Here is a 134,780-nt window from a genome sequence, read left to right as displayed (position 1 = left end):
TCGCTGCATCCCCTCCCTTCCCTGCGGGGCGACTGCCTGAGCCTGCCCGTGGGAACGCTGGGAAGGTCATGGAGGCCGAAGCTTATTCCCTAAAAACAAGACCCAGGGCTGTAGGAAGGCTTGTGCCCAGGAGCCCACAGGCCCTGCTGGATTTCACCCTCCTCCACCTCGGGAGGGGTGAGGTGGAGTCATAACTCAGGTCGTCAGTGCAGGAGCTTGGGCTGCGATGCCTTCTTTGATACGGCCATTGATGAACCTGTGTGGCTTAAGGGCTCCAGGGAGTATCATCCCCACAGGCCTTGCTGACTGTAGGGAGGGGACCTACGCCCAGATGGACGCTAATCCCTAAACCCCTGTGCCTCCTCTACTGGAAGAGAAGGGCAAAGAAACCATAAAACTTACGGGACCTTTCCACTCCTAAGACCCCTATTGGCAAGGACTGATAGAGGGCAAGGCCAGTGGGAGAAAACTCCATCTTTCTGGACCCCACGTGGGTGACCCCCCATCTTTAAGGGATGAAAACTCTTATAGGACAATGGAGAAAGGGGGTGCTCCTCCCCGTCCCCCAGCTGGCCTGGGAGCTGTTTGCTTTCCTGTAATAAAGACTTTCTTGCTGCCTGTGTGTTCTCGAAGTTCATTCTTTGGCTCCAAGGACAAGAACCCGGATTCCGGTATCATCTTTCTGGCATCACGGGGATGGGCTTAGTTCATACCACACACCCCTTGAGGAGGAATTAGGACTCTCTTTTATCTCTGAATTTTTGTTTGGCTTCGTTTTGTTTTGCCTTTTGTCTATTTAGTGGCACGTGGAAGTTCCCAGGCTAGGGGTCAAGTTGGAGCTGCAGCTGCCGTCCTACACCATAGCCACAGCGATGCTGGATCCGAACCGCGTCTGCAACCCATTCCACAGCTCACGCCAACGCTGGATCTTTAACCCACTGAGCGAGGCCAGGGGTCGAACCCGCATCCTCATGGATACTAGTTGGGTTCGTTAACCACTGAGCCCCGATGGGAACTCCTGAGCTATTATTTTTTGACTGCGTTTCCTTGGTTGCTAAATTCCCTCACGTCCCTTTCAGATCTGCGATTACTCTTTAAGAGCAAAGCACTGCAGCCAAGCTTGGATCACAGAATGGCTTGGGCCAAATATGGCTTCTCTTGTGTCATGAATGCCACACCTGCTTCTCTTTCTCTGGAGACCCCCGCCCCTATCGACTTACACCGATGTCCTTAGAAGAAGAAACCCCGCGAGCTCACGCTCTCTGGGCACGCAAGGCCAAGCCCTGTGAAGACGCAGGGAGCAGGGAGCCGTCGATGAGCCAGGAAGAGCGTGGGAAGCAGGAACTGAGTCAGCGCTGCCTTGACCCCCAACCTCCAGCCTCCAGAAAATAAACGTCTATCATGTCGCAGCCGAGCTGACCAACGGTCACTAAAAACATTCATTTACCTTTTCTTCAAAGCCCTGGCCCTATTTTTCCAACCCCACTGCGTGGTCCTGGCTGTGCCACATTCCACAGGGCCACTCCCTGCCCTGCTTTGGAGCAGTTTTGTTTTATTTGGCTGAGAGGCAGTAGCCGAGTGTTTTAAAATGTGGGTCATATCATCATGATTCACATACGGGGGGTCAACCAGTCCGAAGACACTTGTCACCAGAGGCAGGTCGTCACGACAGTTGCTAAGAGGTGGGGGCAGGCTGGAAGCAGACAGGGTTGGGGGGGTCCCTGGAGGAAGAGGAACAGGCATCACTTTCCTGACATAAAATAAGCCATTTTGGGTCTAAGCCGTGTTGTGACCTAAGCCTGGCCACAAGGCCAGCCTTGAACACATCTCAGTAATTAACCATCTTAACAAAAGGAGGCAGGAACAAACGAGAGACGTAAGCAAGAGACGTAACAATAGCAGAGGTAACAGATCCGTTGGAAAGACTCCCGGTTGTTTCCACGGAAAGATCAGCCTGCAGGTCCACCACCAGCTCAGCTGAACCTGAAGGGGGATGACACTGGCCGCGCCTGGCTTTCGGACTTCATTTTTCCCCTTTTTCGCTCGCCCCTCCGCATATGGAGTCCCCGGGTCAGGGGTCAGATCAGAGCCACAGCCACAGTCGTGACCTAAGCTGCAGCAACACCGGATCCTTTAACCCACTGCGCCGGGCTGGGGACAGAACCTGCATCCTGGCACGTGGATGAGATGGAGACGAGCAGATCCCGTTGCGCCCCAGCAGGAACGCTGACCCTTCTGACGTGACGCTGACCCTTCAGCTTGGACGCGGTCGACTGCCTCCCCCCCCCCGCCATGAATACGCGTGCGCCCTTAGTTTGAAGCTCCCCCCTTTCTGCTGATGGGGAGACCCTGCTTTGGGAAGGATTCCGAGCTTCTCCTTACCTGCTGCAGTAACACCTCCTTCCTGCTCCTGAGCTTCGGCTTGGTTGTGGCTTTAGGTTCAAACCCACCAAGAGGCTAACCCAGCTCTTCGGGGTGACAATGCCACGCCAGGCAGGGGCCTGTGGGGAAGAAGGGGGTTCGGTCAGGAAGCACGGGGGCAGGGGCGGGGGAAGCTTTGGGGGGGATCCTTTCTTGCTGTTTCCACGAGAAAGGGGAGGGCAAGGCAGCTAAGCAGGCTGCATATTGACGAGTCGGAATGACTTTGGCAGGCTCTGGGCAGAGGGGCTGTTCTCTAGCTGTGCCACCCCTGGCCCGGGGCAGTCAGGGCTGAGGGGCCGTGCCTCCCAGAGTGTAAGCCCCACGGAGGTCTGGTTTGGAGCCCAGGCTCTGGATTGGTGAATTCGTAGGGGAGAGGCACCTGTGCCAACACTGAGAATGGGCCCCCATCCTCCGGAGGCCAGAGCGCTGAGCATGCGGGGAATGCTGTTAATGCAGGACCGTGAGCTCTGGACTCCGAGCCGCACCGCCCAGGCTGGAGTCAGCTCCTCCGCTGTCGCCACCTCCCCTCCCGTGGCAGGTTGGAGCAACACCGGGACTCAGTTATCCCACTGCCTCAAGCAGACAAGGAACCCCAGGGTCTGTGTCAGGTGGCTTTAAGGAAATGCAGCCGATTGACCCCTAAGGAGCTGAGGAGGGGCCGGCGTAGGGAGTGTTCCACACTCCCCCAGGGTGTCCCTGGCCCTGCTGGAACAGAAGCTGGTGGAAAATGCCTTCTCTCGTGCCCAATGGACTCCAGGTGCCATTTTCATAGAATGAAGACTCGGGTTTGAAATCCTTCCATGTTTAAGAAGTTGTTTCATCCTTTCCAGGATGTTTCCGAGTGTCAGAATGTCTTGCTTAAGAAGCAACAGCTGAGGAGTTCCCATCGTGGCTCAGTGGTTAACAAATCCGACTAGGAACCATGAGGTTGCAGGTTTGATCCCTGGCCTCGCTCCGTGGGTTAAGGATCCGGCACTGCCGTGAGCTGTGGTGTAGGTTGCAGACGCGGCTCAGATTCCGAGTTGCTGTGGCTGTGGTGTAGGCCGGTGGCTACAGCTCCAATTGGACCCCTAGCCTGGGAACCTCCATATGCCGCGGGAGGGGCCCTAGAAAAGGCAAAAAGACAAAAATAAATAAATAAATAAAAATAAAAAGAAGCAGCAGCTGAACCTGGAGTCTGGATTACAGATTTTTTTTTTTTAATTAGGATAGGTTTTTGTTTGTGTGTTTTGCTTAATCTTGGGAATAGCCAACGTTTTTTGAAACTTTGAAACACTCTGAGGAGTTTCCTGGTAGCCTAGGTTAAGGATCTGACTTTGTCACTGCTACGGTGTGGCTTTGATCCCTGAACTGGGAATCTCCCCATGCCGCAGGTGAGGCAAAAACAAAAAACAAAACCCACTTTGGGTCCATGTCTTCAAAACACTAGAAAAGCCCCTGGATTCTGGGCTGTCTGGGTGTAGTTTGACTTTTTTTTTTTTTTTTAAATTTTTTATTTTATTTAGTTGTTGTTGTTGTTGCTATTTCTTGGGCCGCTCCCGGGGCATATGGAGGTTCCCAGGCTAGGGGTCCAATCGGAGCTGTAGCCACCGGCCTACGCCAGAGCCGCAGCAACGTGGGATCCGAGCCGCGTCTGCAACCTACACCACAGCTCACGGCAACGCTGGATCGTTAACCCACTGAGCAAGGGCAGGGACCGAACCTGCAACCTCATGGTTCCTAGTCGGATTCATCAACCACTGCGCCACGACGGGAACTCCTAGTTTGACTTTTTAATCCTCGAACACACTTGTCTGGTTTGAAGCTCACCTTCCATCCTCGGGTCACTGAGCTGGCCACTGAGCTGGCCTCTGGGACAGCCTCTCAGGCTCCATCTGCAACAGCTCCAGGCCGCTGGCACAGTGTTCTCCCAAGTTCACGGACATTTCAGTGTGTCACCGCTCGGGGTGCCCCACCCCCATGGAAATAAACACAGCCCCACCCCCCTTCCTAACCAGCCTTCAGTGGAAGTGTCTCCCGTCTCTCCAAAGTGATAGTCTACCTCAGGAAAGATTCAGAAGTTCATGGTGTGGCTCAGTGGAAACAAATCCAACTGGTATCCATGAGGTCGCAGGTTCGATCCCTGGCCTCGCTCCGTGGGTTAAGGATCCGGCATTGCCCTGAGCTGGGGTGTAGGTTGCAGATGCAGCTCGGATCCCGCGTTGCTGTGGCTGTGGTGTAGGCTGGCAGCCACAGCTCTGATTCAACCCCTAGCCTGGGAACCTCCATATGCCACAGGTGCAGACCCCCAAAAAAGCAGGGAAAAAAAAAATAGAGAGAAAACACAAGATGCAAACTCTGGGTCAAGAGCCAGGAATTTTAGACCCTCAAGGGGCCTCCTGGGGTGAATTATTCACCAAGAAAGACAAGAGAGAGATAACAAGGGGCTTTTCTCTCCTACTGCGAATTCTTCCAAGGTGCCTCTGAGCTTTCCTCCCAGGTGACGGGAAGCAAAGTTTGCTGTCCCAAAAGGTTTGGGAATAGCTTTGCAGCAAAGGCTTCTGTTTGTTTGTTTTTCTTTTTAGGGCCCCACCTGAGGCATATGGAGGTTCCCAGGCTAGGGGTCAAACAGGAGCTGTAGCTGCTGGCCTACACCATAGCCACAGCAGCATGGGATCCAAGCCATATCTGCAAACTACACCACAGCTCATGGCAACTCTGGATCCTTAACCCACTGAGTGAGGCCAGGGAGCAAACCTGCATCCTCATGGATACTCGTTGGGTTTGTTAACTGACGAGCCACCATGGGAACTCCTTTCTTTTAAACTGTTTTTGGCCAGTGGCACAAGGAAGTTCCCAGGGCCGACACGAGCTGCTGCAGTGACAGCGCTGCATCCTCAACCTGCTGTGACACAAGGGAACTCCTCTTGTGGTCTTCCATGACTGCATTATTTTCATCACGAGGAGTTACAAGAATTTCCCTACTCCTCTACTGTTTGATAGTCAGTTTGTCCAACTTTTGAGTGCTATAAATATTTCATTGGATTTGTAAATAAACCTTGGTGTCATTTCCGGTTACTTTCTTAGCAGCGATTCCTCGAAGTGAATGACAGGTGCAAGGGAAGTTTATCCTTAGTTTCCCAGTGAGTAGTGCCAAGTGCCACTCTGGGAATGTGTGTATGGGATCCTCCAGTCAGCAGCCGATGAGAGATTTAGCACAGACTTGTCAGGACGAGGTATCTGTATTTTTAAAGAATCCTTGAAAATTGGAAGATGAAAAGCACACAAGACATTTTTAGACAAGGATTTGTGTAACTTCTCCCTAGAGTTTTACGGACGCTTTACATGTGAATGGAAGGGACTGCTCTAATCATAGAAGCTGGAATTTTAGTGTAACCAAGAATTCCAAGAATGGGAGTTCCCGTCATGGTGCAGTGGAAATGAATCCCGACTAGGAACCTTGAGGTTGCGGTTCGATCCCTGGCCTGGCTCAGTGAGTTAAGGATCTGGCGTTGCCGTGAGCTGTGGTGTAGGTCACAGATGCAGCTCGGGTCCTACGTGGCTATGGCTGTGGTGTAGCCCGGCGGCTACAGCTCCGACTGGACCCCTAGCCTGGGAACCTCCATATGCTGCCAGTGCAGCCCTAAAAGACAGAAAAAAAAAAAAAAAAAAGAATTCCAAGAACGGAGATGTGGCTGAAATAAGGAGGCGTTTCTTTGGCGTTTGTTAGGACTGTAGCCCGGGAGACACAGATTCAAGAAGCCCTTGCATTGTGTTCTGCCAGACTGCAGGATGGGGGAGGCTTATAAAGGTCAAAGAAGGCGAGGTTACAAAAACTGTTTGCCAAGAAGTTCCTCTGTGGCTCAGCCGGTTGAGTTGTCACAGCTATGGTTTGGGTCGCTGCTGTGGCTCAGGTTCAATCCCTGACCCGAGAACTGCTGCTGCCACAGGCGTGGTGAGAAGATGGAGCAGCAGCAGCAGGTGCTTGCTCAACACGGAGAACTGGGCTTGGAGAGGATTAGTGTGGAGACGCTGAGGGACTTTGAAACTACAGGTTTGCAGCTGGCAGCTGCGAGTAGATAGATCCTGTTTTGGAAATGGTTTGCGGTGTCCTTGAGTTGATGCAGTTCAGAAAATTCGAGTGGCGGAGGAATGCATCTGAGACCACAGCCTCGATGGCTTCACAGCTCCTTTCCGGGTGCGTGAAGCATGTGCGCTCCGTTTAGATTTTTAAATGAGCTTAAACACATCATCGAGAGGCATATGATTGGATTTCTCGTTGAGCAGCAAAAAACGAATCCGACTGGTATCCATGAGGATGCGAGTTTGACTCCTGGCCTCGATCAGTGGGTTGAGGATCTGGCATTGCCCTGAGCTGTGGTGTACGTCGCAGACAAGGCTTGGATCCAGTATTGCTGTGGCTGTGGTGCAGGCCGGCAGCTGTAGCTCTGATTCGACCCCTAGCCTGGGAACCTCCATATGCTGCGAGTGTGGCCCTAAAAAGACAAAGAAAAAGGAAAAAAAATGGTTAAAATGGTAAATCTGTGTATTGTATATTTTACTGCCATAAAAAAAAAAAGTTGAGTAAATTCTCAGCTCTAGGAGCTGACACATCAGATTTATGCAGAACAAACGCAGCGACAAGCCAAGGTGGTAAACACAGGGTTCTTTTAGAAGGAAACACAAGGCTGGAGGTGTGGCCAGAGGTTCTGGATCATTCCAGATGCTGCGGAGGCTTCAGCAGAAGCTGAGGGGGCTGGGCCTGTGGGCTGCCTGTGGACAGGGGCCTGGACACGGCGCCCCAACCCGAGGTCCCCAGTGGCTGGCGTGGCCTGGCGCTCGGACCCGAGCAAAGTGCTGCCTGCTCCTCTTGGGCCACCCTCCCAAGGGGTCTCCTCGGCTGTGAGTCATCCCAGGAAGTGGGGGGAACCACTGTGCTGACCTCTCCCCTCCTCTGTCTCCCCCACCTCTTCCCGGGGAGCTCCCCACTTTCTCAGACCCTCCAGGCCCACCCCCAGCCCCGCTTTCTGCCTCCCTCCTCTGACACGTGTGACTCTCCTGCTGTCCCCTCTGCCGGGGGCTGACACAGGGCCCTGGACAAGAGATAGCCTCCGGGTGGGGCGTCCTCACTGGCAGGTGGGGTCCTTGATGCGAGACGGAACCACCTGGCAGTGGCCCCCCATGTCTGAGCCCAGGGCTCTTGGCTCTGCCCAGGGGGACCCCCGAGCTCAAGCAAGGTTGCACCCCAAGCCTCCCTGTCTCCCCCAAACCCTGAGGCAGATGACTGGTCTCCCCTAAACCCTGAGGTCAGTCACAAAGGTCCCGGACCACGGGTTCCATTCCTCTGAATCGGCCAGAAAAGGCAGAGCCGGAATCCTCAGTACCCGAAAGCAGATGAGGGGCTGCTCATGGCTGGGAGTGGGGAGAGTGTGGCACTGAGAGCTAAATACCCACACGACTGTGGAGTTGTGCCGAAAATGATCTAAAATTCCGTTATTGCATAGATGCGCAATTCTGTGAATATACTAAAAATCATCGGAATGTACACTTCAGGGAGCTCCTGTCGTGGCGCAGTGGTTAACGAGTCCGACTAGGAACCATGAGGTTGCGGGTTCAGTCCCTGCCCTGGCTCAGTGGGTTAACGATCCGGCGTGGCCGTGAGCTGTGGTGTAGGTTGCAGACGCGGCTCGGATCCCGCGTTGCTGTGGCTCTGGCGTGGGCTGGTGGCTACAGCTCCGATTAGACCCCTAGCCTGGGAACCTCCATATGCCACAGGAGCGGCCCAAAGAAATAGCAAAAAGGCAAAAAGGCAAAAAAAAAAAAAGAATGTACACTTCAAATGGGTTAACTTTGTGTCATGTGAATTATAGTTCAGTAAAGCTATTTCAAAATATTTAAGGCCTTCAAAGCAAAACAAAAAGAAAAAATTGAGATATCTTAGAGAAAAATCCACACTTAAGAGGAGAGATGCACTGGGGAGGTGATCCTTTTAAAACTGTGTCTTTCCCTCCCTTCCCTTCTTCCCTCCCTCCCTCCCCCCTTCCCTCCCTCCCTCCTTCTCTAAGTGGAAACAAACCCGATTAGCATCCATGAGGATGTGGGTTCGATCCTCAGCCTCGCTCAGTGGGTTAAGGATCTGGCGTTGCCCTGAGCTGCAGTGTAGGTAGGTCAGACGCGGCTTGGAGCTCGCGTGGCGGTGGCGGTGGCTGCGGCGTAGACCGGCAGCTGCAGCTCTGATTCGACCCCTAGCCTGGGAACCTCCACATGCCGCGGGTGCAGCCCTTCTCGGGTTCTCTGCACACAGCCCCTCCCTCTGCACCTGCTCACACACGCATTTACTCGCGGTCCCCAAAGAACCGGGACCTAAACCCATCGCGTGCTTCAAGAAAGCTTGCTTCCCTTGGAAAAACAGAACAAGTGAATGGCGCCACTGCCAGGAACCGTGAGACCAGTGCCCTTTCCCCCGGGGCAGGGTGGCCACAGGGGCAGCCCTGGCTGATGGGTCCCCTCCCCGGGGCAGGTCGGGCCCCAAGCGGACGCCAGCGGCCCTGAGGATGCAAAGCCGCCCTTACCTGCCGTCATGTTCCTGCTCAACCCGAAGGTCACCTCCCTCCCTCCTTCCCTCTCTCCCTCCTTCCTTCCCTCCCTCCTTCCTTCCCTCCCTCCTTCCCTCCCTCCCTCCCTCCTTCCTTCCCTCCCTCCTTCCTTCCCTCCCTCCTTCCTTCCCTCTCTCCCTCCTTCCTTCCCTCCTTCCCTCCCTCCTTCCCTCCTTCCCTCCCTCCTTCCCTCCTTCCCTCCCTCCTTCCCTCCTTCCTTGCTTCCCTGTTTCTCTCTTCCTCTCCTTCCCTGAGCCTGCCTGACAGAAGGGGAGGGCAACCCCTCCAACTTGCTGTCTGAGGAGAGGAGAGAAAGAAAGACACAGAGATGCTTCTGCGTGGACACCTAGGGGATTTCTCATACCATTTCTTGGGGGGCAGGTCTACCGGCAAAAAAAAAAAAAAGAAAAAGAAAAAAAGCCTTCCGTTGCGTTTGTTAGATTCTTTACTTCCCTTCCCCTGAATGTGGAATCTTGGTGCTGTTTTCTTTGAACACAGCGAATGCTTTCCCCCACCCCCTTGCTCATGTGCTTTCTGAGGGCATGCCAGATATAACCCTTATTTTGTTTTGTTTTGTTGTCTTTTTGCCTTTTCTAGGGCCGCTCCCGCAGCACATGGAGGTTCCCAGGCTAGGGGTCGAATCGGGCCGGCCTACACCACCGCCACAGCAACTCGGGATCCGAGCCGCGTCTGCAACCCACACCACAGTTCACAGCAACGCCAGATCCTTAACCCACTGAGCAAGGCAAGGGATCGAACTGGAAACCTAATGGTTCCCAGTCAGATTCGTTAACCGCTGTGCCATGATGGGAACTCTGTAACCCTTATTTTTGTGCCTCTTCTTGGTAAGGGGTTTTTTCCCTCTGACCTCATTCATTTGTCTGTCTCTGACTTCCTGGGGTTGAAATGATACGCCTGGATGTAGAGTTTTTGGTGTTTCCTCTGTTTGGTGATCTCTTAGCTGCCTGAATCTGTGGCTTGGTGTCTGTTGCTGATTTGGGGAAATGATCAGCCATGGTTACTTCCGACATTTCTTCTGCTCCTTCTTCTCTCGTGTCTCCTCTGGTATCTCCAATACGCACACTAAACTTTTTGTCTTGTCCCACAGTTCTTGGCTCCTCTGTTCACATTTTTTTCATTCCTTTTTCTCTCTGCATTTGAGATACTGACGTATCTTCAAAGTCACTGGGTCCTTCTCTGGTCATTGTCAGTCTTCTGATGCCCGCCGCCCAGTTTGGAGCTTGAGTAACGGAGTATTCTGCCATTCATTGCCGGGGCCAGCTCAGCAGGATGGGGCTGAAGAACGGGTGCTGTGGAACTTAAGGAAAAATAGTTAACATAAAACAAGACACAGAGACATTATCTTAAGTAAAGGTGGGAGCCACGGAACTCAAGGTCTCAGGGACCAAGAGCGCCGCCTCAAGAAACCACACTGCTTTTATTGTGCTCTTCAGATGAGATCAAGTGAGGAGTGGCTATGGGTGGATGATACAGGGTTTGTTTACTATTATATAAGTTCTTTTACTATTTAGAAAGCCACTTAGGTGGTAAAGGGTTAAGCTCTTACTCTGACCTCTAGGCGCATAACAGTTCCTAAGCTTAAGTCACTTATGCCTTTAGGTCTTTGTTCTTAAGCTTAAGTCATTTACCAGCACTGTGACTGTTTTTCAAAGCAGGAAGATGGGATAAAGTAAGTCAAGAAGATGGGATAAAGTAAAGAAGGACAAGATGGAGTTTTCAAGGAAACATGTCTTGCAACAATTCATCTGTCAGCATCACTGTACTGTGTCCTACCACAAAAGGAAATCTTTAAATCTTAGAAAACACTGATGAGAGACCCGTGTCCAAAATATCCAAAGAATTTGTGAAACTCAAAAATAAGGAAACAAACACTCCAATTAAAAATGAGCAGGAGTTCCCATTGTGGCTCAGCAGGTTAAGAATCCAACATAGTGTCTGTGAGACATGGGTTCAATCCCTGGCCTCACTCAGTGGGTTAAGGATCTAGCTTTGCTACAACCGGTGGTGTAGGTCACAGAAGTGGCTTGGATCCCGCATTGCTGTGGCTGTGGCATAGTTCTGCACGGGAAGCTCCACGTCTGCAGAGGGCACAGGACCGAGGGCACAGGACTGAGGGCGCCCTGTCATGAACTCTGGACCTCAGTTAATAACCCTGCTGTGTAGAGTTCCCATCATGGTGCAGCAGAAATGAATCTGACGAGGAACCATGAGGTTGTGGGTTCGATCCCTGGCCTTGCTCCGTGGGTTAAGGTGTTGCTGTGGCTGTGCTGTAGGTGAGCAGCAATAGCTTCGATTGGACCCCTAGCCTGGGAACCTCCATATGCCGTGGGTGCGGCCCTAAAAAGACACAAAGACAAAAAAACCCAAACCCAAAAAACAAACAGAATATGCCTGCTATGATGCTGTGTCACTGTGGTGACAGCTGTTTTCCATGATTGCCGAGGGTGATGCACCCGGCGGCGGTGGGTATCCGCAGTTCTCTGCACCATTTTTCCATAAACTTAGAACTAGTCTGAAAAAATAAGATCTAGGAATTAAAACCACACAAGTTTATAAATAAGAATTGCATGTCTTTCTGTGACCCACGGGTAACATTTTGATGTAAATCTAGATTTTTTTTTTTTTTTTTGACTGCAGAGTGCAATGGCTTGAGGTGGGATCTCCGCTCCCAGACCAGAGGCTGAATCCAGGCGGCAGTGCTGACAGGGCCAAATCCTAACCATCAGACCCCCAGGGAACTCCTGTGAGATGTCAATCTAGCATTTTAATGTTCTTTTCTTTTTAAAGAGTAAGAGTCAGGACTTCCTTGGTGGCCTAGCAGTTAAGAATCTGGCATTGTCACTGTAGCGGCCTGGGTTGCTGCTGTGGCACGGGTTCCATCCCAGACCCTGGAGCTTCCACATGTGGCCAAAAAAGAGTAAAACAGTCAGATCTCTAATGCCTTTTTTTTTTTTTTTCCTTTGGCTGTGCCTGTGGCATGAAATAGTTCCCAGGCCAGGGATCAAACCGGAGCCACAGCAGTGACAACACCGGGTTCTTAACCTGCTGCACCACAAGGGAGCTCCAGATGCACCACTTTCGTTACCATGTGATGGTGGGTATCTTTCCATAGCAGTAATTATTTTTAGGAGTTCCCATTGTGGCTTAGCTAGTTAAGATCCCAACACAGTGTCTGTGAGGATGCGGGTTCCACCCCTGGCCTTGCTCAGTGGGTTAAGGATCTGGCGCTGCTGTGGCTGTGGTGTATGTAGGCCAGCAGCTGCAGCTCCGATTCAACCCCCAGCCTGGGAACCTCCATATGCCACACCTGAGGCCTAAAGAGACAAAAAAAGAAAAAAGGGAAAGGCCGTGGGTGTGGCCAGGGCGGGGCTCAGGGTCCCCAGGAGAAGGGGGACCCCCCAGCTCCTCTCTCTTCCCTGCTTGTCTTGGGGGAGCAGAGGGAAGCTGAGCGAGTCTCTCACATCCAAAGACCGATTCTGAGCCATGTGGCCTGGAAACAGACAGGCACCTTCTCTGGGGCTGGACCAGAGCCACGGGGATGGCCTGCAAGGAGTTCCCAGGCCCAACTCGGCGCCTGCACCCTGAAGGCTCTGGGGGGCAAACACCCCTGACGGCCTCTGCGGATCTCCTGCTGCCCAGTCCGAGCGGGGGGAGTTTTGGATTAAAACGGGCGCATAGTTCTGAGAATCCAGATGCCAACTGCCAAACCACGTGGTGTAGATGCGTGCCCAGGACATGCCTTCCAGCTGTGCATGAGGACAACGGCCAAGGGGCAACATCTGGAGTGCAGAAGCCGGGGCGGACTCGACTGGGGCTGGACACAGGCAGGATGAGGGAACCCGGGGCGGATGGACCGGAAACGTCCAACCCAGAGCACAAAGGAAACAGAACTTTTGAGAACCACACGTGGGAGGTAGCAAGGCTTGTGCGTGCAGCGGGCTTCTGTAATTGTTGGCAATGGCGCTTTGTGTCAGCTCAAGCGCGGTCCTCATTCCTGAATTTACACGTCGATATCAGTTGATCTAATTATAAATGTTTTTCCCCTTGATACTATAGTTGAGGCATAATATTGATTTTTTAAAAGTATGTGAGGGGTTCCCATCGTGGCTCAGGGGTTCCTGTTGTGGGTCCTGACTGGTATCCATGAGGATGCAGGTTCGATCCCTGGCCTCATTCAGTAGGTTAAGGATCCAGCATTGCCGTGAGCTGTGGTGGAGGTCAAAGATGAGGCTCGGATCCTGCATTGCTGTGGCTGTGGTGTAGGCCGGTGGCTACAGCTCCAATTCCACCCCTAACTTGGGAACCTCCTCGGGTGCAGCCCTAAAAAGCAAAAAAAAAAAAAAAAAAAACGCCGTGACTGTGAATGTGGCAGGTTCATTTCAGGCCAGAGGATCCAATTTTTGTTATCCTGGGGCCTTGGGTCTGAAAGGAAGACATATTTTATTCTGGATTAGCATCTTCTACATGAGACACGTAGGCTTCTGATAGGATCCTAAGAAGCTCACCTTCTCAATTTGACTCCATCCCCAAAGCAGTCCTACGTGTCTCCACGCATTTCAACAAATCCTGGTTCAGAGCGACTGCAGACTGATGGTCAGCCACAGCCCGGGTTCAAAACCAGCCTCACCACTTAAACACTGATCCAGCCTTTCTCTGCCTCATTTGTTTTGCTTTGTTTTTTTTAAAGGCTTTATTTATTTATTTATTTATTTAGTCTTTTTGCTATTTCTTGGGCTGCTCCCACAGCATGTGGAGGTTCCCAGGCTAGGGGTCGAATCGGAGCTGTAGCCTCCAGAGCCACAGCAACGTGGAATCCGAGCCGCGTCTGCAACCTACACCGCAGCTCACGGCAACACTGGATCCTTAACCCACTGAGCAAGGGCAGGGACCGAACCCGCAACCTCATGGTTCCTAGTCGGATTCGTTAACTACTGCACCACGACGGGAACGCCTCTGCCTCATTTTGAAACCATGGACAAGCCCCTGCGTCCTTGTGTTCAAAGTCAAAGGCTTTTCCTTCCACCTCCCAGGCCTCCCCTTAGTCTCAAAAGGCTGCCTCAAGAGTTCATGACTTAGGAAGCCTTGACCCAGCTAACAACGAGTTAAAAGAGTCGCCATTCTGTCCCGCCCTGTCCCGCTCCACTGACCCCCTGTAACCGGCTTTTCACAAATGATTTCTCCCTCGCATGATTGCTTTTTTTTTTTAACGAATGGTTACTTTCTGGTTAGTCATATTGTACCTGGCGCCCCCTTCCTTTCGTGAGAGAGAAGGCCAGGGTGTGATCACCCCAAGGACCACCAGAAACGGCCACTGGGGCCCCCGACTCCAGCCTTGACGACTTTGAAATGACCGATGGAGGGAGACGAACGCAGGCCCCCTCATCCTTGCCCACAGCCCTGTTCTTTCAAGCTACACCCCTACGACCCCGTGCTGTCCCTCTCAAGGCAGGACCGTTCTGCCGGCCCGAGCCTGCTGTGGCCTCTGCCGGCTCTTTCTGCTTCGCCCGAATCTCTGTCTTCGAGACGTCGTCGTCGGTGCCAGTGGGTGCACAGAAGTTGGGGTTCGGCTATGGTTCCCCGGCCCATCTACAGTTTTGAGGGCTGTGTAACCAACGAGGGCCTGGCAGGTGCCTTCCACAACCGAGACTTCTTCTCGCTCAGCTCTGGAGGCTGGGAGTCCAAGGTCAAGCTGTGCTCAGGGCTGCTGGTCCCTTCTGAGGCCGCGAGGGACTCCGTCCCCAGGCTCTTCCGTGCTGGCCGTCTCCAGGGTTCTTTGTTTTCTGGAAGCATCGCTCGGTCTCTGCCTTCATTTTTACGTGACATTCTCCATGTGTGCATTGTCTGCATCCAAACTGCCCCCCGTCTTTTTTTGGCTTTTTAGGGCCTCCCCCGCGGCATGTGGGGGCTCCCAGGCTAGGGGTTGAATCAGAGCTGCAGCCACCGGCCCACACCACAGCCACAGCAACGCCAGGTCTGAGCCGCATCTGCGACCTCCACCACAGCTCATGGCAATGCCGGATCGTTAACCCACTGAGCAAGGCCAGGGAGCGAACCTGCGTCCTCATGGATCCCAGTCGGGCTCGGTATAACTGAGCCACGACGGGAGCTCCTAAACGTCCCTGTTTTATAAGGACATGGTCCCAGTGGATTCGGGTCCAGCCTAACGCCCCCCTCTTACCTTCATCACCTGCAAAGATCCCATCTGTGTGCCGGGGGACACCTGTGGCGTCATTTGGGGACGCAGTTCAGCGTGTCACGTGGGGCAATAACATGAGGAATGAGAGGGGGGGTCCGTGTGCTGGACGCACCCCCAGGTTAATTTCCTGCGCTCGGGGGGCTCTCAGACGTCACCTCAGATGCACCTCTTCAAACAGTCTACAGATCCGGGGGGTGGAGTGGGGGTGGGGGAGTCTGCGCTCAGCGGGGAGGGGCCCACCGAGCTCGAGGCACACCGCCACGTGGTCTGCATCCCGCCACGGGGTCTGGGATGCAGGACTGGCTGGGGAACAGGTGGGTGTGTTCGGGGACGAATGATGAGCTGTGCGCTGCGACCGGGGTGGCTGAGGCTGCGGTTGGGGGAGGCCTGTGGCTCTGAAGGCCAAGAGGGGATCTGTCCAGCACTTCAGAAGAACATGTGGCAGAGCACACCTGAGTCCATCTGTCCTCGTTTCCAGTCCGCAGCCTTCTTCTTGGCAGATTTCAGCCCTCATGCACCCATCATCTAAGATAAAGTCTCGGGCTCAACTGTGTTAAAACCAGCAGCATGGCAGGACTTGCTCCTGTGGAAGGAGGAGCAGTCTCCTCTCACGGACAGGAACCCAGGTATTGGGGGACGTAGGAGCGTGGACACTGCTGCGTTTTCAGCGTCGTCATGGTCAGCGTGGGCCTCGGGCCAGGATGCTGGCACAGTGGTGGCCGTGCGTGGCGCTCCAGGGAAGGCGCCTAGAAAATGGGCCTTGAGAATTCCCACTGGGGCTCAGCTGGTTAAGAACCTGACTAGTAGTCATAAGGACATGGGTTTGATCCCTGGCTTCGCTCGGTGGGTTAAGGATCCAGCATTGCCGTGGCCGTGGTGTAGGCCGGCAGCTGCAGCTCCAATTTGACCCCTAGCCTGGAAACCTCCATATGCTGCGGGTGCGGCCCCCCAAAGACAAAAAAGATAAAAAATTAAAAAAAGACCAATGCACTAACGCTGGGAAGAGCTGCAGCCGTTCTCAGATCTGTTCAGAGGGCCGGAGTGCTGAGAATGGAAGCCCTGCCGAGGCGTCTGACATGCAAGCCTGGACTGAGTCAAGATGCAGGCTGAGCTTCGGGCTCCGTGTGGTCTGGTCCCCGAGAGGGAAAGGTGCCATCATGACTCCAGGTAGCAGGTGCGGCTGAGTCACTGTCTCACTGGCAGGGCTGGGGGGCCCTCGGTGCACCCCAGGCAGCCAGGCCCCTCCTCGGGGGCAGTGCGGAGTCCTCCTTGGGGTGGCTGTTCCCAGAGAAAGGTCATAGGGTGCCCAGGCATGGGAACTCACTGGCCCTGAAGCCCCGCCCGTCATTTCCCATCAAGCCTGATCATGAGCAATTAATTAGTCTATCGGAGAAGGAAACGGAAACTTGCATCTGAGCCCAGTTGGAGGAGCACAGCTGGGAAGAGCGTCTCAGAAAGCTCGCTGGACTCTTTCCCCAGCTGGAAACCAAGGCACAGTTGTCTGTCTTTGGAAGGCAAAGGCTGGCATCAAATGACGCATTATCGAGAGTTGACATAATCCAGATCTAAGCAGCGGGGGACTGTTATCTTTCAGGAGCTGTCCAGTTGGAGCCGGGAGAACACTGCTCTTTGTGGTGGAACAGGTATTTCTGTCGCTGGGAGGCCTGGTCTGGTCTGGTCTGGTCTGGTGGACACACGGTGCTGGGGGCAGGGGAAGGGGGGGAGAAGGTCAAAGGGCAGAGGACACTTTTTATGCTCAAATTTTTCTTATCTTGCTGTCACACATGAATTTTATCTCACAAGCCCCCTGGAAAGTAGCCTCAGGCCTGCTTCTCCTCCAGGCTGGGAGCCGAGGTGCCGACTGAAAAGCCCGTCCGTTTCCAGGTAAAGCGAGGGGCAGCCTGCTCTGGCTCTCCTGATGGAAGGGACAGGTGGCCTCCCCTTTGCCAGCCTCTGCGGGGCCCCCGCCTCACTCGGGGCTCCCGTCTTCAGCCAGTGAGCCTGGGGGACCCCATGAGCTGCCTGCGGCTGCTACATGTGGCCAGGGGCAGGGGGTGGGATGGAGGCAGGGGTGGGGGTCACGCAGGCCGGGAGCTGGGCCTTCTCCCACTTTCCCGAATCCCCCAGCAGGGTCACCATGGAAGGTTCAGACCAGTGAGCAGAGCTGCTTCCAGCAGGCTCTGGAAAGATATGGAAAATTTTATTTGAGCCAGATTTGAGGATTATAACCTGCAGAAAACTCCCAGGACTGTGCTGCCTCTTAGAATTTGGGGCACAGTTACACAACTTTTTTGAGACATGGGACCAAAAAGCTGTCACTCTTCTGCCTTCACATTGTGTTTTAATTTTTTTTTTTTTTTGTCTTTTATCTTTTAGGGCTGCATCCATGGCATATGGAGGTCCCCGGGTTAGGGGCTGAATCGGAGCTGTAGCTGCCAGCCTACACCACAGCCACAGCAATGCAGGATCTGAGCAATGTCTTTGGCCTACACCATAGCTCATGGAGGACACAGGATCTTTAACCTACTAAGCAAGGCCAGGGATCGAACTTGCAACCTCATGGATGCTAGCTGGATTTGTTTCTGCTGAGCCATGGCAGGAACTCCCATTGCTTTTTTTTTTTTTGCCTTTTCTAGGGCCGCTCCCGCGGCATATGGAGGTTCCCAGGCTAGGGGTCGAATCGGAGCTGAAGACACCAGCCTACACCACAGCCACAGCCATGTGGGATCCGAGCTGCGTCTGCAACCTACACCACAGCTCACCGCAACTCCGGATCCTTAACTCACGGAGCAAGGCCAGGGATCGAACCTGCAACCTCATGGTTCCTAGTTGGATTTGTTAACCACTGAGCCACGACGGGAACTCTTCCCGTTGTGTTTTTAAACAAAGCTTCGGCTTGGCCTCTGTTTCATTTATAGAGAAGTGACACTTGGGCAGGTGTTGGTGGAATAATACATTTTATTTCAGGTCCCGTTGACCCCTTGTGCCCCGAGGTCACCTGCCATGCGGTGTGCTGCCCCACGTGCTAAGCCTGGACTTGATGGAGGTCCTGGGTGGACCCATGGCTGAGACAGAAGGCAGACAGTAACGGGCGTGTGGGGAGGCAGGACCCTTAGGCAAAGATGCTGTCTGCTTGTCCCTGTGGTGTCTGGCTCACACCTGGCCAGGTGAGCAATGGCCTTGGGCTGTTTCCCCAGAGACCCAGGACTGGGCCAGACCCCGTGCTGGGTTCCTGGGCTGCCCCAGGGCCCAGGTCTCAGAAGACGCCAGCCTGCCTTCTCGGGGGGCTGGGGAGCAGTCCTGACCCTGGGCCAGGGGGAACCCATCTCTTCCCGGAGTGGAAAATAAAGCCCCTCTGTGTACCAGCTTCCTGAGAAAGCTGAACACTCAGGCTGAAGGTTGCGGCAACCAGATCATCGATCTAAGGCTCAGCCTGGCCAGCAAGGCCGCCCACCCTGAGGGGCCGAGACAAAGGGGAAGGCACGACCCCTGCTAGACCGGCCCCAGGGCGATCGCGGTCCAGCTGGCGGATGGATGCTGGGTCCAGGCTGGACACGCCTCCCAAGCGCAGTGTCAGGAGAGAAAGGGAGGAGAGGCTCTAGAACAGGAACCCGATGACACAGGGAGTGAACGAGTGCGACCCTGGCGACTTCCTAGTTCGAAGAAGCGTGTTTGGGGACAACGGCGGCGGGGAGGCTGACCGTGGACCTGCGTGAGGGTGTGTAGACCTCCTTTGGTTTGGCGGGACCAGGGTGACGCGGGTACAGCCCGATGTCACTCAGGCAGAGCAGGCTGCGGTGTTCGGGGTCTGGGGGTGTCTGTGGGGCTCTGTGTTCTGCCCTCGTGTAGCTCAGAGACATAAAGGCTGAAAGGGGGCAGAGGCGGGGCCTCTGCAGCCCCGACCCGAGCACGTGGGGCAGCTGGGCTGGCTCGGTCCAGCGGCGGCTGAGGAAGCTCCTGCGCCAGGCGCCCTGGGCAGACACGGCTCTCTGTGCCAGCGCCCCTGTGTCCAGAGCCCTGTGCAGGGTCTGGGGTCCACATGGTGGCCATGCAGATGGCTGAGCTGGGATCAGAGCCTGCTCTGGGGGCGACTCCAGCCTTGTGTCCTTGCCCACCGGTGAGGACTGGACACGGTGACATCTGCGAGCACGGAGCCTGGCAGAAGGGAGGGCTCCAGGGGCAGGGGCTCCTCTGTAGGGGGTCAGAGGGTGGGACCTCAGAGCCCCTACACTGCCCCTCTGCTGCCTCCTGCCTCCCTTGTGGCTGGGGTGGAGCTGTGGGCATGTGGGTGTGGCCTTTGCTTGGCGGGCCCCAGCCTGCGCTGTCCGGTGGGTCTCGTTGGATAGATGCTTCTCAGTCTGTCCTAAGCTTTGATCCATTTCCAGGGACTCTGAAGGGTTGTCTTTGCCTATCAGGTCCCTCCTGGGAGTGGCTTTCCTGAGCTACGCACCTGGCTACTCTCCAGGGCCTCTCTCCTGCTGCTCTTTGAATTCCTTGCAAGTGCACCTGCCCCAGGGCCTTTGTATACTCTGTTCCTCTGCTTGCGGTGCTTTTTCTTTTCTTTTTGGTTTTTAGGGCTGCGCTCGAGGCAAATGGAGGTTCCCAGGCTAGGGGCTGAATAGGAGCTACAGCTGCCGGCCTGTCCCACAGCCATAGCAACACAGGACCTGAACCGTGTCTGCATCCTACATGCAGCTCACGGCAACACTGGATCCTTAACCCACTGAGCGAGGCCAGGGATCAAACCTGTGTCCTAATGGACGCTAGTTGGGTTCGTTAACCACTGAGCAACGACAGGAACTCCTTTTTTTTTCCTGCGACGCTTTCTTTTCAATTTCTGTCTCTGTTCAAACGTGACCTTCAGAGTTCCCGTTGTGACACAGTAGAAATGAATCTGAATAATATCCAAGAGGATGCAGGTTCGGTCCCTGGCCTCGCTCAGTGGGTTAAGGATCTGGTGTTGCTGTGAGCTCTGGTGTAGGTCGCAGAAGCGTCTTGGGTCTGGTGTGGCTGTGGTGTAGGCCGGCGGCTGCAGCTTCTATTTGACCCTATTCTGGGAAGATCCATGTGCCACGGGCGCAGCCCTGAAAAAAAAGAAAAAGCATGTTAAAAATTAAAACATGGTTTCAGAGTTCCCGTCGTGGCACTGCGGAAACAAATCTGACTAGGAACCATGAGGTTGCGGGTTTGATCTCTGGCCTCGCTCAGTGGGTTAAGGATCTGGCATTGCCATGCGCTGTGGTGTAGGTTGAAGACGCAGCTCGGATCCTGTGTTGCTGTGGCTGTGGTGCAGGCCGGCGGCTGTAGCTCCAATTAGACCCCTAGCCTGGGAACCTCCATATGCTGAGGGTGTGGCCCTAAAAAATAAAAAAATAAAAAAATAAAACATAGTTTCAATTTAATTCTCTTTCCAACACTTAACAAAAGTAGCACCTGCTTCCAGGGTGTCTTCCTAGTTCTCTGTGCTCTAAGTTCAGTCGAAAGGACGACACATCCGTCAAGCCTGATCCTAATCTTTCCAAACTGGCCGGAGTGTGGTCAGGGTCACGGCCCTTCCCCGCAGCACAGGAGAGGGACTCCGCCAGCGGTGGCTGAACGAACGCAAGGCCAGTCAAGGATACGCTATCCCTGTAGGAGGGAAAAATGACCGGGCTCCTGGCACATGCATGGCTGTCGTCTGCCACAGGGGCGATGGGACGCCAGGGGCTGGAAGGACAGACCAGACCCTTGACTGGTGGAAGCACAGGCACCGGCTGACGGCCCCAAGCGCAGAGCTCCAGGCTTGGAAGTGGTGAGAAAGCCCCAGAAACCCCTCTGGAAGGCGTGTTTCGTATATGATTTTAGGTTGTGGTGGGAGTGGCACGACCCTGCCCCCACCCCAACATTTGGGAACAACTCGGCTCGCTGGGGCCGCCAGGACCTTGAAGGGTGGGCCAGGCCGAGGCCCCGGCCCCGTGTGCAGTGCAGGGACGGGAAACCAGATCGGGGCGGAGGCAGACCGCAGAGTCTGCGGGTCCCCGAGGACACAGGTCCCTTGGGACTCCGCATGCACCTTGGGATGCCCCCTCCCCAACCAGGTGCTCCTGGAGACCCCTGGCTGACATCTCGGCTCCATCTGTAACGGCCACATGACAAGTGCCACGTGGTCCTGCCGCTGGGGGGGTGGGGGATCCCGCAGGGTCAGTGGAGGCGCCTGCCTGGCCCTTCAGGCGGTTTTCCACAGGTCAGGTGACCCTCTGGGATCTAAAACCCAACGTGGGGGTTGTTCCAGGAACACACTCAGGTCAAGGCCAAGAGCCTGGCAGCTGCGCTCTGCTCGCCTGATGGCCAGGCCATGAGGGCCCCGGCGGCCGAGGGCCACCCACCTCTGCCCTCGGGGGGAGAAACAACGGCGGCAGGCCCTTCCCTGGGGGGAGCTGCGTGTCCCCACTCAGGCTCTCTCGCCGAGGCTGGGCAGCTGCGCTGGCTCCGGGCAGCAGACGCACAACAGGACAGGGGCCCAAGGAGTTTCCAAAGCCTGCCCTGCACCGGACCCCTTCCAGCCTTGCCCGGCGCCGTCACAGGAGCTCCCAGAGCGGCGTTTTCATGAACACGGAGTCGAGTCTGAGGGCGAAGACCAGTTTTTATTGGACTTGGCTTTGAGGAGCCGTGACAAACCCGGAGACGCAAATACAAACGGAGTGTAAACAAACAGTCCTGGCCAGCAGCGAGGAAAGTTCAGAGAAAACACACACACGCGTCAAAAGATGACTCAATTTCATATTCTTTCCAACACTAACAGCTGCTTCCTGATGGTGTGCTTGTCTTTGTGCTCTGAGCTCAGCAAAAGTTAGAAAGAATAACACGCTGGCAAAGGGTGACACCAAATTGTACAAAATCGGGGCGCCTGTGGGGTCCGGGAGATGACGGTTTTACAAAACGCTGCAGGATCGCCAGCATTAATTTAAATGACTTTCTTTTTTGGACGCGCAGGCCCCCCTGGCGACTTTACCTAGGAAAACATCGGGCGCCCAACAGAAAACTGGCGGGGGTTTTAAATACGCTTTTGTTATGGGACATGCTCTTGTGTGCGGAGTGAGTCTTCCAAAAAATTGTATTTTTTCTTCTGTTGTCAAGATTTAGGCAGTAAAAACAAGCCACAGGAACCCCCCTGAGCTCACCACAAGACAGAGGAGGTCAGGACGACTTTAGACAAGGACACGTGGAACCCAGGACGCCCGGTCCCTCCGGCCCCCAGGGCACAGGCAGGACGTCCCCCTCGGGCACACCTACAGGACGGCCCACCGAGCAGAGGGAGCCCCCGCCCCCGAGGGGAGAACATACGGCCACTTTGCTGCCCCCCGTCTTGCTGAGGCCTTAGCACACGGCCCACTTGGCATGGGACCCGACGTTAAAGCCCAAATAAAAACTGTTAGGAAGACGGTCTGACCAAGGATAATGAGACTTAACAGCAGCAAGACGTTGACAAGCTCTGAGTACTCAAATCCCGCCTTCCACACCAGCAGGCGGGTCTGGCTGGACGAGGCAGACGCAGCCCCCACGGCAAAGGTGGACGGCTCTCTCGTCCGTGGGGCTTCTCGTGACAGTGGCTGTTTTACACACGACGCTAACGACTTGCTTCTTCACGGCCTCGTCATGAGCAAACTACGGGAGAGCAGGCAGAGGACGAAGTCCACACCTCCTCCTCCTCACCGGGCCCCCGGGCCCCACCGAGGGCCCCTCCTGAGCACACGCTCCAGGGAACCAAGCGAAAGCAGCCCTGCCACCCCTGGCAGGGCTCCCTCTCAGCCCAGTTGAGGCGGGGGCGCTGCACTGGGGCGGGGGGGGGCACCGATGGGGTTTTGCTGAGAAAGTTGTGCTTCTGCCTGGGGGAGTGGCGTGGGGAGGCCTGAGATGCCCTGAGCCCAGAGCTGAAATGACGTCCTCCCCAAATCCCGCAGCCCCCTTAGGGCTGCCAGGCCAGTGTGCACACTCCAGAGAGAGCCGGGCTCCTGGGGCTTCCCTGAGGTTTGGGAACCTGCATCTCGTCCACTGTTCAGGCTCTGGGGACAGACGCAGCTTCCCTGGGCCAGGTCCGTCACCCGGCCCCGCTGCCCCACGCTGCAGTTCTGTTTCCCCAAAGCAAATCTGAGCGCCTTCAGTCCCTGACTGTTCTAAGTAACTAAAATCAGAACTTTATATAAAACCCTGCAAGTGCAAGCTTCAATATTTGAAAAAAGGTATCTATGAACAAATAAATACGCATGGACAAGTTTCTGAAAGGCTGCTTCTGTCTGCCTTCCCGCAGGAACCCAGGTTTTCAGACACGGCTGTCGCGCCTCTGAAGACATGAGTTTGGCTCCAAGATGGGAAAGCTGCTTTGGGGCCACCAGCTCACACGTCTGCCATCAAGAGCAGCCGGAGCCCAAGGACCGGGAAGCAGGAGGGGAGGCACTGGGTGCCTGGGGGGTGGGGCAGGGGCCAGGCCTGGGCAAGAGCGAGGAGGGTGGCGGCTCTCGCCCGGAGGACACCCTAGGCCGGCCCAAGGTAGGCAGCAAAGCCAGGGCGCGGGAAGGTGAGTGGGGGGCCCGCGGCAGAGGCTCCTGCGCAGGAAGAGCAGGCGCTGCTGCTGTGTCCCAGGTCAACAAACCCCACGAGCAGGGGACGGGGCCCTACAGGCCCTCACAAGGGAGAAGCACTCTCGGCCCCGCAGCCCCCGGCAGCCGCGGCCCCAGCAGGGTCATGGAGGTCGCCCACGGCAAGGAGTCCTGGAGACTCAAGTACAAACGACGTTTGCAGCAAAAGCTTCAGCTGGGAGGCCCGGAGTGCGGCCGCGAGGCCGCGAGGAGCAGGCCACGGCTCCTGCCCAGGCCCTCCCGTGCACGATTTATGGGAATTTATAAAACAGTACAAAGCCCCATCTTTGAAACGTTATAATTTATGGGTTTTGCTGTACAAAAGCGGTCTTTAAAAGGACTCTGCTACGACCCTAGAAGAAGTCCATCGCCGTGGGCCTTCTCTTTGGTGTGGCCGTCAGCGGCTGCCTGGTCCCCAGGGGCGCGCCGGCCGGCGAGCTGGTGGGCGTCTTCAGCACCCCGTGCAGCGGCCTCTGCGCGGGGTTGAAGGCCACGCGGGAGGGGCCCGTGGGACTGACCAAGAGGCTCTTGTCGGTCTTCCTGAACTCTGCCCGGAGGAAGGCGAAAGCCCCGCTCAACAGCTGGCACTTCCGTCCTGCACCCGCCCGCCCCCGGTGCCGTCACAGGGCCTGCAGAGGGACCCGAGCTCGGGAGGCGGCGGCGACGCCAGGGCGGCTGCCTCTCTGAGGGAAGGTGAGGGGCGCCAGGCGGGCCAGCGCCGGGGGCGGTCTGGACCTGGGATGAACCCTAGGTTCGAGCAGCTGGAGGAGGAGCCTTCCCGCCTGGAGGGTGTGCTCCCCCCATTCCCCCAGCTCCAAAGACAGAGCTTCTCAGGGAGCTCCTGGCGTGGCGCAGCGGAAACGAACCCGATTAGCATCCATGAGGATGTGGGTTCGATCCTCGGCCTCGCTCAGTGGGTTAAGGATCTGGCGTTGCCCTGAGCTGCAGTGTAGGTAGGTCAGACGCGGCTTGGAGCTCGCGTGGCGGTGGCGGTGGCTGCGGCGTAGACCGGCAGCTGCTGCTCTGATTCGACCCCTAGCCTGGGAACCTCCACATGCCGCGGGTGCAGCTCTTCTCCGGTTCTCTGCACACAGCCCCTCCCTCTGCACCTGCTCACACACGCATTTACTCGCGGTCCCCAAAGAACCGGGACCTAAACCCATCGCGTGCTTCAAGAAAGCTTGCTTCCCTTGGAAAAACAGAACAAGTGAATGGCGCCACTGCCAGGAACCGTGAGACCAGTGCCCTTTCCCCCGGGGCAGGGTGGCCACAGGGGCAGCCCTGGCTGATGGGTCCCCTCCCCGGGGCAGGTCGGGCCCCGAGCGGACGCCAGCGGCCCTGAGGACGCAAAGCCGCACTTACCTGCCGTCATGTTTCTGCTCAACCCGAAGGTCACCTTCTTGGTGCCGGACGGTGTTCTATTTGGCTGCAGGAGAAAAGTGACAACGAGAGGCATCAAGTGGCGGCTGGGGTGCTGTCTCCGCCTGGCGTGACACCCCGAGAACCCACAGGTGCCACCAGGACCCAGCTCTGCAGAAGCTGTCACTGGAAAGCAGAGGAAAATAATGATGCCTGAAACTCCCGGGCACAAGAGGAAGCTCGCCGCGGAAAGAGAGCAAGGCGCCGCGTCCTTGGAGCCACAGGGGCCCCGTAAGCGGGGCTGGCGGGCGCCCCCCGTGTGGTGGGCCCTGACCTCACGGGCCATGGACATGCAGTTCCCAACTTTTCATGCACAAGGCCTCCCAACTGATTTGGAGATTCTAACAGTTCATCCGATTGAAGAAACCGTTTCCCATGTGACAGGTTCCTAGACCGCAGACGCCTCGCGATCATGAAGCACCTCAAATTCCTTAAGATCCCAGGTTTCTGTGCAAATCCCTTCATTCTACCCTATGCCATTTCTGCTTCAACGTCATAACATTTTCTGAGAGGAGCTGGACTTGTATTAAGTCTTAGAACTATTTAATAAATATCCCTAAAATATTGTGAAATAAATATTAACACAGGCAGTGGCCGCTCTGCTGGTTTAAGCAGGCGTGTCCCCAGCAGTGCCAGCGTGGGCACGTCTGCTACTGCGGCTCCCCCAGGACCCGTCTCATCGAGGCTGACTAGACGCAGCCCAGGGCACGGCCCGTACCCACCCATCTCCCAGTGACACTTGGCAGAACTGCCCCCTGGGAAGTGACCGTCCCTCCCACTCCCCTGTGTCCTGGGAAGAGCCAGAGATGCAGGCTCTCCCGGGTGCCCCCGGCCGCCGGTCATTCCCGAGGATCTGAGGAAACAGCGCCCAGTCCTGCTGATGCAGGAAGGTGTCCTCAATGCACCTGAGGTTCCCTGGCCGACCCCTTGCTCTGCCCCAGCCACCCAGAAACAACCCCCGGCGCTCCCTGGGCTGAGGCTGTGAGCCTGGAGCCACTCCGGTTCCCTGCACTGGGGCCTGGGTGAGCGGGCAGAGACCTGCAGGGTTGGGCAGAGGACCTGTGAGGGTAGGGGTGGGGGACAGAGGACCTTGGGGGGCCGTTGGGGGTGGAGGACACAGTACCTACGGGGGTGGGGGTGGGGGTGGGGGACAGAGGACCTGCGGGGGGGTGCCCGGCGGGGCAGTGGTGCTGCTCTTGGCCTTCCTGAAGAACAGGGGCTTCGGGGAGAAGGCGGCTTCGAACTTCACAAAGTCCTTCTCCGTCCTCAGCTCCTTCCTCAGAGGGCGGAGGATCCCGGCGCCGCCCTGCGCAGGAGGAGGGGCGAGACGGGGTCACAGCCATGCACACGGGACGCGAGCAGACACGACGGGGGGCCTGCTTACCAGCTCACCCCCAACCCGCTTCCTGTACCAGGTCTGCAAACACCTCGCCTCCCGAGCAGGCTTCACACTCAACGCCCACCCGCTTCCTGGCACCGGGGCCAAGGGTGTCTGCCCGTCAAAGACCCCGTCCTCCTCCGAGGCCCGGCTCTGATCACCGCCGCCTTCTGCACAGAGGATGAGTGTGGCGCTGCCAGACCCGGTCGGTCCCTTACAGGCAGAGCCAGCTGCCCACGGCCAGGGTCCCCCATCCCAGGGCCTCGGGTCTGGGAAGCCCAAGGCAGGGGCGTCGCCAGGTGGTGGTGGCAGTGTGGTTCCCGGGGCCCCCACGGCAGGACCCAGGCCCCTCCAATCCTCTCCAGGACGGGCTGCCAGGGCCCCGAGAAGCAAGCCTTGAAGGAGGACACTGCTCTGATGCTACGTGAAAAAAGGGCACCAACGCCCAGTGAGTGAAGGGCAGAGGCCTGCATCAGGGGAGGTGACACGGGTAACGCAGAAGCCAGGGAGGGTCTGAGACAAGCAAGACTTTCTACCCGTCGGGGTCCCGCACTGCAGGGCCTGGAACCAGCATTTAACCAAGTCCACATAAGGCCGCGCACACAAAGGCCTCGGTCTCACAACTGCTGCACAGCGGAGATGCGCCTACGGCACTGAGCAGGGTCAGGCTCTGGAAGGGAGCAGGCGGCACACGCTTCCGCCTGCGCAGGCCCCAAGGTCTGTCACAACCAGGCAGCCGCCTGCCGCGAGCAGCAGCCGGGACAGCACGGGCACCGCCAGAGTGGCCGGGCATCGGCCGGACTGCCCGCCACAGTCTCAGGCACAAACGCATTGAGACATGTCCCGAGAGAGGGCGTGAAACACAGACCAGGACCTGGAGGCTCGCTCACAGCCGCCCTTATCTAGAGACCCCCGTGGAAATAGTCTCTTCCTTAACACGTGATGCGATTCTGGGCTTCCTCTTCTGAAGGGGCCCAGGCTTGGCTATGAGTTGAAGAAGAAACGCAAGACAGCCCGATGGAGACACACCCGTCCACACCACGGGGAGGCGGTGTCTGTTTTGGCTGTGGCGGTGACTGTCCCAGCTTCAAGTTAGCCCTTCCGTAGCCTCTGAGGAGGGACCTGCGGGCCAAGGAGGCAGGACCCTGAGGCTCCCGCCCCTGAACTCAGCCCCCGCCTGGCCCGGCCTCCTTACCAGAGCCTGGACGAGCTTGAGCCCTCTGTGCGCCGCCAAGGGGGACATCTGGCTCACTTTCTTCCTCTTTTTCAGAACGGCAGCTTTCCGAGCGCATGGGGGGCGGAGGTCAAGGCCGCCGGGCTCCCCCTTCTTTCTCCCCAGTTCCCCAATCTGGGGCACGGCGGCAGGGCAGCCCCCTCCATCTGCTGGCCTGGCGGGAGGGCCCTCCTGCGGGGGCCAGGCCCGCGTGGGCGGGCCACTGCCATTGACCAGAAGGGCCCCGAGTTTCCGCTGCTTCTTCAGGACTGGGGCGCCGCCGGCCAGGGCCACTCCCTGAGTGGGACCGCTGCCGGGGCCACCTGGAGCCACATCCTCTGGAGGGGACGCTGCTGCCTCTGGGCTCTGCACCTGGGCCCTCAGGCTCCTCTTCCTCAGGCGCTTCCTCCTGCTGAGCGAGGGCGCCGCCCCTGCCCCCAGCTCAGCCGCACTCGTCTGCTGGGCCTTTCCTGGACCAGCCTCTGGCTCGCGGCTCCCATTCTGCTCCGGGCACACAGCTTCGCTGCCAGGCCCTAGATGTGCAGGCCGGAGGTGGTTCCTCTTCTTCCTCTTCCTCTTCCTCTTGCGCAGCCCGCCTTCGGCCTCCTCCTCCTCGGCAGGGAAGGACTTGGTTCCTAGAAGCAAGCAAACCAATGCACAAGCGCCCCCCTGGGGGCTGGGGGCCCGGGCAACGCCAGGGGCCTGTGCCCCATGCCTTTCTCCTCTGGTCCCCCGCCCTCCCCGCTGCGCGGGCAGCAGGAAACCTCCCCCAGGCCCAGCCCCTGGAACCAAGGCTCCGAAGGGCTGTGTCTGCACGGCATCCCCACGCCCACCCGCCTCCCGAGGGGCCGGTGCCAGCAGCACTTCTCGTTGTGGGAAAACTGTAGCCCGGGCAGAGGCCTCTTCCAGCCCAGGCCCCCGGGCCGGGCTTCCAAGCAGCAGGGACCCCAGCCGCTGCGCGCCGGCGCCTCACCTTGCTCCCGTCCCACCTCCGCTTCCCCCCGGAGCTTCGCGGCCTTTCTCTTGCGCCTCCCCCGACTGAGGGCTCGGTCGTCTGGGGCAGCAGGAGCGTCCTCCACAAAACCGAGGCGAGGGATCCTGCCTGCTGGACGGCAGAGCCGCGGCCGCTCAGTGTGCAGGGCCCTCCCCACCCTCCACCCGACTGAGGGCCGTGCGCTGTCACGGTCCCATGTGGCCTGTGCTCCGCAGGCTTGCGGACAAGGGATCACCCGGCAAATGCAGGGACTCGGGGGTCGTTCCCTCTTTGTAAAGGACCAAACTGGACCCGTCCTGGACCCACAGAACCCTCCTGCTGACCGAGCCCTGCTGGGTATGCCCCCCCCCCGCCCCCGCCATGGCACTGACAGCTGCATCCAGCCTGGCCTTGGTCCCAGACGGGGAGCGGGGCTGGAAAAGGTCCAACACCGAGCTCCCGCCAGGAGTCCGCGCAGCAGCGCCGCAGGCCTTTCCAAGGTAAGAGCTCCGACTTCTCAGGCCTTCGGTCGATGGCTTTCAACCCTGTTTTTCAGTATTTGGCATAAATGCCCTCAGTGGGGTCCACGTTCACCAGGAGTTCCTGCTGCGGTGCAGCGGGTTAAGAACCCGACTAGTACGACGAGGACACGGGTTCGATCCCTGGCCTCACTCAGTGCGTTATGGATCTGGCGTGGCTGTGGCTGTGGTGGAAGCCTAGCCTGGGAACTTCCATAAGGCCACATGTGTAGCCCTAAGAAGACAAACACAAAAACCCCCCAAATCACCAGTTAGTCTCCTGATTTTCCTCACCTTCCGAGAGGTCCCGGAATCTGAAAAGGAAACAACAAAGGTTCCTAAGGAAACCTAGACGCTTTGCTCTCCACACGCACCTGCGCTAAACCTGCAAAACCGAACGAGGCCTGGAGCGAGCTAACTGCTCTGCTCCTCTTCCAGAGGAGGCGAGGCGAAGGCCGAGAGGACGAAATCGGCCGGCACCATCGGCGCCTCAACGACGCGCTCGTCCTCGGGCTTTTATCTGGGCACAGCCTCCTCTACTTCTTTCTTTTTTTGCCACGTCCATGGCATGGAGATGTTCCCTGGCCACACCACACCACACCACAGCAGTGACCCCGCCAGATCCTCAGCTGCTGTACCCCACCGGAGCTCCAAGGCCGTCCTTCTCAGGCTGGAGAAGCTGAGCTCTCTCCTGGCGTTCCGTTCCCCTCTCTGCTCACAAGCGCAGACCGGCCTAGCGGGGCTCTGCCCTGCGGACGGTGGCGCATCAGAAGGAAGTGGGGGCGGGGTGTGGGCAGAGGAGCAGAGCGCTCAGAGCAGACAGGCCTGAGTCCAACTCCTCTCAAGGCAATGGGTCTCCTCCCCTCACCCGCCCGGTAAACGGGGCAATTAACAGAGGCCCCGTGGCAGCGCTCTTCTTAACGTGAAATCATGTCCCCCAAGGGCTCGGGAGCAGGCCGCTCCGGGCCTGGCCAAACTCGGCCTCACTTTACCCTCGGTCACAAGCAGCCTGGGGCTCTCTGGTGAATGCCACAGGGTCATTATGGCCGAGACACTGGGGGGTGACAGCTAACCTGCCATCTCAACCGTGGGCGGAAGGAAGACAGCCAGACAGTGAGGTCAGGCTGCAATCTCGTCTACAGACGTTGTGTGCCATGCAGACTCCCTTCTACCTTACGGAAGAGCCTAGAGTCAGTTGAACTGCATTTGCACAACAGACCTTGAGGGGTGAGGGGGCAGCCGTTTTCAGGGAACCTCTCCATTTGTGTGAACTGCAAGGCTCTGACTAAAAACACTGAAGGAGCAAGAAAAAGCGGGAAGCAAGGTGACAGCTCCTCTCCCACCTTCTGGGAGAAACAGAGGGCTGGACGGGAGCACAGCGGGGAGCAGCTCAACCTTCCCGCTCACTTACTTCCTGATCAGCCTGGAGAGGCGCTTCCTGTTGAAGGGAGGGACGTCCTTGCTGGTGGCGACTTCCCGGAGCCGCTCGGCCACCGCCCGGTAGTCGAACTACGCGAGAAGAAGAGCTACGCGTCAGATTGCAGCTCGGCGCGGCCTGGCTCCGGGCTCGGCCGGAGCGCGGACACCCAGAGCTCGGGCTTCCGGGCGGGACGTCTGCCCAGGCCTGCCAAGCAGACACCGAAGCATCATCTTCAAAAACTTCCTCCGATGGAGTTCCCGTCGTGGCACAGGACTACGGTCCTGGGGGGAGCAAGTCGGATCCCTGGCCTCGCTCAGTGGATTAAGGGTCGGGTGTTGCTGTGGCTGTGGTGTAGGCTGGTGGCTACAGCTCTGATTTGACCCCTCACCTGGGAACCTCCATGTCCCACGAGTGCAGCCCTAAAAAGCAAAACAAAAACAAAACCAAAAAAACCCCCCACAAAAAAAAAACCTGTGGGAAAACACACCAGAGAGAATTTGTCTGGATGTGCCTTTGTGGAAAGTGAACTGAGACGTTCAATTTGTACTTGGTAAGGTAGTAGAAAGCCTGGAAGAACACCGTGAGCTGCCTTCGTTGTACAGAGCAGAACACATCTTAGTAATTCAAGCCCAAACAAAGATGATGTCTTCCAAAATTTCCTCATGTTGAAGCTTCTTTGTCTCCAAGAGGCTCATTATAAAGAAAAGCGACATCAGTGACTGAGGGATGAGAAAGCCCCTTACTCGCTAGGCCCAGGGTTTAATCAGCTCTGACCCCAGTTCCCGATTAGCCAGGTGGCCCCATGGCAAATGTACGTTCTGCAGAAGCAACAACCGCTGCCAACCTGGAGAAGCGGCCCGGCGTCCTCCGAGCTCCCGGCGTCGTCCCGTCCGCCGTCCCCGACGCCCTCCTTTCTGGACTGAGGTCCGCCCGGCGCTACCGAAACACAGCCACAGACAGAACCCTTCAAACAGACAGCGACGGCTGCTTCCCGAGGAGCTGTCAGGCACTGAGGTCTCTTAGTGAAAAACGACACGGCTTTACAGCGGAGACCCTGACAGCACAGTTATTAGCTCCCGGACACCCCCCGCTTTGCCCTTTAATGGCCCCACAGGCCAAGCCCCATGCTGAGCGCCGTGGACACGGGCAGGATGCTCAGGCTGGGGCTCAGGCCGCTGGGGGCACAGCGGACTCAGAGCCCGGGACGTGCGGGCTGTGCTGAAATCCCTACAGGAGCACAGGACCCTCCCAGGGCCGCCCCGGGAAAGCACGGCCAGCTAATCCCGATCTATTTTTAATTGTTTTACTTTCTGGCTGCATGCACAGCATGTACAAGTTCCTGGGCCCGGGACAGAACCCACACCACAGCAGTGACAATGCTGAGTCCTTAAGCATTAGGCCACCAGGGAGCTCCACAAAAACCTACGACTTTTAACATTTAAAAAAATAATTCAAAGGACATGAAAGATCACGGAGAAGCAGACACAAACTACTAGTAAAATCTCACAACTTTTCAAAGGAGTCCTGTTCCTGGAATCTGTCAGCTCCTCAGTGGGGGGGCCTCAGGACAGAGCCTGGAGGACAGAGCGGCTCCCCCCACATCTGATAAAGGAACTGGCAGGGAATCTTCGAGGCGCCGTGAGGCGGGGGCACATCTCTCATTCAGACAGACACTCGGCGAGGAGAGGTCTGGGGACAGCTCACGATTCGCTCAAGGCCATTCAGTCACCCTGTCACCCACACCCAATCCGAATTGAGACGACTAGATCTGGTCTTGGGAAGCCCCGACTCTACTGACTACCGAAAAAATAGAAATCACCCGTGATGGAGCCACAGACGGCTCTCACCTCCTTCCGTGTGTGTGTGTGTGTGTGTGTGTGTGTGCACGTGCGCGCGCGCAGACGTGTCTCCACACGTGAATGTTTGAAGCTCCAGTGCTGTGCGTGGAGTTCTGTGTCCTGCTATGGAGAGACTTGACTTAAACCTCCTCCGGCCACGGCTTTGCTCTCCAAGGGCGACGCAACATTTCAAGACGCTTTTACTGGGGTGCGATAGGATCGGCGGCATCTTGGCTACGGGAACTCCGTATGCCACATGGGGGCCCTGTGCCTTCTCCGAACGCTGTGGCACTGAGATGCCATAAGCCAGAGGGTTCTGATGAGGCTGCCCTTTAAACACAAGCCCCACACGATTCCCGCAGATAGAAAGCAGCGTTAAACATGAGCTCTGCCCACGGTGGGTCCTCCCCGCCCCCCGCCCCGAGAAAAAGAACCCCGAAGGAACCTGGAGCTAGAAGAGCCACAGAGACGTGTATGCATTCCTAACATGAGTGCGAATGGGGTCTCCCACCAGGGACCCTACTACCGACGTTAAGATTTTTGTCTTCTTAAGGCTGCACCTGCAGCACATGGAAGCTCCCAGGCTAGGGGTCGAATCGGAGCTACAGGCGCTGGCCTATGCCACAGCCACACTGGATCCAAGCCACATCTGTGATCTATGCTGCAGCTTGCAACAACGCTGGGTCCCTAACCCACTGAGCAAGGCCAGGGATTGAACCTACATCCTCATGAATGCTAGGTGGGTTCTTAACCTGCTGAGCCACAGTGGGACTCCAGCATTTTTACTATTCATTATTTTATTTTATTTTTTGTTTCTGCCTTTTCTAGAGCTGCTTCCGCGGCACATGGAGGTTCCCAGGCTAGGGGTCACATTGGAGCTGTAGCCGCCGGCCTACACCACAGCCACAGCAACGCGGGATCCGAGCCGTGTCTGCGACCTACACCACAGCTCACGGCAATGCTGGATCCTTAACCCACTGAGCAAGGCCAGAGATCGAACCCGCAACCTTGTGATTCCCAGTTGGATTCGTTAACCACTAAGCCACGATGGGAACTCCCTTATTATTCATTATTGACGGCACTCGTGGCTCATGGAAGTTCCTGGCCCAGGACTCGAACCTGTGCCACAGCAGTGACAAAGCTAGATCCTTAACTGCTAGGCCACCAGGGAACTCTTCCCATTACGATTCTTAAAAACATCAAAAGAAAGCTAAAACAACAAAAACACACCATGGCAATGAAAATGATAAAACCCCCAAGGGAAGCCCTGATCCCGGGAGCTGCAGAGCTGCGCTGGGGTGGGGTGCAAAGCGGGGCCAGCTCTGTCAGTGCGATGCCCACCAACACATTCCAAGTGCCCGGTGGGGGAACCTGCCCTCGGCAGGACCACCCAGGCCCAGTGTCTCACCTGGCGGCTTTTTACCGGCGGCTCTCCTCCAGGCCACGTCACTCTCCGAGGTCTCCTCCTCAGAGAGGTCGCTGTCACCCTCTCCGGCTTTCTGTACCCCGAGCGTCCCTTCAGGCACGAGAGGAGACTGATCTACAATGACTTCAAAGACGCCCCTGGCTATGGTCTGCACCAGAGCACGGCTGAGGGCGGAAGCAAGCAGAGAGCAGGTGAGTGACCGGCGGCCTGGGCTTCGTCACCTACAGAGAGGGGCGGGGTGGGATGGGGGGTGGCCGCACTCCAGGCTCAGCCCGGTGGCACCTGCACATCTGACCTCATTCTGTGTTGAGCACGGCAGCCGCGAGGCCAGCGAAGCGCGGCCTGACGCTGTGTGAAGGGCTCCGGGGGTGGGAGGGAGAGACCCTGGACCCGCGGGGCAACCACCGGGGGACTCAGGGCCGCACATCTTGCTGTGGGGAGTTCAGGACGGTCTAGGTGTCCTGCACCCTGTGTCACCCCCAACCCCACGGGCTCACCCACAGTGAGGACCCACCGCTGCGCTCAAAACCAACGCGGGAGCCACTTACTCCTTGGCCCTGGCCGCGACCTTGCAGAATGGATCAATAAACTTGAGGTTCTGATCTGCCAAGAGCTGTGATTTAAGTAGGAAAAAAAGTGAGGGGAAAGCCCCTCGGGCACCTTGGTGCCAAGACCAGAGAAAACCGCCCGCCAGCCCCGCACTGCTCAGTCCTCGCACGCCCTCCTCCACGGCCTCCCCCGACCCCAAGGGGAGGGAACCAGGAACCTCTGACGCGCTCAGGCTTGCTTTTAACTAAAACACCCGTCCACTGCAGAACACCCGCGGAAGAAGGTCAACGCCTCACCTCCCAAAAATGCACACTCCCGGAGCTTCCACTGTAGTGCAGCGGAAACTAACCCGATTAGCATCCATGAGGATGCGGGTTTGATCCTGGCCTCGCTCAGCGGGTTAAGGATCCCGCGTTGCCGTGGCTGTGCTGCAGGCTGGCAGCTGTAGCTCGGATTTGACCCCTAGCCCGGGAACCTCCATATGCCACGGGTGCGGCCCCCCAAAAGCAAAAGACAAAAACATGAAACAAGTACACTCCCCTGGCGGCCTCGGTGCACACATGCGCCATGCCGTTCACGCAGCTCAACCACTTTCTTTCCCTTTTTTTGGGGGGGGTCTTTTTGTCTTTTTAGACACCACAGCTACAGCCACGTGGGATCCGAGCCGTGTCTTCAACTTACACCACAGCTCACAGCAACGCTGGAGCCTTAACCCACTGAGCGGGGCCAGGGATAGAACCCGAAACCTCATGGTTCCTAGTCGGGTTTGTTTCTGCTGCAACACGATGGGAACCCCTCTCCCTACAGCTTTTTAAAAACTCAGCACGGGAGTTCCCGTCGTGGCGCAGTGGTGAACGAATCCCACTAGGAACCATGAGGTTGTGGGTTCGGTCCCTGCCCTTGCTCTGTGGGTCAAGGATCCAGCGTTGCCGTGAGCTGCGGTGTAAATTGCAGACGCGGCTCAGATCCCGCGTTGCTGTGGCTGTGGCGTAGGCCGGTGGCTAAAGCTCCGATTCGACCCCTAGCCTGGGAACCTCCGTATGCCGCAGGAGCGGCCCAAGAAATAGCTAAAAAGACAAAAAACAAAACAAAACCAAAAAAAGCCAAAAAAACCCCTCAGCACCACGGGTGTTTTCCTCACGTCATGGGATTCTTCTCTGGACCGTGTAGGTCATTTCAATTCTGCCTGAGGACTGCCGTGTGGCCGGGACACCGCCGTCTTTGCTCACACGGCTGGCACGTGCTAAGGACCCCCGCCTGCCCTGGCAGGGCCGCACTTCCCCAGCCGGGCGTGCTGAGGCCCCGGCCCTCGGCCGAAGGGGGTGGCCGCTTCTTACCTCCTTCCCTCCCACCCTGGACAGCTCCTCCAGGTAGATATCGACGAAGTGCAACTTCACGCCGTTCGGAGCCTGGCTCTCCGGGTGCAGGACCTCCTTCATCAGGACGTCTAGAAAAAGCTGGATTTGGCTGAGAGGACAACACACAGTCCTGTTAACCCCACACGGCAACGTTCTCTTCTGTCCAGAGCAAACGGGCGTTCAGCCTCGCGCCCCACCGTCCAGCACCAGGCCAGGCTGGAGAGGCTTCACGAGGAGGAAGCGGGCGCTGGAGCCAGTGTAAAGGCAACGGTCACGGGTGCCCAGCCCTGGGCCTTAGGATGCCTGGCTCTCAGCACTTAGAGCGGCAGGCATCCGCCAGGCCATCTCAATGAGTCCACCCATCGGAAGGCTTGCCAAGCACAGCAGTGCCTCAGACGCGTCAAGGCCCCCGAATTGCAAGCTGAATGGTTTACCAACCTTTCTTCCCAGCCGCTTCGCTTCAGAACCTCAAAGGACTGCCTCAGGACCAGACGGGTCAGCTAGGGACAGACAGCTCCAGTTACGAGAGGGCAAGTGAGAAATGCCGCTTAGCTTAGCCACACGCAGAGCCCGGGGACACCGGGAGAGCAGGGACTCCCGGCGTGAAAGGGTCTCCGCGGCCATCGTGCTTCACTTCTAGTTAACTGGGGTGTCAGTTAACTAAAGGCCCCCACGCATCCCCGGCAGCAGCAGCAGCGGAAAAGGGGACACGGACGCCCCGCGGCCCGTGTTCAGGTGCCACCTGCTGCTCCCGTGACATGCACCACGTGGAGCCTGGAGCCTGCGCCGCGTGGGAACCGTGTGGCCCGTCTCCCGCAGGACCATCCTCCCGGCCCACTCCGTGCCGGGGCCGCTCACCACGCAGAGCTTGTCCAGGCGCCGCCGGTCGATGCCCGCCCACTCCCGGGTCACCGTCTGCCAGAAGGTCTGCAAGAACAGGTGCTCTGCGGAGGACAAGGGCTCTGAGGGCGCGGGGCTCCGGGCGCCGTGTTCCCGCGGTGCGAGAAGGCCTCCGAGAGAAACCAGGGCTGCGCACACACGCGACTCGACAGCTCTTGGGCCGCCAGAGAACCGGGTCAACACGGACGCCCAGGACCCTCTCCTTCGTGTCGGCCGAGCACGCGCCGGCAGCAGGAAGGCTGGCTCGCTAGCACGCTCTCGGGAGCCGCTTTCTTCCCCACGGCAAAGCCCTGCTGCCGGCAAAAGCCAAGCATTTCCCGAAGCACAGCTCCGGGCCCCTCCCGCCCGCCTACGCCTGACAGTCAAGGCAAAGCCACTGAGCCTGATGAAGGCGTGGTGAGCCACGCAGAAACCTGGCTTTTGTTTCATGGTTAGTGTCAGCTGGGAGAGCTCTAGCAAATCACTCTCTTTTTCTCAGTTGTGAAATTAGCACTTTCTCATCTAAAAAATAATCTTTGTTTGCCTTTTTGCTTTGCTTGTTTTTGCACAATCCTTTCTTGAAATGTGAGAAGCTACGGCATAGCCCATGTGCATTCTGCTCCTCAGAGCCAGCTGGGACCCTGTTACAGTCCAGAGGACCCTTGGGGGTTGAGAAGAGGCCACTGGGCAGTTTTGCTGAGGAGGGCTCAGCCAAAGAAATTCTGCTTTCTCTTCCTTTGCTAGTAATCAGGGCCTGGATGTCTCAGAAATAACTCCTGTCTCTCTGCATTTATTTATTTTTATTTAGGGCTGCACCTGCAGCATATGGAAGTTCCCGGGCTAGGGGCTGAATCAGAGCTGCAGCTGCCGGCCTGCCCCACAGCCACAGCAACACGGGTTCCGAGCCACATCTGCAAACTACACTACAGCTCATGGCAACACCGGATCCTTAACCCACTGAGCGAGGCCAGGGATCAAACCTGCATCCTCACAGATACTATGTCAGGTCCTGAACCTGCTGAGCCACAGCAGGAGCTCCTCCCGGTGTTTTTCCTGGTTGGTAAAAAGGGGAATACTGGACAGGTCATCCCCAAGGAGGACAACCTGGGACCCAGGTCACTGCCAACACCAGCGTGTTCACACAGCCTCTAAGAGCATTCCGTCAGCTCCGAACTTGGAACTCCAGAGGACTTTCTGCAGTCTTGGAGCTGTCAAATGTAGTTCCCGCCAGCCAGTGTCCTCGTTCGCCTCCTACAGAGCCCAGAGCTGAGCGCAGGGCAGTCTGCACGCAGGACGGTCCGTCGCCTGCACCTGTACACCTGCAGCCCAGGCTCACGGGAAACCAGCCCACGGGCAACACCCGAAAAGGTGAAGGAAGGAGAGGGAGCAGCCCTGACTAGACATCTCAGGCAAGATACCCAGGCTGATGAACAAGGGAGTTTGAAAGTCGTGACAGCGTCGGGACTTACGGGCCTCGGGGGTGTTAACAACATGGATGAGCTGGGAGATGGCGCTCGCGAGCTCCTCCTGCAAAGGCGGGGGTGGGAGAGACATCGGGTCAGGAGGCGGAACCGCTGGGAGGCGCCGGCAGCGCGGCCGGCGCCTCCTTCCGTCCCTGCTGGGGAGGGGACCTGTCCCGCCCGCCTTCCGTGTCACCTCCGTGGAGAAGAGTGAATCTGAACATCTGCGCAATATCAAACGTCAGACTCCCAATTTCAATGGACCGCTGCCTCTGAGAACTGTTTAGGCTGCACGTTTCAACAGGCATCTCTAGTTATGAGCTCAAGTGCCCTACAGAAGCAGCACAGCAGCTGCCAACGATTCCTAACTTCAACTGCGCTTCCCCCGAACCCCCACGTAACGGAAACCCGATGCCAACGAGGGGGGATCGCCGGCAGGCAGGCACCTGGACGGCCACGCCACCGGTTCCGTGCGTGCGACCAGAACATCCTCTGCTGGGCTTGCTCGGGGCCGGCTGCAGAGCCGGGGTGGGGGGGGGGGCAGAGGCTCCGGGCCTCCCAGCACCACATGACGGGCCTGTCCTGCTGAGGTGCGCAGGCCTGTCTGCAGGGAGAGTGCGGGGTCCGGGCCTGTGACAAAACCTGCCCTGGGCAGTGCAACCAGGGACTCTGCCTGGGAGTCCCCTAAGAACACAACAATCCGGGGACCTGCCTGGACTCGAGGCCTCCTTACTCTTTTTTTTTTTGGCTTTGTAGGCCCGAACCTGCCCTAGGGAGGTTCCCACGCTAGGGGTCGGATAGGAGCTGCACCTGTGACCTACACCACAGCCCATGGCAACGCCGGATCCTTAACCTGCTGAGCAAGGCCAGGGACGGAACCCGCGTCCTCATGGATCCTAGTCCGGTTCATGACTGTTGAGCCGCAACGCACCTCCTTCCTCACCCGTTCACCCGTTCGAAGAGAACCCCCCGACTTGGAAATGAGGGTCCCGTTCCTTTGTTTTCTTCCTCCACTGAAGCTGTCGGTTGTCACTCTGAACCTCACGTAAAAATATTGTGCTCGGCTCGCCTACTCAAACCATGCTCAGTGGAGCAGAAGCGACCCATCAAACCAGCCACTAGGGGCTCAGGGCAAGTGGCACAGTTGAACACGAAACCCAGACAAGTCAAGCCCACCCACGCTGTTGTGCAGTCCGGGAGCTCCCAGCAGGCACCTCGGCGCTCACCCTCCACTGCCACGGGGCGCTCTGCCTCCACACACGGCAGAGCCAAGCTCTTCCCAGAGCCCGGGCACTTTCCTCGGGAGTGTCGCCAGTGGGGCTCAGTGAGCTTGGGGCACCCGCGCCCCGGGACCACGTCTCCACCGACTCGAAGGCTGAGGCCATCGGGTCTGGGCTGCTGCTCACCGCATAGGCCCTGGTCAGCCAGGTGGCTGCCCGGTCCTGGGCACCCAGTTAACTGTGGCAGGGGTGAGCCTGCAGCCTGGGCAGCTCGCCGGATCTCAGGCTACAGTCATGCTATTTCGGACCATGAACAGAAACTTTCAAATTAGTCACGTCAAACCTACTGTGGAACCTATGAAACTGTGGCACAGAAGCAGTGAGTCTGATTATGTGCACTCTTCACTCTTTGCAAAGACAATTATCCTCGACACTTGCTCCCTTCCCGCAGGGACGAGAGGAGAGAAAGGCACTCCTTGGGGGGGTGGTTTTCGGTTTGTTTCTGTGCATTCGGCACAGAGTCAGCACGAAATGGGCAGTCTCTATCGGCCTGTGTGCGACAAAGCTCCTGTAACGTGACAGAGGGCGGTGCGTGTTACCTGCAGAAGGGGTTCATCCTGCACCCACATGCAATAGAAGAGCCCTTTCCATATTTTGAGAAGTTCTTCTTGACTGAAACCTCCTAGAGGGCAAAACAGCACAAAAACCTGATTTTAGAGCCCACGCATTTCCTTGCAGGGAGAAAATGAATGAATGAGGTGGTCATTGACAAGCCCCCGGTGGCCCTCTGTGCAGAGGCAGCACACACCCGCCACCCCAACATTTTCACTGGTCTCAAGACTGCAAATCCTACGAAAGATGAAGGATTTGCTCAAGACCCATACAACTGGCCCAGGGACAATGGCAAAGCTTCCGGGTATTTCTGCAAAGATGACCTTTCAAAGGATCCTGGGGTGAGGTCAGACCTGGCTGTACCTCGGTCTCCTCTGCTGGTCACCGTTTCCATTTAAGGGGCCAAGCGCAGTCTTTGGCGGCACTGCCTGCGTCAGCCCTGCTCTCTCTCGTTACCCAAGGCCTCTGCCCTCCCCAAGCCACCTACGACCCAGTCACAGGCTGTGGAGACGTCTGTCTCCCGGGTTGACCCCAGGTGTCAGGGAACGGCTGTGGAGGAACATAAGGACTCACGAAACCAGGCAAGTGAAACTCTCGGAGTTTCCACGCCTACAGGGAGCAAAGAAAATCCTCAAGTCGGAAGCACGTCACAGACGGCTGTTATGAACACATCACCTGAAAGGTCCTGGGAAAGGGAGTCCCCATCGGGGCTCAGCGGAAACGAATCTGACTAGGATCCACGAGGATGCAGGTTTGATCTCTGGCCTTGCTCAGTGGATTAAACATCCGGTGTTGCCACGAGTTGTGGTGCAGGTTGCAGATGTGGCTCGGATCCCGCCGTTGCAGCTCCAATTCGACCCCTAGCCTGGAAATCTCCACATGCCGTGGGTGCAGCCCTACAAAGCAAAAAAAGGTACTAGGAAGAATCTTCTGGAACAGCAAAGGATAAGCCAGGTGAATCCAAACAAGTATACATTCGGAACCAACATGATTTCAACATCTCAAAAGAGAAGCAAATGTAAAAGGGCCACACACGGGCCTTTGATAGCCAGAGGCTTACGCAGTGTGTGCCAAGCACACCTCACAGCTCTACGGGGACAATTTCCAACCTGCCGACCGCCTTTCTCACACCAACAGCCTCGGTGCGATTCTCAGGAAGCCTCTCCCTGTCCTGAGACTACAGCAAACACGATCCTTTGACTCCACCGACGGGCTCCTGGCCCTCCTGCTACAGAGAAGCCACACCCAGGGTCGCACCGCTGACACCCGCGGTGTGAGTGAACCGCCCTGGCTCTGGTCACGTGGCAGGACCTCTGTCACAGTCGCCTGTGTCTCCAGCCGATCTGTACGCCTCATGGACCAGTGGGTCTGGGCAGGGCCTTCAACGGCTGCTAAACATTAGAAGACAGAACCCCGAGGAATCAGACACCGCCACCCGGACCCTGTGACCCAGCCTAATGGGCACAGGCGACTTCCATTAGGTGTCCTGGACACACAGCAGAAGCACGCGCACCGCCTGCGATGCAGTCTCACAAAACCCGGCTCACGCGTCGGGTCTCACTGGTGGCATCGGCCCACAGGAGATACAGGGGACAGAGGAGCCGTCAGACGAGACCATGGGACGTGGTCCACACACCCCGCGCCTGGGGAGCTCTGCGGGGCAAACGACCCAGTTCCTCCAACGAACATACTTCAAGGAAAGAGCCCTGGTGAAGAACTGTTAGAGTTTTAGAGACACGCTGACCCAATGCAACGGGTAGGTCTCATCTGGACTCTGATGTGTCATAAAAAGCCAACATGAGGACAGGGCAACTCAACAAACTGGATGTTTCACGTTACGGGAAAATTTTAAAAAGGTGTGCAACGCCGCGGCGGTTATGTTAAGAAGGGTCCCTATCGCTCAAGGACGCGCCCTGAGACACCAGGAGATGAAACGAGGTGCCGGGGTTCACGTCCCACAGAGCTGGGGGAGGAGGCCGACACGGCCACCTGGCCAGGGAGTGAATAAATGCTGCCACCAGGCCCTGGGCACACTTTCTACACATCTGAAATATCCCCTGATGGAAAGAAGAACTGTGTGAGATTACCAACATGTCAGCACGGCCTGTCCCTCCCACCCACCCACCTCTTCCTTTTAAAACTTGCTTAGGAAGCTCTTCATCATGAAACTGGAAGAGCATGAACACTGATGAACTTAAGAGCAAAGATGGCTTAAGTGACACCAGTTCCTGCCATGAGGCCAGCTCCAGGGCCTTCCTGGTTTCTGCCAAGCAGCTGCCCTGTCCCCCTCTAGGACAGGCCTCCGGGGTGGGGCCTGGGTGGGAGGCAGTGGGCTGGGCTGGGCTCACCTGAGTGGAGAGAGTGGCCAGCTGGCTTGTGCCAAAGCACCAGAGTCCCCTGGCCACAGGGCTGGTGCGAGAACAGATGGTCACCTGCCACAGGCCAGGATCCTCTTGCCCCCCTTAGGCGAGACCAGACCCGCCCCCCCACCCCCAGGAGACCTGAAGAGATGACCCAGGTGGATGCCCGTGAGAACGGAACCGCTGGGGAAGCAGAGCGGGGTCATGGTGCCTCCGTAGGGCTCCCGCATGACGCTGTGCTTCCATTTTTCCCTGAAAACCAGCACGGCTTGGATGCTCTGTCAAGTTCCAACCCGTAAGAACACGTTTTTATTGTAAAAAATAAAAAATCACACACTATGTGAAAGTGTACGATGGAAAGTGCCTCCCACGGCCACGCCCTCGCGGAGGCCCACGCTCCCTGCCCGGTGGGCATCGTCCCGTGTGCTGCCACGAGAGCGGGCGCAGAAGTGCACGCGAGGACAGGGCCAACGTGGACCTGGCCACCGTGCATACCTGTCTGAAGCCTGGGTTGGGGACAGCATGTCAGTCACAAAGGTCCACTGGAAAGTGCCGTGTCCAAGGCCCCTTAGGGCAACCGTACAGGCAACAGGCTGCACACACTCCCGAGACAGCTGCTGTCTGCAGGCCCCATGAAGAAAAGAGCAGTCAGCTCGAATGGCCGCAAATCAATTGCTTGTTTATTTTTTTAAAATTTTTATTCTTTGTCTTTTCTTTTAGGGGCAAAGCAACACCAGATCTGAGCTGTGTCTGCGACCTACACCACAACTCAAGGCAATGCTGGATCCTTAACCCACTGAGCGCGAGGCCACAGATCGACCCCAAGTCCTCATGGATGCTACTCAGATTTGTTTCCGCTGAGCCATGACACGAACTCCAATTTGTTTCTAAAAATCAAAGCTATCTATATTGCTAAAAGACAATAAGACTGCCATTTCGCACTGCCTTTACTGTGCCTAAAACAAAATACAAAAACGTAAGCCTGTTAATGAGACTCAAAGATCAGGCCAAGTTACCTCCACACCTGTTTCTATTCTGATGGAGCACAGCTGTGGCACGGATCTTGTTTATTTCGTCCCATCATCACCGTCTACGACCTTCACTGTGAAAACCTTATTTAGTTTTGGTTGTGCCCGCGGCACTTGGAGGTTCACTGGCCAGGGCCTGAACCCAACCGCAGCTGTAGCGAGAGCCACAGCAGTGACAATGCTGGATCCTTAACCCGCTGAGCTGCGAGGGAGCTCCTACGACATGCACTTTGCGTTTACCTTCCTCGAGGCCCACTCGGCTCCCCACACTGCGGATGTGGTGTTGAACAGGAAGCAGCTCGAGGTGTGATGGGTGCTCGCCAGGCAGGACCCTGGGCACCGCTGCATGCCCTGGCCTCCTGCCCCTGCAGCACCTCAGCACTTCAGAGACAGAGCCTGTTCCCCACAGAGCTTTGAGCACCGGGTCCTGTCCGGCTGCCTCAGCCCTGTGCTTCTGCATCTGGTCCCTGTTCTTGTGCCCTGGCAGCCCTGGGACCTCGGGATGTGCTCCCGCTTCCACCTAAGGAAGCAGACGGAGGCTTACGGCATTTTGGGGGAAGGACAACACACCAGCAGATAAGCTAAGTGCCACAATGGGGACATATCAGACACTTCAGACTCGTAGAGAAGTGGGGGGAGAGGACAGGGAAGGCATTTCAGAAAAGCGATACTGGACTGACTGCTGCGAGTGGATCAAGTGGGTGGGGGAGCTTTTCAGAGTGAACAGAGGCGAAAGCGGGAGAGTGTGGAGGAATGGTGTACGGTGCCCCAGGACCCAGTGTGAAGCAGCCACACAGGGGCTGAGGTGGGGGACAGAGGAGGACATGTCACCACCAGCAAGGCCAGAATTTCAGGAAGGTGGTGATACAGTTGTTTTAGGAAGATGGGCCAGGCTGTTTCAGGGAGCATGGGTTTAAGGGGGGCACAAATGCAGGTGTTAGATCAGTTAGGAGGTAAGCATGTCAAAGCCTCGATGAGATGGAGGGGCCTTCAGTAAGGGCAGAGAAATTTAGGAGATGCGACCAAAGGACCAAAGGACACTAGATGCGGGGCTGGGGGACAAAAGGAGGAAGAGGCGCCCAGGACCATATACCCTGCGTCCAACTGGAGTCTGAGTGGAGGATGGGAACTAGTGCCCAAAATAAAAGAGCAGCAGAAGAAGATGAGCCTCTGAGGGGCATTCTGAAGCCGGAGGACATCCAGGTGAAGGTGCCAGGTGGGAAGGGCATATCTGAGCTGCAAGCAGCAAAGGTCTGGGTTAGAAAGTTCGGTTTAGGAACGCACAGCATTTATGGAATAAGAGGAAATCAAGTCTGTCAGGAAGACAGGAAGTCAGGAAGTCTGGCTTCGTTCCTCTTCCTAGGACTTCCCAAGAGAGTTTATCTTCTTTTTCCCAAGTAGCCTTCAAAAGAAGGCTAACTGAGCGATCAGCACAGGGGGAGACATCCATTCTTTAAGAGACTCAATGTATTAACACTAGCAGTAAATCGGACTTTTCCTCAGTGCAATAAAAAACTTCATCGCACTGTAATCCATGCCTTCAAAGGTTTACAGGTGATATACCGGTCCGGGTAAATACGATTCCTCAATGGCACCCCGCTGCAGTTAAAACCCAAACTGAAGAGCCTACTTTCCCAACTCGCGCCCTAACACCCTCCCTCTCTCTCACTTACCGCTCTTCCAGCTCCTCATTCCTGCCCCGGCTCAGATCTGGAGAACATCACCCCGAGAGGCCTCCCTGCAACAGTCTTTGGAGAGGAGCTTCCCCGTTCCTCGGTTTTCATTTCCTTTACTCCACTTACACAGTTCCGTTTCAGTTATCTATTCTCCCCCCCCCCCCCCAGATTTCCCGGGATAAATTCCTCGGGGGTAGGGATTCGAACTTCTCCGTCCTGGTCAACTGAAGGCGTGACTCAAGGAAGAGCGCACCAGAATCAAACAGGTGAGTGCACTGATCCCACGTGCAAACTCTGGGAAGGCAGACTGGGACGGTTCTCGGCTTTCCGGTTCACCGGGACCCTCAGCGGACCACCTAACCCCCTCCGCCGCCGCCGCTCAACCGTAGAACCGGTGGAGACCCCGCAGGAAGTGGACACAGAGAGAAGCACACGGCTGTGCCGCCCGCTCTCCCCGCTCCGCCCGCGGCTCCCCGGGCCCGCCCCCCACTCCCGCCAGACCCCCCCCCCCCCCACCGCGGCTCCCTTCCCTCACCCCCGCTCCCCCACCCCGGCCGCCATGTGCGCGGCGGACCGCCGGGAGCCCACCTGTCTCCCTCTGTGTCTTCACGCTGATGTACTGGCGCAGCTTCTTCACCGCCCGGTCTCGGATGCCCTTCTCGTGGGACGCCAGCCGTTGAGCGAACTGGATCTCGGCCGGCTGCATGGCGGGGGCCATCGCGCCCGTTGGAGCATCCCCGGCCGCAGCCCGCCGCCGCCGAGCGCCCGCCGCCGTGCCGCGACTGCGCAGAAGGCGGCGGCGCGCGGGCTGATGACGTCACAAGGGCGCCGCTCGCCGCTCGCAGAGCGTTCCGCGAGCTGCGGGCCGGGCCCCGGCGGAGCGACGCTCCTCTGGTGCGCGTCGCGCCTCTCCGCCGCTGCCGCCTCTCGGTCGCCAAGGCTCGGGCCGTTGAGGGCGAGGTTAGCCAGCGCTGGGTGTAGGCCGGGAAGAGACGGAGGGCCAGTTTTGCGTGGTCTAGAATCTTGCCCACTTCACAAAATCTCCATCCAACTGACTCGCAGCTGTTCCCGGGAGATACAGGGCACCGAGTTTTTACGTTGGCCTCCTCGGGCCGCGGTGGGAACGGGGTTCTGGCGGGAGGTTGCGGGCAGCCCCCTGGAGGGGCGCCCGGAGCCGGGGCGAGGACTGGGTGCGTGTGCTGGTGCGTGCACCCGCGGGCCTGGAGAGCGCGTACTCCGGGGACTCGGACAGTGTCGGCTTGTGTCCGGCTTTGGACAGAAGTCCTAGTTGTGCGATAATCGGTACCTTTTTTTTTCTTTGGTGTTTTTGTATTTTTCTAGGGTCGCAGCCACGGCATATGGAGGTTCGCCGGCTAGGGGTTTAATGGGAGCTATGGCCGCCGGCCTACACCACAGTCATGGCAACTCGGGGTCGAGCTGCGTCTTGGACCCACACCACAGCTCACGGCAACGCCAGATCCTTAACCCACTGGGCGAGGCCAGGGATCGAACCTGCAACCTCATGGTTCCTAGTCGGATTCGTTAACCACCGAGCCACGACGGGGACTCCTGTAACTGGTACCTTTGAACCCAGAGCCTGCACCATATGTTACGAACTCAGTGGGCATATGGGGGCTAGTGAATGGACCAAACGATGTCTCCCAGTCCATGGGGGTCGTCTCAGTTACTTAACCTGCTGGCCGGACTGAGGCTCCCTTATCTGGGGCAGACACCCCCGCCGCCGCTGGAGCCTGTTGTCAGAAGGCTTCGACCTTTGCGAATGGAGTTTGGAGCTGAGCGCGCGCGAGGGGCCGCCGGCGGCTGCTTCGCGTGAAGGCATGGCCCCTTAGTCTAAATAACACTCCTCGCCAAACATCAAGGGCCCGATTCGAGTGATTTCACTGGACACTGACACGTGGGTCTCCCTGTTCTTCTTTGCAGTTAACAAGTTACGACTCCGGCCAAAGCCCGACGAGCCCACGCGGGATCTCGCCTCCACACCCCCGGCGCGTGGGGACCGCGATGCAGCGAGAGCTCTACGAGGTCTGAGCCTCGCGGCTCCCTGTACCTGACCCCGGCGTGGACGCGTTCCCGCGCCTGCCGGCGTGAGGGGTCTGCGCGCGCGCCCCCGCGCAGGCGCACGGAGCCGAGGCCGCGCCGCCATGGGCGAGGCTGGCGGCGCTGAGGAGCCGCGCCGGGTCAGTGCCGAGGCTCGGGCGGCCGCCCGCGAGTTCGCGCTCTTGCCCTCGGCTCCCCGGCGCTCAGCGCGGCCGGGTCTGCCTGGGCCTTGCCCAGGGGCTCGGGGAGGCCCCGGGCGTCGTCTGCGGGCAGCGTGGCCAGGGCCGGCGGTGGGGGGCGGCGGGTCGGGGCGGATTGGCGGCCCCAGCGGGAGCTCACCTCCGGCTGCGCGCCCTGGAGCTGCGTTCCGGGAGAGCCCCAGCCTCCCGGGGCCCGGGGCCCGTCTCCTGGCGGGTTGCGAGTGCGGAGCCGGGTGGTCAGCCCAGCGCTTGGCGCCCGGCGGGAAGGGCCTTTCCTCCTGAGAAGCTTGGTGCTGGCGCGTTAGGACAGCGTTGCCGGCGTTTTCCTTGGCCTTCGGGAACAGGGCCTCGCTCGCCCTGAAAAAGGTGGCTCGGAGGTCCCGTCGTGGCGCAGCGGAAACCGAGCCGACTCCTCACCGTGAGGTTGCGGTCGGTCCCTGGCCGCGCTCGGTGGGCTAAGGAGCCGGCGTTGTAGGCCGCAGACGCGGCTCGGATCCTGCGTGGCTGCGGTGTAGACCGGCAGCTGCAGCTCTGACTGGACCCCTAGCCTGGGAACCTCCCTGTGCCGCGGGTGTGGCCCTAAAAAGACACACCAAAAAATTGGCTGGCGATTCGAGGCCGGGGCTTCAACTCCGGAGGCGGAATTGCGGAGCCGAGGGCTCCTCCGGGGAAGCCGCGCTTTCGAAACAGCCAGGAGCCCGAGGCTTTCCGGAAGGACGCGGCCGACCGGGCTGCTGCCCGGCTGGCGTGGGCCGTCGGAGGAGCAGCGCGCTGGTGCCAACATGCGCTTGCTCTTTCAGCACGTGGGGACGAAAGAAGAGTTTGTCAGGGTGAGAAAGAAGGACCTGGAGCGCCTGACCACCGAGGTGATGCAGATACGGGACTTCCTGCCCAGGATACTCAACGGGGACGTGCTGGAGAGCTTCCAGAAGCTGAAGATGCTGGAAAAAAGTGAGTCTTCCTCCACCTCGAGCCGACAGTGCCGGCCGGCGGTCTGTCTCGCAGGTTCGCCTCCTGCGGATGGCGGGCCACGGTGAATAAGCCAGGAGCTGCCCTTAGAGCTTCTGTGATCACGTTTGGGGAGACGGAGGCACAGACAGAGAGAGAAGCCGGCTCGCGTGTGTGCGCTTGTGCTGAGGAAGGCTCGCCAGCTCTCAGGGCATCTGGCAGCAGCTCTTCTTTCTCCCCCTTCCTTGTTGGGCAGAGGGATTTTCTACCTTTATGACTGAAGAGCTCTAAAAATTAACTCCTTTCTGATGCGATTGAGGATCTTGCTGTGTGGCAGCCTTGCAAGGGGGCAGCCGTGTCTGGGTTGAGGGGTGGGTCCGTTTCCAGCGCTGATTTAAATTTCAAGGACTTGTCCATTCGTCCTGAGGTTTGCACTCAGACGGACACCAGTTGTCAGTCTAGGGCCCTCTGAGTTCTTGAAGGCACCTGGAGGTGGATTTCGCCCCTTGCCCTGTCGGGGCTGAGCTCCAACCGAGTCAGCCCTCAGCGGTCAAGGCTAACTCGGCGCAGGGCGGTGTCTGCCCTCACGGCCTAGCCGCTGGGGGAGGGGTGTCTCGGGCCCAGGTCGCATCTTTAGCGCTTGTCCAGACAAGAAGGCGTCTGGACGCCCCGGTGCGCATCGCGTCCGGTCGGGTGGGGAGTCACGTCCCGTCAGAGAGGAGGATGCTCAGGGCCACCGCCGTCCCCGCCTGCTTAGTGATTCTCTTTGGCGTCCTCAGGTGCACGCGCCGCTGCCCGGGGCTGTGCTCTGGGAGACGGGCTCCTGCGGATTCTGTGCCTCTTGCTTCCTCTCTGGCTGCCAGTGGGGCTGCCCGATGGAAGGCATCAGTGGGTGGAGAGGGTCGGGTGTTTCCTCCCGTTCCCTCTGCAGCTGCGAACATCCCCCCCAGTCCCAGCTCTCACCGGGCTCCAGGAACGCTGTTCCCCTCGTTTGTCAGCTCCAGGGCAGCTGCTAGAACGTGGGTGCCTTCCCTGCGCTCGTTGGGTCTCGTTGGGTGTCTCAGCCCTGCGCTCTCCCCCGTGGGCAGTCTCTTCCGTAGAGTCAACGCCCGGGGTGCTTCGTTCCCCTTGGGACCCTGCCGAATGTGCTCTCGTCCCTGGTTCCCGTGGCTCCGGGTCTCCGGCATCTTCATTTTCTCAGTTCTGCTCTCAGGCTCATTCAGCCGTCTCCCGAGAGCAGGTAGTTATCCTGTGTATGTTTTTTTTTTTTTTTTTTGGTCACACCCACGGCATGTCCAAGTTTCTGGGCCAGGAATGGAGCCCGAGTCACAGCAGCAACCCAAGCCACTGTGGTGCCCGTGCTGGGTCCTTAACCTGCTGTGCCACAAGGGCACTCCTGCAGTTATCTCTAGGAAGGGAAAGTGCCGACCAGCAGTGGAGTGTGGGATCCCGCTGGGTAGTCATGTTTTTTAATGCAAGGTGATAAAAACGTTTTGGAAAATACATCAGTGTGTCATGAGTTGGTTAGCACAAGTCAGTTTTTGGAGATTAGTCTTCTGCCAGAATCAAACTGAAACAGGGCCCACGAGGAGTTCCCATCGTGGCGCAGCGGAAACAAATCCGACTAGGAACCGTGAGGTTGTGGGTTTGATCTCTAGCCTGTGCAGTGGGTTAAGGATCCTGCGTTGCTGTGGCTGTGGTGTAGGCCGGCGGCAACAGCTCCGATTAGACCCCTAGCCTGGGAACTTCCATGTGTCTCGGGTGCGGCCCTGAAAGGATGAAAGACAAAAAATAAAAATAAAAAAATAAAATTAAGAAAGAAGAAGAAACAGGGCCCGCGAGCTAATCCATGGTGACTTGACCCAGGTTAGGCTTCGGCTGGCTTGCCTCCCATTCCTTGGCCTCCCCAGCCGTGTCTTCGCCTCGCTTCCCCTTGGTCTCTCAGGACGTTTCTTCTCAGGCTGCTTTGCTGATTCACTCTTTGCGGCAGCCTTTCCGCTGGTGGAGGGGCTGGAGCCTGGGGCCCCGGCCCCTTTCTCACTCACGGCGTCTCCGAGTGGTCCGTGCACGTACACAGCTTCTCTCACCATCTCTGTGCCGCTGGCTCCTGGTTTTATCTCTAGCCTGATCTCTTCTCCAGGCTCAGGGCCCTGCGTCTAACTCCTCCTTGACATTTTTTTTCTTGTCTGCTTCACAGTCATTCCAAATTCTAAATGTTTTTCTTAGCCTGATCAGCCTTCACCCATCAGGAATGACCTGGGTCTGATGAGGTCGGGTCACTGGCTCGTTGCAGTGGGAAGACCACACACCGGAGTGACTGGGCAGCTTGCCAGCAAGGGACAGGACAGATTTGCTCCGGATCTGGGGCAGGGCAGAGTTTAGATGAAGTGCAGATGAAGCTGTGGTTTTTTGTTTTTGCTTTTTTTTCTTTTTAGGGCTGCCCGTGGGGCATATGGAACTTCCCAGGCTGGGGGTCGAATAGAAGCCGTAGCTGCCAGCCTGCACCATAGCCCCGGCAACACTGGATCTGGAATCCGAGCTACATGTGACCTGTGCCACAGCCCACGGCAGTGCCGAAGACCTAACCCACTGAGCGAGACCAGGGATCAAACCCACATCCTCCTGGATGCTAGTCAGGTTCTTAACCTCTGAGCCACAACGGGAACTCCTCAGAGTGTGTTTTGAGGGCCTCTAAGCCCAAAGTGTGAATGGGGTCAGCATTGGGTCTCACTGCCGTGGACTCGGGTTCTGTTGCTGTGAAAACCACAACATTCGGATACACGGTGGAAGGCCGTGACTAGAAATCCTTCACTGGAAGCTGTTCCCCTGGCTGGATGTCGCCGCGACGTCGGTCCTGCAGGCGAGAGCGGGTATCTCCTTCTCCTCGCTGCTGTGATTCCGAGCACAGTTTCTCGTAGTCTAGGACTTTGCAGACGAGGCCTTTCCTGTACAAGCAGTCAGCAGCCGCTGGAGGAAGGGGCATGACGACACTTTACTCCTGCAGTGTGCTCTTGACAGAAACATCGCTTCCTGTTCACGTGACAGCCAGCTCTTGTGTGTCTCTTGTCCCAGCCCAGCAAATCACAGGCCAGACCTTCACTTTCTCACAGCAGGCCCATTTTCTGCCTCACATCTGACTCCTGCTAGCCCTCCCCACTCCACCCCACCGGACACCGGGCTTGCCAGCCTCCCCGGGGCCCCACCAGCCAGCCCGAGACCGAGGGTCCTCCTTGTTGCCTGCCTCGCCTCTCACCGTTTGCTCCCCTTCCACCCCCAGTACGTCTTCCAGTAAGTCCTGTACCTTTCCTCCCGTGGATGCATCCGGAACTCATCAGCCCGTCTCCATCGCCTGATTACATCATTCCCTGCTTGGGTCAGTTTCAGTGCCTTCTCCTTGCTCTTCAGATAGAGACCAACAAACAAGGAAAGCCCCCGTTCAAATCTACTTTCATCCAGAACCTTCAAGCTGTACTAAGGCCTGAAAGGCTTTGTATTATTGGACTGGGGCTCGGGCCCAGACTCCCTCCCTATTTGGCTGCCCAGACTAGTTCTGTGTTCCTGGCAGAGGCTGTCATAGCACCTGTGCTTTTTCCTTCAGCTGGAGTGGTTTTAGTCCCGTCTTGGAGGATGTGTTGGTGGGAGGGCAGAGACTGCTGCTAGATTGTCCATGCCTGGCTGAGTATTTTGTTCTGAGGCACCACCCACACTCCTGTTCACAAATTTGTTTTAAACTGAGAGAATTTTTTTGTTTTTTTTTTGCTATACCTGCAGTACGTGGAACGTCCTGGGCCAGGGATCGAATCTGAGCCACAGCAGTGACAACGCTGAACCCTTGGCTACCAGGGAACTCCAAGAATCCTGTGTTTTTTGTTTTTTTTCTTTGGCTTTTTAGGGCCGCATCTGGGGCTTATGGAGGTTCCCAGGCTAGGGGTCTAATTGGAGCTACAGCTTCTGGCCTACACCACAGCCACAGCAATGCCAGATCCAAGCCACATCTTCGACCTACACGACAGCTCACCGCAGCACCGGATCCTTAACCCACTGAGCGAGGCCAGGGATTAAACCCGCAACCTCATGGTCACTAGTCAGATTCAAGATGGGAACTCCCAAGAGTCCTGTTTTTTTTAAAGGAGATGTTTATGTAGTGTGTACGGTTGTCGGATGTGTAAAGTAAGCGAAAGTTAACGTTCTCCATAGTTTAGAAGCACAGAGATAAGGAGTGGCAAATGGTAACGTTTTTTAAACAGCTCACCTTGCAACATCAGGGTGGTTTTTCTTTCTTTATCTTTTTAGGGCCACACCTGCGGCATATGGAGGTTCCCAGGCTAGGGGTCCAATCAGAGCTGCAGCCGCCAGCCCACACCACAGCCACAGCAACGCCGGATCTGAGGTGCGTCTGTGACCTGCGCCACAGCTCACGGCAGTGCCGGATCCTTGACCCACCGAGTGAGGCCACGGATCAAACCTGTGTCCTCATGGATACGAGTCAGATCCGTTCAGCACTGAGCCATGATGGGGACTCCAGGATGGTTTTCAATTTAACTGATTTTGAAGCTTGAAATCAGAGGGGTCAGATGTTTTTGTTTCGTGATTAAATCACAAAGTTAATCACAAATTTATTTAAATTATTAAATTTCTTGCCTTAGTTTAAGGCAGGTGTTCATTTTGGAGAGAGGTGACGAAAAAGCCACTCGTTTTAAATACTCATTGTCTTATAGAAATCACTTTCCAAATGCATTATGTTGCATTTGAGATGTTGGAAACAACTTGACGCCTTAGTGGCAGTCTGTCAGGTATTTCCTTAGAGTCTCCGAGGAGTTGGAATTACTTTATTTCTGCAACATTAGCTTTAACCTTTTAACATTTGTTCAAATATATGTGTATTAAAAAGATACGTATTCAAATTTTTTTGGCTATGCTTGTGGCATTTGGAAGCTCTCAGGCCAGGGTTTGCACCCATGCCACAAGGGAGAATCCTCAACCGCTAGGCCACCAGGGAACTCCTTTTTTAAAGACATTTAAGTGTTAATACTGTGAACCAGCCTTGTCTTGTTCATTGAGTATCAGCAGAGAATACAAAGTAGTGTACCCATGATGGAATGGAGACATACTTGACTAATTTTTAGCAGTGAGAGAAAGTTATTTTGTGCATTTTTTTTTTTTTTTCCTGGCCACCCCATGGCATTTGGAGTTCCCAGGGTAGGGATCAGGTGCCACAGATGTGGCAACACTGGATCCTTAACTCACTGTGCTGGGCTGTGGATGGACCCTGCATCCCAGGGCTGCAGACCCACGGCTGATCCCGGCGTGCCACCGTGGGAACACGTGTGTAACTGCTGTCTACAGCAGCACCTCGCCTCCGTGAGCACGGGCCAGTAGAACGTTCTGGGATGGTGGAGGTGTTGTATAATCCATGCTGTCCGCTAGCCATGTGTCACCCACTGGCCCAGCACCATTTACAGAAAAGGGGATTGTCTCTCCTGGGCCACAGTGTCTTTCTGTTACAGTGGTCATTTAGGTGGGGTCTTGTTCTTTACTGGTGTCATTATTTATTTTAAAATTATTTTTTGAGGTGTTCCCGTCGTGGCGAAGTGGTTAACGAATCCGACTAGGAACCGTGAGGTTGCGGGTTCGATCCCTGGCCTTGTTTAGTGGGTTAAGGATCTGGTGTTGCCCTGAGCTGTGGTGTAGGTCGCAGACGCGGCTCGGATCCCACGTTGCTGTGGCTCTGGCGTAGGCCGGTGGCTACGGCTCCGATTAGACCCCTAGCCTGGGAACCTCCATATGCCGCGGGAGCGGCCCTAGAAAAGGCAAAAAGACCCCCCAAAAATTATTTTTGATATTAGTATTTATTAATTTCTGTATTGGTTTTCTTCTTGGTTGGTTTTATTCTAGCTCCCGATGAAACTTTTGTTGCCTGTTTTCTGGAACGTGCTGATCACAGTTCTTTTAAAGTCTGAGTCTGGGTCCCTAGATCCGTTGATGTGGTTGCGCTGTCTCTTCTTCCTCGTGGAGGTCCTGGTAATTTTCCGTTGATGAGTGGATGGTAACGTGACACCTGAAGAAGCCCTGGGTGGTGGTGTTTTGCCCTGGTTTCTCTCCGTCTGTTAGAGTCAGGGTTGATCGCCCTAGTCCAGCCAGGGACTGAGCCGGTTCATGGCTGGTTTCGGCCCTCGTTCGAGCTGGCCTGTTTCCAGTTCATTCTCCCTCGTGGGGTTTCAGTCCTTCGGGGGGGGGGGGGCTGGGGACCAAGCAGAGCTTGGTTGTTTCCCAGAGCCCCTCTGTCGCGGCCGGCCCTGACCTTCAGTTCCCGCCCCTCCAGCACGGTGGGACCGAGGGTGGCTCTGCTTGGCCTCCCGGCCTTGCGCCACTCGCCGCCTGTCTGCCTGCACGGCCTCTCTGAGCTTCCACCTTGCCGCGGGCCTGCCGGGAGAGGTGCCGCGGCATCGGCTTCGTTTTCGGTGCGTCTGTCTTCTCCAGGACCATGGGCTGCCCTGGTCCCGGTGGCCTCCTGGTGCTCGATCCCCAGCATGGTGAGATGCCTGCCTTGCCGCCTCTGCCTGTGCGGCTGTGGAATGTGCACATGCCTTGGGTGAGGCGGCGGGGAGTCGGGCTCGCTGGCTGCAGTGCAGCCCTCTCTGTGGCGCGGTAACGCCCGAGAGCCTGGAGACACCTTCTTCGTGGCTTGTCTCAGTTCTGCTCTTCTCGTTCTTCTTGGGGGAAGGCTGATGGCTGCATCGCCTGCTGGCTGCAAACGGGAGTTCTTCATGGCCACTGTTAGGGTTTTTAAGTGCTTGAAGATACCGCGTGATAGCACACAGTGAAGACAGGCTGTGGAGGTGCTCCAGGCTAGAGGAGGCTTAAAGATAAGTGCGATGCCTGATCCTAGACTGGATGCTGTACCCGAAGGAAGGTGCCATAAGGGCTGCCGTGCTTTTAGGTCATTTGACGGAATTCTCACGTCGCCGGCGGATGAGATAAAGGTAGTGATATATCTGAAGCTGACATATTAACACATTAGATGCTGGGTATCTCGGACATCTCTACTCTCGGAAAACATTCACTGGAGTATTTAGAAGAGAAGCCCCACAGTCTATGTAACGTAGCCCAAACTGGCTAAAAACACACATCGTGTGTGCACATGTGTGTGGTACGGGTGACGAGCAGATGTGGTGAAATGTTAACAGCAGGTCGGGCTGGGTAAAGGTATGTGGGTGTTCTTTGTGTTATTTCTACTTATGCAACATTTTCTAAATGAGTGAAATTGTTTTCAAATAAAACATTTACAAAACTTACTGTTGGGACCTCCCTGGTGGTCTAGTGGTCAGGATTCGGCCCCTTCACTCCTGTGGACCGGGTTTGATCCCTCATCTGGGAACTGAGACCCCTCGCCAGTCCACTGCACGCCACAGCCAGAACCAAACAGCTGACCCCCCCCAGCCAATGAAACACTGTAAAGTGGAAATATGAGTTAAAGCTTTTCAGAACCATAAGCATCCCTGAGGCACTTGGGTTCTTAGCTGTGGGGTTGAAAAGCCCTGTACTACAGGATTTCTAAAGTGGGGTGTTTCAAAGCTAATTTCTCAAGAGTTCAATGTCTTTTTTATTTTTTTGTTTTTTTTTTTTGGTCTTTTGTCTTTTTAAGGCCGCACCTGTGGCATATGGAGGTTTCCAGGCTAGGGGTTCAATTGGAGCTGTTGCCACTGGCCTACACCACAGGCACAGCAATGCCAGATCCAAGCCATGTCTGCGGCCTACACCACAGCTCACAACAACGGTGGAACCCACTGAGTGAGGCCAGGGATCGAACCCACAACCTCATGGTTCCTAGTTGGATTCGTTTCCGCTGCTCCACAACGGGAACTCCAAGAGTTTCATATCATTGAGAAGGGAGGGGACCTCTGTTTCTGCTCAAAGAGGCATCATTCTGGCCCATAGAAACATGAACCGAGGGGCAGTTCCCTTGTGGCGCATACAGTGAGTTGGGGACCTGGTGGTGTCACTGTAGCGGCTTGGGGTGCTGCTGTGGTGTGGGGCTTGCACATGCCATGGGTAAGAAAAAAGAAACGTGAACTAGAGGGAGACTCATTAAAGATGGCTTCATCATTGAAGTTCCCATGCAGCGCAGTGGGAATGAATCTGAGTAGCATCCGTGAGGACACAGGTTCGATCCCTGGCCTTGTTCCATGGGTTAAGGATCCAGTGTTACCATGAGCTGTGGAGTAGGTTGCAGACACGGCTTGGATCCAGTGTTGCTGTGGCTGCGGTGTAGGCTGGAAGCTACAGCTCTGATTTGACCCCTAGCCTGGGAACTTCATATGCTGAGGGTGCGGCCCTAAAAAGACAAAAAAGAAAAAAAAGAAGATGGGTTAATCATTAAAGAGTGAGTGCCAAGAGGTTATTTAATTCAACTGAAGGTTTATTGTGGCTCAAATGAGACAATATCCAAGTGCATCGAGTCCCCGTCCTGGGTCCTGGCGGGCAGGGAACAGGAAAGGTAAACAATACGTCTTGATGAGACTGGAATTCCCGCCCCAGTGCAGTGGGATGGGTGCGTCTCTCCAGCGCACAGGCTCCCTCCTCAGCCTAGCCGCTCCGTGTCTGGGAACTCCGTATGCTGCCAGGTGGCCAAAAAAAAAAAAAAGATGACAGACAAAGGTGGGCAGGGCTTGGGGAACCAGCGGAGGGAAGTGAAGGCCCATGACCTGTGGAAGGGTGGGTGCTGGGCAGGACCATGGCCTCAGCTGGAGGGCGGGGGTCCCTGCTGCTGGACCGGGCAGGGGCGATGCCGTGGGGAAGTGGGTGTCCCAGCCTGGCGCCTGTCCTGTCTCCTGTGGGCATGTCACTGCTCAGATCCAGCAGGAAGCCCTGAGCAAAGGTGCTCGGCTGCGATGGACGCTGCCGTCAGCCTTTGGGGCAGAGCAGCGGGCAGAGTGGGTCTGAGGTGACGGTCCTGAGTGCGGGGGCTGGGAAGGGAGAGAGCAGACTGACGGGGGCCCCGGGGCAAGGCGGGGCGGGGGGGGGGTGAGACCTGTGGGACTTGCAGGGGTCACTCCCGCCCCCCCAGTTAGTAGCATCGTGTTTTATGCGCTCCGTGAAAACCGAGCTTCCCTGACTCTCTGGTTTGGAAAATACTTCATTGGAGTTCAGTTGAGGTCAGCAAGCCAGGTGGTGGTTTTCTGCGGCAGAATTCAGTTGGTACATCAGGTGTTGGCTGGATGCGCAGCCCTCGTCGAGCTCTGCTGGGTGGAGTGGGGCTGTGGGAGGGGTGGGATGGGTCCTTTCCCGGGCAGTCCCAGGCAGGCTGAGGAGCTCCAGTGTGGGCATGTGACAAGGCAGCTTCCTGTTGGTCACACGCTTTCCTCTCCTGAGAGTGCTCCCGTGGCCTTTTTGTTCGAGGAAGAAGCAGACTTTTGGCAGTGCAGGAAGACGTACTCTTTCCATATTCTGGTTCCAGCTCTCCGCCACGCCACCCGTCTGGGTTTGTTTTAAAAATTTGACAGCTAATTAAAGTGTCGTTTGGCTGGAAGTGCATTTAAACCCCGAGGTTTTTTGTTTTTTTAAATGAATCTGGAATGTTCTCATCTTTTCACTTTTTCAATTTATGTTTTCGGACAGGCCGATGAAGTTAGAATGGGGTCTTTCGGGCCGCCCCAGTCCAGGATGACTGGGGTCCTTTATGCAAGGAGGCTTTTGGGTGCAGAGCAGGTGCTCAGGGGGGAAGGCTGTGCGGAGAGGCGGGGCCGGGGCCAGAGGCAGCGTCAGGTCCAGGTCACCCACCCGCCAGAAGGTGCACGAGGCGGGAGGACTCTTCCCCCACAGGTTTCAGAGGGAACACAGCCCTGCCGACACCTTGATATCGAACTGTAGCCTCCAGGTGGGTGAGAGAGGACACTTCTGTTCTAAGCCACCCGGTTCGTGGTTCCTTGTCAGGGCCAATCTAGGAAACTAGTACCCCCTCCGGATCTTAGCTCAGAGTAAAGACGGACTCCATCAGGAGCTCATTCCAAATTCTTTTAAAAACTTGTTGGTAATAAGAAGTTAAAAGTGGATGCCTGTTAAAAAAGTGCTTGTTTTGGGTTTGAGACTCTTTATGAGCTTTTTTGTTTTTTAAAAATTTATAAAATTAATTTTTTATTTTAATTTTTAATTTTTTTTTTGTCTTTTTGCCTTTTCTAGGGCCGCTTTTTATGGCATATGGAGGTTCCCAGGCTAGGGGTCCAAGCGGAGCTGTAGCCACCGGCCTACGCCTCAGCCACAGCAACGTGGGATCCGAGCTGCCTCTGCAACCTACACCACAGCTCACGGCAACGCCAGATCCTTAACCCACGGAGCAAGGCCAGGGATCGAACCTGCAACCTCATGGTTCCTAGTCGGATTTGTTAACCACTGCGCCACGATGGGAACTCCTATTTTAATTTTTTATATTTTACTTGAGTATAGTTGACTTACAGTGTGTTATTGAGCTATTTTGATGAAAACATTTTCATGTTGACATGAAATATCTGATAATTTATTGTGTTATAGTAATAATGTATTATAAACGTGCCAGATAATAAAGCTTAGGAGAAATTCTTTTTTTTTCTTTTTTTTTTAGGGCTGCACCCATGACATATGGAAGTTCCCAGGCCAGTGGTTGAGTTGGAGCTACAGCGGCCGGCCTACACCACAGCCACAGCAACACAGGATCCAAGCCATGTCTGTGAGCTACACCCTCGCTCACGGCAATGCTGGATCCTTAACCCACTGAGTGAGGCCAGGGATTGAACCTGCGTCCTCATGGATCCTAGTTGGGTTCGTTACTGCTGAGCCACGCTGGGAACTCCAAATGTAGGAGAAATTGATCCCCTGTTTATAGTTGAAATTTCTTGGGCTGGGTTAGCTCCACTTTTCACTTATGGCTCCTCATGTCCTGCCTGTGTATGGTTCTCTGTACCCTTCCTGTGAGGAAACTGACGGTCATTCTCATGTTTTTAAAACTATCAAAAAAGGATCGTAGCGCGTTGCCCTTGTGTTTGGTGTGTTGGGGGCCTGGTATTGTGGCTCACAGTCACCGCTGGCCCCGGAACTTCCATCTGTCTTGGGCGTGGGTTTCGGAAGGTGTCTGGGTGTTGGAATGGCCTGTGGTTTAGATTGCTCCCACGACCCATGTGCTGTCTGGGCCACCCTTTTATTCAGTTAACAGTGAACAGATTGCTCCTTCGTTTCGAATGCTGAGCTTCACAGTTGAAATGCAGTCTGGGCTGGGTGGCAGCCCCTTTTCTGTTGTGATACTGAGGCTGGGTCAGATAACATCTTGACCATTGGTAATGGGTCATTCACTGTCTGTGTTATTTCTGCTCCCGATGTTTAAAAAAAATTGCAGAAGCAGTGTATTGTCATTGTAGAGGAATGAGACATCATCAGAATAGACGTGTTTTTTCCTCCAAGGATTAGCAGAAGGAATATGTCAAGAAGAGACATTTATTTGCCTGACAAAATTGATACAGTGCTTACCAGGTGCCCTGTACTGTGGTGGGCAGTTGGGATGCATTGGAGCACCTGTTTGAGCGGGTTTGCTGGGGGCCTCATGGGGAAGACCCGGGAGGGAGTTTGGTCTGGAGGCGGTGGCCATGCTCCCGTCTGGCCACAAGGCGGGGGCCTCGCGCAGCACAAAGGCGCCCGCCTCTGCCTTCTCCGGGACAGGCCACCTGACTGGACAGGCCACCTGACGCTGCCTTAAAATTCCCCGGGCGCAGGGGAAGGTTTAAACCTGTCCCTTTGTTATGTTCATGTGAGGTCCTAGGCGGCTCTTTGGCAGGAGAGGTTATGAGATTACGTAACGAAAAAGTCTTTGGTGGTCGTAACTAATTCCTACATATTTTTACACGTAAGGCTTGTAGAAATGTAATTTCCTGTCTTTTGTGTGTGTGTGTGTGTTTTTGCTATTTCTTTGGGCCGCTCCCGCGGCATAAGGAGGTTCCCAGGCTAGGGGTCGAATCGGAGCTGTAGCCACCGGCCTACGCCAGAGCCACAGCAACGCGGATCCGAGCTGCGTCTGCAACCTACACCACAGCTCACGGCAACGCTGGATCGTTAACCCACTGAGCAAGGGCAGGGATTGAACCCGCAACCTCATGGTTCCTAGTCGGATTCGTTAACCACTGCGCCACGATGGGAACTCCTGTAATTTCCTGTCTTTACCATGTGTGAGTAGTATCCAGTTTAAGAAGAAGAAGAGATTAAAAGTTAACCAAAGAAAAAATTTTATACCACCGAAGATTTTGTCTTAGTTTTTTTTTTTTCATTTTGTTTCTTTTTGCCTGTGACCATATGCGGTTCATATTTCATTCGTAATTAGATATGTTTTTGTTGTCACCATAGGCAGATCAGTAGTTTTCAAAGCGTAGTAGTTGATGGGTAGAGTTGATTTCTTGGGTGGCTGGGAGGAGTGGGACAATATAAAGAATCCCAGTGCCAGTCAGGTTGTGGCATAGGACAACCAAAGGGCAGAAGAGAACACTGGTGTGAGGGGGACGGCCCTGTGCTTCTCCTCCCCAGTGGCAGAGAAACTACAGCCTGCGTGAGTTACTGGGCCAGGGATTGGACCTGCACCGGTGCAGTAACCAGGGCCCAAGCAGCCAAAATGCGAGAGCTTTGGGTGTCTGAACTGTTCTTGGCATTAGTCCCTTGTCCCCCCAGGCTCTTGTTTGGCCTTTCCCAGAGCCCTCGGTCACAGAGCCACCTTGTCTCTGCTCTGGGGTCTGCTGGAGGGTGTCTGAGCCTCTTTTCTAGGGTGGAGCCATGCTGCGTTTTCCAGGCATCTCAGGGCAGGCGGCCTTCTGCCGTCCTCCGTTTTTCAGCTCTTGGCATTCCTCGGGCTGGGTTCTCTGGTTTGCCGTTGCTGGTTGTGTGTTGATTTTGTTTTGTTAGTGATGAGAGACTGCGGTTGCCCGGAAGCAGTTCTCCACGTCGGTTCCCAGGCTGGCTGGCCCAGCCTCCCCCGGGAACCCGTGCAGGTTCCCAGGCCCGCTCCAGGAGTCCTGAGGCGGAAACTGCGGGCGGGGCCGGCGGGCTGTGCTTGACCCAGCCTTCCGGGGGTTCTCTTGGGCCGTTTGAGGGTCACCATCCCCAGGCATCGCTGCTTTAATGAAGTTAAACCAGTAGCTCTGAGCACACGCCCCCTCGGGTCGTGGTACATGCGAGCACCGAAACGGACGGTATCCTAGTCCTTGAAATCAAGGTACCTCAAACTAAATTATCTGTTTCTTTGCTTTTTGGACGTCAGTATTTCTGTAGCATGATGTCTTTTATTTAAAGTTGATAATACTTTTGATTTCAGACTGATTAACGTGGATGTCTCGGGGACTTTTGTTGGCCGTTTGAACCTTCATCTGGACGAATGCGTGGAGAGGACGCAGCCCAGGGCTCCCGCCTTCCCTGGGGCCTCTTCTTGCTGCCAGCAAGGGCGCTTTCATTGCTCCATTGACTACTCCCCAGCTGTTCCCATTGAGTCCGTCTGCCAGTTGGTGAGACAGGCTTTGTGAATCAGCCCCGGCTGGCACCGTCTCCTCGCTGAGCTGTTCTGCCGTTTGTGGAGCAGATACGCAAGTCTGTGGCATGAGACAGTCGGGCTGCTCAGCTCTGCCTTCTGCTCTTTAAATAACACACTTTCTTAAAACCTTGCGTACAAGTCTGGCAGTAAGATGAGGTCTTAGAAACACGAAAAGAAAACAGCAAAAAGCTATTGGCTAAAACCTGACAAAAACTTAAAAAGCAGGACTTTTAGAATATTGGTTACTCGAGGGCTGATTAGGTGAATAATCCTGCCCAAGAAATTAGGTTTTCCTAAGAGAAGATTAAGCAAAATGGTGCTTAGGAGAGATGAGTGATTTGAAATAGTATTTCTGTGTCTCTTATAGACCTGGAAAGGAAAGAGCAAGAATTGGAGCAACTGCGAATGGATTGTGAGCACTTCAAAGCCCGCCTGGAGTCTGTGCAAGCGGACAGCGTGCGAGAGAAGAAGGTGCGATGCCCACAGGCAGCGACGCGCAGGCCAGGGCCAGGCCCGGGTCGGTAGGGTGGTGCTGGCCACGGCCTGGCCCTTAAGCCTCAGGACATTGAGTTTTTAACTGTGTTTATTCTGAATGGGTTGGAAAATAGCTGATCATTTGGATTTTACAACCAGGTAATGCGGAGATTGTTTACTTGGTGTCTTTTTTCTCCTTAATGGCTGGACCCATGGTATATGGAAGTTCCTGGACCAGGGACTGAATCCAGGCTGCATCTGCAACCTATGCTGGATCCTTTAACCTGCAACACCGGGCCGGAGATCCAACCTGTGCCTCCTCAGAGACCTAGGCTGCTGTAGTTGTGTTTTTTGTTTTTTTTTTTGTCTTTTTGCTATTTCTTGGGCCACTCCCGTGGCATATGGAGGTTCCCAGGCTAGGGGTCTAATTGGAGCTCCAACTGCTGGCCTACACCACAGCCACAGCAGCACCAGATCCGAGCCGCATCTGTGACCTACACCACACCTCACGGCAATGCTGGATCCTTAACCCACTGAGCAAGGCCAGGGATCGAACCTGCAACCTCATGGTTCCTAGTCGGATTCGTTTCCTCTGTGCCACAGTGGGAACTCCTTGGTGTGTTTTAATAATGGCTTACTGTTATTTTTTATGTTTGAAAAACCGTTTTTCACAGTATTATTATTATTTTTTAGGACTGCACCTGTGGCATATGGAGGTTCCCAGGCTAGGGGTCTAATTGGAGCTACAGCTACCAGCCTATGCCACAGCCACGGCAATGCAGGATCCTCAACCTACTGAGCGAGGCCAGGGATAGAACCCACAACCTCATAGTTCCTCGTCGGATTCATTTCCGCTGTGTCATGACACTGTGAACACCGTATGATAAGAATCTTGAAAAAAATCATGTATATGATGATTTACGATGAAGATAGATACATGAAATAGAAACATTTGTAATTAACTTAGAGCATTTACTGATATTTTAGAAATAACCAATTTTATTTCATTCTGATATTTGGTTCTTAAAAGTTACACATTTATTTGTATGGAATACATTATTTCCTCTTCTCTTCTATAAAGCTGGAACTATTCTGCCACTTCTGCTGAGATTTGGAGCTTGAGTGTGTTTTTATTTTGGAATAGTAAAATAGGAATAGTACCAGTGACGGCAGCTGGGAGGTGCTGTTTCCTGTGTGCTGACAGGTGGGCAGCAGCTGTCCATGCAGGTGGGTCAGCAGGTGGTGTTAACCTGCAGGCCGTCCGGTGCTGGTCCAAGGTCCCACCCTCTGCCCGCGAGCCCAGCTCTGTTTTGTGCTGCCTTCTCTCTCGAAGGAGCTCTGAATGTTTGTGGCTGTAGTGGAGGTTTTCCAGAACTGGTGGACTTTGTATAGACTTTAATATCGAGCAGGTAGGACAGATGAGAGGATGAGTTTTAGTCTCAAAATTGAGGTAGGCTGGAGTTTCTTTTGTGCACAGCAGAAACGAATCCGACTGGTAATGTAAAAAAGCCAATAAATAAATCAACAAAAAAGGAGTAATTCAGTCTGTAACCTTCTGATACTGGCTTCTTCATTAGATGCAGCCAGGTAGTTGCGTGCATTACTAGTGGGTTGCTTTTTATTGCTGCGGAGTGGTGCACGGTATGGACATACTGCGGTGTAATAACCATGCTCCCATTGAAGCACATTCGGTTGTTGCGTTTTTTTCTTGCTGTCTTGAATAAAGGCATTATGAACCTCTGCGTATAGGTTTTTGTGTGAATGTGTGTTTTCATTTCACTGGGGTAAATGCCCAAGCGTGCAGTTATTGGGTTGTGTGGTAAGTGATTGGTTTTGTAAGAAATTACCATATTGTTTCCCGAGTGGCTGTACCATGTTACATTCTCACCAGCAGAGAATGAGTGAGTCACTTCCTCCCCCTCCTGATTAGCATTTGGTGTTATCGCTGTTTTATTTCAGCTGTTCTGATAGATGTGTCTCGGTTTTAATTTGTTTTCCCTGTTGGCTAATGATGTTGAAACCTGTTCGTATGCTTATTTGCTGTCTATGTATTTTCTCCTGTGAAATAATCTGTTTGTGTCTTTTGCCTATTTTCTCTCTTTTTTTTTTTTTTTTTTTTTTAGGGCTGTACTCACGGTGTATGGAAGTTCCCAGGCTAGGGCTCAAATTGGAGCTGCAGCTTCTGGCCTACGCTACAACCATAGCAATTCGGCATCCAAGCTGCTTCTGCAACCTACGCCACAGCTCGTGGCAACACTGGGTCCTTAACCCCTGAGTGAGGCCAGGGATGGAACCTGCGTCCTCATGGTTACTAATTGGGTTCTTAACTCACTGAGCCGCAATGGGAACTTGAGTTTGCTTTTTTAAATGTTGATCTTCTATCTTGTGATTTGGCTGAACTCACTTAGGGGTTCTAGGAGCTTTTTGTAAATTCCTTGAGGTTTTTTATCATGCACAGTCGTGTCATCTGCAAACATAGAGAGGTCTACAGAACTGTGTTATGTAAGAGCGGTGGGAGCGGACATTCTTGCCTTTTTCTTGATCTTGGGGGTAATCATTCAGTCTCAAGCAATTCAGTATGATTTTTTTTAAAGAAACAGACTTTGTTTTTAAAAGAAGCTTTAGGTTTATAGCAAAATTGAGTGAAAAGTACAAAAATTTCCCACATACTCTCTTATTTGTGGATGCTCTTTTTAAAAAAATCAATTTCCAGGAGTTCCCGTCGTGGCGCAGTGGTGAACGAATCCGACTAGGAACCATGAGGTTGCGGGTTCGGTCCCTGCCCTTGCTCAGTGGGTTAAGGATCCGGCGTTGCCGTGAGCTGTGGTGTAGGTTGCAGACGCGGCTCGGATCCCGCGTTGCTGTGGCTCTGGTATAGGCCGGTGGCTACAGCTCCGATTGGACCCCTAGCCTGGGAACCTCCATATGCCGTGGGAGTGGCCCAAGAAAATGGCAAAAAGACAAAAAAAAAAAAATCAATTTCCAGAGTTCCCATCGTGGTGCGCAGTGGTTAACGAATCCGACTAGGAACCATGACATTGTGGGTTCAATCCCTGCCCTTGCTCAGTGGGTTGGGGATCCGGCGTTGCCCTGAGCTGTGGTGTAGGTCACAGACGCGGCTCAGATCCCGCGCTGCTGTGGCTGCGGCGTAGGCTGGTGGCTGCAGCTCCGATTAGACCCCAGACTGGGAAGCTCTATATGCCTTGGGAGCAGATCAAGAAAAGGCAAAGAGACAAAAAAAAAAAAAATTCAATTTCCCTTTTATTCCTAGCTTGCTGAGAATTTTTATCATGAGTGAGCTGGATTTTTGTTCCATTTTTAGAACATTTCCATCTATTTTATTTTAATTAGTCCTTGTCCTTTTGCCCTACCCCAAGCAACTGCTCATCTGCTTTCTTTTTTTTTTTTTTTTTGTCTTTTTGCTATTTCTTTGGGCCGCTCCCGCGACATATAGAGGTTCCCAGGCTAGGGGTCTAATTGGAGCTGTAGCCGCCGGCCTACGCCAGAGCCACAGCAACGCGGGATCCGAGCCGCGTCTGCAACCTACACCACAGCTCACTGCAACGCCGGATCCTTAACCCACTGAGCAAGGGCAGGGATCGAACCCGCAACCTCATGGTTCCTAGTCGGATTCGTTAACCACTGCGCCACGAGAGGAACTCCTCATCTGCTTTCTATCTGGATAATTTGCCTTTTTTGGATATTTTGTAGAATTGGAATCATACACTAGTAGCCTTTTGTGTCTGGTGTAATGTTTTGGAAGTTCATTCATGTAAGCCTACATCAATTATTTGTTCCTTTTTCATTGCTGTATAATATTCCATTGGACGGCCATATGGACGTGTATGTGTATATATACACCACATTTTCTTTATCCACTCACAAGGTGATGGGAATTTAGCTTACTTCTAGTTTTTGACTTATGAACAATGCTACTATAAACGTTTACGTGCAGGTCTTTGCATGTACTTATTTTAAGATTTTTTTCTTGGGGAGATACATAGGAATGAAACTGCTGGGTTGTGTGGTGAGCATCTGGTTACCTTTCTGAGAAACTGGCAAACGTTTACCAGACGTGCATTCTACATTCCACCCAGCAGTGTTTGAAGGTCCTACTTGTTTCCATATTCTTTTTTTAAAAGTGATTTTTATTTTTTCCGTCATAGCTGGTCTTTTTTCCACATTCTCGTGAGCATTTGTTAGTGTTGGTCTTTTAGGCTATAACCACTTTAGTGGGCGTAGTGGAATCTCGTGAATTTGCATTTTCCTCACAACTGATTTTGTTGAACATCTTTTCTTGTGCTTATTATCCATTTATATGTTTTCTTTGGTTAAATGTTTATTTAAATCTTATGGAATTCCCAGGAGGCACAGTGGGTTAAGGATCCGGTATTGTTACTGCTGTAGCTTGGGTCACCGCTGTGATGTGGGTTAAGTCCCTGGCCCCAGAACTTCTGCCTGCCGCAAGGTTCAGCCGAAAAGATAAAAAAAAAAAAAAAATCTTTTACCTATTTTTCTCTGGATAGTTTGTCTTTTTGAGTTGTAAGCATTCTTTATATATTCTTCACACACATCCCCCCCTTTTTTTTTTGTCTTTTTATGGCCGCACCCATGGCATACGGAGGTTCCCAGGCTAGGGGTTGAATTAGAGCTGTAACTGTTGCTCCCCAGCCACAGCAACGTAAAATCTGAGCTGCATCTGTGACCTACACCACAGCTCGTGGCAATGCTGGATCCGTAACCCACTGATTAAGGCCAGGGATCGAACCTGCGTCCTCACGAACGCTAGTCACATTCATTTCTGCTGAGCCGTGAGGGGAACTCCTACACATCCCTTTTTAGATATAGAAATATTATCTTTTAGTACATGGCTTGTCTTTCCACGTCCTTACCGAATCTTTTGAAAATAAAAATTTAAAATTTTGGTAAAGTTAAATTCATAATTTTTAATGGATTATGATTTTGTTTTGATATTTAATAAATATTTGCTTAACCAAGGTCACAGAGCTTTTCTTCTCACAGTTTTTTTTTTTTCGCCTTTTTAGGTCCGTACCCACGGCATTTGGAGGTTCCCAGGCTAGGGATCTAATCAGAGCTGTAGCCTCCAGTCTACACCACAGCCACAGCAATGTGGGATCTGAGACACATCTGTGACCTACACCATAGCTTATGGCAATTCGGATCCTTAACCCACTGAGTGAGGTCAGGGATCGAACCCACAACCTCATGGTTCCTAGTCGGATTCGTTAACCACTGAGCCACGATGGAAACGCCTCTTGTCACAATTTTATATTTAGGTCTATGATTCATTTTGAGTTTTTTTCTACATATGGATGCCCAGTTGTTTATTGTTGAAAAGATTATTTTTTTCCATTGAATTGCCTTGGCAGCTTTTTTTTTTTCTTTTTTGGCTGCCTTGTGGCACATGGAATTCCCTGGCCAGGGATCAGATCTGAGCCACAGTTGTGACCTACCCTGCAGCTGTGGCAACGCTGGATTCTTAACCCAAAAACTTCATCCCGGTGCTCAAGAGATGCTGCCAATCTCACTGCGCCACAGGGGGAACTCCTCGCCTTTTTTTTTTTCTTAGGGCCGCACCCGCAGCATATGGAAGTACCCAGGCTGGGTGTTAAATCAGAGATAAAGCCACTGGTCTGCACCACAGCCATAGCAACGCCAGATCTGAGCTGTGTCTGCGACCTGTACTACAGCTCTCAGCAACACCGTATCCTTAACCCACTGAGCAAGGAAGGCTAGGGATCCAACCCGCATCCTCACGGAGACGAGCAGGGTTCATTTCTGCTGAGCCACCGTGGGAGCTCCACTTGGCCGCTTGTCAAAAATCGATTGTCATGAATGTCAGCGTTTCACTGCGCCGTGTGTCTGTCCTTGCGCCACCGTCTCACGGTTTGATTTCTGCAGCTTTAGTGTAGATTCATGGGGGTTTGTTTTTTAAATCAGCTGGTACGCATCCTCTGTCCTTTTTTCAGACGTTCTTTTTGTGTTCCCATTTTGCACGAAATAAGAATTTCAGAGTCAGATTGTCATGTGTGCAGAGGGGCCTGCTGGAGTTCGCACAGAGGTTGTGTTGAGTCTCTAGATTGACTTGAGGATTGCCGCCTTAGCCTGTGTGGGACCGCCTGCTCCTTGAGCGTGATAGAGCTTTCCCTTTCTCTGGGTCTTTCCCTTTCTCCATAATGCTTTATAGTTTTTACTGTACAGGGCTTGAACTAAGTTTGTTAAATTTATCCCTAGGGTTTTTGTTTGTTTTTGCTTTTTAGGGCTGCACTTGTGGCATATGGAGGTTCCCAGGCTAGGGGTCGAATTGGAGCTACAGCTACTGGCCTGCACCACCGCCATGGCAATGCAGGATCTGAGCTGCATCTGCGACCTATGCCACAGCTCATGGCAACACTGGGTCCTTAACCCACTGAGCGAGGCCAGGGATCGAACCTGCAGCCTCGTGGTTCCTAGTCGGATTCGTTTCCACTGCGCCACAGTAGGAACTCCCAAAGTATTTTCTTGTTTTTGATGTTATTGCGAATGGATTTCGTAGCTTTGCGCGCCTCGTGGTTTTACTGTACTCTCTGTGCAGCCCCGTGTTGGGGCTTGTCTGCTTGCCGCCAGCAGGGGTGACCACAGAAGACAGTTCTCGTTGACCTTGCGGAGGAAGCAGCAGAGCCAGACTGCTGGGAATGCAGCCTGCTTCCCTGCGAGCAGAGCCAGCGTCCCGGAGGGAGGGCGGGGTGCGGATTCTGCCTATGTCACCCTGGCATGAGTGGCTGAAGAGGGGGTCTAGGAGCCCAGACTGCTGTTGTGATGAAGCCGTGTACTAAAAACTCAGAGTTAGTATATTCCAGAAAACAGCTTTATTAGCAGGGGTCCCTGGCTCAGGGACCATGGTTCCCCTCAAATACATTCGACCACATGTAGGAGTGTGTGTGAAGCTCTGCGTACCAAATGCATCGCCCCCAGGCAGCTGAGAAGCAGGGCCCTTGGCCCGCAGGGTTTGGTCTGTGGGCTGCTGCTCCCTAGTCCCCCACAGGCGGAAGCCCCTCTGCCTCACCTGTCCTGCACTCACCTCTGTGAGAGGAGAACCGAAACCGTCTCGTGTGCTTCACCTTGTGGGCTCTTGGGCTGCTGGGGTTTCTACGTGGGTGCTTTCCATGCTCTGAGGAAGGAAACGTGCTCGTGTTTTAAGGGAACAGCGGGTAACGGGATAGTGACCCTGGGGCGGGCAGGCCCCACATCACCCAGGCCCCACCCGAAGGCGAGCCTGTGGGAGTGCTGGTGGGGCCGGAGGCCGCGTGCTGGGGACGGTGTGTTGGTGAAGAACCCTGGCTGAGACTTGCCAGCTCTGTTCCTTCGGAAGCCGCCGGTGGGCGGGGAGACGTCTTGCCTGGCCTCCGACCTGTGGTTGTAATGGGCTGAGCCTGCCGGGATCTCCTTCCTTCTCACTCCTGGCCTGCCCCCGCTCCCGCCTGTCCTGCCTGGTCTGGGCTGCCTCGTGTGGCGTTTCTAAAAGTGGAGACCAACCTGGTGGTGGCAGGCGCCGTTATCAGAGACCTTGCTGTGCGTGCGCACTGCTGCGTTGGGTTGGCGCTTTCTGCAGCTGCCCGGGTTGGTGCTCTCCTGGGTCTCGCCACTTGGGACCTGAAGACCTCGTTTTCCAACTTCCTTTAAGGAAGATGAAGTCAGGTCTTTGGAGGGTTTAGGAACGCTGATGTGCTGGTGCGTTCTCTTCCGTTGGTGTTATGTTTGCCTCTGAAGTTTAAAAAGATACGGCTTACGCCTTTCTAAGGGCTGGTTTTCATTCGCCAACTATTTACTATATTCTCTGTGCATTTCTTTTCTTTAAAAATGTCTTTGAAAGGAGACACGGTAGAGATGTTTTGAGGTGGAAGGCTATTCATTTCTCTGATTTTACTTCGGTTTGATTTCAGGAGAAGCTGGCTCTTCGACAGCAGTTGAATGAAGCAAAGCAGCAGCTCCTGCAGCAGGCAGAGTATTGCACAGAAATGGGGGCAGCAGCCTGTACCATTTTGTGGGGCGTCTCCAGCAGCGAGGAAGTGGTCAAAGCCATCCTGGGAGGCGTAAGCACGAGCCGGGGCATCTGGGTGCTGTGTGACCAGGACGGCGTGCCCCCCCCGAGGCGCCTGCAGACCAAACCCATTTCTTTTGTCCGCCACAGGGCTTTGGAACACAGCCCTGTCGGGCCCATTGCCACCTGCCGCCCCAGGGGACGCGTAGCACGAACGAGATCCCTCCCCTCCTGGGATCTGTGTGGCGTTGTGGGGGTGGTCCCGTCTCCTTGTTAACGCCTGGCATTTATGTGCCTAACGAGGTTGAAAGTGCTTGTACATATGTTACTCCATGGGTCACGGGGCGTATGACACATGTATGTTAACAGCATGTGCACACACACGCATCAGGAACTGAACAGGGGAAGAGAGATTAGAAATGAACTTTTTTTTTGGTCTTTTGTCTTTCCAGGGCCGCACCTGCGGCGTATGGAGGCTCCCAGGCTAGGGGTCTAATCGGAGCTGCAGCTTCTGGCCTACACCACAGCAACGCAGGATCTGAGCCGCGTCTGCAACCTACACCACAGCTCTCGGCAACGCCGGCTCCTTGACCCACTGAGCGAGGCCAGGGACCGAACCCGCAACCTCATGGTTCCTAGTCGGATTCGTTAACCACTGAGCCACGACAGGAACTCCTCGAAATGAACTTTGATTAAGGTGAACAGTTAGCAGTGGCAGGGAGGAAGGCCCTTGGCATAAACTGAGTGAAGCCTGCGGTCTGTTCTAGGGACAGTGCCTGAGTCACCCGACCCGGGTGCAGGGAGGTGGGCAGACAAGGCCTAGCGGCGAGGGCGGGATGGGATTGTGGAGGAACTTTCATGCCTGGTCGATGGCTTTGTCCTGGCCGTAGGACTGGAGTCCTTCAGGGGCTCCGAGTGAGTGAGAGGACGAGGGGAGAACTTGGGATGAACCTGACAGTGAGTGCGGGTAGAGGGGTGGGGTTGTAGGGTGGGACTGGCCGGGAGAACTAGTTGGAAGTTCGTCCAGCGGCTCAGGCCGCACCTGCGGTGTCGGGGGTGGAAGTGGCGGAGCTGTGGATTGAGGCAGGAGTGGCGGCACGGTGGCCCCGCAGTGGAGAGGACAGGAGGAGCTCACGGGGGACTGCGCTTTGACTCTGGGGCGTCACGTGGTCCTGAGTGGCAACATGTCGGGTGGAGGCCAGTAACACGTCACTCATCACTTGCAGAAATAAAAATGATGGAGAAACTAAATGTGTTTCAGAGCTTATTGAGCTTTATTGAGGTATAATTTACATGCCATAAAATGCATTCCTTTGTACATTAGTGGTTTTCAGCTAAGTTCTAGAGTTGTGTAATCACTCCACTCTCCTGGCTTAGACTGTTTATCTCACCCCGTGATGCTCCCTTGTGCCACTCGTAATAAAATATGCTGGTTTTCACGCTGTTTCTCAGATCCCTTCCCTGGCCCCCCAAGGAAGCACTTTCAAGGGGCTGCAAACTTGGAAATGCTTTTTGCTGAGTAATGAAGGTTTAAACTGCCAGATGAGCCTGTTCACTGTCTTTTGTGTTGAAGTTTCACTTAAGATTTTATTTGAGGAGTTCCCGTTGTGGCGCAGTGGTTAATGAATCCGACTAGGAACCATGAGGTTGCGGGTTCGGTCCCTGCCCTTGCTCAGTGGGTTAAGGATCCGGCGTTGCTGTGAGTTGTGGTGTAGGTTGCAGACGCGGCTCGGATCCCGCGTTGCTGTGGCTCTGGCGTAGGCCGGTGGCTACGGCTCCGATTCGACCCCTAGCCTGGGAACCTCCATATGCCGCGGGAGCGGCCCAAGAAATGGCAAAAAGACCAAAAAAAAAAAAAGATTTTATTTGAAAAACAGTCTTGCCAGAGGCTTGAGAACCTCTGATTTCATGCCTAGAACAAAGAACTTATTTTTCTGGTCTATTTCTAGTATATTTGGGTGAATTCACCCAATGCTTCTGTCACTGTAAATTTGAAGTCTTTCCCATATACATAAATATGTATATGAAAATATATATATATACTGGCCACCCCGTGGCATGTGCGAGTTCCTGGGCCAGGGATTGAACCCAAGCCACAGCAGTGACAACGCCAAGATCCTTAACCTGCACTGCAAGGGAACTCCTCTTGTATATATCCCATGTATATTTTTATTTTATTCTGTTCATCTCAGGGTAGTTTTACTACATGCCCCGAGCTCCTTTTTTCTGATCTTTTCAATGGAAACTTTTAACGAAGGAATAGGTTTTAAAATATTGCTTTTGGGAGTTCTGTCATGGCTCAGCAGAAACACATCTGAGTAGCATCCATGAGGACATGGGTTCGATCTCTGGCCTTGCTCAGTGGGTTAAGGATCCAGCATTGCCATGAGCTATGGAGTAGGTCGCAGACGTGGCTCAGATCCTGTGTGGCTGTGGCTGTGGTGTAGGCCAGCGGCTACAGCTCTAATTCAACCCCCAGCCTGGGAACTTCGCATGCCGCAGGTGTGGCCCAAAAAAGACAAAATACAAGAATAAAGCGAAGTAAAACATGGCTTCTGTAATTAAAACCAAGGTCTGTCCTCTGGCATTTTGAAGATGACCTGGTGTCTGTGAGAGGCTGTGAGACTTCGTTTCTGACCTTTCAGGGTAAAGCTGTGAAGTTTTTCAGCATCACTGGCCAGACAATGGAGAGTTTTGTGAAGTCGCTGGACGGGGATGCCAAGGAGCTGGACTCGGATGAAAATCAGTTTGTCTTCGCCTTGGCCGGGATCGTCACGAGTGAGTAATTCTCTCCACACGTAGCGACGTTCCGATGGGTGTCCCGGAGCGGTGATCAGAGGCGGGTGTGTGCACACACCTGTCAGCAACCTTTTCCCATCGGCTTCTGCCCTGGCGGGTCCGACTCGGTGGGTGTGGGGTCGGGAGCGCGTGTGTGAACCGCGGACCGTCAGCCCAGATGCTTCTGAGGCGGGTCGGTCGGTAAGAACAGCTCGTTTTAGGCAACACAGGATGCGTTTGCAGGTCCTGTTCTCCACGAATCGTGGAATTTCTCCCAGAGACGACATAGTTCGAATTCTATGGCCAAAGTGCTGTAGAGACAAAGGCACGTGACTGAATGATTAATACTGAGATCTTCGTATAGCAGGAGGCGGTATAGTCTAGTGCGTTTTAAGACTCTTCTTTCTCTTTTTTTTCTTTTTACAGCCACACCTACGGCATAAGGAAGTTCCCAGGCTAGAGGTCGAATCAGAGCTGCGGCCACCAGCCTACGCCACAGCCACAGCCACTTGGGGTCTGAGCCGCCTCCGGGACTTGTGCTGCAGCTTGTGACAACGCCAGATCCTTAACCCCTGAGCAAGGCCAGGCATCAGACACATCCTCACGGGCACTCAGCTAGTCGCTGAGCCACAACGGGAGCTCCGAGACTCTTCTTTTGAAGTCAGTGAAGGTGTTCAATGTGCTGCTGTGCCTGTTCGTTTCCACCTTTTTGCTCGTTTCTCTCCGCTGTATCTTCCGCCACTCTCAGGATGGCTCTGCCGTCAGAGAGAGAGGAAGCTTTGCTTTCTTCACGGCATCGTCCTTCCTCCGCTGAAACCCTGCAGAGGTGGACCTCGTGTGGACAGTCTCTGCAGCATCCCTTGGAAGCTGGTGCTCCTCCTCCGGGCCAGGGGTTGAGATGCAGATGGTGTCGGGAGGGTCCTGGTGCAGCCCCCACTTTCATCTGCTGTGGGGCAGCGTTGTGTGCTGTCATCGTAGCGCTTTTAGTTGGTGGAGGCTTGCATTGCTCTGCCTTTTAGAATTGCCTGAAGGTGTTTTTTTAGCGGGAAGTATTTGCATATTTGGTAATTAGATGTTCTGTTATTTGCGAGTGACCTCAAAGGTCTCTGACGTGTGTGACTTTTCCTTCTGCTGAGCTCTGAGTTTGAGCTGCTTGACTTGCCAGCTGGTGGGTGGTGGGGGGGCCGGTGGGGGGCCGTGGGGGGGCCGTGGGGAAGGCTGGCCTGCTGCCCAGCAGACGAGCTCAGCTTGGCTTCGTTTTCCCTGCCTGGAGCGGTTCCCAGGGAACCCTTGCGAGGAGGAAGGCGTGCCCTCCTGCGCTGCTGCAGTTTGCAGGACGCATCCGTGTGGTGGTGGTTCAGCCGAGTGCCGCTCTCCAGAGGCCCCAGGGCACCTCGGATACCAGGCTCCGCTCCCCGGGGCGGGTCGTTCAGCAGGCGCCGTGGGTGGCTCTCAGGCGATCTGCCTCCTCACCAAGCCTCCTTCTTTTACGTCCGCGTCCAGTGAGCCCACCCCTGAGCTTTCCCCTCAGCTCTGTGTGGCTCCGCACATTTGGACACAGGCGTGCGGGCCTGGGTGGGGACGCGCAGTTCCGACGTGGGGCGGTCCTATTACCTCCCGCCTCTCCCCACTGCCCCCCATTTGTAGTCAGCCCCTCTGCCCACCAGCGGCGCCATCTCGCTGTCGGCTATACTTTTTTTAAATTGCAGTTCTCATTGTTTGGCCGTGCCTGCAGCATGTGGAAGTTCCTGGGCCTGGATAGACCCTGTGCCACAGTCGTGACAACCCCTAGGCCACCAGGGAGTGCTGATTTGTGGTGCCTTTTGGCCGAGCTGTTCCTGCCAGCCCTCGAGGTGTCCGGCCTCCGCCCCGGGTGGGCAGGCAGCTGCCACCCAGCTCCCCCCGCCGCACCTGCCTCTTCCTGCCTCGCGTGTCCGTTGATCCTCGGCCTCCACTCTGATGCCTCTGGGCCACGCTGTGGGTTTTCACATCACCCCTCTGCCCCTTTAAGGAGTGGAGGTGCAGCTCTTTCCAGTTGACCGCGTCCCGAGCGACATCTGGATGCCGAGGATTTGTTTCCGCGTCGGAGTGGTTCAGGGTCCTCCTCACCGTGGTCCCCGTCCCTCACAGGGTAACACCGTGTAGAAGCCGTGGGGCCAGGCCCAGCGAGTCCACGTCCCAGCGTGGAACCTCTGGGCTTCACCCTCCTCGGCGGCGGGGGAGTGGGTGGGGGGCGATGCTGCTCTCACCACGCGGCACGCCGTCACGAGTGTCCCGAGCTGGGCAGGCTGCGGCGCGTTGCCCAGCAGGCGCTCTTTGCTCCAGGGCGGGCCCCGTGGTCACTAACTTGTATAAGTGGACAAACACAGAACTTAGAAGAAGGTGGGAAATTGGTACCGCAGCCCCTCTGAAGTTTAACTTGCTTAGCTTGCAGGTGGAACACTTACTTTTTCTAACCCCTTTTTCTGCTTTTTGATTACTTGGAAGTTGTAATTGTACTCTTTGCCTCTTAATTCTGGGTTGTTGATTTAAACAGTATCAGGTGATGAGAGCAGAATCAAAATTACTTTCTGGCAGTGGATCATGTATGGTGGGACTGGATCCAGCTCACTGACACGGACGTGGTAGTGCTGCAGAGCTGCCAGCCGAAGCCCCCTAGTGTCCATGACCACGGCCCGTGGAGCCTCAGGTCTCCTGCTCCCTCTTCCCCTCGTCCACACTCGCGCCCGGACCCGGGGGCGGCGCGGCGGCTGGGAATGAGGCCCAGGGTCCATTCTGCCCCCACCCCTGCGCGGCCCTGTGTTCTGGAGTCCGTGAGAAGAGGGGCCTAGACACGCGAGGATGCCTGAGCCTGCGCCAGCCCCGACCCGCGTGGGCCTGTGTGTGGGAGGAGGTGCCGGATCTGCACGGCCAGCTCTGGAGGGACGGGTCAGGGGACGGGTGTTGGGCCGCTCTCCTCTCGGGCGCCGGGGCCAGGGCCGCTGCGCACCCTCGAGGCCGCGTTCTCAGTCTCCAGCCCGGGGTCTCGAGGAAAGCAGTGGGCCGTGGGGAGCTCCGCGTCCTGCCCTTTGAGAGCCGCGGGACTGTCCCGCTGCACCGCTGCGCGTCCTGGTGGCTCCTCTCCCCTGCGTCTTCAGAACGGTCTGTCTTTTTCCGCGCGGGGCGGCGGTGTTGTTGGCAGGGGTGGTTCTTTGAGCTCCCGGAGGCCCACCACGGAGTGGGGAGCTCACTCTGCTGTCGGCCTCCTCGTAGGGGAGGTTGGCTGGTCGAGGGCCGACTTGCAGTGTGAGCACCGCCCTGAACTTCCTCCTCTTTCTGCCCGAGTCCCTTATGGGAGCAGCTGTCAGGACAGTGGCTGACCAGGGGCGCCTGGGACTCAGGGGCAGACGGGGAACACATGAGCCGAGGCCCGTGAGAGGGAAGACAGCCCGCGCGGCTTCAGAGCCAGCCTGCCGTCACCCTCCCCTTTGGGGGACCCCACAGAGCAGCGCCAAGGTCGGCTTCGGAGGGGGCACCTCCTGAGCCGTGGAGGCAGCCAGGAGGCCCTCTGTGGTCAGGCAGGTGTCACAAGGTGCTGGCTCTGATGATGATGTACTGTTGCACGAGAAGCAGAAAGTAGGGCTGCTCCTCGATTACCTGGCTGGGGAGAAAGGGCCGAGCTTTTGCCCTTGGCAGTTGGGACTTCAGGCGCCTGCTGCCCCCGGGCTTCAAGGAGGTCCTGGTTCAGACGGAAAACCTCTGGCAGGAAGCCCCCCCCCGGGGGGGGGGTGTCCAGTGACAGGCTCTGGGAGGCGCAGGACTTTGATGTGCATGTGTCATTGGGTCAGGGTCCCTGGAGCCATGCTTTTCAGCCTCCTTGTGGGGCGTGTTCTCTGCCCTGGAGGAGTTTGAAGGCCTCCCTAGACTCGCCCTTTAGAGTCTCCAGATGCAGCCGGATGTCTCCTGGGGGTGAAACCGCCCTCCTTGGCCACTTTGAGAAGCACTGCCCGGAGCACGGCCTTAACCTTTCAGGCACTAGACAGAAAGCTCTGTGACAGTCTGCGATATTAGAGGTCACTGCGGGGGAGATTTTGAGATCCTGAGGGCTTTGGGGCACGGTTCGGATGTGTTTGATTTAGTCAAGTCACACAGAGGTCTTGCTAATTCAGGAAAATTTGGTATCTGTTATCTACAGTTTGCAGTTAATCACAGAAATTCCCATCATTGCCTCTCGGTGGTTTGTCTTGGGTAATTTGGGAGCTTTGTAGTCATTCTTAGCCAGCACCGTCCTTCTCTTCGCCTAGATAAAGGCTGGAATGGGGAGGGTTTCCTCAGAAGCTCAGGTGCCTTGTTCGAGGGCTCAGTGAGGAGAGGGCGCACAGGGAGCCTTGGAGGGTCTCAGGTTGCTGGCAGTAGGAGGAGGTGGATCAGAAGACCCACCAAGAGCTGCATTGCGCCTTAGGGTCTATCAAGTAAGACTGCAAGGTCACCTTCAGTGAACTCCTGGGGATGTAACTCTCGGGGTTAAAGGTTGGTCCTTCTAGGTGAAGGCAAGCCAGTTGGCCAGTTTTATCGAATGGGGCACGAAGGAGGCCTGAGCATTACTTAGCCTGTGGCTGTGAAGAAGTGGCTTCAGGTGGTTCAAAGAAAGGATGGTGTTTGGGGCTGGCACTGTAGCCAGGCGGGGTGTCGTTACTTTGTTGCTCGTTTGCAGATCTTGGAGGAATCCATGTGCTCAGCCATTGTGGTTTCTTAGAACAGGTAGCATTAAGTGATTGCAGGGACTGGCACCAGGGATTAACTAGTCCTTTTTCATTTTTAAAAATTATTTTATTTTATTTTATGTATGTATGTATTTATTTGTTTGTTTTTTGCTTCTTAGGGCCACACCCATGGCACATGGAAGTTCCCAGGCTAGTGGTCTAATCTAAGGTACGGCTGCTGGCCTACACCACAGCCACAGGCACAGCAACGCCAGATCTGAGCTGCATCTGCGACCTCCACCACAGCTCATGGCAACGCCAGATCCTTAACCCACTGAGCAAGGCCAGGGATCGAACCCACAACCTCATGGTTCCTAGTCAGATTTGCTTCCGCTGCGCCACGCCGGGAATGCCTGACTAGTCCTTTTTCTGCTAAGCTGTTCCTGGGGCCTATGGCCTCCCATGCTTCAGCTCGGTGAGCATTGAGCAAGTTTAGGTAAAGCTTTAGCAGAACCATCCGCTGCCTTTTGGCGTCTGCGCCAGCTGCTTGACTCGGTCCGTAGACTCTTTTCCCTGTGCGGATGCTGGGGCTAAGTCAGTTCTGTGGTTATTTCTTGAATCATACGCAGCGTGGGCAGATCAAGGCTGTTGTTTGTGTGAAGGAGAATTTCCCCGGACTTCTAAAAATGGTCCTTCGGTCGGGCCTTTTCCTTTGCCCCCCATACCCTTTGCAGGGCTCTGTCCCAGACAGGGCGGGCGGCTCTTGTGATAGTGGCCTCCAGTCACAGTGACATGTGGGAGGAGTTTTTCACATGAGAGAAAATATGGATCAGGTTCAAATCCATTGAAAAGAGGTTAGAGTTGTGTCAGGGAAGCGTCCTGTCTTCAGTAAATTTGTAGATGTCATGAAATTACATACCAAGTCAAACCCAGCACCAATTTATGAGGCCAAAATTGCCAGAAAGATAAGCAGAAATGGGAAAAAACCCCGTCAGGTTTTGATTCTTCTCAGCCAGACCAGCACAGGTAAACGGGCCTCTCCAGGACCTGGTAGCCGAGCGGACACTGTATTCTGCCTTCAGGTTACAGCTAATCAGAGGCGGAAGGATGAGTGGCGGCACTCCTCCTCCGTCCTTTTTTTTTGGCCACCCCTGAGCACGCACAAGTTCCCGGGCTGGGGAGTGAACTGTGCCAGCAGTGACCCCAGCCACACACCAAGTCCTTAACCACGAGGCCACCAGGCTACTCCTCTTTCGGAAAATCCTCCACTCAAACTGAAGCGAGCCGGCGCCCTTCCCGAGCTAGAAGAGGGCCGTCTGCGGGGACCCCGGGGGCTGCCACGAGCTCCTCTTCCAGACGGGCTCACGGCGGGGAGGAGCTGTGCTCCCTTTGGCAGAGCCGCTCAGGACCGGTCCTGGCCCGCACACGGGATGTTCGAGGTGCCCCTGCAGGCCTTTGGGCGGGTGCGGAGCTGCCTCAGCCGCAGGGAGCCCGCGTGATGACGCGTGAGGTCTCCGTGCTGGTGCCGCAGGCCTCGGGCCTGAGGATTCGGGGTACTTGCCGACCCCCCCCCCCCCACAGGGTGTGCCGTTTCGGAACAGGCTTTTCGGAATCCGTGTTTCTGCTCCCTTTTGACCTTGTGATCTCAGTTTCGTGCGGTGGGTCAACGTCAGCAGGAGTGCACGCCCGGGGCTGAGAGGGAGTTGTAGTGTCCTCAGTCCCAGGCTTGGACCTCGGCTGCCCGTGGCTCTTTAATCCGGTAGCCTGGAGTCTGGGGTCCGCTTCTGTGCTGCGGTCAGGCTGCAGACGTGCTCAGAGCCAGTGCCCTGTCCACTGCCGCCGAGGCCTTCTGTCGCCAGGGCCTCCCTCCCTGTCCTAGTGACTGCCCTCGTGGTCAGCTGCCCTCTCTGGGCTGTCAGCTTTGTGGATAACACCATTTTTTAATGCCTTGTCGGCTGTTTTGTGTTTTCCTTGGGTCTGCTAGGAGAACAGCAACCTGTCTGTCTGTCTGGGACAGATTTTGTAGGTGCTGAGGTAACAGTGATGCTGACGCCTCCTCCCCTTTCTCTGTTGCAGATGTTGCTGCCATAGCTTGTGGCCGTGAGTTCCTGGTCACCTCCAGTCGGGTGCTCCTGGACACCATACTGCAGCTTCTGGGGGACCTGAAGCCAGGACAGTGTACCCGCCTCAAAGTGTACGTGTGCGACATTGACAGGCTCGTGGTTTGTTTCGTTTCTTTGTTTCTTTGTCTTTTTAGGGCGGCATCCACGGCGTTCCCAGGCTAGGGGCTGAATCGGAGCTGTAGCCGCCGGCCTCCACCACAGGCACAGCAGTGCCAGATCCGAGCCGTGTCTGCGAGCTACACAGCCGCTCATGGCCACGCCAGATCCTTCACCCACTGAGCGAGGCCAAGGCTGGAACCTGCATCTGCATGGACACTAGGCAGACTCGTTTCTGCTGCGCCGCGACGGGAACTCCGAGAAGTTCCTGTTTACTTATGTATTAGAATTTGCTGATCGGGCCTCTCTTTCAAGTAAATGTGCTCAATTTGGCCATGGTTTGAACGAACAGAGGATGCACGTTTCCTGGAGAGTGGAGGGACGCCGTCTCTGTTCAGTGCCTTTAGGAAAGCGGTGTAAACAGAGGGAATGCTCTCACCCGAGAGCAGTCAGTGGGTCCCAGGTGCTGTCACATGACCCTCGGGGTGCACTGAAAATAGGGGTCTCTGTGGCCGCTCCCACTTCCAGGCCCCAGAATCTGGACTCAGTTCCGGGGGGTGTGACACATGACCCCACTTAGGGCTGAAACAGCACCCACTTTCAGGTCTGTAGGTCAGAATTGGGCAGGCTTGTTGCGTTCTCCGACTGGGGCTCGCTTGGCCCAGATCAAGGCCGTGTCCAGGCAGCGCTCTTTTCTAGAAGCTCTGCACCAGAACATGCTTCCAGGACGTTCAGGTTGCTGGGAGATTCCTGTTCCCTGTGGGGCAGGACTCGGGTCCCCGTTCACTTGCTGGCCGTTGTCAGGTGGGGCACAGTCAGCTTCCAGGGCTGACTGGACTCCTTGTCACGTGACACCACCCCATCTTTAAGGCCCAGCAGCTCACCGAATCTTACTTGCGCCCTGGAGACACTTGGATTTCTGCCACCAGCCAGAGAAAAATCTGCTTCTGATGGGCTCATGGTTTAAATTTGGCATAGTTGGATGAGCTCCCTTTGATTAACTCAGTTAGCTGGTTAGTACTGTTAATTACAGCTGCAGGGTCTCCCTGCTGTGACCGGCTTGTTAAACGGACAGTCTTGGGGATCAGGCATTTTAGGGTCCTGCTCCTGCGGTGGTTGTTGATAACCGAGCATGTGCTCTTACTCCTTGGAGCGCTTGTGTGGTGGCTGCCTGAGTCCCTGTTGGCTACTCTGACATCTCTAGTCGTGGCCACGGCACCTCCTGTTGTCTTGTCCCAAGTAAGTTGGGGTTTTTCCCGTGTCCTTTGTGGGTGGAGTCATTTTTGGATTGTATCGTGGACATTTGAATATTATGTTTTGAGACCCTGGGGGGGTCTTGCTGTTTAAATTCTGTGGGAAATTTTTTTTTTCTTTTTTTTGTCTTTTGCAGCACATGGAAGTTTACAGGCTAGGAGTCGAATCGGAGCTACAGCTGGTGGCCTACACCGCAGCCACAGCAACTCGGGATCCAAACTGTGTCTGCGACCTACCCCACAGCTCATAGCAATGCCGGATCCTTAACCCACAGAGCAGGGCCAGGGATCGGACCTGTGTCCTCGTGGGTGCTAGTCGGATTCGTTTCTGCTGAGCCCCGCTGGGAGCTCCCTAGATCTGGTGGAAAATGTTGATGTTTTGTTTCAGCAGGCAGGGAGCCTGGCTGGGTTCAGGTTGTGAGGTCTGAGCAGCCTTCTCTGTTTGTGGCTTCCGTGTCGGCTCCCCTGTCAAAAGCCTTTTTCAGTGCTCCTGGGTCTGCCCCTCGTGGACGCTCTCGGATGCCTGGGTGGTGGTCACTGCCTCCGTTCTCAGGGTCTTGGCTGTGCTGTTTATGATCAGTGCACACGTGCACGCTTGGGGCGAGGCCAGGACGCCCCCGTGTGCCGTGTGGGGTCACTTGCCTGCGCTCTGACTCTCCACAACGTCCTGGTCCTTGTGAGTCCCCAGGGCTCCCTCCTCGTCCTCCTCGGGAAGGTTGGCTGGGCTTTTATGTAGCCTGAGGTGTCACACGCCTCTGCAGCTGTGCCCAGGTCCTGGGCGAGCTGCAGTTTGGGGGGGGGGGGTCCCCGTTCCTCTGGTGGTGAGGAAGGTCCCGGGGGCTCCCACCCCTGCAGCCTGAGCAGAGCTTCTCCTGCTGCCCGCCCTGGGGCGCGGTGCCGCTCGGGGTGCGTGCTGAGTGGGAAGCTCACTGCTGGTTTGGTGCTTCTTAGAGCTCTGGTCTTAGTCCCACTCCGCCTGCTGCTGTTCCCGTTTCAGGGCCCTGACTTGGCTGCTCCTGGATCCTGTTCCCAACTCACAGCCGTGTTGGGCGGAAGCAGGCGGCTGGGCTGTTCGCCCCCCCTCGCCTCCGGAACCGAGCTCCGCAGTCTGTTTTCAGCTTCTTTTACTGGCATAGCTGCGCGTGAGCGCTGCCTAGAAGACAACGAAACGCGCAACTTAGCCCGTTTGGTGTGTTGTCCACCAGTTGCCTATGGATCCACTTCAGTCCTTTTGAAAAGCGGGAGGTGGGAGAATTGCTGGCAGAGGCATTGGCTTGCTGTCGCCAGTCCTCCGTCTGTCCCCCGCCCCCACCCGGGTCCTCCCTCCCCGCTCTCCTTGGCTGCTTCCTGCTGCGCCCAGCGTGTGTCCACTTTCTCCCAGCTGCAGCCGCTGGGGCCAGGCCCTCTCTTGACCGCACGCATACTTCCTTCTTTTCAGCCTCTCTCTGCTCGGACTGTCACTTGCCTCTTTCTTGGGGTTCAGCCCCTGGCCACGTCCGTGATCGGAGGCTGCTCGTTTTCAGGAGCGCAGGTGCCTCAGACCCAGAGATGGGGATTTTAATTTTTATTTATGTGGGTATGTATTTTTTGGCCACACCGTGGCCTGCGGAAGGTCCCGGGTTGGGGCGGTGCCCCAGCAGGTGGCTTTCTTTCCCGCTGCCCCGCCCAGGAGGACCGGGGAGGACCTGGAGGCGGCCTGCGGGTCCTCCTCTGGCCGCTCATCATTTATACCCTCCCTCCCTCCCTCCCTTTCTTCTCCCGTGTGTCAGAGGAACGTGGGGCCTTTGGGGGTGTTTGGGGTGTAAGCCGTCCTCCCACCTCTGGTTTGGACTTGCTGAGCTTTTGATTAGCTGCCCCCTGGGATTTTGCTCCATCCGTTGTCCTCTCTTGCTTCAGCATCTCCAAGTTCTCCCCCAGCCCCCACTGGCTCCTTCTTAGCCTCTTTTCTCCCAGTCGTGCTGTGACAGCCTTCAGCGCCCTGGGGTCCCTGTGGACCGTTTGGCAGCGCTGCCGGAATGGGGCGGCTTTGGATTTATCACGACATGACACGTTTTCCCAGAATGAAGGGCTGGCTTGGGCTGCCCTGTTCCTTTTGCCTCCCTTGACGTCCCTGTGGGCCCTGGGTGTCAGTGGCCTTATAACCGACTCGATTCTGCTGGGGGGCGCCAGGGCCACCTCTGGTGGCAAGTGGGACGTTGTCGCGACTTGCCCTCTGTGACTGTTTTCAGGGTTACATCTTCTCGGGCCCTTTAATTTCTTGCTAGCCCCAGTTGGTCTGCCTGTTTTTTCAAGACCTTTTTAATTTGGTTTATGTTGACTTTTCTCAGTCAAGCTTTGAATGGAAAGATCATCAGGCCGCAGCCCCTCCTCCTCGCGGGTCAGGCTGCGCACGTCCGGATGGAGAGCTGGGCGGACACTTCACTCCGGCGCTTGAGGCAGCCTGCCTGCAGCCCTGACCTGAATTTATCGAGACTCTCAAGGGAAGTGAACGCGAACTTGACATTAGAGACCCTTTTTTAACTTTGCAAATCTAGAAGCTTCCAACGTCTGGTGGCCAGACACACCAGCCAGCCCTCGGGGCCTCTCAAGGTGCTTTGTGCCGCCAGCGGGATGACTGGGTTGCTGTTGGCTGTGTGTTTTTACGCCTTGACACCCGTGCCTCCAAGGAGGGGACCATCTAGCCATAGCAGGACTGTGTTCTCTGTTGATAATTTTTGCATTCACATCAGCCTCTCAGGTGTCTGCTGTGTGACAGGACTCTGGGCACCCAGGCCAGCCCTGGACCAGGCTCCATCTGCCAAGGCCGGGGGAGTCAGTGCTGCCAGCTGAGGAGGAGCCCCTGGCAGCGGATTTCGTCCTCTCCTTCTCCGTGTGCTTCTGCGCACTCAGCCAGCCCTCGGCCTGAGACGTGCCCAGGGCTGCCCCGTCCTCCGCAGCATCTGTCCTTGTCCTTCACCTCCGGCCATGGGTCATCAGGCCTTGCCCACACAGCATCCCGCACAGGCAGGGCGTGTGCCGTGTCTGGGATGGCACCCTGCCCCTGGGGTTGCAAAGCACCGCCAGGCCCCGTGCTAGCGCCGGGCCTGCTCTGTGGGCCCCCAGGGACTCCTGGTTGCGTCTTCTTTTGCCTCACTGCCATCCCTGGCACTGGTCTTGCCATGCTCCTTGACACTCAGTAGGAGCTGGACAAACAAAATTTTGGTTTCACATTAGAGATCTGGGCTTCAGGAGTTAGGATTTTACTTCCAGCCTCTTAAATCCTCCCCATTTCTTTTGTACTTAATTCCTCATTAGCGTTTCCTCATTGCCCATCATCTGTCATTACGATTCTGCCAGTCTCTATTGACACGGGCCACATGAGGCCTTTTGACACCTTGTTCTAGATGTTCCTTAGGGTCAGTATGGACCACACCTGGGGGAGGTCCCAGCTGGAGCGAGGGGCCTGCTGGCAGGGCGGGCTAGGAGACAGGGGCGGGGAGGGCGGCTCCCCGAGGCCCCAGGTTTGGGGTTGGGCTGCAGGCCTCACGAAGTGCAGGCTCTCCCATAGGCCCAGCTTCCAAAGAGCAGGAGACTCGTCTGCGTAGGTAGGGCTCTCGCAGAGCACGGTTCTGGAAGCGTTTCTGTAAAGTGTCGTAAAACAATGGCAGTGCTGTTGAGCTAAGCTCAGGGCACTGAGCCTGGAGTGCGGCTCCTGACTGCTCATGTCCAGTGTGCTCCGGGGTGCTTCCGTGTCTGTCTGCCCTTCCCTGCAAACCTCCAGAGGCCCAGCTCGCCTTCAGCTCTGCCGTCCCAAGGCCTGGTGCGCAGAGGTGCTTGGCGCAGGCTGTTGAGTGAGCTGTGAGTGCAGAGATTCACTTCCTGGTTGGTGGGAGTCAGACGCAGTGTCACCTGGGTGGCCTGACACCTGTTCACATTGGGGGGGGGGGCTTAGTGCCACTTGAGAAGACTCTCCAAACTTGATCAGGTTTCTAAATATTGTTTCCACTTGAAACTTAGTAATCCTAGGTAGTAGGAAAGTCATCTTAAAGACATTCTAACAAAATTTCTAGGATATTGGTTAACAGTTACATATTTTGAAGAGGAAAGTACAATTTGGAGACAAACCTTAGATAATAGTCAAATTCTTTAATTTGGAGTTGGCAGCATTTTCAGATATTAACAAAGGTCAACCAAGCTTCTAAAATGCTGATCTCCAACATTTGAGGTCTGAAACCAATATATATTATTTTCCAGGCAATAGAGCTTTCAGCCGCAAAATGTTTAACATCTGCTGAATGGGTCTAGTAACTTGGTAGCCAGTGTTGAACATAACCTCAGTTCTTCCTTTTTTGTGGGGAGGGCGTTGCTGTGCTCACGGCATGCAGAAGTTCCCAGGCCCGGGATCGAACCTGTGCCGCAGCGGTGAGAATGCTAGAGTGTTAACCCACTGAGCCGCAAGGGAACTCCATCCTTGGTTCTTGTGAAAGGCATTTTCAAAATGAGGGTTTCGACCGCTCTAGTTTGATCATTTTTTGTACATTTAAAAAAACCTTTCTCTCTAAGAAAAAGGCAAATAATCGAATGCACGTTTGCATAAGAGAGGGGGTGGGCAGCTGCCAGAAGATGCGCCGTGAGCTGTGTCAGCGTGAGCGGCCCTTGGCCTCGGCTGCGCTGCAGGCGGCGACCATTTCGTTCCGTCTCAGTGAGGAGCCGAGTCTGACCGCTCTGAGCTTCCCAGGGGACATGAGGCCGCTAAGGCCTTCTCCTGCCTGCTCGGAGGTGGGAGGGAGACACGGCAGCGGGGCTGAACCCACTGAGCTGCACGGGCGCCTGCCTGGGCCACGCCGTCCACTTCTGCGTGCTTAGTCCAGAGAAAGTTCTCCCCTAAGTCCCGGGACGCGTGTGTGCGGGACCGTGGGGGCCGCGGGCTGTGACGGCCCACGCACGGGGAGGGCGCCTGAACCTGCCGCTGGAGAGCAGGTGGCAGGTCGCCCTCCGTGCCTTGGGACCCAGCAGTGAGAGTCGTTGGAGCTGTGCGTTCAGCGCAGACAGACGTCTCCCGTGGGGGAGGACGTGGGGGAGGACGCAGGCCGCGGCCACCGGCGGTGTGGATGGGGAGCCGCCCCGGTCAGCTCGGGCCCCGAGGGCATGTGGCCCGGCCTGCCTGCCTCTGCAGCGAGGATGGCCTTCCCACCTTGGGCCCTGGAGCGCAGGTAGGGCTCCCGGAGACGGGCCTGACCGCGCCGAGGCGGCCCCTCTTAGCCAGGGCCGGGGTGTGCTGCTCCGTCTCCTTGTGTGGACGGCAGGGAGTCGAAGGCGTTTGATTAGGATTGCATGTGGTATGGAGCATGGAGCTTGGGGTTCTGACTTGACCGGGGAGGGGCCGCGTGTCTGAAACAAGCGTGGTTATTGGTTTATGCTGCATTCCTCTTAAAAAATGTGTGGGCCTCTCACTGCCAGTTCCTCTCCGTCATCTGATCCGAAATGTCTGTGTTGCTCTGCCAGCTGCTTCGCCCTCGCGTCACGTGTGCAGAGTCTCTTCTAAGAATTTTATTGCTCCTTGTTCCATAGAATTGCCTGATTGATGGTGCTAATTTGGCTACTTCAGATGTTAGTTTTGGATGACTGGTGTGTGGGCTTTGTTTTACTGCTGGTTTGTTTTGAAGTCCTGCCTGTGCTCATTCTTTGTAGCTTCTAGGTTACACGTTCCAGTTTCTTCCACCGTGAAGGACAAGTTGCGTCACCTTTGCTCCTGGTGACTCAGCCACGGACGTCAGGCTGTCGAGGGCTCTCTGACTGCTCACCAGGGGGCCTGTTCCGCTTCCGGCCGAAGCCTGGTGTGTCTGGTCAAGAGAGGGCCTTTTCATTCAAGGAGAGTTACTGCTTTTGTGGTGTTTCAAGTTGGCTGATACCTAGGTTGGCCTCGCGTTCGGTTCTTCTGTTGTCAGTGTCAGATGTATCTCAAAACTCTCAAGCCTGCCGAGTTTGGGAAGTTGCTCTTTGGAGCCCATTAATCCATTTTTTACGTGCGTTCTGCTTAGGTTCATGGTGGGAAGCAGAATTTGCCTACTTCTTTTGGTCATTGGAATAAAAACTGGCTCCCAGTCCTACCTCCCAGTCCTACTGTGGTTTGGAAAGTGATGTTTGCTTTTAATGTGAAAAAACCTGAAGGGGACTCGAAGGGGCAGCCTCTCTCTTTTGCAATTGGGAACTCGATACAGTGTTTACAAAATACTTTCCTCAGAGGAGAAATCTCGGAATGGAAAACATTTGCATGAGGAACAGAAGTTGGTTCTGGGTTTGTTATTTCCCAAGACCTGGTGTGTGTGACCTTGGAGAAGTCTCGGGTCCTCTGTGTGCAGCATAGCCTGGCGATAGCTTGGGGTCAGGGGGCACCGTGGGCCTGGCGGTTACTTTTGCTCTGTTTTAGCTTGTTAAGGATGGCTGATTGTGACCAACTATGAAATTTTAGATATTTGTCAATTTCTAAATGTTTTCGCCACCTTAAAGTTAAATGACAGTCAATGAAGAATTCAGCTAGATGTATTTTCTGGAGTTTGCCCCACATATTTCAGTTATAAGCAGATGTTAGCCTTGCCGTTTAAGCCATGGAGAAGCCTGACTCGGCCTCGTGCTATGCTGTAGAGCAGGAGTAGGCAGACTTCCCCTTCAAGGGCTGGGTGGAGGTGTTTCTGGCTCTGTGGGCCATGCCATGTCTGCTGCAGTGGCTCAGCCCTGCTGCTCTAGCCTGGAAGCCGAGAGGAAAATACGTAGACTTTTTTGTAGAGTGTAGTTGATAGACAGCGTTTCTTCGATTTCCGTTGTACTGCAAAGTGGCCCAGCCCCACACGGTTCCCTGTGCCGGGCCGTGGGAAACGCCAGCTCTCTGCGTTGTGCTCTCAAGGGGGGACATTCCTCTTCTTGAAATCCTGGGTTGGAGATCATAGAAAATTCTGGTGAATGTGCTGAATTTTCCTCATGAATATGACATTTGAACATCCCCTAATGACTCCTTAAACGAGTTACTGGTGCATGGCCTTTGGATATGGGTAGAAATTGTCAGGAAAACTTGAAAACATTTGCAATTTTGGCTCCTCTTGTGGCCCGTGATGAGGCTGAGGGTCGTAACTTGAGAACCTGGTGTCACTGCTACCAGCGGTGCTGGTCTGGTCTTGTCCTCTGGTCGGGATGTAATGTTGCCTTGACTTTGAAATGCCCTTGGTGCTGGGAGGGGGGAAGCCTGGATCCGCAGGCACCCTGCTGGGCTTGCTCCACCTCCCCATCGAAAACAGTGCTGGCACTGGTCACTCTGCAGGTCCCAGGTGCTGTGCCAGCCTGGGTGTCTGCAGAGACAGATAAGCCGTGGAGCTTCATTCTGTCAAACCAAGCATAGAGGGGAAGCCAGCTCCTTTAACAGAACACTGTAATAAGCATTTTCCCTGGCAGGCATGTGCTGTGATTTCCTTCCTCCTTTGTTAATGGACTGAATCACTGTTACTGATTTTCCTCTTGCCGCAGGCTCTCGTATGTCCCGCAGGGTACTGTTGCTGATCCCACCTTGATTTAAAATGTTGGGACTTCCTGGTCCCCTAGCCAGTTAAGGATCTGGTATCGTCACTGCCAGTTAAGGATCTGGCGTCACTGATGTGGATCAGGTCACTGCTGTGGCTTGGGTTTGGTCCCTGGCCCAGGAGTTTCTGCATGCTATGGGCCAGGCCCAAAAAAATTGTTTTTCTCTACGGCTTGTTATGGAATTTTTGCAGTAGTTTTGATTTGAGAAAGTTGCGTCACAGTGTACGTTAAAAGCCTTGGCTGCTAAGCTTTTCGGCGCCCCCGAAATGGGCAGCCACACCCAGTGCCCACCTCCTCACCTCGACCGCCCTGCTGGGTACACACCTGACCGTGCAGCGCTCAGTTGGACCCTGAGCAGGGATGCTGGGCGCGCTGGACGCTGAGGCCCTTCCTCAGGGGAGCCGTCCAGCCGTTGGCCGGCTTAGCCGCCGCCCATCCCCGCTCCCCACCGTGCTGCTTGTTTCTTCTCACTCGCCCCGGGGCTCCTTCGTGTGTGGCTGCACCCAGGGGCCAGTTCTGGGGTCTCCGCGCTCCCCTGGTGCCGGCCCCTGCCTCCCTGGGCTCCTCCTCCCTGGTTCTGCTCTGCTGGCTGCCGTTTCTCACGCTCCCTTTTCTGTTCAGGGTCACTCCTTTCTTTCCCAGGGGTCCGTTACTCTGGAGTTTCACGGCTTATTATAGTTCTCATTTTTGTACGTTCTGCAAGGTTATCTTTTGAGCCGCCTCGTTGTTTATAACACTCAGTAGCTCTCTGATTCTGCATTTCATTTCCATCTGAATTATGGGTGCTTCTTGAACATAGGTAGCCGTTTTCTATTCTGTATTTGATATTGTAGTATCTGATACTGTTTAAATTTTGGCTCTGTCAAGGGTTCTTCGTGCTGTTACTTGTAAGTTCTTATTTTTCGTGTGTTTCATGGTTTTTATTGTGAACTCACAGTTGTTGGTAACTGTGTGTGGGGATTCTCTGAAGACCTAGGTCAGGGTCCTTTCCTTTGAGAGAACGTTTACGTGGCCAGGCAGCCGGGGCAGCTCCGGTCCCAGATCTCCTTTCTGCTTCAGCGGCTCGTGGATTTTCAGGCCATGTAAGTGTGGATTCATGCCAAGCTTGACCGCTCAGGGCCTGTGCTCCAAATCTCTGTCTTGTGTGGGTCAGTCCCTCTGCACTGACAGAACGCTCTGTATCTGTGAAATCTGTCATCTTTAGGGGTCACCTTTTTTTTTTTTTTCTACATGTGGCATGTAGAAGTTCTGGGGCCAGGGATTAAACCTGCACCAAAGCAGTGACCTGAGCCACAACAGTGACAACACTGGGTCCTTAACCCACTGAGCCACCAGGAAACTCCTGGGGCTCATCCTTCTGAATTTGTGCTCTAAGTTCCTGAGCAAAGGTATTTTCCCTTCATTTCTGGCAGGCTCACCCATTTCTTCAAGGGTTTGCAAAATATTTGTGTAGCCTCTTCCGTTGCTTTGCCGTATGAAGTTTTTGGGGTCTCTGTATTGTGCAGGGTTTCAGAAGTCAGTCCAGTAGATTTCCAGTTGTCCTTTGCCTCTGTCTTACCGGTTGTGGTCCGTGCCGAAGACCACTTGCAAAGGCTCGTTTCACTCCGGGTGGATGGGGTGTTGGGCTGGGGGGCTGGGTTGCGGTGCTCCCCACCCCTCGTGCCGTAAATTAGACCAACTCACAGGGCCTGACTGGCCACCCCAGCATCACGGGGAACATTCACTGAGTGAAAGGGCAGGATGACATTTTAAACGGTGAGTTGAACGTTTAGAGTGTCGTGGGCTTAGGCATTGAGGCTTCCCTGCACATAAACGCAGGGGCCGAGAGGAAGGGAAGGCTCGGCACCTCGGGCTTCGCAGTGTCCTGTGCCCGGTTTGCGGCCATGTCTCCGGAGTCCGTGCGCTTGTCCAGGGCGGGGCTCTGTGGTCCTGTTGCCGGCGTTTGCCGTTGGCACCTGGCCTCGCAGAGACAGGTGCCGTGTCACCACGCTCTGCTCGGGAGCGGGGGCGGATTCCGGGGGGGAAGGGGAGGGCCGCGTCTCAAGGCCCTTTTCCTCCGCGTTTCAGGTTAATGCTGATGGCCCTGTACAACGTGAGCATCAACCTGAGCGGCCTGAAGTACATCAGCGAGAGCCCAGGCTTCATCCCGCTGCTGTGGTGGCTCTTGAGCGGTGAGGCAGGCTTTTCCTCTTGGGCTCCCGTGGGCCGGGGCGGGGGACGGTCTCACACACGGGGCCTGATTATCCCAGGGCGTTCCCATTTCTTTAAAAAAAGAAGATTGCAAACCATTGAAAACTCACCGGTATGCTGTTTTTAGTTCTGTTCTTGAAGTATTGCTTTCCTTTGGTTATGACTCTGTGACACACGCGGAATCATCGGGGAAGACATCCAGCCAGTGCGGGGCCCTCCTCCTCTGGGAGCAGCGCAGGGCCTCGCCTGTTGTCCGAGGCTCGGGACGCGGGTCCAGGGAAGCCCCGTCGGTGAGCAGCGTGGGGAAGAGAGCGGGAGGCGGCTGCTCGGAGGTCGCACACAAGCTGTGTGGCCGTGCGTTTTCTTTGGAATAAAACCCATCTTTACTCTTTCTCCTCCTCTTCTCTCTTCCCTCCAGTTTCACCTAAATTTTTTCCCCCAGTCTCATCAGCATTTTTACTGCTTGGTCTTCGGTGGGAACGTTATTTCATTCAGGTTTGCAGTAAAATCTGCTTGCCTTGTTTTTTTGTCATTCAGCTCCATCTCTGTCTTTGCGCTTCAGTTCCATTGGGTGGTAAATGCTTATTTTTTGGTAGCAGGCTTGTTGAGCTCTCATAAACCGCACACACTTAAGGCAGACAACGGAGAAGTCCTGACGTAGGTAGACACCTGCTCGCAGTGGAGACAGTGGCCTGCCTGCCCCTCCCAGACGGCGCTTGGGCCCCTAGGGTCCCTCCCTCCCGTCCCTGTGTCCCCTCTTCCCAGAGACCCCGCACCTCCTTCCTGGGCTGCAGGGTAGTGTTCACTCTCTGCGGTGTCTGAGCGGGATCCTGCGCTGCAGATTCTCTCTTGCCCGGCTTCTTTCACTTGCAGTCCTTTCCGTGTGGTGTGTCTTTTTTTTTTTTTGCCTTTTTGCCTTTTTTTTTCTAGAGCCGCTTCCCTCGGCATATGGAGGTTCCCAGGCTAGGGGTCGAATCGGAGCTGTGGCCGCCGGCCTACTCCAGAGCCATAGCAACGCGGGATCCGAGCCGCGTCTGCAACCTCCACCCCAGCTCACGGCCACGCCGGATCCTTAACCCACTGAGCAAGGGCAGGGACCGAACCCTCAACCTCATGGTTCCTAGTCGGATTCGTTAACCGCTGCGCCACGATGGGAACTCCTCTTCGATGTTTTTGCAGGGGCTTTTACTTTCTTTTCTCCGGGCAAATACCCGGGAGTGGAATGTCTGGCTCATACAGTAGGTGTGTGTTAGTTTTTATGAAGCGACCACGCTGCTTACAAAGTGGCTGTGCTGTTTTGCACGCCCCCTGCCCCCGCAGTGAGTTCTTGCCAGTGCTCCGTGGTCGTCATTCTTAATTTCAGATACTCCGGGAGGGTCTTCATGTGCATTTCACGTGCTGCCGGGTGATGTTGAGCATCTTTTCCTGGTGTATCTACCCATCCATGTATCTTCCAAGGTTAGGTGTCTTCTCATATCTTTTGCCCTTTTAAAACTGGATCGTTGCAGTGGAGCATGGAGATTCGTGGTGTATTCTGCACACGGATCCTTCGTCAAATGTGTAGTTGGCAGATGTTGCTCGGTCTGCTGCTTGTCTTTTCACTCTCTTAAGGGCATCTTTAGAGAAGACAAGTTCTTTGAGGAAGGTTGATTTCTTCTGTTTATTCTATGAATCACGCTTTTCATATAGCAATTGTTGCCTAACACAAAGTTACAGATTTCTGAAATGTGTTTTCTGCTGTTAGTTTTATAGTTTTTTGCCTTTTACATTCAAGGCTGTGGTCCGTTTTGAGTTAGTATTTTTATGTGGTGAGCGGAAAGACTCAAAGTTGGGTTTTTTGCCTACGGCTGCCCCGGGGGACCTAATGCCGTTTGTCTGACAGACGCTCCTTTCTCCGCCACGTGGCCTTTGCACCTCGCTGACAGCCGGGTGGCGATGTAAGGGGGGTGCAGTTTTGGACCCCATTCCTCTGTTCCGTGGATCCGTTTTTATGTCATTCTGCCAGTATCACACTTTACGGTGAGTCTTCAAGTCAGGTAGTGTGACGCTTCCAACTGTGTTCTTATTTTTCTTTTAACTTTTTTTTGCTTTTTAGGGCCTCACCCATGGCATATGGCGGATCTGAGCTGCAGCTGGGCCTACACCACAGCTCACGGCAATGCCAGATCCTTAACCCACTGCGTGAGGCCAGGGATGGAACCTGCATCCTCATGGATACTAGTGGGGTTCGTTACCGCTGAGCCACGATGGGAACTTCATTGCTCTTACTTTTCAAAGTTGTTTTGACTCTTTCTAAGTTGTTGGCATTTCTATATGAATTTGAGGATTAGCTCGTCACTTTATACCAAAAAACCCCCAAAATTCCGTGGGAATTTTGATTAGGAGTGTGTTGAATCGGCAGTTGCACTGGGGAGAATTGACATTCCAGCAATATCGAGTCTTCCAGTCAATGAGAACAGTGTATGTCTGTCCATTTATTTAGATAGATACTGTGGGGAGGGCGGAGGAGCTAACCTCCCTTGTTTCTGGCTGTCTTTTCAAGGCTGCTTATGTAGTAACCCGCCACAAAGGTGGTAGGGAGGTCGTCTCTGCAGGACTAAGGGGGGGAAGAGCTCTGGCAGGCCTACTCCCGTCATGAAAGCTTTGGGTTCCCTGAGCTTGGGGCTCCTATTCTGAAGTGCAGCCCTGGTGCGTGGCCTGTGCCTGGCCCTGCAGAATTGGGTGTCACGGGCCTGCCGCAGTGCTGACCCTCACAGCTCTTGCTGTGCAGGAATGCACAGGGGTCTCGTCTCTCCTGTCTGCCCCCACGAGGCTCTAGGGTAGGACCCCAGACCTTCTGAAGTTGTGGGCCGAGGGGCTGTGTCTGTAGTGCATCCACCAGGCTTGGCTTCTTGACCAGACAACCTTTCTCTCTTGAGAATGTGAACCAAGGGTCCCACAGAGTCAGAGGTGGGTCTTGGACTTGAGCTGGCTCTGCAGGCTGGCTGTCACAGGCCCCGGGTGGGCAGGCGGTACGGTTGGAGGGTCGGTGAGAGGGAGACTTGGTAAGAACCCCCAGCTTTCTCTGGCTGCCAGTCACCGCTGGAAGTGCTTTGCACACATTCACGTTGTTTCTCTAAGTAGCCTTGTAAGGCAACATCAAATTTATGTTTTGCATGTGAGTCAGTCAAGTGCCTCCTCCAGGTCACACAGCTCCTGGGCAGAAGTCTGGGCAGTGGGCTCCAGGTCCCGTCTCTGCAGGAAGTGCCTCTGAGATGGGCCTTCGTTCCGGGGGGGGCTTCTGGCCTTCCTTGTCTCAGGGTCTGGCGAGGCTTGGCCTCTGAGATAGAGGTCCCGGGACCATGTGTTTGCAGCCAGGGCTCCTCCAGCACCTCCTGCCGGTTGTTTGCTTTCTCCCGAAGAGGAGGCCTTAGGCCGAATGTCCTCTAGGGCCTTTCTGGCTCTGCTGCTCCAGAAACTGTCCAGGGCCAAGTGCACGTCCTCATGAGTTTGGTGTTTTGTGCGCAGCTCTTGAGGTTGCGGGTGACCCAGGAGTGCGCGTTGCTGATGCTCACCAGGGGTGGCGCTCTTTAAGCGGGATGGATCGTGCCTGCTTCGACCCTGGATGCTGTACTTCGGGGGGTCGGTTGAAGTTGCCTCAGTGACACTTGATGCCCCTGGGGCGTCAGGCTGTCTTGTTCGTGAAGATGGTTACTGGCTCTTTTGACGCAGTGAGCACCGCCCAGAGCCTAATGGATCTTTGGCAAGGCCGTCCTACTTGATATTTTTGGAGTTCTGTGTTACCACAGTCAGGTAAAAGCAAGGTCTCTCCAGCCCAGGGTGTTTGACTCCTGACGTATGTGTGGAGTTAGTGTAGCTTAAGATTGAAATTTGGTGTGTATTTTGGTGATAGCCTCACTGTCAGCTTGGTCCCGTCTCCCCGTCTCCCATAGCAAAGCACGGGAAGGTAGACATTTTACACCTTTATTAAGGCAAAAGTACACTTTCAGAGAAGGGAGAGGAGTCAGGGGCTTGCAGGTTCCCAGAGGGCCTGGCTCCCTTGCAGTGCTCTCCGTGACCCACGGTGCGACCAGAGTGAGGACCCAGGGCCATCCTCGGATTGGTCGTGGGCAGGAGGCCTCGTTTGCAGGGGGGGCAGGTGGCCCAGGGGCGGGTGAGGCCTGGGCCAGGGTCCATTCCAAGCAGGGAGTGAGCAGCCCAGGCGGGTCAAGGTGGGGGAGGGAGCTTTGCAAGGAGACATGGCCTGAGGCTTTGGGGGTTCATCTCCTTGAAGGGGACTTGGAAACTGTAGCATTAGAAAGAGGAATATGTATTTAACTATAGGATAGCAAAATAGAGGCTACTTGTTCTCTGAAAAATGGTATGTGCTTCTTGGTGCCTGGTGGTGGTGTGATTGTTTTCATCATTCTAAACCATCCTGACTGCTTAGGACTAAAAGAGAATTTTCAAACTGGCTTATTCTGCTTTATGAGAATATACTCGAAAATAAGAACCTCTTTCAATTTTTAAAAAAGCTAGGGAAAAAGGTTTTGTTGGGTCCTACGCTTATCAGTTTTCCTCTTAGCAAATGTGATATGTTTAATTTAATTTATTGCTTTTTAGGGCCGCACCTGCGGCATAGGGAGGTTCCCAGGCTAGGGATCCAGTTGGAGCCTCAGCTGTGCCTACACCACAGCCACAGCAATGCGGGATTTGAGCCTTGTCTGTGACCTACAGCGCAGCTCACGGCAACGCCGGCTCCTTAACCCCCTGAGCGAGGCCAGGGAGCGAGCCCGCAACCTCGTGGATCCTAGTCGGATTCGCTTCTGCTGTGCCGTGATGGGAACTCTGAAATTTGATGGGTTTTAAAGAACAGGCGCTTTGCTTCCTTAGCCCCGTCTACTCGGGCACTTCCTAGAATCCCCGTCCTGGTTCACGGAATGGGATTTGCCTCAAGGGCCTCAACGCGACCGGAAATGCAGGAGCCCCGGGACCAACCCCTCCTGTGGCAGGTGTTAAATTGGAGTTTGTCCCCTTGTTGTTTTTATTCTCAGTCTTTCTGCCGCGCCGAAAGCTCATGTCCTTTTCACCCCTTTGGCCTGAAGGGGGCAGGCTGCTTTCACGTGTCCGGACTTCTTCGACGGCGGCGGCGGCGGCGGGACCAGAGCAGCTGCTGTCAGGCGCCCTCGGACTGAATCCTTGCACTTCCCCTGGCCTCGCTCGGCTTGCCCGTCCTTCCCCGTAGGCGGCTCGGTGCTGCTCTTTCCCAGGCTTCTGCACATTCCTCACGTGCCTGTAAAGCTGCAGAGCTGGCGTCACAGCCTAGCAAACAGCCCTTGAGAACAGAGTGTTTTGAGACGCCGGCCGGGTGTTAGGTAACCGTTAGGACAAAGGAGGAATAAGATCGCACGCGTCCCTCGTGCGTGCCTGTCTCCCACCCTTTTGCTCCGTGTCGCCGCGGCACCGGGACGTTCGCCTCTGGGCTGCCACGCGCTTGGTTTGTGTGAGCGAGCGCCGGGAGACACGGGCTGCCCTGCGCGGGTGTCCCTCAGCCCAGACCGCTCTCCCCAGCCCCCCGCAGGGTCCGACCCTCCGTCGGCCGCGGCTCCAGGGGTTTTTACGTGTGATGAGCGTTGCCGGTGCGTGGATGCCTCGCAGTGTTGTGTTCGTTTCAGGGGTGCAGCAGAGGGAGTCAGCCCTGCGTGTCCGGGTCCGTCCATCCTGTGACGGCCTGTGTCTTCCCCACACAGGCGGTCGCAGACCACGGGCTCGAGCCCCGAGCTACGCGGTGGGGCCCCGTGACGATGCATGTGGTGTGTGTTGTGCACCCTTGCGAACCCCAGCCTCCCCGTCCCCCCTGCCCCGAATGTCTCCCCTTCGGTGACCACACATTTGGTTTCAGGGTCTTTGCGTGGAATATCTGTTCTGTGAACAAGTTCTTTTGTTTCACTTTTTAGATTCCATGTGTTGGTGATCTCGTGTGGTCTTTGTCTTTGTCTGACTTCCTTCACTTGGTATGATAACCCGTAGGCCCATCCACGGCGCTGCCGGGGGCTTTATTTCATTCTCTTTATGGCCGAGTAATAGTCCATTGTCTGTATGGACCACATCTTCTTGATCCACTCTTCTGTGGATGGACATTGAGGTTGCTTCCATGTCTTGGCTGTTGTAGATAATGTTGCAGTGAACATAAGGGTCCGTGTATCTTTTTGTTCTTTGTTTTTTAAGATCTTTTTTAGGGCTGCATCCACAGCACATGGAAGTTCCCAGGCTAGGGGTCTAATCGGAGCTGTAGCTGCCGGCCTACGCCACAGGCACGGCAATGCCAGATCCAGGCTGTGTCTTCGACCTACACCACAGCTCAAGGCAACACTGGGTCCTTAACCCACTGAGCAAAGCCAGGGATTGAACTTGTGTCTTCATGGATACTAGTCGGGTTTATTAACTGCTGACCTATGATGGGAACTCCTCTTCTGCTCATTTTAAATTTGTTCTGTTGTTTTGTTTTATTTTGTTTTGTTTTTTTACCACATGGACTCAAACTCAGTATGTTCAGACTAAAGTCATAGGCTGCCCCCATGAACTCGAACCATGGCCTTCGCAGTCCTGGCTGACGGCAGCTCTGTCTTTCCAGCCTCTCCGGCCTGTGAGGACATTGGAGGGGTCCTGTCTCCTTTTTCTCTGACGCCCACCTGCAGTCTGTGAGGAGATCCTGAGGGCTTTGCTTTCAGAATACACCGTCACCTGACCCTAATCTGCCTCTGCCCCTGGGTTGGAGCCCCCCCCCCCCGCAACCCACCGCAGGCCGTGCAGTGGGAGGCACCGACGGGCTGGACCTCCTCGCCGAACAGTCAGAAGTAGTCATTGCACCCAGAGCACAGACGCCCAGTGAAAGAGGGGCGCCAGAGAGGTTCCCAGAGCCCTGCTGGGGGCCGTTGGTCAAGGTGACCTCCGTGTCCATGTGCTCACGGGCCGTGGGGCAGGAGACAAAGCCCGGGTCCCGCCCTAAACGCGTCACCGATCGAGGGTTCCCAGGGGTATCTACCAGCATCCGAAGGGTACCTTCAGGTGCCCTGCCAGCCCTTGGCGACTGCAGGAAATGAACCCAGTGGGGACGCTCTTCTGAGACCCAGGCTGAGGTGGACCAACCCTCCTCTGAGGACTGAGCGCCGTAGACGGGCTTTCCTGCAGCTTCGAAGCCTGGGTCCAACCACCCGGGCGGTCCCCATTTCGAGCCCCGTGCACATCCTTCTGTAGGATTCTTGACTTCAACCAAGTCCCTAACGACCTCTTAAGGTTCCGAGAATCAGAGCTCACATCTTAAACGCCGCAGAAAGCGCGGCAAATGTCCTTAGTGAAATCGCAGGTGACACAGACCTGAAGAAGATCCCAGATGTCGGATTATCAGATGCGCATACAGTGAGGCTGCTGGACGTGTGTAAGGAGTGGACGGGATCTACCACGGGAGGGAGGGAAAGGGATCTTAGGAGCGGCGGGCAGATACGAGGAAGGGCCAGACTGTTTCTGGAGATGAACGGTGTACTGGCTGCGGTGGTAGACGAGCAGCCGGTTACGCACGGCGGAGAGACAGCGGGACGGCTGCAGGCAGGCCTGGAGAAATTCTCCAGGGTGAAGCACCGAGAGGCAGAGAGGAAACGGGAGCAGGAGACGGAGACAGAGCCCTGAGCACGGGGGTTCTGCGGAGGGGGCAGAGGCAAGGGGCCAGGCGGGACCAGCTGGCTTACACCCAGCCTGCGCGGCCCACCTGCCTGAGAGCAGGGTAAACGGAAGGGAGTCCGCCCAAGGGCACCCTGTGAGGAAACCCAGCCTGGAGAAGAGAGGCGCTCTTGGGGGCAGGCGGGCGGAAAAGGCGGATGCCTTCAGAGCACCAGCCCTTAGCCTGGCGGGGGCCCCTTCGCAGCAATGCCGCCCATCCTGGTGCCCAGAGAAGAGCCCTGTGAACCCAGATTTGCCTGCCCCCAACAGATATCTTTCAGAATTAGGGTGAAAAAAGGCATTTCAGACAATCCAGAGCTGGGAGTCTGTCCCCCACACACCTTCCCAGTAGGAGGGTCTAAAGGGGACACTGCCGGAGGCGTTTGGTCCCGGATGGCAAGTAGGAAAGGCAAATAAGGACGGCGAGGTCGGGGAGCAGCCAATGACTCGGTGAATCTAAATGAACACACAGAAAACGGGGCGTTCCTGTCGCGGCGCAGCAGAAACAAAGCTGACCAGGAACCGTGAGGTTGTGGGTTCAATCCCCGGCCTTACTCAGTGGGTTGGGGGTCTGGCATTGCCGTGAGCTGTGGTGTAGGTCACAAGACACGGCTCAGATCCTGCGTTGCTGTGGCTGTGGTGGAGGCCAGCAGCTGTAGCTCCAGTTTGACCCCTAGCCTGAGAACCTCCACATGCTGCTAGTGTGGCCCTAAAAAGCAAAAAATAAATTAAGTTAAATTAAAAAAAAATGGAGTTCCCGTTGTGATGCAGTGGAAATGAATCCGACTAGGAACCATGAGGTTGCAGGTTCGACCCCTGGCCTCACTCAGTGGGTTAAGGATCCGGCGTTGCCACGAGCTGTGCTGTAGGTTGCAGAAGTGGCTCAGATCTGGCGTTTCTGTGGTGTAGGCCAGCAGCTGCAGCTCCGATTAGACCCCTAGCCTGGGAACTTCCATATGCCACATGAGCGGCCCTTAAAAAAAAAAAAAGAAAAACCAAGACACGCAGGAAAAGTGCCAAGCGCAGGGTAATAGTGCCCGCACGCCCGACCGCACGGAGGGGGAGGCAGAGGCGGGGGGGGGAGGCGGAGGCTCAGCACTGCGAGGCCCAGTCCTGCTCACAACAGAGCCCGACCCATGGTGCTTCAGACTCGGTGGTTGGTGTGCAGGCTGCGGTTTCCAGGGTGCCGTGGGGTGGGAGAAACAGGACACATGCCGATAACATTAACACCGGACACAGTGGGATGTGAACACTAATTCGAAAGATGGCGAGAAAGAGAAACCGAAAAAGAAAAGATGGGAGCAGTCAATGCAAGTGCATGCTCAGTAACAGCTGTAAATAGACCAGATGCCCAGTTCAAAGGCAGTCATGTCAGGCCGCATTTGCAGCAGTCAGCCAGGGATATGTTATGTCAGGGACTCACTTAAGACTGAAGACTGCATAGAGGTTGAGAACGAAAGGAAGACGGACAGGGCCGGTTCTCATCTCCAGATTCTGTATCTCTAGGATAGAACCGTTCGGAGCTTAGCGCCTCCTGTGGCGTAGTCTCAAAGTGAAACAACCGCACAAAGTCTAAGGGGGAATTCGCAAACCCCATGACCAGGTCCATCGTAACCCACTTTTGCTCAGGACTTGATGACTGAAAAGGAGCAGACACTTGGTCGGGCGTGAGTGAAAAACGCAACTACCCAGCCCACGCCGCTGGGTGCTCACAAGGCTCCGCCCGTATCCTTGTTTCTCGCACACGCGGAAGATTACAAAAATGAACGTTTTCTGGGTGTGGAAGCAAGGCTCAAAATTCACATGATCAGAATCACATCAAAAATGGTGAAATGCATCTAAATCCGTATTTAGTAGGAAGTTTAAAGAAGAAAGCAGAAAATCGTTGAGCTAAAGCATCGCAAAAAAACTTAATTGAAACAAGTCAAAAGTCCAAGGAGGAAAATAAAGCAGAATTGAAGTTCATGGATTTTACTGGGCAGGTTCCACAGCAGATTTGAGCTGGTAGGAAGAATCAGCAGACTTAAAGGTAGCTAAATAGAGATGCTCTGGCCTAAAGAACAGACAGAAAAGAATGAAGAAACGTGACCAAAGCTCAGAGGCCTCCGGGACATCGCCACGCGCACCAACTTAGGCACTGCACGTGTCTGGAGGACGTCCTCGAGAGAGAGAGAGGGGCCAGGAAACATATTTGGCAGAATGATACCTGGAGACATCCTAACTGATGAAAGGCAATCCATACATCCACGAAGTTACGTGAACTTCAAGCAGGATAAGTGTTACTGAGTTCAGGATGGATGGCTTGCTGCTCGGAAGCCAGGGATTGGAGGGGCCAGGGTCCGTCGAAAGGAAGGTGCTGTAATCAAAAAGCCAGCGATCTGGGGGGAAGGGGGGCCTCACGTCTAGAGACCAGCTCCAGAGATTCTGCTCAGAGCGCTAGTTTTCAAAGGGGAAAATTGGGGGGGAAGAGACCCTGCACGTTAACGCCAGTCCGGGGACGCTGGCAGATGCCACCTTGCTGTGTAGGTGGGGCTGGTGTTTTGGAGATGCTCTGTGGAAACTCTTGTTTAAAAGACTTCTAGGCGTGCCCCTTGCATACTAGTACACCTGACTAGCATCCATTAGGATGCAGGTTTGATCCCTGGCCTTGCTCCGTGGGTCGGAGATTGGCATTGCCGTGAGCTGCAGGGCGCAGATGCAACTTGGATCCTGTGCTGCTGTGGCTGTGGTGTAGGCCGGCAGCTGTGGCTCTGATTCAGCCCCTAGCTTGGGAACCTCTGTATGCTGCAGGTATGGCCCTAAAAAGCAATCAGTCAATCAATCAATCAAAGGCTTTTAGTAAGAATGAAATATCATATCCCACCTCTGGGTATATATTCAAAAAGAATGGGAGTTCCCCTTGTGGCTCAGCAGTAACGAACCCAACTAGTATCTATGAGGATGCGGGTTCGATCCCTGGCCCTGCCCAGTGGGTTAAGGATCTGGTGCTGCCGTGAGCTGTGGTGTAGGTCAAAGATGCGGCTTGGATCTGGCATTGCTACGGCCGTGGTGTAGACTGGCAGCTGCAGCTCCAATTTGACCCCTTGCCTGGGAACCTCCCTATGCTGTGGGTGTAGCCATGAAAAGACAACAACAAACTCTGGAACGTTATTGACTTGAAACTTGGCCTTCAGAACGTCTGATAGGGCAGTGAAGCCAGCCTTTCCCCAGGAGGTTGTAGAGCCTGTTCTCTCTGATTAATCAAACTGTACATAACAATTTTAACATAGGCTAAATATTTGGTTTGTAGCTGTTGGTAGCGTTGAAGTGGTCAGATGACTTCTTCATGTCTTCAAGGATGTCAGGAAACCTTTGGCTTATACATGTTAAACCCAGCGAGCTGAGAACAACTGAAAGTGGACTTGGTTTGATCAAGGTATAATTAACTCATAGTCATAGTTTAGAAAAGGGAGCTAGTTTATGTGGAAAGACGAGTTTGGTGTGGGACAGGCTTAGTTTTGGGTAACAGTTAAAAAAAAAAAAAGAAGAATCCAAACGGAGCTATCCAAGAGGTCACTGGAGATGCTGAAGCTTGGCGTCCATATTTCATGGCCAGAGCCACGGGGTGGGGAGCAGCTCTTAGAGAAGGAACCCCGAGGAGGACTGGCAGCTGGGGCCTGGGGCGCAGCTCATCCGGGCGCGGGGCAGGGAGGCTGGAGCCAGGAGAGGCAGGCGAGGGCCCACGACGGACCTAACCCCTCTCTGGCGGAGGGTTCCTCGTTTGTGGCTCTGGGCGAGTCCTGTAAATTAGGTGATAAGCAGGCTTGTCATCTGCAAAGTAGAATGACCGATTCTGTTTCTGCATACCTCAGAGGGAGGCCGAGAGCATTGAGTGCAATAGTAAATGGAAATGCTTTGTAAGTTAAAAGGAGAAAGTCGTTTATTTGAGAAGAGGGGGGTCTAGTATTCATGTGAGATAAAATCGAAGGTCAGGAGAACGGCTGCGATAACAGAATGACAGGCTGTGGCAACAGCGCCACTGGTGGTCTTTGGGAGGATGTTTCGAGAGCGAGAACCAAGGACGAGGGGCTGCAGGGGAGGGTGGGGCTCGTGGCTGAAAGGAGCGTCTTGTGTGCTGGTGTTAAGGCATCATGTTCACGTTTTCACTTTCAAACAGAAAGGAAATAATTAAAAGCAAGAATCACCACATCTTACTCCAAAACACACTGGGCCCCTGACGTGTGTCCTGGGTAGGGAGTTACTTTCTCGTGTAGCTCATCTTTAAATGGCGACTTCTTTTGGTTACTACCTGCCGCACTGGCTTCATGTTTGGGAGTTTGTCTTAATAGTTCGTTAATATTAGAATGATTTTTATCATCATTCTTAGCGTGTGAGTTCTGCATCATTCCTTACGACAGGACGTCCTTAAGTATTTTTCATTAACTCACTGATGAAGGCTCTGCTGTTTCGGATGTTTGTTTTGTAAGATTCTTAAACGTCAGCTGATGAAGATTTGTAAGCCCTTCAGCTGTGAACACATTCTGCTGTTAACATTTGTTTTCAGTGGCTTTTCCAATAAAAAGCCGTTTTATTGGACTTAAAGCCTTTAGAATGTGGAAATTGGGAGGTTTAGTATTTATCGCATATTTGCTAGGTTGTATTTTGTGGACACAATTTTATTTTGTGTTAAAATTGTGGATAAAACCTTTCATGCCCCAGAGTCCTGTGGTTCCAGGAGAGCTCCTAGCTGCAGCCTGAAGGGACACGACCTGAGCATCTTCTCGTCTTACCTGCGCTCCCCTCAAAGTGAGAGGGTCCTGCCAGGCCACAGAGGCTCTGCCCGCAGCCGGAGGCCACCGTGACTTCAAGCCGGGAGCAGCTCAGGAGGCAGGAAGGTGCCTCTTAGAGTTTGCGCTTTTGCCGCCGCGCGGGAGGGGCAGGACTCTTCCGTCCCCTCTTACGCTGGGCCGGGCCAGAGCCCTGGAACGTCCTGCCCCTGTGTGACAGGACATGAGGCCGTGCCCCACGCAGCCAAGGCCTGCGGCCCCGGAGCCTGCAGACGCCCGGCTCGGGAGCCACGCGGCCTGCCTGCCGTCGTGTGCCGGGCTGTGTCCGGGGGTGGGGGCCGCAGCACCCTGTGTCTTCCCCCGCAGCCTGCCGCTCGGGCTTTCCCTGTCCCGTTCCTGGACCGTGCGACACGGCATGGAGCTCCTGGAGCCCAGCAGGGGCCTTGTGGAAAACAGAGAAAACCCACACGCACCCACGCCCCAAGAGTCAGGCCTGGGTCCCCACCCACAGCGGTTGTGATTTAATCGCTTGGGCGTGGGAGCCACCCCTTCTAGGTGACTCTGATGGGTAACACAGGTGGCGGCGGTCACGGCCACCCTGTCACTGACTCAAGGCTCCTCCACTCGGTGCCTGGCCACGCTCATCCCTCTGCCCACGCTCACGGTCCGGGAGGGGACGCGCTGGCGGAGGCAGGGCCGTCCGGGCTCACGGGTGGTGGGAGCGTCTCTTCCCTCGCTGGACCTGAACCAGGCGGTGCGGAGCCGGCGTGCTGGCTGCACCTCCCGGGGAGCGGGTGCGCCCGCCAACCACGATGCCGAGCGTCCTCAGGCCCGGCCACCGCCTGCCGGCCGTGCTTTTCCCGGCAGGTGGGATGAAAGACCCTTGGGGGTCCTCTGTTCTCCGCAGGCCCCGCGTCGGGGGAAGCTCTCCTCACGTGTGGCTGCCCTCCTTGACAGCAGCATTTCCTTCCCTTTGGGCCTGAAGGGGCTTCCCGGGGAAGATGCAGCGTGAGGGCCCTTTGCACGTGGTGCTGGCTGGTCCGTGGGAGCTCGGCTGGCGGAGGGAGGCCAGCACACCGCGGGTCCTGCAGCAGCTGGATGTCAGCCCTCCCCGTCCCGCGGCTGCGGAGAGCCGGGGCTGGCTGCGTCCTGACGGTGGAAGAGCTGGTTCTCGCGGCGGGGTGCGGCTCCTCCGTGGAAGTGCGCAGGCTGCGAAAGAGGGGCTCTGCTGCCAGCGTGGAGGGACCGATCTGCAGCGCTCAGAGGCCGGGCCGAGGCGCTCCAGGCTCCGGACCAGGCTCTTCTCAGGTGCCGCCGACGCCGTCACCAGGCGGGATACAAACCCTAGAGGTGCAGACATGCTGAGTCCGAGGCTCAGGTCGGAGAGGAGATAGGAACAGCCTGTTTGAAAGGCGCAGCGGGAACCTAGCTAGACGTGAGGAAGGGGCGGGGAGCCCCCTGTAGGTCTTGCCCCTGGGGCGCCCCACGCACATGCGGGATCCCAGCGCCCCTGTCTCAGCCGCTGCGTGAGCAGGAGTGGAGGGGGCCTCTCTTCCCGGCAGTCCCGGGGGGCTGCCAAGGGGCCAGGACGGCGTCTGCCTGCCAGCAGGGCGAGCCCCGGTCTGCCCAGCAGGCTGCCGCTCTGCTCCAGAAAGCCTCGCGACTAGGACCTTGGGGCGGGGGGTGGGTGTGTGTGCATGCGTGTGCATGTGCGCGCATTGGGGAGGGTTCATTTATAGCTTTTATCAGAATTTGAGAAGAGTTTTTTAACTTAAAAAATAAAGGTATTAGGAGCTGTTGCTCCCAAGGTGAACACCGCGGTTCGGGGCTGAGTCGGGAGGTTTGTCGATTGACATCAGAGCTGAGGGGAGCCGGAGCTTGGAAGGGCGTGCTGAGGTGGCTGGTGTCTTCCAGGCCCTGCGTCCTCCCCTTTAGGGCCTGGGATGCCCGGGGGGATGGAGGCCGCCTCAGGTCAGCTCACGTGCAGCATCTGGGGATGCAGAGCAGGGGGCTAGCGGAGCACTGGACCTCGGGGTGCTCATTGCTCGTGACCAGGGTGCTCTTCACAAGCCCAAGGGCCCGTCAGAGCAGCCCTGAAACTGCGGGCACGAGAGCAGAGGGCAGGACGTGCAGATGAGCTGGGAAGCCGGGGTGGCCTGCCCCTCGGCACTCGGCTCAGTACCGGCCACGTCCTTCACCGTCCTTGGCCTGCTGCTCCCTCTGGGCCCCTCGAGTGCAGAGATGCTGAGTCCTGTTCCCTGCCTGATACTCAGCTGCCACCAGCAGCTTGAGGCGGATCAGATTTCTTATAAACAGCATAGAGTTGGACCTTGAATTTTTAAAATTAATAATCTCTGCTTTTTAATCGCAGAATTTTGGTCATTTATATTTCGCATAATTACTAATTTGTATGGGTTTAAAGGTCATCTCACTGTTTGTTTTCTACTTGTCCCATCTGTTCTTTGTTCTTGTTCCCGTTTCTTTTTTTGGGTTAACTTAGCAGTAGTGTGTGATTCCATTTTATGTCCGGTATTGGCTTAGTAGCTATTTTTCTCTCTTTTTTTGGTTTTCCTTTAGCGGTTACACCAGGGTGTGAAAGGTGTATTTAACTTAGTGTGGGCCGCTTTCAGAATGTAGCATCCCATGCGTGTATAGGCTGTAAAGCTTCCAGCGGTATTCCTCCCCTTTCCATCCGTACGCACTTGTTATACATGTGTTGAAAACCTCAGAATACATTTTCATTACTTTCGCTTTCAACATTCCTTTTAAAGAGATGGCAGGAGTTCCCATTGTGGCTCCGTGTCCACGAGGACGGGTCTGGCGTGGCTGGGGCTGGGGGGCAGGCAGGCAGCTGCAGCTCCCATTCGACGCCTGGCCCGGGAACCTCCATATGCCGCTGGTGCGGCCCTGACACAAGGGCAAGGAAACAACTTGGACGCCTGGTGGGGCTGAAGACCCGTGTCCGCGTGCTCGCGCTCGCTCGCTCTCGCGTGCACGTGGCCACCTTCTCTTAGATGCCAGTTTCCTCCCGGTGGCGTCCTCCTCCTCCCTGACACACTAACATTCTTGGGGCGCAGCTCTGCTGCTGCGGGGCGCTCCGTGTCTGTGCTCTCACAGGGGCCCCTTCTCCACCGTTCTGGACACGCGGCCCCCCGCCCTCGAGGTGCTCCCCTCCTTCGGCCCCACCTGCCTCTGCCCCTGTTGCTTCTAAGAGTCGCTCTGTGTCACTGGCCAGGCCCTGGATTCTGATGTGCCCCATGTGTCTTGCTGTGGTTTTATCTCCCCGATCTGGCAGTGCGTGGGTTACCTCACATTTGAGTATTGGGGTCATTAGCGCCTCAGCGTTTGCGTCCCCCGTCTGGTCCTTCGAGGAGCCTGGCACATCGTGATCCTACCCCTCGGGCCATGGGCGCTTGTCTTCCCTTTGGATGTGTTGTCCTCTCTTGTGAGGCCAGAGTTCAACGAAGGCAATGACAGCATGAGGAAATGTGGTGGCTTCGTGTTTCCCTTGGGCTCGTGGCCATCCCCGGCCCCAGAGCTTGGAGGAGCAGGCTGTCTGTGCTCACACGCCTGCCACCCCTGCTCCCCACGCTGCGTCAGTGCGGCCCCCCGAAGCCTGTGCCAGCACAGCTTTCCAGAAAAGCAACCCGGAAGGGGACCCTCGGAAAGCTCTTTCAGGTCAGATGCCGGAGTCCTGCCAGGCCCTGGGTGCGGCGTCATCCTCATGGCTGAAGAGGCCCAGCCGCCAGCCCCGCTCTCCCGCACGGGCTCACATGCCTCGTCCACGCTCCCCCCCGCTCTGCTTCGCTGACCAGGACCCGGGCTCCGAGTCCAGGAGCCTCACCTGCCAGGCCGGTGCTTGGGGTCCGCATCTCGGCCCTCTGACTCCGGACCCTCTGCCTGAGCACGTGCACTTTCTCTTGGCCACGCGGGGTTACGAGGTAAACCGACGTTTGCTTTGAGATGGCAGGTCGTGTGCTGCCTCCCTTCCGTAGACGACAGATGCCATTCCCAGAAGTCTGTTTTCCAGCGGCCTCTCTGTTATGGTGGGTGGCGTCCGCCTGTTGTACTGCATGTTGACGTGAGTTGAAGGGGGACTGATCCGGTTGTGAGTCAGGCTCTGCGGCTCTGTCAGGGCTGACCCTTCTGCCGCGCAAGTGTATTTTAGAAAAGGAGCTAAGTAACACTCTTTCCACTTCCCCGTGTGTGTGACCTCTTGCCCGCAGTGTGGTGTTGGAAAAGTCGAGAAGTGGTTTGGGAAGGACGGAGGTGAGGCATCAGTGCCCGAGTGTGGTTCAGACACGGATGAGCTGCCGGGAGGGGCTGGGATGCTCCAGTTCGTGCAGGCTGCGGTTTGTGCAGGCTGAAGCTGGAGCGTCTCTGTGGGTTTGGGAGAAGAAAACTTCAGAAAGGTGAGGGGGCCTCCTGGGGTGAAGAGTCTCCAGTCCTTCTCACGGGCACCTAGTGACTGGATCCATTGTGTTCCCAGGCGCCCACCCCCCGGGCTCCGTCGGGGTGAATATTACAGACTCATATTTGTACTTCCTCATCTGTTGTTTGTTAATGGCCCGGAACTATCTTGTTAAAAAAAATCTAACTAGGTAAGAAAGTAGAGGAGTTCCTTTCATGGCTGAGCGGTTAACGAAACCAACTAGCATCCGTGAGGACGCGGGATCAATTCCTGGCCTCGCTCAGTGGGTTAAGGATCTGGCATTGCCATGAGCTGTGGTGTAGGTCACAGATGCTGCTTGGATCTCACGTTGCTGTGGCTGTGGCTGTTGCTGTGGCTGGCGGTTGGGGAACCTCCATATGCTGCCAACGCAGCCCTAAAAGACAAAAAAAAAAAAGAAAGAAAGAAAGAAAGTAGAAACTAGAGGTTTTCTTTCTCTTTGGTCTTCCACAGAGTGCACTGCTGGGCTGACATCCCTCTGCAGACCCTGCTGCTGAGCTGGGGCTTTACCTGCCCCAGGTGGCTGGTGCCAGGTGCAGGGGGGGCTGTGGCTTGGAGCCCTGGGCATCTCCTGTCTTACAGGTATTCCTTGAGCTCCGAGCTGCACCTTAGGAACAGGGGGTTCACGGTGCACAAGTCAGCGTTCTGCCCTCGGAGCTCGTGGTCGGGTGGAGGGACGTGACGGCAGGCGGAATGGTGGAGATCCTGCTGGGGTGTGTTTTCCAGGTGGGAGTTCTGATCTCTGGAAGTGCCTGTCTTTCACTCTGTGGCTTTTGCGGGCTGTTTTCCAAGGTGGTTGTCCCCAGGGTAAATAGGACCAACCTCAGGGGCGTCCTGGCTGCTTTCTCTCCACTCTCACCAACCCCCACCCGGCCTTCGACACCGTAGCCGGTATGATTGGCTACTGTGTTATTTCATTCTGGTTTGGTTTTCTTTTCTTTCTTTCTTTCTTTCTGTCTGTCTGTATATATGTCTTTCTTTCTGTCTGTCTGTCTTTCTAGGGCTGTACTGGCAGCATATGGAGGTTCCCAGGCTAGGGGTCCAGTTGGAGCTGTAGCTGCCGGCCTACACCACAGCCACAGCCACAGCAACGCCAGATACACGTTGCGTCTGCGACCTACGCCACAGCTCATGGCGACCCCAGATTCTTAACCCACCGAGCGAGGCCAGGGATCAAACCCGCAACCTCATGGTTCCTCGCCGGATTTGTTTGCATTGAGCCACAACGGGACCTCCAGAAGCTGTTATTTTTGTTCTCTCATTGTTCTTTCTTCCTTCTGATGTTCCAGGATTCTTTCTGTTTAGAGGATTTCCTTTAGCCATTGTCCCTTGCTTCTTCCTTTAGATTTACAGCAAAGCCTCGGATACTGTACAGAGAGTGGCCCTCACTCAGCGTTGCCCACTGACGGCGGCGCAGGGACGGGAGTGAACATGGTACAGCATTGTTACCTCGGCTCCAGCCCTGATTAGAGTTCTTGCCAGTTTTCCCTCTACTCTCTGTTTTCCTTCGTAATGGTTTTTGTTTTTTCCATCATAGCTGGTTTACAGCGTTCTGTCAGTTTTCTGCTGTGCAGCAAGGTGGCCCAGTCACGCATACATATAGACATTCTTTTTCTCACATTATCAGGCTCCACCACAAGTGACTAGACATAGTTCCCAGTGCTACACAGCAGGCTCTCATTGCTTTCCATTCCAAAGGCAATCGTTTGCATCTATTAACCCCAAATTCCCAGTCCATCCCACTCCCTCCCCCTCCCCTTGGGCAACCACAAGTCTGTTCTCCAAGTCCACGATTTTCTTTTCTGTGGAAAGGTTCATTTGTGCCTTGTATTAGATTCCAGATATGAGTGATATCATATGGTGTTTGTCTTTCCCTTTCTGACTTACTTCACTCAGGATGAGAGTCTCTAGGTCCGTCCATGTTGCTGCAAATGGCATTAGTTCGTTCTTTTTTATGGCCGAGTAGTATTCCATTGTGTGTATACACCACATCTTCCTCATCCAGTTATCTCTTGATGGACATTTGGGTTGTTTCCATTGTCTTGGCTGTTGTGAATAGTGCTGCACTGAACATACAGGTGCACAGATCTTTTTCAAGGGCAGTCTTGTCCGGATAGATGCCCAAGAGTGGGAGTGCTAGGTCATATGGTGGTTCTGTGTATAGATTTCTAAGGTACCTCCATACTGTTTTCCACAGTGGTGTACCGACGTACATTCCCACCAGCAGTGCAGGAGGGTTCCCTTTTCTCCACACCTGCTCCATCATTTGTTATTGGTCGTTTTGATTTGCATTTCTCTAATAATCAGCGATGTTGAGCATTTTTTCATGTGCTTATTGGCCGTCTGTATACCATCTTTGGAGAAACATCTATTCAGGTCTTTTGCCCATTTTTCCATTGAGTTGTTGGCTTTTTTGCTGTTTAGTTGTGTAAGTTGTTTGTATATTTTAGAGATTAAGCCCTTGTCCGTTGCATCGTTTGAAACTATTTTCTCCCATTCTGTAAGGTGTCTTTTCGTTTTTTTTATGGTTTCCTTTGCTGTGCAAAAGCTTATCAGTTTGACTAGGTCCCATTGGTTTGTTTGTTTATTTATTTATTTATTTATTTTTTGTCTTTTTGCCATTTCTTGGGCTGCTCCCGCGGCATATGGAGGTTCCCAGGCTAGGGGTCGAATCGGAGCTGTAGCCACCAGCCTACACCACAGCCACAGCAACTTGGGATCTGAGCTGCGTCTGCAACCTACACCACAGCTTACTGCAACGCCGAATCATTAACCCACTGAGCAAGGGCAGGGATCGAACCCACAAACTCATGGTTCCTAGTCGGATTCGTTAACCACTGCACCACGACAGGAACTCCCCCATTGGTTTATTTTTGCTTTTATTTCTGCTGCTTTGGGAGACTGACCTGAGAAAACATTTGTAAGGTTGATATCAGAGAATGTTTTGCCTGTGTTTTCTTCTAGGAGTTTAATGGTGTCTTGTCTTACATTTAAGTCTTTAAGCCATTTTGAGTTTATTTTTGTGCATGGTGTGAGGGTGTGTTCCGGTTTCATTGATTTACATGCAGCTGTCCAGGTTTTCCAGCAACACTTGCTGAGAAGACTAATCTCCGTTTTCTAAAAACATTTTGTTGAAGAGTTCCTGCTGTGGCTCAGCAGGTTAAGAATCTGACTAGTGTCCACGAGGATGTGGGTTTGATCCCTCTCCTTGCTCAGTGGGTTAAGGATCTGGCGTTGCTGCAACGTGCAGCGTAGGTCATAGATGCAGCTCAGATCTGGCATTGCTGTGGCTGTGGTGTAGCCTGTCGGCCGCGCTCCCACTCAACTCCTAGCCTGGGAACTTCCATATGCCGAGGGTGCATCCCTAAAAAGACAAAAGACGAAAACCAGTTTTCTTGAGCTGTAACTCACATACCATGAAATTCAACCACTTATGGTGTATGATTCAGCACTTTGTGGTGCATTCACAGAGCTGTGCAGACATCACCACCATCTAACTTTAGACTGTTGCCATCACTGCCGAGAGCGACCCTGTGCCCATCACAGTCTGTGCCCGTCTCCTTTCCACCCTGCCCCTGGCAGCTGCCACCCTGCTCTCAGTCTCCGTGTTTACCTGTTCTGGCCAGTGCAGAAATGGGATGTGTATAACGTGGGGCCTTCTGTGGCAACTTCCGTTCCTTAGCGCGTCTTCCGGGGTCATCCGCGCTGCGGCGTTTCGCTGTGCCTCAGCCCTTGTCTGGGCCAGGTGACAATCAGCCGCTTGTGTGGCTTCGCCACGTTTTCTGTTCACCCATCACTCGATGGACATCCTTCCACTGTTGGGCTGTGGTATGAGTGGTCAAGTTAACACTTGTTAAGTGGAGCACAGGTGGCCAGGTGTGAGCTGCGGTTCAACAACGGACCACAGAGGGCCTGACGCGGAGAAGTTCTTACTCACGGATCTTGGGGGGGGGACAGGGCACCCCACGAGGGGCCACACGGCAGGTCGGGGCCCAGTGCAGACCGGGAGGCGGGGCCTGGGGCCCTTCATGAGGGTCTTTGTGGGGGTCGCTGGCTGGATCGCTCAGTTCAGACCACAGAGGGTTTGGGTGAGCCCCACGGGGTCTCCCCGAGGGGCCCATAAGGGGGAGGCGCTGGGAGGCGGGGGGACTGCTGATGACAAGGGACCGACAAGGACTGACACTCGGGACTCTGCAGGCTGCCGTCCGGGGCGGGTGCTGCGCGAGGGCCAGTGTCGGGTGGCGGTCCCTGTGGGCCGCGGGGCCCTGCGGCGGTAGCAGAGTGGCTGAGCTGCACTCTGGCCGGGCCCCCGGGGAAGGAGCTTCCCTTCCAAGGGCAGCTGCCAGCACGCGGGGCCGGGCCATCCTCCCCGAGCGAGTGGTGGCAGGTGTGGACAGAGAAGTGCAGAGAAGTGAGCTGCGCTCTGGAAGGCTGGTTCTGAATGATGCGAGTGCTTGTGTGGTCTAGCCAGTCTTTGAGTAGGTCTGCTGGAGACTGTTTCTCTGAATTTTCCTTCGTCTCAGAATGTCCTGAATTCCCCTTCATTTTCTGAAGGATTCGGGGTTGACACTTTTTCCTTTCAACATGTGGAAAAGGCTGTGTTCCTTCCCTCTGGCCCCAGGTCTCTGCTGAGCAGTCGAGTCTCCTTGACTTGCTTTCCTCCCATCGATGTGTCTTGGCCGAGATCTCTTGAGGTCTCTCCCAGTTGCTCTGGGCTCCGCTTCCTCTGTCTGTAGGTTTGTGTCTTTTGCCAACTTGGGTAAAATCTCAGCTGTTACTTCTTAGAGCATTTTCCAGCCCTGCCGCCTGTCCCCCTCTTTCCCGAACTGCAATGACATGAACATTGGATCCTTTTTATGGCCTCACGGACAGAGGCCCTGCTCCTCGTCTTTCTGCTCTGCTTCCTCCGTCGCTCGACTGAGCCTTTCTGTCGTCCTTCCTTCTGGCTCACCGAGTCTCTCCTCTTCCTTCTGCTTTATCTCCCGCCGGGTTTGGAACGGCAGGCTCTGTCTTGTTCCGCTCTGACGTCTCCATTTTGTGACGAAATGTAAGGTGGCACTTCAAAGCCCCCGTCACCCACACCCTCTCCCCCGAAGTCACTGGTGGACATGCGTCCGCCGTCTCCAAGCCCCAGACCGAGCCTCCTACCGGAATGCTCCCGGTCTCAAGTAAGGAGGCGCCCGTGATTGTTGCAAGATGAGTTGTGTCGCTGTCACCCAGAACGTGCTTAGCTGTGCCCCCCAGAGATACGGTCTGTGTTCTTCTGCTTGTACAGCGTGGGCGTCTAAGCTGTTTTCCTTTCCCTCGGTCCACGTTCCCTTTAGACGCTGTCACTGAGCTGACAGCGTCACTACATCAGGTCTGGCGGCTCGCCGCTCAAAAATCAATACTTGAGACAGAGACCTGACAGGGAGAAGGGCTGTTTTTAATCCGATTGCCAGCAGTCGGGGGAGAGGGTGGACCCGGAGCCCTCAAAACCGTCTCTGAAGACTGCTCGGCCATGAACGTTTTCAAAGGGAAAGAGGAAGTCATCTCAGTTAGTCATGGAGTCGGGGGTCAGAGGCGTCACCGTCCCCCACCACGTGCAGGCTTGTGGACTTGGTGTGATCTTTAGCGGGGGTCCTGGTCGCATAGTTTGTCCCTGAGATGACTGCAGGGGCTGGGAGGAGAGAGCTGCTAAGTGCTCTTCATTTCGCTCTGTTCATCCTCGGAAAAAACACGTAGGCCAGGCCAGTGTCACGTGACCCAAAGATTGGAAAGGTGCTTGGGGCACAGCCGAGCAGAGCCTGAGGGGCCCTGGTTGGGGGTTCGTGGGGGTTGGTGCCCTGGTTGGGGACAGGGCCTCCTGCAGAGCGCTCGGGCTCTCTCCAGGGGCTTTCCTTATGGCGATGTCATCGTGAAGGCATGTCTGTGGCTGCGCCCTTGGCAGCACTTGTCTCATTTGTCACTTCCAGTGGCTGGTTTTCTTTTACGCTTCTTTGGTGGCCGCACAGCTATCTTTTCAGCGGCCTAGTTATTTTGTTTGTTCTGAAATGCATTACATCAGCCTTGGCCACATGCAACAGTCTTTTCATTTGTTCAGCAAATATTTATTGTATCAGGGACACGGTGATGAGCAAGACTGACAAGGCCCTTGACTCCCGGAGCTTTCCGTCCAGCGGGGAGCAGAGAAGGTCATGTGGCAGAATAAACGCTGTTCAGAGACTTAAAATTGGGCGGTGGGTGCGAGGCTGAGCAGGTAGTGTCTTTTACATTGGGCGGTGGGGGAAGCTTCTCTGAGGAGATACTATCTAAGCTGAAATTTGATTCATTTTTGGGATCTCCACCTCTCTGTTTATATTTCTTTTCTGTTGCATTTTTTTCCATTAGAGCCTGTTGTGGGCTGAATTGTTGAAAATTCATAGGTTGAAGCCCTAATCACCACCCCTCCTCCTGCTGTCTCAGAATGTGGCGGTATTTGGAAATAGGGCTTTAAAGAGGCAATCAGGTTAAAATGAGGCCTTCAGCATGGATCCTAGTGCAGTTTGACAGGAGTCCTTCTGTGGAGAAGACACTGGGACCGAGAGGTTCAGGAGGCGTGGGGGCCGTGAGAAGGACACCTGCCTGACAAGGAGGGAGGCTGCAGGGGCCTCTTCCTGCTGGTGCTGTGATCTTGAACTTTCTGTCTCCCGACAGCGAGAGAATTTCTGCTGTTACTACTTGGTGGTATTTTGTTACGGAGGCCCAAACTGACTAAGATAGAGCCCTTAGGGTATTAGTCATAGTTACTTCACATATCCCGTCTGAGAATTCCGAACTCTCTGTCCTAGGAGAGTGTGGCTCTGATGCTTCAGTTGTCTCTTCAAACTGTGTATTGTCTTTTCTTTTAGCACGCCTTGTCAGTTTTGGTTGAAAGCTGGATGCTGTTTATTGGGTAATAGGAACTGAGATGAATAAGGCTTCAGCTGAGGTTTTCCGTTAATCTGCTAGGGCTTAGGCGCTGTTTCATGGAGGCTCCACGTTAGAGTAGTTTCCTTTCTCTGCCGGCTCACTTCCTCTTCATAGGAGCATCTATTATTTGATATTGGGCCTCTTTCTTTTCTTCTATTTTCCATCTCTTTGGTTTATTTTGAAATTTTTTATTAAATGTTATATGATGAAGATAAACAAGCTTGAATAAATGGAAATATAAATTCTTGTTTGCCTGAGAAGAATCTATATTGTAAAGCTGATATTTTGCCTCAACATGCCAAGTAAAAATACCAACAGGGAAAGTCCTCGCCACAGCACTCGGAGAAGAAAAAGAAATAAAAGTTACCCGATTAGGAAGTTCCCGTCATGGCTCAGCGGAAACGAATCTGACTAGGAACCATGAGGTTACGAGTTCGATCCCTGGCCTTGCACAGTGGGTTAAGGATCCGGCGTTGCCGTGAGCTGTGGTGTAAATTGCAGACGAGGCTCAGATCCCGAGTTGCTGTGGCTCTGGCATAGGCCACCAGCTATAGATCTGATTCAGCCCCTAGCCTGGGAACCTCCATACGCCACGGGCACGGCCCTAAAAAGACAAAAAGACACACACACACAAAAGGTACCCCATCAGGAAAGGACAAAGTTAAAGCTGTCGCTGTTTGCAGATGGCATGATATGAAGGGTAGAAGACAGGATAGAAAATCCTAAAGACACCACCAGAACACTGCTGGAGCTCATCAGTGAGGTTGGTAAAGTTGCAGAACACAAAACTAATGTACAGAGATTGTTGTATTTCTGTACAGGGAACTATCAGAAAGTGAAATTAAGGAAGAATCCTATTTATAGTCCTATCAAAAAGAATAAAATACCTAGGAATAAATCTAACTAGGAGATTAAAAGACCTGCTCACTGAAAACTTTAAGACATTGATGAAAGACACTGAAGACGCCCCTGATGGGAATAATATACCGTGTTCGTGGATTGGAAGAGTTAATATTGTTAAAATGACCGTGCTACCCACGGCAGTGTACACATGCAGTGCAACCCCCATCACAATGGTGATGTCATTTACAGAATTAGAACAAATACATTTTGAATGGAAACACAAAAGACCCTGAAAGCCAACACCATCCTGAGAAAGAACGGAGCTGGAAGAATCATAGTCCCTGACTTCAGACTATACTACAAAGCTACAGTAACCAAAACAGTATGGCACTGCCCCAAGACAGGCACATTAATGGAACAGAATAGAGAGCCCAGAAATAAACCCACACACTTATGGTCAGTTTTTCTGTGACAAAGGAGGAATGAGTGTACACTAGGGACAAGACAGCCCGTTCAGTAAGTGATGCTGGGAAAACTGGATGGACTGTAAAAGAGTGAAATTAGAGTATTTTCTTATACCATATACAAAAATGAACTTAAAATGGATGAAACACCCAAATGTAAGACTGGAAACCGTAAAACTCCTAGAAGAAGATGAGGCAGAACTCTCTTTGACGTAAATAGTAGCAATATGTGTGTTGTGTGTGTGTGTGTGTGTGTATCCTGTCTCCTGTGGCAAAGGAACAAAAGCAAAAAATCTGAATGGTACCTAATTAAACTTAAAAGATTTTTCTCAGGAAAGAAAGCATCAGCAAAAAGAAAAAAACAGTCTGTTGAATGGGAGAAAATATTTGCAAGTGATATTACCTATAAGGGATTAATATCCAAAACGTACAAACAGCTCGTACAACTCAATATCAAAAACAAACAACCCAATTAAAAAAAGATGGGCACAAGACCTGAATAGACCTTTTTCCAAAGAAGACATTCAGATGGGCAGTAGGCACATGAAAAGATGCTCAGCATTGCTAATCATCAGTTAAATGAAAAGCAAACCCACAGTGAGCTGTCACCTCACATCTGTCCCAATGGCTATTACCAAAAAGACCACAAGTAACAGATGGTGGCAAAGATGTGGAGAAAAAGGGAACTCCTATGCGCTTGGTGGGAAAGGAAAGTGACGCAGCCACAGCGGAGCGCCTCAGAAACAGAATAGAAGCACCACCTGTGACCCAGCGGTTTCACTCCTGGGTATGTATCTAAGGAAAACAAAACCACTAGTTCAAACAAATATGTGCACCTCAGTGTTCCTACATCAGTATTGACAATGGCCAAGCTGTGGAAGCCCCCGGAGTGGGCATCCACCGATGGATGTGGTGCCTTACACGTCCGGGGGAGCAGCACGCGGCCTAAAAAGGAACGAAGTGTTGCCATTTGCGACAGCATGGATGGAGCTGAAGGGTATTATGCTTAGTGAAATCGAGTCGGACGGAGAAAGACACGTACTCGTGACCAGTAATACGTGGAATCTAAAAAAGTGAAACCAGTGGTACAATGAAATAGAAACAGACTCACAGATAGAAGGAAAAAACTAGCAGTTATCAGTGGGGAGAGGGAAGAGGGTAGGGGTGAGATACGGGGGGAGGGCTTAAGAGGTACAAACTACTGAGTATGAAATAAATAAGTTACAAGGATACATTGTACATCCTGGTGATACAGCCCATGTTTTGTAACAACTTCACATGGAAAACAGTCTATAAAACTTGAACCATTATATTGTACACCTGAAACGTAATATTGTGAATCAACTGTGTACCTCCATACCAAAAAAGAACAAACGCTGGGGGGAGTACCAGGAGGGATTTTTTCTCTAAAAGACATTTGCTTGTTTTATTTTTTATTGCTTTATAATATCATGCAAGTTTCCCAGGTACAGATTCATACGTGGAGTTCTGCGTACACTACCGTGTGCCCACAACCAGAAGTTCAGTTTCCTTCTGTCACCACACAGGTGACCCTCTTCTCCCACTTGGCGCCTCCTCCACTAACCACTCCTCTGTTCTCGGTATCTTTGTGTTTGTTTTTGTTTCGTTGGGAGTTGTTCATTTGAAAAGTTCCGTATGAGAGAAATCACACACAGTATTTGTCTGTGACTTATGTCACTTAGTGTAATACTTGCCAGGCCCATCTGTGTTGTCTTAAATGGCAAAATTTCATCTTCTTTATGACTGTTGGTCCGTTGCGTGGGTACTCCACATCTTCCTGCTCCATTCGTCCGTTGACGGGTGCTTGGGTCGTTTCCCCGTTGTGGCTGCTGTAAATACTGCCGTGATGAGGATAGGAGTGCAGATGCCATTTCCAAGTAGTGCTTTCCTAGTCTTTTTCTTTTCTTTCTTTCTTTCTTCTTTTTTTTTTTTTTTTTGGTCTTTTGTCTTTTTAGGGCCACACCCATGGCATATGGAGGTTACAGGCCGGGATCGAATTGGAGCTGTAGCTGCCGGCCTACACCACAGCCACAGCAACGCTGGATCCGCGCCAAATCTTCAGTCTACACCGCAGCTCATGGCAACACCGGATCCTTAACCCACCAAGTAAGGCCAGGGATCAAACCTGCATCCTCATGGATCCTAGTCAGGTTCGTTAACCACTGGGCCGCGACGGGAACTCCGTGTTTTCCTGTTCTTTGGATAGATGCCCAGAAGTGGGAATAGCTGGAATATGTGGCAGTTCTGTTCTTACTTTTCTGAGGAACCTTCGTGCTGTTTGCACGGTGGCTGCACCGCTTTACGTCTCCACCAACCGAGCCTGAAAACGCCGGTTCTCCAGGTCCTCACCGGCACGCACTTCTTGCCTTGTTGATAGCAGCCGTTCTAACGAGGCAGGAGTTGAGGGCTCGTTGTGGTTTTGGTTTGCGTCTCCCTCGTAGTCATGCTGAACATCTTTCCACGTGCCTGTTGGTCATTTGTACGTCTTCTTGGGAACAGTGTCGCGTCAGCTCCTCTGCCCACTTTTTAATCAAGTCTGTGTGTGTGTGTGTGTGTGTGTGTGTGTGTGTGTGTGATTGAGTTATATGAGGTATGTATTTTGGAGATGATTGGATATGTACTGTGCAGATATCTTGAGTTATATGAGGTATATATATTTGGAGACTTATTGGATATATGCTTTGCAAATATCTTCCCACTTGGTTGGTTGTCCTTTCTTTTCCTTGCTGTGCAGAAGTTTTTAGTTTGATGTAGTCCCATTTTTTTTGTTGTTGTTGTTTTGGCTGCTTCCAAGCATGAAGAAGTTCCTGGGCCAGGGATTGAACCTGTGCCACAGCTGTAACCAGAGCCACAGCAGTGATAATGCCAGATCCTTAACCCACTGAGCCATGAGGGAACTCCAGTCCCATTTGTTTATTTTTGCTCTTATTTTTTTGCCTGAGGAGACATAATCAAAAAGATATTGCTAAGACGGATGTCAAAGAACATACTGCCTTTTTTTTTTTTTTCTAGGAGTTTTATGGTTTCCATTTTTCGATTAGAATCTTTAATTCATTTTGAATTGATTTTTATGTGTTGTGTGAGACAGGGGTCTAGTTTCATTCTTTTGCAGATAGCTGCTCAATTTATTTATTTTTTTTTTGTTTTGTTTTTTACGGTCATATATGTGGCATATGGAAGTTTCCAAGCTAGGGGTCCAATCAGAGCAGCAGCTGCAAGCCTACACCACAGCCACAGCAATGCCAGATCCACCACATCTGCAACTTACACCACAGCTCACGGCAACGCCGGATCGTTCACCCACTGAGCAAGGGCAGGGACCGAACCCGCAACCTCATGGTTCCTAATCGGATTCGTTAACCACTGCGCCACGACGGGAACTCCAGGTTCACTTCCTCCTTTCCAATTTGGATGGCTTTTCTTTTCGTTTCTTACCTAATTGCTCTGGCTAGGACTTCCAGTACTGTGTTGAAGAAGAATGGTGAGAGTGGGCATTCTTGTCTTATTCCTGATCTGGGGTAGCTTGCAGTTTTTCCCTATTGAGTATGACGTTAGCTGTGAATTTATCATATATGACCTTTATTTTGCTGAGTTACATTCCTTCTCTGCCCATTTTATTGAGAGCTTTTACCATAAACGGATGTTGAATCTTGTCAAGTGCTCTGTCTGGATCTGCTGAGATGATCGTATGATTTTTATTTTTCATTTTATTAACGGTATGTATCACATGGATGGATTTGTAGATGTAGACGTTGGCTATTCTCGCATCCCTGGAATAATCCCACTTGATCACGGCATATGACCCTTTTAATGTATTCTTGCATTTGGTTTGCTAATATTTTATTGAGGATGTTTGCATCTGTGTTTATCAGAGAATGTTATTGGCCTGTGGTTTTCTTTTTTGTGTTGTCCTTCTCTGACTTTGTTATCAGGGTAATGTCAGCATCATACAGTGAGTTAGGAAGGAAGCTTCCTTCCTCCTCAGTTTTGGGGAAGAGTTTGCATAGATAAAAAGATAAAAAAAGATTTGCTTTTTAGTACCACTTTTGAGAGATTTCCTCTGTTCTGTTTTCCATATGCCTATTGAAGTCTTCATCTGTACTCTCATGCAGTTAATTTCCAACTGGCTTTTTTGGAATTAAAAAAAAATAGCATCCCATTCTTGCTTAGTTGACGATCGGGCTTTTTAAAGAACTCTCCTTGGGGAAAAGATTGATGAAGTTAAAAAAAGTTTTCTTCTCATTGCACATTCTCTCTTTTGCCCTCCTTTTGTTGTTGTTGAAAATGATGGTTATCTTTTTCTCAGGGCTCTGGAAATGCACGGTTGTCTGCTTGTAACTGAGGGTGGGATTCACAGTGCTGATTGGAAGCCCTGCGCATGGGGGCGGGAGGGGGGCATGCGAGTGTGGCTGTCCTGGGAGCTGGCTCAGCCAGTAGCTGGGAACCCACGAGTCAGTATCTTTAGGTGTTTCTTCTTGAGTTGCTCACATTGCCCAGAGAAGGCTCAGCCCATCTCCAGTCTGTAGTATAAAGGTCTGGAAACGGAGTAGGGGAAGAAGGAGCATTTTAGAATTTGTGGGTATGTTTCAACTTAATCCAGTGTGTTTTTCAGACAGAACCCCCATCTTCAGTTGTGCCTGATGCCCCCTGCTCCAGAGGTTCTTTAAAAATCCACTCCCAGTCCTCTAGGAAAGGAGTGATTACTTAGAGGAAGAGAGTAAGAGGAGGGTCCAGGGATTTAATGGCTTCCTCTTTCCAAAAGTCGCATTTATTGAGTTGCAGTTCACACGGAGTGAAATTCACTTTTTCGTAGAGCGTTCTGCACCTTCTGACAAGTGCACACACCCTGTAACCACCATCAAGAGGCATTGGACAGTTCCACCACCTCAGGGTGCTCTCTGGGATCCACTGTCAGTCAGCCCCTGGCAACCTTGCAACTCCTGGTTCCCAGGCCCTGGCAACCTCTAATCTGTTCTGTGTTCCCGTGGTTTTACCAGTTCCAGAATTGTGTATAAAGAGAATACGAAGTATGTAGATTTTTAAGTCTGGCTTTCTTCCTTAACGTTAGTCATTTGAGATTCGTCACGTTTTGGGTGTATCAGTTGTTGATTTCTTTCGTTGTTCTTCTCCTGTGTGGAGGAGTCATGGTCTTTTTATTCATTCATCTATTGAAGAAAATTTGGTTTGTTTCTTGGTTTTGGCAACTGTGAGCAAAGACACTGTCAATAAAATATTTGAAAAAATACTTAACCAAAGAAGTTCCTTGTTTCTGCATATATGTTCAGTTTTCCAGCACCATTTGTTGAAAAGGTCATTCTTTCTTGGTTGAATTGCAGTTACACTTTTGTTGCGATTTAACAAAACTGTGATCTGTTTCTGGACTCCATAATTCTGTTTCACTTACATCTATTCCCTTCACCAATACTACACTGTAAATTTTTCTTTCTTTCTTTTTTTTTTTTAGGGCCAGACCCACGGCATATGGAGGTTCCCAGGCTAGAGGTCGAATCAGAGCTGCAGCTGCCGGCCTGCACCACAGCCACAGCAATGCGGGATCCGAGCCGTGTCTGTGACTTACACCATAGCTCACGGCATCGCTGGATGCTTAACCCACTGAGTGAGGTAAGAGATCAAACCAGCATCCTCATGGACACAAGTCGGATTCATTAACCACTGAGCCATGACGGGAACTTGTAAATATCTATTCTTCACGAAATATTGTTCTTTTTACGTCTTACTGGATCCACCTTGCTAGTGGTTTGCCTGGGATTTTATATCTGTGCTCACCAAGGATACTTTTTTTAAAATTTTTTATTTGAGGAGTGTGCACATATTCCGTAATTATTTTTAATTACAACAATAATAAAAACTCCATTAATGAAGCAAATCTTGTTAGAAGCTAATTAAGAAAACTTGGTAGAATTCAAGTTGGAAACAGTTTGAATTGACAATTCTGAGTGCATAGTGGTAAGAAACTATCTATCATACAGTAATTAAAGAACATTTTAAATCTTACCCTTCAGCTATATCTTCATAGCTCTTTTATAATTGTAGGTAACTAGCTAGTTAACTAATTCCAAAGCAAATATATTCATCACTGTATACAATTTTCTTTTCATGTTCAATAATATCTAGTGATTGGTTTGCATGGTTTAGGAAGAATGCCTGTTCTTAAAAATTTTTTTTTTCAAAATAAAATACATATATTTAAACACAATTACATTCACACAGATTATTATATCATGGATCTTAAGAAACATATTAAGCGACTCCTTTTGGAGAAGTGGAATGGAAAATATGCTGAGACAAATAGGAAATTTATTCTATACTTTATCCCATTTTGTATGGCTTTCATCTTTACTATTTAGTATTATCTATTACATTTCAATTTTTCTTTAAAATTAGCATTATATTAAAATTGTGTCTATTATGCAACTAAAACTTATAAAGAAGAAAGCCTTATATACCATTAAATATTTTATATAGCATAATAAAAAGAATAACTTAACTGGTAAGAATAACAAAAATAATACACCCTCTGAAAATAAGTAAAATATAAAATGCATAAGTTGGTTAAAAAACAGTGTAACTATATAAATATGTCCTCACAATTTGTTCCATTATATTGATTCTTCAATAAAGGCATTATACCATTCTAGGTGATGTGATAAACAAGACATTATAGACTTTACATTGTACCATGGAGAGAAATGGTTATTAATAATGCAATTGTAGAACTATATTATTAATTGTACAGTTGCATTATTTAATTATAATTATCATAAATTCTTTGATGGAGAGGAAATCAGAATCAGATCTAAGAAGACTTCAGCATTCCAAGAATGATGTCAAATGACCCCCTTCATGGTGGATTATGCACTTATTTATTTACTATGAGATATATTTCTTCTTCAGAGATTCCTTGTTTATGTATCAATTGTAGATTTTTAGTTTGCAGTTATTCTGAAGTTTTGATATGAGTCTATATGTATACGAGATTGTTTTAAGTTGTTGTTCTCTTAATTGCAGGTTCATCTCCAGTGTTCTGCATTTGTACCCACCTCTTCTCATGATTTCTGACTTTGGGGGTATAATTGTGCATGGATGATTTCATATCTTTACTGTATAGATACCTTTACTGGTGAGCCTTGTCATTTGTGGAATTTTTGTTTCCTGTTGCTGGTGTTTTCTTTTCTGCCGAGAGAAGTTCCTTCAGTATTTGTTGTAAGGCTGGTTTAGTGTTGCTGAATTCTCTCAGCTTTTGCTTATCTGTGAAGGTTTTGATTTCTCCTTCAAATCTGAATGAGAGCCTTGCTGGGTAGACTAATCTTGGTTGGAGGTTTTTTCCTTTCATCACATTAAATATATCATGCCACTCCCTTCTGGCCTGCAAGGTTTCTGCTGAAAAATCTGCTGATAACCTTATTGGGGTTCCCTTGTGTGTTACTTGTTTCTTTTCCCTGGCTGCTTTCAAGATTTTCTCTTTGTCTTTAATTTTGGTCAGTTTGATTAGTATGTGTCCTGGTGTATTCCTCCTTGGGTTTATTTTGTATGGTACTCGTTGTGCTTCCTGGGTTTGAGTGAGTGGTTCCTTTCCCATGTGAGGGAAGTTTTCGGCTATTATCTCTTGAAATATTTTTTCTGTCCCCTTCTCTCTCTCTCCTCCTTCTGGCACCCCTATAATACAGATGTTGGTGCATTTCACATTGTCCCAGAGTTCTCTGAGACTCTCTTCATTTGTTTTCAATCTTTTTTCTCTTTTCTGTTCTGCATCCGTAATTTCCACTAATCTGTCCTCCACCTCGCTTATTTGTTCTTCTGCCTCCTGTATTCTGCTGTTGGCTGCTTCTAGTGAGTTTTTTATTTCAGTGATTGTATTTTGCATCTCTTCTTGTTTAAGTTTTATATCTTGTATCTCTTTGCTCGGTGTTTCCTGTAAATTATCCATCTTTGCCTCCAGTTTATTCCCAATGTCTTGCATCATCTTCAGCATCAACAGTCTAAAGTCTTTTTCCTGGAGGATAAGAATCTCCTCATTGCTTAGCTGATTTTCTGGGTTTTTCCTTTCTCCCTCATCTGAGTTATAGTTCTCTGTCTTTTCATTTTTATAGGTTTTTGGTGTGGTGACCTTTTTACAGATAATAGAGCTGTAGCCTCTCTTACTTCTGGTGTCTGCCCCCCTTGTGGCTGAAGTCGGAATGGCGGGCTTGCTGTAGGCTTCCTGATGGGAGGGGCTGATGCCTGCCCCCTGGTAGGTGGAGCTGATTCTAATCCCTCTGGTGGGTGGGGCTTAGTCTCTCAATGGGATTAGAGGAGGCTGTGTGCCTGAGGGGTCTTTAGGCAGCCTGTTTACTGAGGGGCAGGGCTGTGATCCCACCTGGATTGTTGTTTGCCCTGGGGCTTCTCAGCCCTGACTGACTGATGGGTGGGGCCAGATTTTCCCAAAATGGCCCCCTCCAGGGAAAGGCAGCTGCTGAATATTCCCAAGAGTTTTGCCTTCAGTGTCCCTCCCTCACAACAAGCCACATTCACCCCTGTTTTCCCAGATGTCCTCCAAGAACTGCAGTCAGGTTTGACCCAGATTCCTATGGAGACCTCGCTCTGCCCTGGGACCCAGTGCACGTGAAAGTCTGTGTGCACCTTTTAAGAATGGGGCCTCTGTTTCCCCCAGTCCTGTGGAGCTCCTGTGCACAAGCCCCACTGGCCTTCAATGCCGGCTGCTCCAGGGGCTCTTTCTCCCAGTGCCAGATCCCTGCACGTGAAGGTTTGAGGTGGAGCTCAGAACTCTCATTCCTGTAGGTGAGTCCCTTTGAACCAGTTAGTTTTCAGTCTGTGGAGCTTCCCACCCAGGAGGTATGGGGTGGTTTATATCGCGAAATCGCCCCTCCTACCTCTTGATGTGGCCTCCTCTTTCTCTTCTGGAGTAGGGTATCTTTTTTAAGGTTTCCGGTCCATTTGGGTGGGGATTGCTCAGCTTTTAGTTCTGAATTTTGTTGTTTTTAGGAGAGAAGTTGAGCTCCAGTCCTTCTGTTCTGCCATCTTAATCCTCCTCTGGGATCTCACCAAGGGATACTGACCTTTGCCTGTAACGTCTTTGTCTACTGCCGGTCTTGAACTCAAAAAAAGTTGACTCATTTCTTCCTTTTCTATATTTTTGAAGACTTATATAGAATTACTGTTATTTCTTATTTAAATATTTGATGGAATTTGCCAGTGGAGCCCTTTGAGCGTAGATTTTTTTTTTAAATAGTTGGAACATTTTAAACTACAAACTCAGTTTCTCTAATAGATACAGGATTGTTTAGGTGATCTTTTTTTTTTTTTTTTTTTTAAGGAATCTTAGTATTTTATGTTTTCCAAGGAATTTGTCCTTTCCACCCACGTTGTAAAATTAACGGGCACAGATTTGTTCATAGTATTTCCTTATTAGCTCTTTAGTGTCTGTGGGCTCTGTAGTGATGTCTCCTCTTTGATTTCCACATTTATAATTTGTGTCTGTCTTTTCTTCCACCCTCCTTTCCTTGTTTAGATTGGCTAGAGTTTTATCAATTTTATATGTTTTTATTTTTATTTTTTTAATTTTTATTTATTTATTTATTTATTTGTCTTTTTGCTATTTCTTTGGGCTGCTCCCGCGGCATATGGAGGTTCCCAGGCTAGGGGTCGAATCGGAACTGTAGCCACCGGCCTACGCCAGAGCCACAGCAACGGGGGATCCAAGCCGCGTGTGCAACCTACACCACAGCTCACGGCCACGCCGGATCGTTCACCCACTGAGCAAGGGCAGGGACCGAACCCGCAACCTCATGGTTCCTAGTCGGATTCGTTAACCACTGCGCCACGACGGGAACTCCGATTTTATATGTTTTTAAAAAACAGGTCTGGCTTTTGGGTTTATTGGGGGTTTTTGTCCTTGTTTATATTGATTTCTGCTCTTTATTATTATTATTGCTTTCCTTTGAAATGTTTTGGGTTGGTTTTTTATTTTTTTTAAGATGAAAGCTAAGGTAACTAATTTGAGACCTTTATTCTTTTCTAATACGAGCATTCAGGGCTGTAATTTCCCCTCATAAGCAGATTTAACTGCATCTGCACATTACTGTAATGTTTTCATTTCATTCACAGCATTTTCTAGCTTTCCTTGTGGCTTCCTTCTTGATCCACAGATTGTTTGCAAGGGTATCATTTTCCTTCTCAGTACTTTGAGGTGTTTTTCACGTCTTCTCCTGTTATTTATTTTGTATTTCTGTTTTTTTTTCTGTGATTGTGAATTTCTCTCATTTCTGACCTTATTCCTTGTGATCATAGAATACTTTGAATTCTCTCAAATGTATATTTGGTCAAATTGGTTGATAGTGTTGTTTAGGGATTCTGTGTATTTTTACTGATTTCTTTCTTCTTTTTTAAAAATCAGTAACGAAAATAGGAGTATTAAAGTTTCCAAGTCTAATTGTGAATTTATTTGCGGTTGGATTTCTACCAGATTTTGCTTTTTTCCCTGGAAGCTCTGTTGTTGGGTACACACGCAGTTACGACTGTTTTGTCTTTGGTGCGTGGACCTCGTTAGAATTTCACGGTGCGTGCTCCTCCGTATCCACTGTAATGTTCTGTTCTGAAGGCCTTGTCTGGTAGTAATAACGGCTCTCTTTTTTCTGGCCACGCCTGTGGCATGTGGAAGTTCTGGGGCCAGGGGTTGAAGTGACAGTGTTGGATCCTTAATCTGCTGTGCCACCTGGAAACTCCTGCAGTGCTTCCGTGACATATTTTTTTATGTTCTTTCACTTTTAATCTGTCTTTATATTTATCTTGGGTGTTTTATAGACAACGTATAATTGGGTCTTGATGTGTTTTGAGTTCTCTGTCTTTTAATCATATGTCTATAGAGTTTTCATCTAATGTGTATGGGAAAAACACAGAAATATTTCTAGTTTCTTTTTTCCTGTTTTTTGTCTGCTACTGGATTGAGTTTTTAATATTCTATTTTATCTGCACTGTTAGTTTATCATTTACAGTTTAAAAACTTTGTGTTTCACTTAGGGTTTACAAGACAGTGTTTAACTACAATTAATTATTAGCAGTTAATTAAAGATTTCTAATTAAAACATTAAAATCTTTATAAACAATTTATAATGGTTCAAGTACACTCCAAGAACCCTAAAACAATGTCTTCCCGTCTATTTAATCTTATTTGTTTCAGATTCCCTTTCTAATGGTTTCTGCGTCTGCCCAGGATATCTCTGAGTCGGGCTCGGTTGGTTACTTTATTTCTTCAGTAGGCTTGTTGTTTCCTGGCATTGTCCTTGTCATTTCGGATTGGCTTTTGGGTGCTGTGTGTAGGGCAGTGGAGCAGAGTCAGCAAACTTCCTGTAATGAGCCAGGTAGTAAAAGCACTTGGAGGGTCACAGTGGCTTCTAGTGCCGGTTATTCTTCTGTTTTGTTCTCTTTTCTTTTCTTTTAAAATACCCCTTTAAGGAGTTCCCGTCGTGGCTCAGTGGTTAACGAATCCGACTAGGAGCCATGAGGTTGCGGCTTTGACCCCTGGCCTTGTTCAGTGGGTTAAGGATCCAGCCGTGCCGCGAGCTGTGGTGTAGGTCGCAGACAGGTTCGGATCCCGCGTTGCTGTGGCTCTGGCGTAGGCCGGCAGCTGTGGCTCCGATTGGACGGACCCCTAGCCTTGGAACCTCCATATGCCGCGAGAGCGGCCCAAGAGATGGCAAAAAAAGACACACACACACAAAAAATACATATATATATATATCCCTTTAAAATAGGAGAATCCCGCTTCGCTCACAGCTTGTGCAGAAACCCGCTGGGCTGCATGTGGCCTTGGGGCCGCCGTGCGCCAGGCGTGCAGGGGAGGCTGCGGCGAGCTCTGTGGTTTGGGTTTAGTCGTCGCTTTCTTAGCGTTCCCTTCTGTGCGCTGCTGGTTTCACATCATCCCCTGCCTTGTGCAGGGTGAGGATGGAGCTGTCCGAGCCCTTTCTCAGCTGCGGGCCCTCCCCTTGCGGCTGTGCCCCTCCCCTTGCGGCTGTGCCCCTCCCCTTGCGGCTGTGCCCCTCCCCTTGCGGCTGTGCCCCTCCCCTTGCGGCTGTGCCCCTCCCCTTGCGGCTGTGCCCCTCCCCTTGCGGCTGTGCCCCTCCCCTTGCGGCTGTGCCCCTCCCCTTGCGGCTGTGCCCCTCCCCTTGCGGCTGTGCCCCTCTTTTGTCCCCTCCGCCCTCGCCCCTCCCCGCCCTCCCGCCCCCGCCACAGGCAGCTCGGTGGCTCAGGCTGGGACGGAGGGAGGGAGTGCTCTGCCCTCTGGGGTCGGCGCATCCATCCATCCATCTGGGGGCGGGGCCTTCGGCGGCCCCGCCCTCCTCCCGCGCCGTCCGCTCTGCCCCCCTGTCTTTGGCAGTTTTTGTGCCAGAGAAAGTCTCCTTCACGCCCCCAAATTGGAGGCCCTCAGATAGAGCCGGGATTTTTCTGCTTCTCCATCTGCACTCTGCCCTAGGTCGGGAGGGGCTCGGGCCGTTCCCTCTGCGGCTTTGGTCCCTCTCTTTCCGTCCCCTCACCTCTTCAAAGGGTCTTAAAGCATCGTGCTAAGAAAGAGGAGTTGGTTTTGAGCCAGGAGTGACCCACAGCCTATTGAGGCCCCAGCAGAGGGCCTGGTGGGGACGACTGGACCGGCCCTGGTCAAGGGCTAGAGCCCGCGTCCAGGTCTGTGGGTGCAGCTGCCCTTAGTGGTTGCACAGCGGCCACGGGGCTCCCAGGTGCTGCATCTCTGGGGCATTCACGTGGGAAAGGGACGCAGCCCTGAATGATGCAGCCTGTGACTTAGTGGGACTCGGTGGCCCTGGAGAGAGGCCGTTCCTGTTGTGGGCAGGGATTTGCTGCGCTGGAGGGAAGAAGAAGTAACACCTTTGAAATGGCCAGAAGTGGACAGAGTTACCACGGACACCTGGAACGGCCTCAGGTTTTCAGTTGAGCATTTCAGTTGGCTGTGAGGAGTAATATTTGAAGATGGGGCGTGACTGAGTTTTGTCACGTTCCTCTGACGAGCTAGGCTTTCACATCAAGAAGTGACACTGTCGTGGGCTGGTGCACGCTTTCCTCAACAGTCACCTCTGTCGTTCAGAATGGCCAGGAGCCCTTGCCCCAGACCCTGCAGGGCTTGTTCTAAGCACACGTGTCCCCTCTCTCCCCCTAGATCCGGATGCGGAGGTGTGTCTTCATGTTCTGAGACTTGTCCAGTCTGTGGTTCTGGAGCCAGAAGTCTTCTCCAAGTCGGCCTCGGAGCTCCGCAGCTCCCTGCCCCTGCAGCGCATCCTGGCCATGTCCAAGAGCCGCAACCCCCGCCTGCAGAGCGTGGCCCACGAGCTCCTGGAGGACCTCCGTGCTCTGGAGCGCGACGCCTAGGCCGCTCGGGGGCCCGTCTTCTCCCAGGCCCCCGCTCTGTGTCCGGAACCACCAGCCAGTGCCGTGTGTCCCAAATGGCACGGTGGGGGTGACTAGAGGTGGGTGCGGATGGATACGTGTCTGTGCAGCTTCCTGCTGGAGGGGGCTTGGTCACTTTTCCCCAGGGGAGCCTGAGAAGGGGTCCCCTCTGCGAAGGCCCAGGTCAGCCTCCCCCAGAAGGAGGCCTGCCTAGCTCGGCTTCTGCTGCTCGGGGACCTCAGACGGCCGCTCCCCCTTCAACGCCACCCACCCTCCTGGTCAGCAGGTTCCTGAGATACGTTTTCTTGGAAAGCAATTCATTCTTTCTCTAATGACCATAATTAATCTCCCCCAATCCAAGTTGACTTTTAAACCTTTGGCGAACCTGCTATTTCAATGACTGGACGTTTGAATTCTATGTTTTGGTGCCTCTTTTTTGAATAAAGAATGTCAGAAGGGTCACAGGTGTGCCACAACTGTTGTTTTCTGGAATGTGAACCTCACGTGGGGGGTCATCGTTTACACGGTGTCCGCCTCTTGGCATTATTCTGGGCCCTTTGGCTGTGGACTCAGAAGTCCAGGTTTTCATGAAACAGCCTCACGGATCAGAGCCTGGGCGGTTGCTTGAGGGTCTCTAAATGGCACGCACAGGCGGGCACCACGCGCTCCCTCCCTGTGTGTCCCCTCCTCTGCAGCAAGGCCCCGGCAGAAGCCGCCCACGTCTCACGGGCACGGCAGCGCCGCCCGCTCCTCTCTGGGACCCGCGGGCTCTCGGGCTCGGGCGTCCCATCAGAGCAAAAGCAAATGCAGGCCTCGCTTCCTGAGGTGCCACCTATTTTGGTGCGCTGCCCCTGCTCTACGCGCTGGTTAGAATAACTTCATTTTTCTTGTGAGTAGATTTTTATGGACAACATGCAGTTTGTGGCTGAAGCTGAGTGGAGGGCCTTACGGGGAAGGCATAGTTGCTGGAGTCTCACGAGCTGACCTGCTGTGGGATCTGGCTCATCCTGACCAGAGAAAGGTCATAAAAGGCCATTCACAGAGGCAGCGATGGGTCCATCTGTGGGTCCTGATTGTTGGCAAATAAATTGAGGCCGGCGTGTTTTGATGATGCTTTTCCTCGCATAGCATCATCTTCTTTCTGGATATTTGTTTGATAAGGTAATGGGAGATAAGCGAGCATGATTAGTCTGTGCTGCTTCTAGAAATGCAGTCTTTTTCCTGCCAAAGACGGGATCCGTGGCATATAGAGAAAAATGAAACAGGGCCAAACCCACGGATGTGTGTAGTTGAGCTAATTAGTAGGTGGATGTGATGAAGAAGGATAAGCTTTTTCCTCCCAGTTTGAAAGTGCTAAGGATAGCCAGAGTTTTTATGAAAGTACCTTCAGGAAGAAACATGTCAGATACATATTTTGAAAGCATTTCACAGGAAAATACTGAAGCCCAGTTTTTAGGCATGACTGGCCTTTCTGCTATCTTTGCTCTTTTTTTGAAGGTCAAGGAAGAAACATGGGCTCTTCAATTTCTTACATCAAAAGACGTAAAGAACACTCAGTTCTTAAAATTAATTAATTAATGCCACTCCTCAAGGCATGTGGAAGTTCCCAGGCCACGGATTGAACCCACGCCACAGCAGTGACAACGCCAGATCCTTAACCTGCTAGGCCACCAGAGAACTCTGAAGACCCAGTTTAAAAAGTGTGCATAGGAGTTCCCGTGTGGCTCAGTGGGTTAAGGGTCTGGTGTTGTTACCACACTGCATGAGTTTGATGCCTGGCCAGGAAACTTCCGCATGCCATGGGTGTGGCCCCCCAAAAAAGTATGCATAAAAGCAGGTATGTGGCAGCGTCAGAGTTCTCTTGTATTTGTTCTTTCTTTTTCTTTTTAGGGTTGCATCCATGCCATATGGAGGTTCCCAGGCTAGGGGTCCCATCAGAGGTACAATCACAGCCAAGGCAACACCAGATCCGAGCTGCATCTGCAACCTCACCGCAGCTTGTGGCAATGCCGGCTCCTTAACCCTCTGAGCGAGGACAGGGGTCGAACCCGCATCCTCTTGGATTCTAGCTGGTTTTGTTACCACTGAGCCACGATGGGAACTCCTCTTGTAATTTTAAAATCAGAAGTGAAGTAAACGGTATGCCTGTCGACCTTTAATTTTTAAAGATTCTTTTTCTGTGTAGTGAGTTAAGGAGCTTTTTCTCTGTGATGCCGTCCATTTGTATGTAAAGGCGTGACAGCGGCCCGCCCAGCAGCCGGACCTCCCCCCCAATCCCGGGTGGCTGTTTGGTTGTCAGCGTGGCCTCTCCTTAGCCGTCGCATCTGCTTGCTGTGAGGTCTGGCCGGAGCGGCTCCTCGGCGCGGTGCAGCTGGGTGTCTGCTCCCGGGAAGCGTGCGGGTGAGCCCGGCGTTGGGAGGGTGCTCTTCACCCCAGAGGCGTATGTAGCCACGCCTTTCACGTCTTCCCGAGGGTGTTTTGCATTAGAGGACCAGGCGTGGCATCCAAGTCAGGGACCCGAAGAAAAGCAGCGAAGCCTGAAGTCAGGCCCTGGGCAAGCAAGGCCTTTACTAGAAGCTGTAAGTGTGCCCGTTATGCTGCTTCTGCCCGACTTGCCCGTGGCTGTAGAGTTGCGGCATTAATATGAATCGAAAGGTGATAAATACTCTTAACTTACTGGTTTTCCAAGAAGCCCGAAAGCTGAAGTTTGCTCTGTGTTCTTCCATGAGGTGGATGCATAGACTGCTTCAGAGGCTGCTTCAGAAGGGGGTCCCGATACAGTGTGGGACTAGTGTGGACTGCTTCCGCAGGGCCTCTCTCACCAGCCTGGGGCTCAGCCGTAGACCCTGGTACACCGTGGGACTCAGCACAGGGCACAGCATCCTGCCGGGAGATGCGGCCTCGGGAGGTGGAGCAAAAGGACAATAAAGGTCTTTGGATACTTTTCAAATCCAGGTGGGGAGGGGAGGGTTCATCTTTAAATTGCACCTGTCTCTCCGCTCCAAGGATGTACACACTTAAATCCGTGTCTGGACGTACCGTGAGTCCTGATGTGCTAATGTGGGTTACACAGGGAAGACTGCTCCTGTCCTTGTTTGTTGTTTCTGGTTGTAATCCTGCAAGTTTTTTGAATTTAAAAACTGACCACAGAAGTGTAAATGGCGAACATAAAACTTACCATTTAAACAGGGACATTAAACTCAGTGACGTTCATGTTGTGTAAGCAGCACCCCTGCCTACTGCCAGACCAAACAGGAACTCCTTTTCCAACTGCCCTCCCAGCCCTGACCTCCTGTCTGCTTCTGTCTCTGTGAATCTGACTTCTCGAGCACTCCACACGAGTGGAATCGAGCATTTGTCTTCCCGGGTCTGGCGTAGTCCACCTAGCATGCGGTTGTCAGGGCTCAGCCACGTTGTAGCCTGTGTCAGGAGCTCATTCCTTTCCATGGTATGCAGTATTCCATTGTATCTTTGTGACACAGCTCGTTTATCCGTTTGTCTGTTGAGGGACACGTGTTTTAACCTCTGGCTGTTGTGAATGATGGAGTGGATGTTGGTGTGCAAGTCTCTGTATGAGGCCCTGCTTCCAGTCTTTGGGATGTGACCTCACGTGAAATAGTGGGACCTTTCAGTTTAGGGTTTCTCTGTATATAAAATCATGTGTCTGCAAATAGTAATCATTTTTGTATTTTTCCTTTCCAATTTGGATGCCTTTTATTTCTTTTTCCACCTGATTGCTCTGGCCAGGACTTTCTTTACTATGTTGGATAAGAGTGGCAAGGGTGGACCCATTTGTCTTGTTCTGATATTAAGGGAAAAGGCTTTAATTTTTCATGGTCGAGTATGGTGTTAGCTCTGGGCTTGTCGTTCACGGCCTTTAAAATGTTGAGGTTTATGTTCCGTTCACACCTCCTTTTTTGGGCGTTTTTATGATAAGCGAATGTTGGGTTTTGTCAGGTGTTTCTTCTGCATCTACGAGATGGTCACGTGACTGTCATTCTTGCGTTTGTCACCATGGTGTGTGTCACACTGATGCGGGCGTGTTGAACTACCCTTGGCGTCTTGGAATAAATCCCCTTGATCAACATGTTGTTGAATTTTGCTTGCTAATATTTTTTTGAGGATTTTAGTATCTGGGTCCAGGGATATTGCCCTGTAATTTTCTTTCCTTTTTTCTTTTTTTTCTTTTTTTGGTATCCTTGTTTGGTTTTGATATCAGGTAATACTGGCCCTGTAAAATGAGCTCGGGAGCATTCCCTCCTCTTTGGGTTTTTGGAAGAGTTTGGAAAGAATAGGTATCAAATCTTCTTTGAATATTTGGTAGAATTCACCAGGGAAGCCATCTGGTTCTGGACTTTGGTTTGTTTGGAGTTTTTTGAATACCATGCAATAAATTTACTAGTAATCAGACTATTCAGATTTTCTATTTCATCATGATTCTGTCCTGGAAAATTGTATGTTTCTAGGACTTTATCCGTTTCTCCTAATTTGGGCTAATTCTGATGTCTAATTTGTTGGCATATAATTGTTCCTAGTCGTCTTAAGATCCTTCGTACTTCTTGGGTGTCCGTTGTAATGTCTCCTCTTTCATTTCTGAATTTATCGATTTGAGCCCTCGCTTATTTTCTTAGAGAACTTATCTAAATGTTTGTCAGGTTTCATTTTTTTCAAAGAACCAGCTCTTGATTTCATCGATCTTTTCTATTGTCTGTTTTAGCCTCTTTTTCATTTATTTCTGCTCTGATATTTATTATTTCCTTCCTTCTGTTAACTTTGGGTTTTGTTTGTTGTTCTTCTTCTGGTTCCTCTAAGAGTGGTTACATTGTTTGAGATTTTTCTTGTGTCTTAAGGTAGGACTGTATCACTAGGAACTTTTTCTTAGAACTGCTTTTAGTGTATTCCAGAGATTTTGGTATGTTGAATTTCTATTTTCATTTGTCTCAAGGTACTTTTTGGTTTTTCCTTTGATTTATTTGCTGAGTCATTTTAGGAGAATGGTTTTGTTTTGTTTTGTTTTGTTGCTTTTTAGGGCTGCACCTGTGGCATATGGAAGTTCCCAGACTAGGGGTTGAATTGGAGCTACAGCCACTGGCCCACGCCACAGCCACAGCAACA

At 53.6% G+C, this 134,780-nt stretch overlaps 2 protein-coding genes and 1 pseudogene across 15 annotated transcripts; 1 reads left to right on the top strand and 2 right to left on the bottom strand.

Moving 5' to 3' along the window:
- Positions 1 to 24,110: 24,110 nt before the first annotated feature.
- Positions 24,111 to 45,935, bottom strand: RRP1B (ribosomal RNA processing 1B). 5 transcript variants are annotated; one of them, XM_047797481.1, is made up of 16 exons: positions 45,744 to 45,935; positions 40,079 to 40,161; positions 38,269 to 38,326; positions 36,779 to 36,864; positions 36,359 to 36,420; positions 35,900 to 36,029; positions 34,562 to 34,626; positions 33,996 to 34,177; positions 31,594 to 31,685; positions 30,741 to 30,838; positions 29,624 to 29,643; positions 28,812 to 28,943; positions 27,821 to 28,473; positions 26,407 to 26,553; positions 25,191 to 25,254; positions 24,111 to 24,375 (listed from the first exon to the last, which is right to left on the bottom strand). In XM_047797481.1, exons 1-16 carry the CDS (start codon positions 45,871 to 45,873, stop codon positions 24,182 to 24,184), a joined length of 2,196 nt encoding a protein of 731 aa, XP_047653437.1. In that variant the 5' UTR covers positions 45,874 to 45,935; the 3' UTR covers positions 24,111 to 24,181. The 5 variants fall into 5 exon arrangements, with proteins under 5 accessions (XP_047653437.1, XP_047653440.1, XP_047653431.1 ...); XM_047797484.1 differs by lacking the exon at positions 45,744 to 45,935 and adding an exon at positions 45,153 to 45,269; XM_047797475.1 differs by lacking the exons at positions 38,269 to 38,326; positions 40,079 to 40,161; positions 45,744 to 45,935 and having other exon boundaries at positions 36,779 to 37,643.
- Positions 43,002 to 43,118, bottom strand: LOC125114370 (uncharacterized; annotated as a pseudogene).
- Positions 45,278 to 130,127, top strand: HSF2BP (heat shock transcription factor 2 binding protein). 10 transcript variants are annotated; one of them, XM_047797508.1, is made up of 9 exons: positions 45,278 to 45,421; positions 47,097 to 47,198; positions 48,214 to 48,364; positions 62,263 to 62,366; positions 70,313 to 70,462; positions 73,056 to 73,188; positions 79,947 to 80,064; positions 90,961 to 91,064; positions 129,439 to 129,767. In XM_047797508.1, exons 2-9 carry the CDS (start codon positions 47,178 to 47,180, stop codon positions 129,645 to 129,647), a joined length of 990 nt encoding a protein of 329 aa, XP_047653464.1. In that variant the 5' UTR covers positions 45,278 to 45,421; positions 47,097 to 47,177; the 3' UTR covers positions 129,648 to 129,767. The 10 variants fall into 10 exon arrangements, with proteins under 10 accessions (XP_047653464.1, XP_047653469.1, XP_047653453.1 ...); XM_047797497.1 differs by having other exon boundaries at positions 45,379 to 45,421; positions 47,097 to 47,353; XM_047797505.1 differs by lacking the exon at positions 45,278 to 45,421 and adding an exon at positions 45,984 to 46,115.
- Positions 130,128 to 134,780: the final 4,653 nt, after the last annotated feature.

This window comes from Phacochoerus africanus, chromosome 1 (assembly GCF_016906955.1).
Source record: "Phacochoerus africanus isolate WHEZ1 chromosome 1, ROS_Pafr_v1, whole genome shotgun sequence".
NCBI lineage: Eukaryota > Metazoa > Chordata > Mammalia > Artiodactyla > Suidae > Phacochoerus > Phacochoerus africanus.
Note: the sequence above shows the minus strand (reverse complement) of the source record. Positions and strands in the feature narration are given on the sequence as shown.

Excerpts from the sequence above, each read along its gene's own strand:
- HSF2BP (XM_047797497.1), top strand. The coding sequence starts at position 47,318 with ATGGGCGAGGCTGGCGGCGCTGAGGAGCCGCGCCGG. Across the intron at positions 80,065-90,960 it reads CAGTGTACCCGCCTCAAAGT|GTTAATGCTGATGGCCCTGT; the intron begins GTACGTGTGCGA and ends TCCGCGTTTCAG. Across the intron at positions 91,065-129,438 it reads GCTGTGGTGGCTCTTGAGCG|ATCCGGATGCGGAGGTGTGT; the intron begins GTGAGGCAGGCT and ends CTCTCCCCCTAG.
- RRP1B (XM_047797475.1), bottom strand. The coding sequence starts at position 37,249 with ATGAAACAAAAGCCAGGTTTCTGCGTGGCTCACCACGCCTTCATCAGG. Across the intron at positions 36,421-36,778 it reads GCCTGGACAAGCTCTGCGTG|CTGACCCGTCTGGTCCTGAG; the intron begins GTGAGCGGCCCC and ends GTCTGTCCCTAG. Across the intron at positions 28,474-28,811 it reads GGAGGTGGGACGGGAGCAAG|GAACCAAGTCCTTCCCTGCC; the intron begins GTGAGGCGCCGG and ends GCTTGCTTCTAG.